A 144179-nucleotide genomic window follows, 5' to 3' on the forward strand; every position below is an offset into this window, starting at 1 on the left:
CTGTGGAAATGGCAGGGGACACAGAAGTAATGGCCATATTGCCCAGTTTGATTTTTGCAACAAATTCTCCCTCCTTTTCCCACCTCCTATCACTAAAAAGTGCTCCATTTTTCATCCATGAGTTAGCAGGCAAATCACGAAGCAGAAATTTTAGCCATTAATGCTGCTGCCTACACCCTCTGAGCTCTGCCATGGACTTGGTATGTCACATAGTTATTGACTCTGGCCTAGGTTTGGACAAGAATCCATTCATTAAGTAAGTGCCTGAGTATGCAGGTGCTCAAGGTAAGCATTGGACCCCTTTTCAACATATAGACTGTAATCTCTCTGCAGCTGAACTATTTACTAAACAGGGCTGTTGCCAGGCTTAGTTCAGCTAATGGTTTGTAAGATTTGCAGAACTGTGCATAAAAATCACTCTAAATTTAGTTAAGGGGGTAAATTCTCTGGCCTGTTCCATTTCCTTTGCACCACTCAGCCTGTGAAAAAGGGAGTGAAAGCAGCCGACATCTTCCCTGCACAGGGAAAAGCAATTGATATGCTAAGAGAAGTAGAGTAGGAGTAAAGCTTCAGTTCTGTGCTCTACAGGACAGATACAGAACAAATAAATAATATGTGCAATCAAGGAAATGCTAGCAATTGATAGAGCAAAACAGATCACAATTGTTGGATCTTTAGCCAGAAATTCAGAAAGGCCAGTACTCAGAACCCCATGAATCCCTCTTTCCCCACCCTCACCCTCTTTTTGGTGTTGGTGGTTGAGATAGTATTTGACAGCTGCAGTGTGAAAGCTGCCAAAAGGGGAGCGCAGTCACTGTCTAGTTTAAAGTCAACCTCCAAAAACGTGCTAATGCATCTGATCATCCAGAAAAGTTCTTTAGCAGTTAATGGCTGTTCTATAGCAGTGAAATCACTGTGGTGTTCCATACACATTTTAAAAGCCTAGAAAATATAATTGGGATGGAAAACTTTCCTGCGGGATTTTTTTTTAAATTGTAACTCCATTCATTGCCTACCATCTGCCACCTTTTCTGAGTTGGAGTGGGAGCCTTCTCTGCATCTCCTATCATCTTAAGAAGACTTCTTGTTGACTTAGCTTTCCAAAACTGTATTTGAAACACTTTTCTCCCTCTCTGCTATTACTGTTGAATTTGCCAGTAAAATTATCTCTGCAAAGTGCTCTGTGTTGTTTAGTGTATATAAAAGGGTCTAGAAAATAAAAGCTGGGTAACACTGTGATCTCTGCAGTTCCTTATATTTGAAAATTCCACAATGGAATGCAGACATGTTTTGAGATCACTTTCAGGGGCAGACGCTCACTTGGTTCAGGGACTAATGGAAGGTACAAAAGAGCTATGGGTGCAGATCAGGAGGGCAAGGGAAATACCACGAGAGAAAAAAAAAGTTTTTTGCCTCTTTTAATTCTACACTTCTTTAAAACATTAATAAACATTTACAAAAATGTGCTTTATATCAACAATCAGAAGTTTACATCTGAAAAGGACAGTCATATTTTAACACACTCCCAAATACTTCACTACCAAATACAAAATATAAAACCTTTATCTGGAGGAGACCTCAAACTCTGGCCTTTAGCTTTCCTGATTTTTTTTTTTAATTTGAATCTTATGATCTTGTAAAGGCCCAATTCTGTCAAATACTAATCACCCACTATATGGCTCTGATTCAACGAAGTACTTAAGTGCTTGTTTTAAGTTAAGCATATGTTTAAAATCCAGACATATAGGCTGCGTCTAGACTGGCATGATTTAGCGCAAATACTTTTAACGGAAAAGTTCTTCAGTTAAAAGTATTTCTGCAAAAGAGCGTCTAGATTGGCACAGATGCTTTTGCGCAAAAAGTGCTTTTGCGCAAAAGCATCTGTGCCCAGTATAGACGTGCTTTTGTGCAGGAAAGCTCCAATGGCCATTTTAGCCATCGGGCTTTCTTGCGCAAAAAATTAAGGTGCCTGTCTACACTGGCCCTCTTGCGCAAGTATTCTTGTGCAAGAGGGCTTATCCCTGAGTGGGAGCGTCAAAGTATTTGCGCAAGAAGTGCTGAATTCTTACATTAGAACGTCAGTGCTCTTGCACAAATTCAAGCGGCCAGTGTAGACAGCTGGCAAGTTTTTGCGCAAAAGCAGGTGCTTTTGCGCAAAATCTTGTCAGTCTAGAAGCACCCATACAGCAAGAGTGCTTAGCACTAATTCAGCAACGCAGCTCTGTTTTGGACAGAATCGACTTCAATATTAAGTTAAGCACATACATAAGAGCTCTAATGCACAGTGATGGACTTAAGTACATGCTTAAGGATTTTGCCAAATTGGGGTCTAAGTGCCCTCTGTTTCCATTGACCTGAAGCAATTTAAATGGGTGTTTTGAATGCTCAGTGCGTTACAGATGGCACCCTTCAGATGATGAGCTGGATCCCCCAGAAAGTGAAACTCGGAGGATTTGTAAAGCATCTCTAGGACAAATAAGCATTTTATCCACTCTCCTTTCTGGTGCCGACTGCTGGTCACCACCTTCAAAGCAAGTTTTACCAGCACATTAGCATGAAAAGCTGGCTAAAGCAATTGACTCCAGCCTCCAAACTGCAAAACAGGGATGCTGAAGAGCACATCTCCCATCACCTGGCTGAGGCCTAAAAGACATTCCCATGCACATAATAACCTGAACCACCCTTTAATCGAACAGACTCATCGGATCCCACAGGGAGAGTGCCAGGGGCCATCAGTTATAGATACGGTTATGAAAATCTTCACAATGGGTTCAGAAACCCAGCTTTAACATGACCAGTCTCATCTGTGGGATAACAGTATCAATTCATCCTCTGGTATTCACACCCAGAGGAGCCTTGAAGGTGGCTGGCTTTCTATGCTAATGTTTATTTTTCCTGGATTTCAAGAGAGGAGAAGCAGCACTGGATCATTTCCAAATTGCCCAACATCATCTCCTAAGAAAAATCCCATCTCCTGTGTTGATGAATTCCACTATGTGAAACTCCTTGGTCTGGTGAAATAGGATATGCTGGGAAAGTGCAGTGCAATTTGATTTGATGTGCTCGCAAGCCAAGAAAACAACAAAACCAAATGTGTTTAAACTCCAGAAAGACCAATGGGATCTGCTGGAAAGCAGAAAACCGTTTCAAGAGCAAAAGTTCACACACAGATTGAGGAAAGGCTGGAAATCCTACAAAAAAAGAGAGTTTGGAGTCTTTCTGGGTGTGATCAATGCAAAGCTGTGTATTAAATCCAAGCAGAAATCTTACTCCAGTAAACAATCAGCCAACACAACATTTATTACAAAAACTACACCCCCCCCCAAAAAAACTGTACAAAAAGTTTCATTCCTTACTAAAACAGAATGGTTAACTCTAGAGACTAGCAATACATTTAATGCTTTATATTTGTGATTGTCTTGGTAGTTGGAACTGAAAGTAGCAAAAAGCATAAACTTTGGAAAGTTCATTATAAAATGAATATAGAAAACATAATTCAAAAGCAAATTTTTCACATACTAAAACAATGTCTTTTTTTATATACTCCCCTTGCATTTGGCAAGGACTAGAGCACTGAGCACACTCTATAGGTCCTGCATTTGCAATTAGTAATGCAGATGTTTTGTCTACAGCTACGTACCCTTGAAGGGAAAAGCACTTTGATTCAGAAAACTCTTTGTGAGTCAGAGGTAAATGGAGCTGGTGGGCTACTATTAGGTTACTGAATGGTAAACAAAGAGCACAGAGTATCTTTTTAAAAACATTTATTTCACAGATGACTCCATTTCATAAGACTGACTAGAAGGCTGCAAAATCTTCAAAGCAAAGGACAAAGTGTGGTTAGAGTTTGTGTTTCTGCTGTTTGGAGACTCAGAGTACATGTCGGTAACAGTAAAACAATTTCAACATTATTTACAAAAAATTACATGGGTCATGAGGGATTATTTCAATGTCACTAGAACAAAAGGCATTGGGGTACTGTTTTGCAACTCATAATACCATTTGCACAAATGCCACCCAATGAAAAGAGTGGCGTCTGACACCAACTTGGAACAGGTGAGACTCCACAAGGAGAAACACACTGCAGAAGCATGACTGCTGTTTCAAGAACACAAATGCCATCAGGACAGCATGTCAGCGATGCTGATTAATGGGAGGCAAATCCATTAACTCAATAAAAGATGAACCTAACACAGTGATAGGCAACCTAGACAAGGAGGGCCACTCATGTGGCCAAATCTCATCTCAGGGGGCCACAAGATTGTTGTAATCAAGGCAGTCTCCCTGGATAGCGTAGTTTTGCTAACTGTGATTGCATACCTAGAATTTGCAGGGTATGCCGAATGAACCACAGCAGCACTCTTATTGGATACAGAGGGAGCTCACAGCTCTCTGTCAGAGTGCAATCAGTGCGTGCCTCACTTCATGTGCATGTCACTTTAGTAATACCAGTAGGGAAACCAGATAGAAACCAGCAGAATTTGGCAACCCTGTTTATAGGCCACGGTAAACATCTCATAGGCCACACATAGAACCCTAATGGGCCACATGTAGCCTGCAGGTTGCCCACCACTGAGCTAAAAGAATGCTCTGCTCCCAAAGATGTGCTGGGATGTCCATGTACGAAGTTAATTCCTCAAGGCAGGATGCAAACCATGTCACAGGCTCTGGTTGATTAATTAGAGAGGCACTTTCTGATACTCAAAATCTTTTCTCCACTGCATAATGTCACTATAGAGCAGGGCTACTCAAAACGTGACCCGTTTGTTTGCGGCCCACAGTACAGTTTGGGTTTACGTGGGGCTCAACATGCAGCCTGCAGTCGGGATTCTTTGAACATGACCTCCATTGGGAGCATGCTCCACAATGGTGAGGTCTCTCCTGGGGCGGTGAGCATTGAAAGGCGGCAAGCGGAAGGGCTGGCTGGAACAGACGGGTACAGAGTGTCCGCGTTTCTAGCCCTCAGAGAGGAGGTGCCAGGGCATTGTGGGAAGTGCTGGCTGCTTAGCCTTGTGGGCAGAGCCTGAGAGGTTCACACTGGCCACATTTGGATCTGGCACCACAGTTTAAGGCTTAATCTTTGTATTCATGCCTGTCACTGTGAAAGAAGCTATTTGCATATATTTGCCTATATATTTGTATGTTTACGCAACCACATTTAAGTTGTGGCCCTCAGCATGTGTTGTATCATTGTGGACCCCGGGGCTTCTAAAATTGAGTAGCCCTGCTATAGAGGGATGTTTGCTCTATTATGCACTGGGATAATTTAAGATTGTCCTTTTGGTTTTTTTTTATAAATGAAGTTTCCCTGTAACCCAATTCTGAGTGGGTTTCTCTGGAAATAATGTATGAAACCACCTTATATGGTTTAATTGTCATGGTCTAGTACTGTTCTGTCCTTGGAAGTTTAAAAAGAGAGAGAGAGAGAGAGAGAGAGAGAGAAGGAAGGAAGGAAGGAAGGAAGGAAGGAAGGAAGGAAGGAAGGAGGGAAGGAAGGAAAAAATAAAGAACTTTCTCTTAGCAGGCAGCTGGCCTGTCACAAAATGTCTGTACCTACTGCAGGTGGAATTGTGGTTCCAGGCTCCAAATGTAAATCGATGGTAGAGATCATCCTCGAATAAGGGATTACCAATGAGTGAATGTGTGCTCTCTGGTCTGTTGGCTCAGGGACTCAGCAACTGGCATTTCTGAAATCAAGTGTTTTTGAGGGAAATGCAAGAGCTCCAGTGAATGAATGCTGATAAGATGGGGGAAAAGACAGGAGGGGCTGATTTGCTTGAGGAATGTCTTCAGCTTTTTAAGCCTATTCATATTTTCCATTTCCAGTTAGACGAGGAAAGTTCACTCTGCCCCAGTGAAAACTAGTGAAGCTAAGAATCAAGTAATGCAATACAAAGTATTAATTTTGGTTCTGAACTGTTCCTAAGTTAGTGTTATGATTTTGTCCAAGAGAGATTACAGGCCAAAAATGAAGTGCTGAACTCCTAGTTCAGAGGTTTTAGCTTAGCACATGGTTATTCTGAGGCACGTCAGTGGCAACGTTCAGTCTGACCAAGTCAGGCAGAGCGCAGAGCAGCAAGAATCAAACTGCATCCTCGGGGTAAATTTGTCAAACTCCAAGTACACAAGCCACAACATAGGCAGCTTGACAGGTTTGTATAAGATACTGATACGTAAATCAGGCAGCTGTAAGCACCATTATGTACTTGACACTTACCAAGATAGACTGATTGGATCCTTTTCTGCTTTGTTGTTATGATCCAATCTTAGGGTAGGCTAGACTACAAAAGTTTTTCCAGGATACCAGAGGTATCCCAGAAAAACTCTTCTGCGTCCAGGGACGCGTTTGCTCTTCCATTTTTTTTTTCCAGAAAAGCAAATCTGCTTTTTCGGTAGCCCCTGTATTCCTTGTTCTACGAGGAATAAGGGGGCTTCCAAAAGAGGTTTTTTTCCCTAGACGGGCCAAATGTCGGAAAAGCCTCTTCTGACAAAAAGATTAAAAAAAAGCGGCATTGTAGCCATACCCCTCATGACTCACTTTCACACTCGTAACACCACAGCAGTAACTGAGAGCAGAATTTGACTCCTTCATGAAACAACTGTAGTGTGGATGCTCCACTGCTGCTAATTTCGAAATAACTACTCACCAGAATCATTCAAAATAATTACTCCTCAGTGCTTCCTGGGGCTCTAAGTCGAGGCAGTGTATCCACATTACAGGAGCCTGCCTCAGACTAATTTCGAGGTTTCCCTGTCATGGGGACAGGCTATTTTGAAATAGTTATTTTGGGAGTTATTATTTCAAAATAATTTATTTTGAAATAATTTCCCAGTGTAGACATGCCCAAGGGTAGCCGTGTTAGTCTGTATCTGTTAGTACAGAAGGTGCCACAGGACACCTTGTTGTTTCGGAAATGAGATGGCTCTAAAAACTTCATGAAGGGTTATCGTAGGATGGCGACATTCGTACCCACTGGTTCACACTGAAGATGAAATCCAGCCCAGCACAGAAGGCCTTTGGAAGACTTCATACATTCTAAAGCTCTTATATGAAGTGTCAATGGCTTTTAGTCCCCCCCCCCCCCACAGATCCTGTAATCCAATGGTTCCCAAACTTTTTGGCATCACACCCCCCTTTTAGATTTTTGAAAAACTCTCATGCCCCCCCTTCCAAATAGCAGCAAAACTGAACAGGGCAGCAAAACTTAATGGGGGGGAGGCTGGGTTGCCTCACGCCCCCCCCCCGGAATTTCTTTACGTCCCCCCAGGGGGGCACATCCCCCCAGTTTGGGAACCCATGCAGTGTAATGGATAGATTTCACCCCCAGGCAGTTTTCAAAAAGCGGCTTATTGAACTGAATTTTTTAATTTGTGCTTTGCGTAAATTAAGCCTCAAAAACATCTGAATGAACATAACACCTCAATATCATTGATGCTGAAATGGTTTCTCTTATGTAGAAACCTTTATTCAAGATTTATCAGTTCTAAAAATAACTGCTTTTTAATTATGGAGTTCAGCAAACCAGGACAGACAAGTCACATACAAATGGTAAACCCCCAGATTTTAAAAAGAAAACTTGAGCCTTCCCATTCATGGGCCTGGTTCTATTCTGACATACAGTAATTCAGGCTTATGAAGTGGCCTTCATCTCTTTCTCTCTCTTTGTTGTGACACATGATTCAGCCTCCTCCCCCCACCACTTGATTTTCCCATGGTCTTATCTCTGAAAGAGAAGATAATTTCATTAACTGCAGCCTGAGCACTATCACTTAATACTCAAAGGTCAATACTGCTTTGGTGCTAGAGAGACTTTCACAAGCAAACTCCTCACCCCAAACGGAACAGGAAATAGATACTTCAAGCTGTCATGGCGATGGCCTCTGCTCTCACACTGACATGACCCGATTCACGTATCTGATTCAGAGACAAAATAATTGAATACAAGTATCTACTGATGAGAAAAAATAAACAGGGAGGCACACTCGCTGCCACTCTTGCAGAGTAATGACTGCAGAACAACTGACAGGCCAGGATCAAGTCTTTGCTGTCAGCTGGAGTATGACTTCACCCTGAACAAGAGGATCCATCAAGTCATACTGCATCCTATAGTTTTTACTGTGGCAAGTCTGACTTCAAACAGGAATTCTGTCCCACTAGGAATTCCAGAACCTGGTAGTACTTCGGAGAAACCACAAAATTAGCTCCCCAGACAATGCCCTGGGGAGAGTAACTTCTTGAAGTGGATCTGGCCCACAAAAGCTCATCATCTAATAAACCATCTTGTTAGTCTTTAAAGTGCTACATTGTCCTGCATTTTGCTTCAGCTACCCCAGACTAACACAGCTACATTTCTATCACTATTCTTGAAGAAATGAATCATAATGTCATGGTCCTGTTACATTCTAGCACATAAGCACCCCTATGCTTTAAGAGTTTTCAGAAAGTAGATTATCCCCCAGTGGGACACATTTACACATAAGAAGAGCACTGGGGCATTCAACTCTGAGACAATTCTGGATTTATTTGTAATTGGTCGCCTAGGAGTTAGAAAAGTATTACTATTTAGAATTAATCTGCAGAAAACAGTGTGTCTTATTGTTTGATATCAGTATGTCTAGTCAATTGCTTATGAACATGCATCTGTTTCAGAACTGGTGTTGAGACAGCACTGCTTGTCTTACTGAGCATCAGTTACAGACCCTTTTTTAAATTAACCCCCTCCTCCCCTTCCACAGAAAAGCCTCCAAATTGAGAATCAGCTAATTTAGAGACATCGTGCCCACACACACACACACAAATCACAGGACATAAAGGGAGTTGCAATACAAAGTCCTCTTCACCTCTGCTCCTAAATAGGGGGATTTACAATCAGATTGTGATGCTTTTACTCGCTTGGTAGCACCGAACTCTGTGAAGGGCCCCTTTGACTTCAATGGAATAAAGTATAAAATCCCACTGAGTTTGATGGGACTATTAGTAGAGCAAGGTCATCACAATCTGGCCCATATCAAGGCACTGATACGAAGTACAACCTGTTCAACAAACATTTATCCAGGTGATGTAACTTCCCTTGGCTCTGATATGTGACCAGTCTTGCTGTGTTGCCTGCTTCAGATGCCACAAAATAAGAAATCGCACATTTGTTTCATATGTTAGAATCTGTGAGTTGAATAACAGTAAAAAAGGTCACAGAAAAGCATGCATCTCTTTTGAGGAAAGGGGGCAAAGACACACATCTTGTTTAGGTTAAGTCATAAGTGCTACAAAATACCATTTACTTCTCCAGATATTACAGGGACTGAAATTTCCAAAGGATCAGAACACACGACTTTAGCTTATATAGGCAACACTGGTAAAAGCAAACAGAGCTGTCAGTCCAATGCCAAACTCCCACCAATGCAAACATCAACAGGACTTGTAGGCATGGATTGGAAATAAGTTTATGGCTCAGTTTTCGTCATGGGATTACACATATCTGCATTCACAATAAGAAACAAGAAAGGTTATCATAAGACGTCTATCTGTTAAGTTTTCACTGTTAACATTTTTAATAGTAGCTTTTTAAGTCCATAGCTTGTAAAAATGTTTTAGATGTACAATCACTTCATGTGTAGGACTCAATTTATCCATTTTTGGCCAGCAATTTCTCTATCTCTCTACTGAATTACTGTATTGTGGACATAGAAACTTAGACAAATCATTTTTGCCCCACAGATTTCCTAGGAGATAATCAGGGTTCCCACTGGAGGTAGATCTGCAGGGAACCTCAGTACTCTGGCTTAACAAGCAGCTTACTGGTTTCATAAGCCTGGAGTTGCGAAAGCTCACTTTCTTTCCAGCCACATACTATATTTACCACCCATGCCTGGTGAGAACTTGCTTCTGGCAACACCCGTGCTGAGTTTTACCTTCATTCGATGCTGTGAATTTGCTTCTACCACATTTATTTTTATTGACCTTTCTCTCTGAGATCAAGATGTACTGAAGGCTTTGATTTAATGAACTCGATTCAATGCAATCCGAGTTCTTTATTTCTGCATATTTTCTCTATTTTGCTTTCTCTCTGTTGGCTCATAGGGGGACAGAAGTCACCGAGGCCTTGCAGGTGACTTTGATTTGCAATGATCCAGCTGGATAGCTGACACTACTCTTCCTACATCAAACAGAGAGCAGTTCACAGCACACAAATACTGCATCAGTGGCGTCAAGAGAGAACTCTTCCCTCTCACAATGGAAATCCTTTGGAAATACACCCAGCCAGCTCAACCACTGGCCTCTGTACAATCCTTGCTCCTCCTTAGCTGACCTCTCGTTGTGGCCCACTGCAGGGCTCCTGCATAGACACAGAGTTAAATACTGCAGCAGACTGTTTTTTTATTTTAAAAAAGGAACCATGTGGCTTTTACAAAAAATGTTCAGCCTTTTCCCACAGCTCCTGTAACATTGACACGTTGATTATTGATGAAAATACAGCGCTGGCACACGAGGGTTCATCTGCATGGCTGTGCATTACCCCTCTGCTCACATGGCACATGTTGGGACAGCCCTAGGGGTACATTAGGGAATTCAGAATTCAGAGCAAAAACCAGCCCACATTCTGCAGAGAAGTTAACCAGCTGGAATGGCTCAGGTCAATGCTGACTTGTGTAAACGTCAGGACTCCACTCCAACTAACTGTTCCTCTTTGGAGGAGTCAATGTTTGTAATTTCATTGCCTTGCAAATTTAGCATTTTAATGATTATAGCATCCTAAGTTAGCCATTGTTTATTCACCTTACAATGGATGGCTTGGACGCCTACTAATTTAAGGACTAGTCGATAAAACACAGATGAATGACAGAGGAACCACTGGATTTCAGAACAGTAACCTTGAAGGAATGGCCATTACTGTTTCCTCTAAGCTGCAGGGCAGCAGAGCTTCACAGGTGATTAATCATCCCCACCCCCTCAGAGGTTCAAGGCTCCTGCATGGAGCTGACTGACATGGCGGGGCTGCTTAATCACCTGTGAAGCTGTGATGCCCCACAGCTTAGAGGGAACACTGCTGGCCATCAGTAGTAGCTGAGCAAAGCCAATTATTATTATTTTTTCTTCCCTTTTCCGTTCTTCTGTTTTCTCTGCCCCCTCTTTTTTCTGCAGTGACCCAATGCCCTAACCATTGGTGGGGGATCAGTGACACACTGAGCCATAGCCAGTGGTGAGAAGCACTTTTCCATTGCAATGAAGCGTTCTCCAAGAAGGGATGGAAAGGTGGGAGTATTGAGACCAGTGAAACTCATATCTGAAGTAGCCAATGCATTAACTTACCTTCACTGTCTACAGCTAATTTGGGTATCAGATTAGATAGCAAGGGGCTGTTCCCCTCTTGATGTACATTAACATGGGACATTGAGGGGAGAGTGGCAGGAATGTGAGTCTGCTGGCAGACCGTGCTACCACGATGAACTGGTAGTCCATAAAAGCATACCAACAGCTTCAGGAATAGATTCTTTGGAGGACAGGGAAACACAGAACACTCTTACAAAAGAGACAAAGGTTCCCCCCACTGGAATTCTTTTGCCTTCACATGGGATCCAAAAGCAGGCTAAGAATTTGTGAATTGCCGATTACACGGTGGGGGCATGGAGCGGAATCCCCCTCCAAGGCAACACATTCAAGCATCACTGACAATCCTGCGTGATGGGATGGATCTGAAACTACTTTTGGTTAACATGTTCCACCAGCAGCCTAATCAGCGGTCAACCACTGCTGTGACAAACAGAAAACTGGGGGAGGAGCAAACGGGAGTTGGAGTTCTAGTGAGAATTCGTGTTAGAAAAATGCTGGTGAAAGACACAACTTTCAATTCAAAACATTCTGAAAAATGGCGCCGGTAGCTAATGCTTGGAACTAGAACTTTCTTCATTATCCATTTGGTGCCACTCGTCTGCAGTTTGGGAGGGTCCCGCTCAATGTTTCCTGTAAGCTGTGCACTTGTGTGGCCACTCAGAAGAGAGTCATGTGCCATCCAGCTGATTAGCAGAATGCCCATAGATAGGGTTTTTGTTTCTATTGGTGGTACACATTTGGTACATGCCTCAGTGCACAGTGCACATACACATTTATTCTACACAAGATTGAAAAGATTAGAGGGAACACTGGCTCCTGCTCCATTTTTAAAAAGGCCCATGCTTAGTCAGGGGAGAAGATGCTGGTGGTGATAACACATCTGTGTGTATTGGTGTGTGTATGGCTGAACGGGAAAAGGCTTTATACGTGTGCCTCAGTGGAAGGACAGCCCGGAAGAAGCTCTCCGTTTATGACTGTATCTAAGACCAACATCTTGTCTTTGCCAGAATCCATCTGCTGCTTCTTGAGCATTCTTTGATGGATCAGAGGAACAACAGACAGGACCAGACCCCCAATAATTGGGGGAACTCCAGCAAGGTAAAAGGCAAGGTAGTAATTCCCAAAATAATTATGGAGGTATCCTGAAAAACAGAAAGACATTGAGTATTGCTTCAGTCTGATGGCTAATCTAAGCTTCCTAAATCAAAAGAGGAGACAACTTAGTTTCTCTCCAATTCCAACCTAAATTAGACTTGGAGTGATTTGATTTTAAAGCATAGAATAATATAAATATTTAGTTCCTCAGAATGGAATCTTCCTCACTGGGATTTTAATTTTTATCAGAATGAAATTTTCAATCAAGTCTCAAAATCTCAAATGCTCATTGTTATTTAAATCAGAGTTGAACGCAGAATCTCAGATTCGCCCCCAAAATATAATAAAGGTATTCAATAATCAGACATTTCAGGTGAATTTCCTACAGTCTTGATGGACAAACAAATATGACAAGCAAAGAGCGTAACAACAATCTATAAGTACAATTACTTTGTTCTTAACTTCCTCCCTCTGCAATATTTGGATTGGTGAGGCATGTTTTAGTTATGTTTTTGGTTGGGAAGGAAATGAGCAATTACTGACATTTACCAATTATAAATGAATCCCTCCAACCCCAGTCACAAATCTGCACTTCTATTAGTTCAAAGAGCTCTGGAATGGGCAGGTTTCTGAGATTAATGCATTTACTGCCAGTCTAATTCTAGGGCTGTTGGGAATTTTCCTACATAGGAATTGCATAAATGAAAGATACCTAGTCCTGTGTTTGATCAACTCAGTACAGGATGCTTCTCATGTATGAGAGCTATAAGGCTTATAATTCTGCAGTAGCTTGTGGTTTCTGCCCGACATGAGACGATAATCAGTTTATGCGCAGTAGCCTACGAACTGACAGTGTTCATATTATTTATTTTATTTTAGCTAGTACAACTCCAGAAGCTCTTCTTGTTCAATGGCCTGCCCTGCAGAAGTCTTAAACACATTCATCAATTTAAGACCTTGCTTAAACATGTGTCCAACTCTTTCTAGGATCAGGACCCAACTATACAATCTTCATGATTGACTTAATGGAAGGCAGGCAAACTCCAATCCTAAATTTTGGTATTAGAGCAGATTACAAGTGTTACATACAAAACTCTAAGTCCAGCTCTCTGCCAGGTTACTGGAAAGTTTACTAACAATGGTCAATTTTGTTATTAATTTGCATTGTTCAAATCTCTCTTGTGCTCAGAAAGTTAGTGATTCAATTGCATTCAAACAAATCATCCTCTGCTATTTTTTTTTCAATTATTCAGCTGCCAGATGTGAAAACCGTTGACAATCCAATAATAGAAAAAAAAAGGATTAATTGTAGATGTATTTCAGCCAAAATCAAAGTGGATACAGAATCCAATAAATGTAAAAAACTGCATCATACAACAGGTGAAGGTGACAACCCTACTCCTCTAACACTGCAACATCCCTCCCCCCTTCAATAATTTAATGCAGAACTTAAGATAGAATTCTAACTAAATCCTGGGGCCCTACCATCTGGTGGTGCTACTGACCTGCTATTGGTGGGCCAGCTGTCATTGGAATGGCCATAAGTCCCAGGAGATAGCCAATGGCTTGAGAAGCTTGCATGGGTCCAACCAGCTCAAAGGCTATGGGGGCCATGATGGTAATAAAGAATCCATCACAAAGTCCGAGAAACAGGCAGACGACAATGACGCCCTCAAACGCTTGGCATTGAGGGATCATCATGCACATGAGGCCCAGAAGCATAAAGGAGGCAACCTGGAGAGGCCAAGTAGAAGCATTACTAAGATAACTGTGACTGATGACAAAATCATGTCTTCCTAATGGAAGTTCAAGAGCTGCAGGGACATCCCCGTGCTCTTTTGTGTGAGTTTGCCTACAGGGGCCTGATTGGGTAAGCGGGCTCTGCACATACACGTTAGATTGGGCCCTGCATGTGAAACAGGTGAGGAATGCCTCCCTCCCCTCAGTTCGTGCACTGCTCTGTAACACATATAGGCAGAGACAGAAACACAGGGGCTCAGGGCGCTTTTACTGCACAATTTCAGATGCCAAGAAAGTTCAGGTGCCTACAGGGTTCAGTGGCAGCTGAGTGGGGGTTTAATGATTACCATTTGGGCCTGTTTGTGGGATTTAGGCACCTCATTCATTTTGTGACTAGCCCATGCTGCTTCGATGGGCTCAGTTCTGCCGAAGTACAAGTGGGAGCAACACCTTTGAAATCAAGGGAATTGCTCCTCTTAGACCAAGGCCGAATCTGACCCTGAAAGAGGAGAATATACTTTTGTGTATGATCTCTTGTACTCTAGTTATCCCAAAGAACCAGTGAAGTACGGTGAAGGCAAACCTAGCAACAGCTCATAGTCATTTACAGCGCTTATCTACACAGTGTGGAAGTGCACACTACAGAAGTGTGATTTCTAAAGTGTTCTAGTGTGTTGTGCACTAATTGGGTCCATGGAGATCATGCTGACAGTGCTTTTTAAAGAGCAGTAAGGACTCTAAGTGAGCACCAGCAGGATCTCCACAAACCAATTAGCACTCAACACTATAAAAAATCACACCCGTGTAGCACTATAGAAATCACACCCCTGTGGTGCACATTGTCACACTGTGCAGACAAGTCCTTCACTATCAAAACCAGGGTTATTGGGTTTTGTTTTAATTATGAAAAGGAATACAGAACACTAGTGATACCTTCTACTGTCAACCCAATAATGCTATGAGATCCTGTTTTTCCTTGGAGAGCCACTAGATCCAAACTTTGAGAAGGACCTTTGAAGAAGGGCTATCTAATGGATCAACTACTTGATTTCAGCTGTCTGCTCACAAAAATGTAACAAGGAAGGCAGCGTATCTAGTGGTCAGGGCAAGAGACTAGGATTTAGGATTTTCTGAGTTCTAGTCCTAGGTCTGTCAGAGAGGTGCTGCAATATCTTGAGTAAATCATGTAACTTCTCTATGCCTCATCTAACCCTTCTGTAAAATGGATTTAATAATATTTTGCTATCTCTCAAGAGGTTGGGAGGTTTAATTGTTTGTAAATCACTCTGAGATCACTGATGAAAGGTGTTATGTCCAGAGTACTGATATTTGTAAAGACAAATCATCCCATGGTAGTAAAACTGTCACTCTTAGCATGCACTTTTGTGAGGAACAGGCACAGCATACCTGCAAGAAAATCTTTTTCAATCCAGGAATGCAGTCTCCAATCCGGCCAGAAACCAACCGTCCGAGCCCCGACGTGGCTCCAAGACAAACCAAGAGAACCCATTCCTTTTTGTTTTCCTTAAACTCCTCCTCCACATACTTTACCTAGTGTGGAAAATAAGGACATTAATTCTCTATAAACTTATTCATTGTACACACCAAAAATGGACTGTCTGGGACAGTCGTTCATTAAAACAGGAATTTCTAAGAGGAATATCTATTTTTAGGTACTAATTATAATCATGTATAGAATTCCCCTCAGGGGACTAATTGGTGTTAGAGAACGACTGTAGAACGCTGAACCATACATAATGGCAGCCCTTACGTAACGCAGTACCACAACTGCCCACCTCAACAGTAATGTTCAGTAACTGCACAGACCTATTTTCCTCACCACTTGTTATGGCATCAGTTCCACAAAGGCCCCAGCATGATCCTAAGTTATGAATTACATGGTGGCTCTTACATGTCCTAGAATGGTTGTCTGCTTGAGCCAGATGTGTCAGTTTGATAATAACCTATTTTTATAAACTGCAGCAAGTGCTCTAACCTCAGCAGTGAAGGGGTTAAGTGAAGGCAGCCTCACACCTCCCGTGGCCCTGGCAATTATCCTGCCTGCCATGACTTACTATACAGATGAATTCCATGGGGAAGCTCAGCCAATCAGAATGTTCCATTAGTGAAACACTCCAAAGCTGGTTCCTTCCTCTTGCTTTTTCTGTTCATCGAAAAGCTTCTGCATCACATTCTACCCTCTCGTCATCAACATGCTCTGCAGCTCCATCAGTTCCTGTTTTCTTCTCATCCTGTGTCCTCCTTCACCTCTCACCTTCCTGCTATTTCAGCCCCTCAGTTCTCAGCATGGCCAATCCCTCCCATGTTTGAACAATCATGCCACTTCTCATATGTTCTCCCACTCCTCTAAATCCCTCCACATAACCCATTTCTTCTACAAAGTCTTCCTGTGCTGACCTTCTCACCCATAAAGCCTCCCCCTAGATCCCCAGGCCTGAGCTCCTGCTCCATTTTAAGTCATCTATTGGAGTTCCCTAAAGTCAGGCGAAAGCTCTCTGTAGCAGGGATCAGGAACCATCAGCGGCTTTGTGAAGCACTATAAGCAATGATGGCACTTTAATTAATGGGACTTTTTATCTGGAAACATGCTTGGGGGTGATTGTTCATACTTCATGGGATTAACAAGCCATCCATCTGAGGTGTGGATTGTACCACCACCTTAGAATCTCTAGGAAGAAGCCATATCCTTAGGCTCTGCCCTCACTCCCTTGCATCTCCCACACATTTTGGTGATGCACCTTCCTGCTAAGAAAAAGCTAGAGAAAAAGCTCCTGCTGGAGCCCATCAAAAGCATTCAGAGCATAGCCAAGATATGAGGAAGAGACCAGCTACAAAAAGAGAGCGATACAAGTCATTCTCCCCTCCCCGCATGCGGTCACCTCTATCTCCCCTAGAACGTTCTCACCAGATGCACGTAAGGTACAAAGTATCCCAGGACGGCTGTAGCAATGCCAAAAGCCCAAATTCGGTATGTCTTTCTCTGGAAAACCCTCATGTTGAAATATTTCCGCATCTGAGACCAGCACTGCTGTTTCATGCTCCGACTGCCCAGTTTGTCTTGTCTATCATGGTGAGAGTCACAAGAAGGCGGCAAGATGGGCCGGAAAGTCAGAGACAAGAGAATCTGGATGAACATGAAGGCGCTGAGGACTTGGAAAGTGTGAGCTAGCCCAATGGTGCTCCCGATTGTTTTCAAAAAGAAGGGAAGGGACATTGAGAAGAGGCAGCTCCCTCCAGCCACGATGCCATTCGCCAAGCCTAGACGGCGTTTGAAGTAGTGGCCGAGGATAACCAGGGAGGGCTGGAAAGCAAAGGAACTGCCACATCCAAAGAGGATTCCATAGGTGAAATAGCGGACTTCAAGGGACCTATTGGAGGGAAAAAACAACAACAATAAAAAAGACACCCTGGTTAAAACCGCAAAGGATAAAACTGTGTACTGCTTATATTCCAACAGAGTAAAATTAGTCTCCATTCAAGATCACGACTCATTTTGTGCTGGGCATAATACAGATACATGGGAACAGAGCTGCCATGAAGAGTTTATAATCCAGATAGACAAAGCAAAGTTTATCTCCATTTTACCGCCAGCCCATTATATCTCATGGGAAATGAAGTCTGGCTTTGAGGGAGAATGGTTCCGTGAAGCAACTGAATTACAACTCCCTTGAGGCACTGTGGCAGCATATCTGAATTGGAATATCATGGTTTTCAGGCATCTGTTTTTTATATTTTAAAAAAATATTTTGTGTGTGGAAAGTAGAAACTTTTCAAAAAAATTTTAGTTTTCCATAAAGAAATCCAGTTTCAATTGAAAATTTTCAACCAGCCCCATTTTAAAAATAGGAGGACCTGACCTTGCGTGGTTAAATAATTTCTGGCACTTGCTTCAAGAACAGAATATGAGCACTACTGCTCAAATACCAGTTTGGTAATTACGTTTTGCTTCTCTAAAATCCCCTGGTAATTTCAACTGAATATTGTTTTCTTCAGTTCTGTCCTGAAGTTTTATTTTGTGCTATTAAACAGCTGCTTGTAACCCTCTCCAGAGGTGGCTACACATTAGTAGAGAATGAAATGACTGCTCAACAGACTGTGTGTCACTTCCTTTGAGATATTCTGGGATGAACGTTTATTACATTTTTTAAAACTTCAATTGCTAGTGATAAAGCAGGTGAGGTGACTCCTGCGCAGAAGAAAAACGAACAACAGGAAATGAGAAAATGTTTACAAAAATATCATGAATTCCATTACAAGTCAGTCTCCTCAGCTAGGGCAGCGGAATGTGGACTGTTATACTGTATTAACTTACCCAAAGACAAACCACCCACCGTTCACGAAAACCAAACAAGCTCCTCCAAAACCAAACCGCATCAGAGAAACCTCAGGAGAAATAGGGTGCACTGATGACCAAGAATTTCATAGCTGTTCCATAACCTTTCACACAACTGTTTCAGGGAAAAGCTCTGACAAAACACATAAATACTGCTGCAGTCTGAGACTGAGCCATTTAAAGTGGAATACAGACATTAGAAGAATATCTGGTTTCCCTATCACTCTTATAACCCAAAATTATCCATTGCTGGCAGTCTTAGCGAAGATAAAATGGTTTCCAGCTCTGGAGCAAGCTGTGTGTTTGGAAGGAATGGAGACGTAAAAACCACAGATTCTGCACAGGTATTAAAATATCCCGTGGAATGATTTGTAAGAGCAGGGGCTTGTCTCGGGATCCTTGTCCAGGACTTTCCTTTCCAACTCCTTGCAGTAAGCTGGCTTTTATCTTCCTCAGAAGTGGTTGCATTTTAGTGGTGGTGTATATTTTACCAGCTTCGTATTTACAATAACCTCTCTCTAGTGATTGCCCCAGGCTCCCAACTGAAAGTGTTCTTCTTTAGCTCATGTGGTTGAGGATTGGAATTTTGGTGCCAAAGACTATTTCTATTCCTGCAGAGAAGAGTCTGGCTCTGCAGGTGGTTCTTGGAAGGTACAGTGTGTGCTTCTGGGGTCCTTTGGGATGGAAGGCACTAATGGAAAAATGATATTACCAAGAGGATACACCAATGACAACATATGACACTTGCATTCACCCTGTGTCAGAAACCTGCCTAATGACCCAATAAGAAAACATTTTAGAAAGAAAAGCAGCAGCCACAGAAAGCAAGAGAGAATCCCATTTCTTGACAAAAAAATTGGAAGCACTAAAGAAAATACTCTGCAGTTACCATAGCAACAGTAAAAAAAAATCCTCTAAAATAAAACCCGTCAACCATGATATAATCGCTCACTGGATTATTAATATTTATGATGAAAGGGAACATTAAGAGCATAAAGCAAAAATTCCATTTCTAAAGCACACAAGTAGAGGAGAAAACACTGGTGATGAAAGACTTTGATGCAGACATTGCATGAATATTTCACAATGCACACACTAGGTAGTGGATGAAGGGGACAGGAGGGGAAAGGCTGGTGACCCTGGTGGGAATGAAGTGCTCCTGGGCAACACATCTGGGTGTTAATTGAAGGCTCATTCCCTGGGCTGAGAGCAATGCAGCAGTACTGTGTAAAGAAAGCTGTTCACATGGCCCAGGAGAGATCTTGCTGTCTGATACAGCAATGATGTAATGTTGACAACCCACCCCCTGTACAAGAAGGATGACTGAAACGTAGAGGCCTAAGGGGAAGAGAAGAGGTACAGGTTTTATAGAAAAAGGATTCTCTCTGTAGGGAACTTGGTCCCTTCCAGAAAACCTCCAAACCAAACAGCCCATAGAAGGGCAGAAATTAGGGACAGAAGCATTTGCAGGTGAGGCCTGATACAGTCTATGGAAGAGAAAGGAAAGCCTCACTGGAATATTAAATGTTTCTCATTCGATTGTTTCCTGCCTTTGCTTTAAAAAAATCCAGCTGCGATTGAATAAAAAAAGATTAAAACACAGCTGATGTTTATCTTGTCTTGAGAGTCCATTAGAGCTGCAGCAGCCTCCCACTAATTAATAGTGTAACAATACTTGTTGAAAGACATAATTGAAAGTCTCCACTACTCTTGCTGCCACAAGGTATGCCAGGCTACTGGGCTAGAACAGGGAAGAAAATTCGGCAATTAAGACAACCACACAAAGCTTTTCTTTTAAATCACTGTTTATTTAACAGTTTTCATGAGAATTTCCAAGATTTCATGAGTATGTGGCCCTGGACACAAATAGACTCAAGCAGCAAACACCTTACAATTCAGGGATATTTGGATTTGGCATTTTAGATGAGTTCAGGTAGGGGCACTTGTAAAATTTGGATGGCTGAATTGCCATCACATTCATAGGTATTCAGAACTGGGACGCTAGTTGAGGGCCAAGCCTATCCCTAATGTTGAAATTCTTGTGTCAGCTCTGATATTTCATTGGAAGGAAGGAGAAAATGTAGAAATCCATCGATATGGGGGAGGACAAAAAAGAAGGGAACACAATGTTCCTTAAATATTAGCAAGTTCTGGCTCAAGGCATGGACCAAGGTTTGAATAAATACCTCTCTGATCCTATCCATCTGCCTGTCCCTCGTTACGATCTGATTGTGAGGACTGTCTTCTCTTCTTCCCTCTTGTACAGCTTGACAGACACATCACAGAATTAAAACTTATTGCAGAAAAATTTCAGCTTGTTCAGCAGGAAGGTGTGATAGCAAGTGACTGGTACATTTATTCCCTAGGGCAGGTAAAGGGAAGAGGAATGGCTCCTCTTTCCACACAGATAACAAAAACCTGCAAAAGGGGAGGTATGAATTGGATTTATAAAATCAACTGAATCCTGATTCTCCTCTCTGCTTTGAGAACCAAAACAAAATTAAAACCAAGCTAGAACTCCACAGGTATGTGCATTAGAGTTTTTAAACACCTTCTTCAGAACTAACATAGGACACTGCCCACAATGACACTGCTATAGGGAGTGATGGATGCCATACCCTCTTACACTTTGACCAGGATGAGGCAGGGGCTTGGGGTTCAGTGAGGGGTGCTGGCTCTGGGATGGGGTTGAAGTATTTGCAGTGTGGGAGGGGCTCCAAGCTGAATCTGGGACAGAGGGTAGGGGTATGGATGCAAGCTCTGGGAGAGAGTTTGAGTGCAGAAGAGGGCTTTCATCTCAGGTAGAGTATTGGGGTGCAGGAGGAAGTATGGAGTGCTGGCTCTGGGAGGAGGCTGGGGCAAGAGACTGCGGTACAAGGGGAGGATCTCGGAGCTGGCTTGGGGGTGGAAGGCTTAGTGCTGGGTTTCTGTGTTTCTACAGCTTCAATATAGTAACTGATATGTGCAGATAATAATCTATATCATGTGTCACTTGAAACCGTGCAGTGTGGCTATATTTAAAAAAATCACATTGTTATGAAGAGTAGAATCTGGAAGTTCCACATTTCAGAACTGGACTTTACAATCCTGATTGAACACATGGAAACTGCTTTGCTTTGCCACTCTTCCCCTGACTTCTGTCAGACTTTGCCTAAGGCAGTCCAATAAAAAGGGTTCCCTCCCCGTGACACAGCTGTAGGAAGCTTTAATTTTATCCTTACAAGATATCTGAAAGAATTTAAATCATGAGTGAGAAAGCAGGAAATATGGATTTTACCTTTGAAGTGCTCCTCATGGAAAGAACCTTTTTGTTTTTCCTTAAAACCCCCAAACTAAAAGTGGCTTCGTCTGAAGACTTGCTTTGCTTTTTACAAATATTTTGTAAGTGAAGGAAAAAGTCTAAAACTTTTAAAGAAGTACTTGGGAGGAAAAGAGATGATGGGGCAAAATGCTGTAATCTCTCTGAAGCTAGACACAGCTGCATTTCTGTTCAATTTAGTCCATCACCATGGACTCTTATACAGAGCACTCACCTGGCTCATCTCAAACTGATTTTTTTTTAAAACATGAAATGAGATCATTGGGAGGCTCCCTAGGTGCATGGTGCTATACAAGACATGGAAGAAGACACTGAAAGACTGTAACTATTGTACACACGCACAAAATAAATAAATACACACACAATATTTCCAGTAGACTGGTCTTTTAGTGTTTCCCACATCAAGAGACAGCTGCACATCCTTTTAGAGCAGGAGGAGGCAAGTTCTAGCTTTGCTGCCATGAGGCAGTTTTGGGTAGCAAAGGTACTTATGCTCCTAGAGAAAATCTCTATTAGAGCAGGTCCTATGACACACTATGAAGTAGTTCTGATTCCACACAACACAAGTATGTGCACATATATGAGGATGCTAGGAGGAAACCAAGTTATGGGCAGGATTTGGGGAATATCAACAAATGGGTAAAATTCAGGTCAAAATTCCTCTGTGCCCTGATCTGGGACCAACCAGCAACTGAACTTTTGGCAATATGTGGTGCCTGGATTCCATTGTCTGGTTCTGTTTAGGAAGCCAGCAATGCATGCCTCCACTTACACATCCAATGCCTACCTGAACACCACACGACCCATAGATGAAATTAGAGAGTGTGGCAGAATTTCCCATAGAGATTTCTGTCCTCTTTTAAAATGTCTGCTTCCAGGGTCTCCTTGGGGAAACCTCTGAGCCATTTCCCATACCAAAGCAGAAAGGAGACTGCAGAGTTGGGCACTAAAGCAGTTGCTGTGAGCCCCAGCTGTTAGTTTCATTGCCCTCTCCTGTCCGGGTTCTCACTCGGGGAGTGGTGAAGTGGAATGTTACAGACAAGTCACCTTCTTTGAGTGTTTTAATTTAAACTAACACCAAACCAGTTCAAAAATTGTTTATATCTATACAATCAATCCCCCCCCCCCCCAATTTTCAGTCTTAGATACTAAAGAGATAGGTTAGGAATAGGTGACCTTTAAGACCTTGACAGTCCCTTCTTTATTTTCCAATACATAAATGACATATCAGGTCTGAAAATTTGTGGTGCTGAAACAATATACTGTACAATCAAAGTCCATTAGCATATTTATAATGTTAATGAAACTGTGCAGTAACAGCAATCCACAGAAGTTTAAAAGTGCTGAACAAATGACTAATAATACTGTGTTGTAGAAGGCAACATGTTGTAAGCACAAAGACATTCCAATGGACTAATAAGTTCTCCTTTAAAACACATTTACAGTTCTGATTTTCCTTCTACTGCATATAGCTAAAAACCCCATGCAAACTCAGTTTGTGATTCCATTGTGACTGGTGATTAATCCCTACACATTTATTATGCCCCAATGGAAGCAATTTACTTTAAGCTATACTTGGGGCCAGGTTTGATTTTAAACATTAAGGCCTGGTCTACACTGGAACGGAAGGTTTACCTAAGATGTGCAACTTCAGCTACATTAATTATGTAGCTGGAGTCGACATATCTTAAATTGCCTGGGACATCATTGGGAGAAAATGCTTCCGTCAGCTTCCCATACTCCTTGTGAGGAGCAGGAGTACTGGCGCCAACGGGGGCGCCCTCTGAGTTTAATTTAGCGCGTCTTCACTAGACCCAGTAAATGGAACCAGGGAAGATTGACTGCAGCAGCATCAATCTTCCCTGTGGTGCAGATGTGCCCCAATTCTCTTTTAGTACCTATAGTCAAATTTTAAAAAATATGAAAGTGTTCCTTTTATGGAGATTGTGACAGTACATCAGGCAATATTCCCTTTAATCTTTCCAATTGATAGGCGGATATTTTCCAATCAAGTGCAGAATACATTTTAATGTGCACCAAGGCATGTGCAAATGTGCACCACCAACAGAAACAACAAACCTAGATGTGGGCACTCTGCTAATCAGCTGAGTGCCATTTGAAACTCATGGGCTACGTCTACACTGGCATGATTTCCAGAAATGCTTTTCATGGAAAAGTTTTCCATGAAAAGCATTTTCGGAAAAGTGCATCTAGATTGGCAGGACGCTTTTCCGGAAAAGTACTTTTTCCGGAAAAGCGTCCGTGGCCAATCTAGACGCGCTTTTCCGCAAAAAAGCCCTGATCGTCATTTTCGCAATTGGGGCTTTTTTGCAGAAAACACTACTGTGCTGTCTACACTGGCCCTTTTCTGGAACAGTTTTCTGGAAAAAGACTTTTGCCCAAACGGGAGCAGCATAGTTTTTCTGGAAAAGCACTGATGATTTTACATTAGATCGTCAGTGCTTTTCCAGAAATTCAAGCGGCCAGTGTAGACAGCTGCCAAGTTTTTCTTGAAAAGCGGCTGATTTTCCGGAATAACTTGCCAGTGTAGACACAGCCTAAGTGGCCACACAAGCACACTGCTTACAGTGTGAACATTGATGTCGTAAGTGCGGTGTAAAGCTGTTCTGTAAATATGCTGCAAAGTCTCAAACTTCAAATTCCAATTCAGGAAGGTCTCAAATTCCAATTCAGAAGCATAAAAAGTTGAGAATCTCTGACAGAGGAAAGATCTAGGAACAGATTTGTGGAGAGAAATCTTGGGGACTGCCGAGCACTAAAGAAATTGAAGCTAAGGTTTGTATCTTGTTAAGAATGAGTCTTTGTCTATACTACCCCCTCCTCTCCTGTCAATCTACCCTATGCAAATTGAACTATGCAAATAGAGTAGCTGAAGTCAACATACTCAGCGCAGCGCCTTCCACACGGTACAATTGACAGAGGCTGCTGTCCCGTTGACTCTGGCTACTCTTCTTATCCTGGTGGAGTACCAGAGTTGATGGGAGAGTGCTTGGGGATTGATTTATCACATCTAGGCAGACATGATAAATTGACCATTGGTGGGATTGATTGCTGCAGTGTTGATCCACTGCACAGTGGTGAGAAGCCCAAAGATAAAGAAAAACTTCAGGAAGGGGGCTTAAGCCTGGACAGAATCTCAGTGTGTGCAGGTAGACGGAGGCAAGCACAGATAGAGCATTCTCTTCTAGTGACATACCTGATCCTTGCCAAAAGACAGCAATAAACTAACCCGAGATTTGTCAAAAACAAAAGCATGTCAGAAAGTTACACACCACCTAAAGCAAGTATCAGCCTTACTTTGTGAAAGAGCTGGAAAGCAGTCCAATAAAAGCGATGGCTGCCCCTGAGGCTGCTGTCGTCCTGCAGCCAATCCGGTCCGTGAAGATACTCACAATAGGAGAGCAGAAGAAAATCATCCCCATGGCCAGGGCTCCAACCAGCGCTAGGGAGAGAAACAAAGGGAGGTTGAGATCAGCAACTGCTCTGCAAACAATATTCCAGGGAAAGAGAGACCCAAGAAGAAGACAGTGGAGGGGGAAGAATTTTGTTGGTAGTCTTAGTAAACCGGCCCATTTCCACTGCACAGCCAATCCTTGTACTACTCTCTCAAGAGATATGGTCTCTTCTGGCCATAGCTGAGGCACACTAGCCTGGTATGAACAGAGGTTTGCACTGTCACTGATCTAGTAGTACAGTTGTATGGATAGAACAAGTAAGTATTTAGGTGTGTGATGGATGCATGTCTAGGTTTATGCTGTATCCACCTCTGCTGGATTTATGTAGTTTAGTAAAGTAACCTAGATTCCTCTCCATTTATCTAGCTTGTTTTGTAATCACTATAGTGATGTCTAAAATTGCTATGATTTCTGTTTGTAAGATATTCCGGACAGGTAAGAAAAACATGTAGACCCAGGAGAGAACATCAGATCTTCCTAGTCTCTCACAGTTGTAGGCTTGGTATTGTGAGGTACTAAATATCCTAAACTCCTAGGAACCTTCCTGAGAGAAGAGGGCTTTCAGCCCTATATTTTAGCTACAGTTACTATATTCATCAATCTCTTTTTCCTAAAGGGCTAGGTATTTCTAAACTTCTTTGCAGGACATAAGGGTCTTCTAAAGTCATTATGGGTGGTTTTTAATTTAATTCAATGTTCTTTCCCATTCCAGCAGCAGCAGGTATCCTACACAGAACAAGTAAGTGAGAGATATTAATTACAGAAAACTTCAATTTTCTAAACAACATAAGCTAGTAAACAATTAATGACACTCAAATTACAAATATCAGCCAGAAATAAAAACCAGAAAAAATAGCAAAGAGAACATGGTCTAAGCCCTACCAAGAGATGTTGGGTTGGCCCAAGAGCAGTAAGACAGAACACACACACACACTGTCTGGGGTTGTCCTCACTGACAAATTTCTTGCCAGTGTTTTGTTTCAAGTATGGCACCTTCTATTGGGTAGGGCGATGTACAGTACTGTACCTGCACAAAGCCATATTAGATGCATGCATAAGACCATTATCACAAAACAAATCCAATTTACCCTTGACTGGAAGATCTTTTGTCAGGGGTATGACCCAAAGCCCACTGGAGTCAATAGGCGTTTTTCCAGTGACTTCAGTATGCTTTAGACCAGAACCATGGTGATCTAGGATTTATTACTGCCTCATGGCCCCTGCTGGAAGGCCTTTTATATTCATCTTTCTTTACCCAAATCTGGAGGAAACTACAATTTTATTTAAAGTTTTTGCTGGTGAAAAGATTTGGGCATATTGGGCTTGATGTCTTTAAAGATCTCTTTAAAATCCCCATCGGGAAGGGATTGAAAAGCAATGTATTAAAAATAGTCACCATCCATCCGTGGTAAGAATGAAACAAGAAATACACTGCAAAATATATTTACCCTTGTGTAAGGAGCTCCCCTGTTTGGAGCACAGAGTTCTGAGGAAAGAAGGAAGAGAATATAGATATGGCCACTCTGACAAAGATCACATCCACTGGGAAATGGAGTATGGTGTAGAGGCGATGAAAGCCCCCTCCATAATACATGTAATTTTATAATATTTACAATCCTGGGTTGGGGGAGTGGAGTTTCTTTTGATCTTCAGCTTATAAGTAGCTTATGCATAAGGATTGTAAGAAAGTTGGTATTTTATTCTAGGCACTATAAACAGAGATGGCTGCTCTTATTTATAGAATTACCTATCAAAAGAAGTATAATGTAATATAAAATTAATCACAAATCAGGTTGGTATTATATGCCTTACTCCATAAAACATCAAGGCCGCAAAATAAAGCACTCAAAAGAGCAAATTAATCTTAATTTAGGATATTTTATGAATATGAATTATGATCTTTATTTACATAAACACATGCTATTCCTTCTGCAGCACCCCCGACCTCATCTGGTCAGATGATATACAATGAGCTAAACAGCTGTTCAAAATGGACATAAGAGATCATATTTTTAATGGCTGAGTGTGTGGTCCCCTTTCCAGTAGTCTCTACATCAGCCCCTGCCTCATTCATTGGCCAACGCACATAACAACTGAGGCAGGAGACCTGCAAAATAATAGAGACAATACTATGTACAATTATGTAAATAGAGGCAACAGGCCAGACCTTCAGCTGGTGTAAACTGGTGTAGCTTAGTTTCCTTCAATACACCTATCCCAACTCAAGAGATCTAATAGCTACATAAAGGGGCAAACTTAATGTTGTCTGGACAACACCAATATTTCGACTTCTAAGTGCTTAACTTTGTATTGTATATTCTTCATTGGAATTTCTCAAGTATTTTAAAGAGAAAATGAATTTCTACAAAGCTAAACTGTAGTATTTGACCACAGAATGATCTTTCCTGAACACCACAGAAGGTCAGTAAATGCACAATTCTGAGTGCCTTCATATACCCACACCTGAATGCTGAGTAGTATGCATCAGCATGAAGCAATGTGCGTCTTATAACAGAGATCTCTAAGTAGTTGTAAGTCACCATGGCTTGCACAAGGGAAATGAGCTTCTTTATGGTAGAGTTCAGCTTCCAGAATCATGTACTTCTGAGCACCAGACTCCACAGTGTAGCTTTTAAGACTGTAACACTGACCTCTAAACAAGGAACTTCCCCTACACAAGTGGTCCCAGTTATGCTTCAAGCCAAACTTCAGCAAGCAATCAGCATTTAAGAATTTGCTTAATAATCCTGCCATTTGGACAATTTTTTTCCGCAAATCTTTTCATCCCGGCATACAATTGAACCCAAATGAGTACAGTACAACTGGAACTTCCACAGCTGTGAGAACTTCCAAAAATAACCAGGTACCTACAAAAAAAAAGTTAAAAATAGTCCCTCACCACATTCCTCTTTCCTAAAAAGCTCAATGCAAAGAGGTTCTCATAGGTGTGAGAACAGTTGACCTTTTCAAATTAATTATACGTTTTCAAGGTTTTTTATTCAAAAAAGGGTTTTGGCAACAGACTGAGATGAAGGGAAAAAACCTTTAAGAGAAGAATAACTGATGCTCAGCAGGAGTTCTCTAGGACTCATTTCAGCCTGAATGTACTCCCATCTGGCATTGGAACAAAACAAAATTAAAAAAGAGAGAGAGAGAGGAGAAACCTCCCTCTGTAGTCAATTCTCTTGGCTATAAACAAGGTGCACAGTGTAATGAAAGTTCTTCTAATAGGATTAGACGGCATCATTCCAAAGAGCTATCCAAAACAACTGCAGAAAGGATGGGGAAAAGAACTAGCAAGAAAAAGACTCATTAAATTGTAGAATATATTTCTGAAAATGTTCCTTCTGTTTAAGCCAAGGCAGTAAAACATTAGATAGTCCCATCATTTTTGAAGTTTGCTGAGTGATGTGGTTATTTTGGGAAATTAATCTGAGAATCATGGAAATGCAAGCAGAAAACCAGGTACTATAGTTGAACAGGCCAGAGTCTGAATTCCAGACTTATACATGCCTAACTGGTATCAAAATCTGGCCCACAATTCAGACGCTCATGTGCAGTTCAAAACAAACCTCACCCAGGAGAATCAACAGCCTCAGCTCTGAAGTTTTAAAAAGTGTAACTTGTAAAGGGAGGCACTGTTTAACTAAAATTTATACCAGATTTGTAACATTTTTCCTTCTTCTATTGCTCCACCTTAAAGAAACGTCTTATCCCACACAGAGGGGAGAAAAATAGCATTCTGGCCTAACAGTGAGATGATAATAATAATAATAATTAACATACTTTTTTGTTTTCAAAGTGCTTTACAAATATTACCCTGGTAATTGTTACAAACTCCCTGTAAAGCAGGGAAGCGCAGTTGCTATCTCAGTTTCACAGACATGGAATGTGAGGGAGAGACTGGTTAAGCACCTTGTCCAAGATCACAATGACACATCTGGGAGCAGAACACAAGAAATTGCTCCCAGTCCTGAGGCCTATATAATGCTGGTAGTTTGTGTTTAGCAGCAAATGAGAACAGAGACAAGGGGATTAATAGTTAACTCTTAGGCTACGTCTAGACTGGCATGATTTTCCACAAATGCTTTTAATGGAAAAGTTTTCCGTTAAAAGCATTTGCAAAAAAGAGCGTCTAGATTGGCACAGACGCTTTTCCGTAAAAGCACTTTTTGCGGAAAAGCGTCCGTGCCAATTTAGACGTGCTTTTGTGCAAAAAAGCCCAGATCGCCATTTTCACGATCAGGGCTTTTTTGCGCAAAACAAATCTGAGCTGTCTACACTGGCCCTTTTGCGCAAAAGCTTTGCGCAAAAGGACTTTTGCCCGAACGGGAGCAGCATAGTATTTCCGCAAGAAGCACTGATTTCAGACAGTAAGAAGTCAGTGTTCTTGCAGAAATTCAAGCGGCCAGTGTAGACAGCTGGCAAGTTTTTGCGGAAAAACTTGCCAGTCTAGACGCAGCCTTATAGTATACAGTCACAGGATTGGTATGCACAGGAGCTTAGAAGTAGATCTGAGCCCTCTGTTGCAAAAGGCAACAACTGAATTGAGGATGACTCCTGGTTCAACTACTAAGGTGGTTTTGCTTTGTCAGTTTTAGTAAGAGGTCAGAGGACACTCCTGGTGAAAGGTCAAAGATAATGAAAAAAAGTTAAAAAAAAAAGTCTCCAGCACACTGTTTAGTTATCACATAACTGTTAATCACATTTTAAGTACATCACTAAGGGCTCTTGTGCTGGATTTGTATCTGTCCAGTGTATCAGTGTATGAGCTAAAGCAGAATTGACTATTGGAAATCCACCTTAACTTTCCACTTTCTCGCTGATTCTTAGTTGTTCTGGTCCTCTGGGTCACTGCAGCCTTGAAATGCTGATCTCTATGGCACCAGGGCAGCACCATCAACAGGAAATTCATCCTGCACTTCAGGGAGAAATAGACTGGGATCTATTAGTCTGCTTTGCAGGCCAGGATTTAACTTGGAAGCTCTCAAGAATCTTAGTGAATTTAGAACTTGATCCAGACCCCCCTGAAGTCAATGGGAGTCTTGCTTTTGACTTCAACGGGCTTTGGATTAGGTCTTTAGTTCCTACCCTCTTCCCTCAAAATCTGCCAGGTAATATATGTAAAATAAACGCAATCCTCAGGACAGGAGAGGAATCTTATCAATAACAGACCATGTTCCAGCAGAGTATAAAGTACGTTGTACAAAATCTGGACAATATTCAATCTAAAGCTAGATTGGAATTTATTTAAGTATTGCGCAAAATCTGGACAGGAATTGCGTTAAGACTGGATCAGTCTCAAGGCCTTTCAGGCTCAAACATTTACTGGAATATATGTTAAAAGGGTTTATTTTGGAGACAGCCTTTGGAGAGAAGAAAAGCCTGACTGGTGGGCATTCAAAATCGTCCAAGTCTAACAGACATACTGTGAGCATCTGAAAACAAGACGGATATGTCCAAAGTATGTGTGTGAAGGCCGTGGAGAGAACAATGCGGTACTGACAGGAAGAATCTTGTAAGCTGTCATGTCCCTGGCAAAGCCCCCTGGGTGACATGTGACGTGCTGTATGGAAACACAAAAGTAATTTTAATCTATTAAGAAGTTTTCAATTATGTCCCTTGGCCTTTGACATGTAATGGAAAAGGCACAAAAGAGCTGCAAAACAGTTTTTTATGCAAGTGGTCGTCAGCTCATTAAACAAAAGATCCTGACAGTTTCTAATCTGATCCCCCTATGCTATATGAGAACAAGGTCCAGCACGCATTTTCCCAGCGTAAACTTTTGGTCAAAATCTGCTCCTCCCCCACCAGCCAAAAGGATGCCTTTGCAATTTATACAAAGCTTCTCACCAAAGAGTAGCAAGTAAGCCAACCAAATATTTTTTTGGGGGGGGATTGACTCAATTTTTTTTAACATGTGGGCAGGCCTGGCAGTATTGCATCTGGTATGGGCAGCAACCAACACATGTCACATTCTAATTGCTGACTATGAGTTTGATGCAAATGGTCTCAAATTACATACAAAACAAATCACGGCTGAAAACTCTTACCCAATAGCCACAATTGCCTCCATATCGGGGTAATAAACTAGTGTGTGCGGGTGGGGTATGTACGTGTGTGACTTGCACTGAAAAGAATAACCAAGGCTGAATTATTTTAAAAATTACCTTGCTAAAGATGCCTGCTGCTTTATCCAAGACTGAAGGTTAATGATTGGCAAAAATCATCTGCTGGGGGAAGGAGAAGAGCAGCAACATGGATAGCTGATTGGGCTGGCAGAACAAACTTTCTCTAGAGTAGGTGGAATGTTCTTAGATCAATGCCATAGCAGTCTGGTGGTCTAGGTGGGGGAAGGCATTGCCTTCCCAAACTGCCAGCCTGGCCACGCCCACACTCCGCCTCCAGAACATCTGCTATAGGCATTCTGGGGGCGGAGTGTTGTTGCCCCCAGCACCTGCCCACCACGTGTTCCGGGGAGACTGGAGCCATGTCCCGCCCTCCCTTCTCAGTGCTCTGGGGGTTGGGAAGGCTGGGGTGCACATGCTCACCCCCTCTTCTCTCTTCCTCTCCCTGTGATGGGGGATGGGGCCTCAGCAGAAGGGAGGGGCTGCAGGCTTGTCTCCCTCGTCCTAGCTGCACCGGCCACCCATGATCAATTCACAGGGTGTTTGGTGGATAATTCACTGCATGCCCTGATGAGGTCTCTCCCTAATATGTAGCTAGTGAAGGAACACGTGGAGATATCCTCCAACAATCCAGAGATGGGGCAGCATAGTACAGAACACAGCAATGGAATTAAATTAATGGAGATTGCCTATCTCCTAGAACTGGAAGGGACCTTGAAAGATCATTGAGTCTAGTCCCCTACCTTCACAGCAGGACCAAGTACTATCCCTGACAAATTTTTGCCCCAAATGGCCTCCACAAGGATTGAACTCACAACCCTGGGTTTAGCAGGCCAATGCTCAAACCACTGAGCCATCCCTCCCCCGGAGAAACAGTTTCCCCAGAGGCCCTCTGCATTTCAAAGCAACAGAAAGACAATGCAGCACCCAACAGGGCTTCAACAGCTAACAAAAATACCTTCCCACATCAAAGCTAAGAGGAATAGAGCGGGAAAGGACCCAGGCAGAGTACAAACAACAGAGCATCACCACAGAAGGGGGGACGGACGGACAATAGAGCATCACCACAGAAGGGGGGGAGGGGAAGAGAGGAGGTAAAAAATCTGCAATGGGCACAGCAGCACGCACGGTACAGGACAAGCAGTCCCAGGGAAAGCTTCCCTCCACACGCCAATATGGCTCAATCCTGACTTGAAGTAAACACCTCTAAAAGTGAGAGTGGAGCTCAGCATCCAGGGTCTGCCAGTTCTTGGGACTGATGATCAAAAAGGCAGTTTCTAACTAGATTTGAATTTCTGTATTTTAAATGTTTGCTAACAAGAATCACAAAACCCATTCTTCTTCAGGAGACAGGGAGCTGAACATCAAGAGGTTAAACAAAAGGCTAAACTTGCTCTGCAGGTTAAATCTGCAGGGGATTTCTAAATCACATGACAGAGGGCATGGTGTTTCTTCTTCTGTCTATTCAAAAGGGAAACCCATGTTTAAAAAGATGCACATCCCTTGTTTTTTACTTAATTGAATCAGGCTTTCAATAAAAACTCTTACTTCCAGAAAAGGAATTGCAAAAGACAGAGGGCAAGGCTAGCAAGTTGCACAATAGAAAATTAGACTTAAATGATTTTTCCAGGCCAGGAAACAAAGGAAAAATATTGTAGTCATTTACAGACAAGAATCCAAATTCCTTCTGGTATGTAGTTCATTGTTTTCAAAGCTTTCCGAAAAATATCATTATGACTAACCTTAGGGAGCATCTAGTCTTTTTATTCATTACAAATATAATCTCCAGTGAAACAAAGGGAATAGGCCTCTTTTTCTGACCACAGCACGGGAGTTTAACTTCTCAAGAATTACCTGCTGACTTCAGATCCTATCTGAGGCTTTGTCCACATTAGAAAGCATGTCCCAAAATTTCCCATTTTTATCTCCATTAGTGCACATGGCCCGCAGCCCATTTGTTTGAGGCCCGCGGTGCGGTTTGGGTTTACACAGGGCTCAACACGTGGCCCGCAGGTGGGATCTTCTGAACATGGCTTCCACTGCTAACACGCTCCACAACAGCAAGGTGTCTCCCAGGTGGGGTGAGCTCTGAAAGACTCAAGTGGCCGAGCTCGCTGGAACAGGGTGTTGGTGTTTCTAGCCTCCAGGGATAGGGTTGCCAGGTGTCCGGTATTGATTTGGACAGTCCGATATTTTCGCCTCTTGTCCAGTAAAAAAAAATCAGAAAATACCGGACACCTAAAATGTTCGGTATTTTCTGATTCCCCCCCCCCCAACAGGAGGCGAAAATACCAGACACATGGCAACCCTACACACACTCAGCAACCAGGCCAGCCCCCGCCTCCCCAGTCCCCTGTCTTCTGGCATGGAGGAAGAAAACAAGATAGCCACCAGAAAAAAAAAAAAAAAAAAAAAAAAAAAAAAAAGAGCCCCAAGGGCCTTAAAGGGGCCATGCTGGTTTTATTTTTATTAACTGTTGGGGTCCCTTGGTCCCCCTTTTTTTTTTTGCTCGACAAATTTGATCTCCCCCCTTTTTTTCTCTCAACAGTGTTTTTTTTTTTGGTGTGTGTGTGTGTGTGTGCGTGCAGTATTTTTGGTTAAACCACCTGGCAACTCTATTCAGGGAGGAGATGCTGGGAGTGCTGGGGCATTGTGGGAAGTGCTTTGTGTTCATGCTCGTCAGTGAGAAGGAAGCTATTTGCATATATTTGCATATATATTTGCATGTATATGCAACCACACTTAAGTTGTGGCCCTCAGCTAGGTTTGCCAGATGGTTGAAACAAAAATACTGAACACGCTGCCCCCCCCCCCCATGGGAAAAAATTCTGTTGAAGGGAAGAAAAAAGGGGGGGAAGAGAGACCAAAGTTGTTGAGAAAAAAAAAAAGGACTCCCAAGGACTTATTAAGCAAATAAAATAAAACAAAACAGCATGTCCCCTTTAAGAGTGAGTGCAGGGATAGGAACCGGTGGAAGTTGAGCACTAAGACCCAGGGGAAGCATTGCTTCCCCTAGGTCTTTTGGCCGGCAGCCAATTTGTGCAGGCAGCCTTGGGGAAACAGGTAAGCATGGGGGCTGGACATCTGGCCAGAGGGAGTCACCGGGGAACTGTGTGGTGAACGGAGACCCTCCAGGGCTTTGTAAGGAGGAAGATGAAGCCCTGTGCAGCTGCCGGTGACCAGCGAGCTGGGGAAACCCAGCCGCCAGCTGCAAGCAGGGAGCGGAGGAGAGGGAGCGAAGCATCCGGCCAGAAAGGGTCGCCGGGGAACAGCACAGCGTGCGGAGAACCTCTGCCACTTTGCAGGGAAAGCCTCGCACAGCTGCTGGCCACCAGCCGGCCCTAGGGGAAATTGTGTTATTGCAGGGACGGGTTGTGTTGTTCGAAAAATGTTCCCCCAAAAAATCGTGCTATCGCAAAAACGTGTTAAGCGAGGAATTACTGTACTAGAAATCACTACAAACATTTAACAGAGTCTTAAACACCCAGCAGTGAAAGGAACTTACAGGTTCTTAAAGATACTGGCCTATTGCAACACAGGTCCCTGGCAGATCTTTAAATAGCTCCCTTCTGGCTTTTGCCACAGCTCAGCCAGCTCTTGCTGGAGCTGCACCCCAGGGCATACCTGCTTACTTTCATCTCTGCAAACACCCTATTCAGAAACTAGTTTGAAACAGCAGCACTGTGTCTTGACTAGAACAGGATTTTCCTCCTTGGACATTCTCAGTGCAGAGATGGACCTGCTGTACAAAGCCTGGGTCTGAAAGGGCTCTGAAAGCTTCACCTGATCTTCTTGTACCTCATGGTAACAAGGCTCAGCACGTATGAGATACCTAGACACAGAATTTCATAATGCCACTATATAACTCCCATACCTTGAATATTGCATGCAGTCCTGATTGCCCTATCTAAAAACTGGCATATTAAACTGGAAAAAGTACTAAGAAGGGCAACAGAAATGATTAAGGTTATGGAACAGCTTCCACATGAGGAGAGATTTAAAAAGACTGGGTATGTTCACCCAGAAAAAGAGACAGCTATAGGTGGATGTGATAGAGGTCTATAAAATCCTGAATCATGTGCAGAAAATGAATAAGGAAACGTTGTTTATTTCTTCACATAATACATGAACCCAGGGTCACCCACTGAAATTAAGAAGCAGCAGATTTAAAACAAATATAAGGAAGTACTTCTTCACTAAAGCACAATCATTTGTTGGAAATGTGGAATTCGCTGCCAGGGGTTATTGTGAAAGCCAAAAGCATAACTGGATTTGAAAAGAAAAGAAGTTCATGGAGGATAGGTTCCATCAGTGGCTATTAAGCAAGATGGTCAGGGATGCGACCCCAGGCTTTGAGTGTCCCTCAACCACTACATGCCAGAAATTTGGACTGGATGACAGGAAACTCATCCTTTCATAACTGCATTGTTCTGCTCATTGCCTCTGAAACATCTGGCATTGGCCACTGTTGAAAGACAGGATGCTGGGCTAAATGGACCTTCAGTCTGACCCAATATGGCCATTTTATGTGTTTTCTATTTGGACCTAATGAGCAAGCTTGGTTTTGCATTCAAACTTCCTCCAAGTTCAGGAATACTCAGATCTGAAGTTTTGGTGTGAATCCATCTTCAGTTCAGCATGAACATCCGGTACGTCTTTTAATAAGTATTAAAAGGTACGTCTACACTGCAGGGGTTTTCCACTTTCTTTTGCGGAAGAGCAAACATGCTCTTTTGGGGAGCCGTACCTCATTCTACGAGTGATAAGGGCTCCACCAAAAGAGGAGTCTTTTCTGCCATTTGGTCCCAACTAGACGGGGCCAAAGGGTGGAAAAGCCTCTTCCAGAAAAGGGATCGGAAAAAGCTACGCAAATTCCACAGTGCAATTTGCATAGCTTTTTCCGAAAAAAAAGACCTATAGTGTAGATCTAGCCAAACTTAACAAACCATAAAATGCCTGTTTAGCTAACAACAGATGTCAAACTAAACACCATCAGCATTAGATCTCTAAAGGTTACTGCGGAACTGTGATTTTTTTGGACTGCAGCACATCATCAGCCCACCCAGAAAGCAAAACATGAAGAGCTCTTAAGGCCTGATGCAAAGCCTGTTGCAGTCAGCATGAACCTTCCGCTGGCTCCAATGGGAGCTGATCTGGGCTTTTCAGAGGGAGTTTTCACATTAGTAAAGGAAGCCTCATGTCCCACCTGAGAGAAGTTGCCATTGTTATTTAATACCTAAAGGGGATATTAATTTGCTTGGCTTTCTACTGAAGCTAGACCCCTAGCTTCACCAAGCACTGGAGGTTTAGTTGCATGGCCTGACTGGGAGCGGCATACTGATACTCTCAGATGTGAGAAGGGGATGGAAAACCCTCAAGAAGTAGCACAAAGACCATCTAGCTCTGACAACAAACATGCCGCATGAAGACACACTTTGATTCATTGCTTAGTATGTGCACCTGTTGCACTGTTGCTGGACAAAGAGGAAGGCACAGTCCAAGGGGATCTGACAATATACATAATACTATTTAACAAACAGAAATGTTCTTGCCTCTGTCACTGGTATTACCTGCCACTTTAAACTGAGGCTTTAGCATGAACATTTACTTTGGATTACTGCCGCTGACTGATTACTTTTTACACAGTGCTTCACTTGGCCAGTGAAAATGATCTGGTCAGCTCCACTTTTTGATTCCTCTGTCCAATGTTGAAGTGTTTGGAGTTAAGCAGGCAAGCATGCACACAGAGTTTATAAACACCCTACCTTTCATTAGGTCTAAACTATTCTCACAACCCATTCAAAAGTTCCTAGCCTACCATGCACTGGGGCACCTCAACATGTCTTTGTTACACTGACTGTGGTCTTGTAAGTACAGGAAGGAAACTGCTTCAGTTCAGTTTCAGGCAAATAACAGCAAAATTCAGTTGCCCTAAAATTGTGACTCTCCTACGTTAAAACCAGAGGTCTCAGTGGGAAAATATGGACCAAAAGTGGGATGACCCATTTTCAGAAACTCCTGAGTTTATAGTGCCTCTAAACACTCTTGTAATACAGATAATTAATGTTACAGCTTGTTCACTAATCATGGATTTTTTTTCTTGCAGCTTAGTCACAAATCTGCAAACAACCTATGCTGGTAGTTTGCAGCCTGATTGTTTGTTCCTCGGCAAAACAATCAAGCCCACCCTGATGGAAGTCAGCAAGAGGCCAAGAAGGATGAAAACTATTTTCAGTGTCCCATTCTTGAAGGTATTACAGCAGATTAAGGAAGAATGTGTAAGCCATAGAAGGGGTGATAATGCACTAAAAACATTAGCCATCACCATTACTACAGGATCCTAAGAAAAACAAGAATGATTAAACTGTTTCTCAGAAACTGAAATGCCAAGTGAGCAACTCATGTCCTCCAAACGCCAAACGCAGGGTTATTTGTCTAACTGCTGCAGGAGCCTATGGATTTTGAACGAAGAAGCCTCGCTTAATCCAGTTTTCAGTTACATTTCTAGAAACCAAATTCCTTCCTCTCTTGGCTTCTACCGCCCCCAAAGGAGCAGGAAATAATTAGAGATAACACTAAATCAACCTCCCAGACATGGAAGTCCCTGCATTTCCAGGCATTTGAACACTCCAGATCTAGAATTTGAGGTGAAGCCCAGCTACCAAAGACATTAAATAAGTGGGACCTCCCTCCCTTTTCCTGGCATGGGCAAACTCTGTTTCCACTTAACTCCTACTTTCCTTGGCTGTAATGTGAGCTCCTCCTCCTGTTTCAGCGTATGTTAACCACTAAGTAGAGAAAAATAAACCCAATATTAGCAAGGCTGTGGTCTCCATAAGTAGAGATGTAGGCAACCCAGCGGTTTCATTTGGTCAGAGACTGGCATAGAGGTCTTTTTGCATGAGAGTCATGCCCACTGAATTTTTCTTTGAGTTTTAGGTTTCCCCAAAGTCCCAAAGGGAAATTCAGCCCAAACCACAGTTCATATGGTTTTCACCTAAAACTATAAATCAACCCAAGTTAGTTCAAAATACAGTTCAGGCTCAAATCTGAGCTGAATTATGACGTGGGATAGAAACCTGAGATACAGGAATCTTATACCAAGTTAGATTTGATAGCTTTGGGCAGTGGGATTCTCTCTGAGGTTTAGTCAGATTCAAAAAGACCACAAAATGCAGGACAATGTAGCACTTTAAAGACTAAGAAGATGGTTTATTAGATGATGAGCTTTTGTGGGCCAGACCCACTTCAGACTAACACGGCTACATCTCTACCAAAAAGACCACAGGTACTCCTGGGCTGTGTCTACATTGGCACCCCTTTCTGGAAAAGGGATGCTAATGAGACACTTCGGAATTGCAAATGCCACGGGGGATTTAAATATCCCCCGCGGCATTTGCATGAACATGGCTGCCGCTTTTTTCTGGCTCGGGTTTTTGCCGGAGAAAAGCGCCAGTCTAGACGGGATCTTGCGGAAAATAAGCCCTTTTCTGGAAGATCCCTTAGTAGGAATAAGGGATCTTCTGGAAAAGGGCTTATTTTCCGTAAGATCCCATCTAGACTGGCGCTTTTCTCCAGAAAACCCCGAGCCGGAAAAAAGCGGCAGCCATGTTCATGCAAATGCCGCGGGGAATATTTAAATCCCCCGCGGCATTTGCAATTCCGAAGTGTCTCATTAGCATCCCTTTTCCGGAAAAGGGTGCCAGTGTAGACACAGCCTTGGAGAATGAACCCTTCTAAAACTGACCAAAACCATTGAGGAGCAGAAGGATTCCTCTGCAGACCAAGGCCTCCCATGTACTTAATGAAAACCCAGCCCATGTGAACATTTCTGCACAGGTCTAATATCATGCCAAGTGCCAAAAGATCTTTGTTTACAGAGTTTGCGGCTAGGGTTTGTTTGGGTTTTTTTGGGGGGGGAGGGAGGGGATGTTTCGCATGTTAAGGGATTTGACCTTTTATGTTCTGGTTTTTCTTTGGTTTCAGCTTTAGCATGTGAAAGGTGAACCAGCTCTGACAAAGTTACTCGACGAACAAAACAGGAGTTACAAGTGTGAAAAAATCCCCAACACACACACACTAGCAAGTGAGGCTCGTTGCTGACCAGGCAAAGTCACTTTGTATAGATAACACTTACAGGAGAGTTCAAGAAATTAAATATATAGAATAGAATTTTTTATTAATGTGTTTGCAAAAGGGAAGTAAAAGAACAGTTTTAAATTTCTAGGATTTAAATTTCAAACATTATTCATTTTATTGAAAAATTATCATACATAGTACATTTGAATCAGAAACTCAGAAAGTTTCCATTACTCTTTCTGTAACTAATTTGAAATATTTTCTGATTTGTAACAGTAAAAATTTCCTTTCCATTAAAATGACAGTTGAATAGGTTACTCGATTTTAATTTTGTTAGCAAATATTTTTATGAACTCGACCATCAGTCATGACTTTTTTCCAATGAAAAACAAAAATAATTATTTCAACCTTTCACCCAGCATATTCTGGTGTAAAAAGTAGTTCATTCAGCTAATTTAAGTGGCAGGATTGTTTATGTAAAATTTGGTATCTGTAGGTAATCCCGAAGTATTACTTTATTTTGTACAAAGAAAGTCACAAACAAACACTTCAAATATATATATGAATTTCCATGTGATTGGTAATGCAGAACCTCTCCAAAACTCAATGGCTCAAATCCACCAGCTACCCCAAAAAGTCTTCCATCATCCCAAGCCAGATGTTTTAGGCTTGGGAGCCCAGAACTCTCCCCACAAAAGACATTATGCTGTTTGCAATTCTGTTCTGCCACTTCTCAAACTTATCTATTACTATTTTCTGGGTTAGATAACTTTCCACATCTAGGCTGAATCCAGCACACAATGGAATGACAAATGTTAACACTGGACCACTGTTTAATGATCTAAATGCAAAGTGAATTGATGTCTCCATTTACTTCCTGGAACCTGATTTATATCGTTTCCATTTATCTACTATATATTTCAGAGAATTTATCTATGTGTCTGTCTGTTTATTCAAGAACTCCTCCTAAATAATAAGAGCTGGAACCACTGAATTTGGTATACGGCTTCCTCATATCATAACTTAAAGCAAGGTCAGAGTTTGGCTGTGCCAGGAAAACGGGATGAGCCTAGAATGGGATTGCTTCTCATAAAATTATACAGACTAGAGACAGAATCACCAGGCAGGTTAAAGGGGATGGCTGGGAGCATTCCCCCTAGGTCTGCCCAGGAACATTCCCCCTGGGACTGCACCAGCCTCAAGCCTCCCCTCCCCCACCCATACCCTTGCTGGCTGTTCTCCTTTTGGAGGAAGCAAGAGGAAAGTGCACAGTTTGCTGCATTCCTCACTCTGCTTGGAGAGCACAGAGGGCAGACAAATCAGGACCTGTATTTCTCCCCCAGCTATGCCTGCTAGAGCTGCAGCAGCCATGGACAGGCACTTTTTCACCTAGACCAGCAGTTCCCAACTTTTTCCAGATGGGGACCCATTTTGACAATTCAGGAAGACTTGGTGACCCAAGACAATTCAAAAACAGGGGGAGGAGAGGGGCCAGAGCCACCTGGGGAGACACTTGGCAACTCTTTTGAAATGTAATGGCGACCCATATTTGGATCCCGACCCATAAGTTGGGAAACCCTGACCTAGACCCAAGCTGCGGCAGTGAGAGAAGACTGGGGTCATCCTCTCTCCCCAGGGCAGCCTGCATACTGAACCCTCATCTCCAGCCCCACACCAGAGCAAGGATTTAAATGATGCATGTACATTTTCATTTTAAAAAACAAAACAAAAATTAACTGAGTTAAGGACCCAAGCAACACCGAGTAAATCTGCTACTCTCAAATAAAACTGTGTGTGCTCACAGTACCTGGAAATCAGGACCCTTGTGCCTACATCACAACAAAATGGCTCCATCTGACCCTGACTAGGAATCTTAGCAGAGAGCAAACAATGAACAAACTATGAAGACTGAATGACTCTCCTGCCCTTAGAAGTGACACCAGCCCCCAATCGCCTTTCTTCGTGACAGCATGTTTTTATTAAAAACAGAAAAGTTCCACCTTCCTTGGGAAAAAATGCCCTTCTGCCACATGCTGATCTCAAGCATAAGAACGGCCGTACTGGGTCAGACCAACAGTCCATCCAACCCAGTACTGTATCCTGTCTGCTGACAGTGGCCATTACCAGATGCCTCAGAGGGAGGGAACACAACAGTTAATCCTCATGTGATCCCTCCCCTATCACCCACCTCCAGAGAAACAGATTCTAGGGACACCATTCCTACCGATTCTAGCTAATAGCCATTGATGGACCTCACCTGCATGAATCTATCTAGCTCTTTTTTGAACCCTGTTAAAGTCCTAGCCATCACCACAACCTCTGGCAAGGAGTTCCAACCTTTAATATCATGTAAAATCATGTTTATTCCTGAGTTTATCTTGGCACAAATAGGCACTCTCAAATGTGCATATATGTAAAGAATCAAACTCTGCATTTACTTCTCTCTCTTATTCCCCATGTGGTTCCCAAATCCCTTTTCAAAATATACCCACAAAGAATAAAATACAAGGATCACCACCTGAGTCATGGAAAGTAACAGGAATATCGTCTTTTGCAAGACACTAAACAAAGAGTTGGATACTGTGTATTACAATATGGGGAACTTCTATTTCTCCTGCTAATTACAAATCCCTAAGAACTTTACCAGCCTGCCTGTGTGAAGCAGATGGGGACCTGAGACATACAAGGTTGGGCAGTGGAGGTTTAATCATGTCAGAGACAGAACCAGGAACAGAATTCAACGGTCCTGTGCTTTAATCACATGCTCTGCACTAGTATTTTCTTTCCCATCATTTCTCATCACCAGACAGTGGACTCCATTCTAATCCTCCTTTTCCCATTCTAAGCAGTCTGCTCCCTAAGGGGATTCATTCAGTTATTTCCTCTCTGTGAAGACTTTGGCAACATCATCATTTACTTGTACAGTGATAGACTGATGATATCAGGAGCACTGAACTGAGACACTGCAGGATGAATCGAGCAAGAGAATAAAGCAGAGGATTTTCTGAGGCCAGAATTGCACGAGCAGCCCCTAAATACTCCATTGCAATTTTATGGGCCCAAGTTTCTGTAAACATGAAAAATTCTCCATCCCATTATAGGATGACACTGAAAACACACACACACACACAACCCCCAAAACCACACTCACCACTGTCAATTAACACAGTCGCCTAGGTCTATCATCTGCTCTGCTCTGGTTCTGCCTTGCATATTGTAACATTTCAGGCAAGACAGGATCTGATTTCTTTTGTGTTCTGTGTGGTTCTAAGCATATTTCCACTGCTCACTAAAATGTTACTGACAATTTGTGAAATAAGGCAGTTTTCTCAGCTTTAGCTCACAAAGTCAACAGCAGGCTTTCATGTTTTCTCCAAAATATTTGGAAACGCACATTATGAGTAGAAATGCCCCGAGGATGGAATGGAGCCAAGAACAAACAATGATTCAGAATGACTGCTTCCACCGTGGAAGAATGATTTCTATAGCAGCAGTGATCAAAGTGCAGTGTTTCATCAGGGTCCTAGTCAGGCAGTTTCTCTGCTGCTTGTGGAATGGAGCTGGCATCCAACACCAGGAAAACTACATGAAGCAGCTAAAGAGCAGCACGTGTTCTTGACCGGTGCGATCCATGCGTGTCATGACTGCAAAGCCCAGGTGCTGAAAAAGGTTCAATCCCACCTCCCAAGCTTGTGCTAGAATCCTATAGGGGCAGCCAGGTATATTGGCAGAGGTTCATTTTGTACTACCAGCAGCAGTGAGTGTCAGACACAGACTCATCACTCAGCAGGGCTACCAGATCCAGCACATCCGACCACAGTAACTGTAGGCCTATAGTCACTGATGCCAATCTGTCCTGGAGGAAAGAAATGGTATTTTACAGGAATTCAGTGTTATCCAATGGGATGTGCCCTGAAGGCCAGAAGGGGCTTGGAGTTCAGCTAGAATTTTAGGGTATGTGGACATAGCAAAAAAAAGACCAGTAGCAATGAGTCTCAGAGCCTTGGTCAGCTGATTCAGTCTCAAGGGGCCTGCCCTACAGCCGGCTAAAAAGAGCAGTGAGGCCATTCAGGCTCCTGCTGGATCCCCAACTCTGAAACATCATGAGGGAGGGGAGCTTCAGAGGCCAGGGTCCAGCCCAACCCCAAATAGTTACACTCTGGCTTTTAGCCTGGTAACGCAACCCCCCGTCAGCTGATCCAGGCTTGGAGACTCTCTGCTGCTGTGTAGACTTATCATTAGAGGCTTTAGGATTGTGCCTGTCCTCTCAGCACCCACAGTGCTTGCTCAGCAGCATGTGCCCCGAGTCGTTGCCCAAAGTCACACAGGACTTAGAGCTGACCATGCCTCAGAAATAATTAACTCTGCTGTCTGACCTCCCTATCCCTTACACAACAGCCCAAGTCAGCAATAACCCCTGGTGTGAATAGCCTTTAAAAAATGATGACTTGTACAGACTTCATCGCCCTTTGACTACGATTAACCCACTATCCCCATACTTAATCTAAAAGCGCCATATGAACTTGGCTCATTAAGATATGGTTTAGCTTGGCACTTGTGTCTGAGTATTCACCCTTCACTCAAGGGGACCTTTCATCTCCCAATTTGAGCCCAGAGTCTCCTATTGTTGCCTTTGTTTGCATGCCAAATGGATGGCAGGATTGCCCTTCTTTGCTGCAATTAATTGTTCCTAGGCAATTCCATGGGTTAATGTAGTAACTCTAGTTAATCCCAGTGTAACATTCTATGCTCACCACCACACACGGGGAATTAAAACCTCACATCCTCCTGCTCACTGAACAGACCAGAGAGGGCAGTGTGGAGTGACAAGAGGTTATCCTCTTTGCAGACCTGAATGTGCTCTGTCTCAGCATTCCCAGCCTGGGATAGCCTATAAAAGCAAGTTCACTCATATTGGAAGCTGCACAGTAATGCAATGGGCTGGCCAGAAAAATCTAGTTCTGACTGCATGTGAGCAAGGACAGCTGTGATACAGACAAGCAGGAAACAGAGCGCAACTGGGGGTTCGGAACATGCTCTACTATTTTACTGCTCCCTCCGTAGCACCATTTAGCTCTTATAAAAGCAGATGTTACTGAGCAACCTAAATAGCAAGATTCCACAGATTGCCTCTTCAACACAGGGTGGAGAGGTGACCCAGAAAAACAGGAATGATGCTGTATAAAAAGAACAAGGTTAACATCTAATCTCTCCATCAGTTCTGCATGCATCTCTCAACTCAGGGCTGGAGAAACTCGGGCCCAGGGGCTGGATGTGGCCCCCGGCTTATCTGGATCCAGCCCCTGAGGCTCAGGGCATCCCCCAGCACTGGGGAGCCCATATTGGCGCTCCTGCTGTCCCACCGTAGGGCTGGAGCACACAAAATCTACTGATTCGCTATGAGAATTTGGGTAGGATCTTCAACCTCCCTATGGCTCAGTTTTCCCATTTGTAAATGGAGACAAATTATAGCTACTGAAGTTCACTGTGTTTCTTTAAAGAAAATTCAAAGGCTATTTGGGTTGCCAGATAGTTTCAAGAAAAATACCAGAAACAGCTGACATTAAATCAATCTACATTACATCTTATTTAGAAAATACCAGACATTTATATTTTCTCAATTTGTTTCCCAAACAGAAAGCTCAAATACTGGACTGTCCAGTTCAAAACTGGACACCTGGCAACCTTAAGGCTATTGTTTGCCAGGCTGAAGCAATTATTCTGAGATATGTGTCTCTCCCTTATTGTTTTTGAACTTCTCATATTTGCAGTCTGGGACAGAGCTGACTTTTTAGAACTATAAAAAAGCCATAATCTTCATAAGTAAAAAAAATTAGGACACCATACCAGAGATCAACAAGCTGGAGTGAAACAGGCACTTCAAATTGTGCTAATTTACTTCTCAGTTCAATTTAATTTAAAAAAATTCACAGGACATAATAGGGCAGTAGCATTAAATTTAAAACACATGCTGGGGATGCTTTTTTGTGTGTGTGTGAGAGAATATTACTGTATTTTTAAAGGTTGGTTTTTTTTATTTGATGTTTGTTCCTTGTCAAGTTCTCTGAAGATCTATGGAATGGCTGTGAATTTTTTAAGTGAGTAGAGACATTTTTATTGGTTTTTGTCCAAAATGTCCTGTAATGTTATTTTTATCACTACATTTTGTGTGCTAGATGTATAAAAATATAATACGAGGCTCTTCGCACTCTATCCACCTCTATTTTGGCTCTTAGTCTCTAAGGGTATGTCTACACTACAGCGCTAATTCGAACTAACTTAGTTCGAATTAGTTAATTCGAACTAAGCTAATTCGAACTAGAGCAGCTAGACTTAAAAACTAGTTCGAATTAGCGTTTTGCTAATTCGAACTAGCGCGTCCACACAGAGTGAACCCTGAACTGGAGTTAAGGATGGCCGGAAGCAGTGCCGGCAGGGCATCAGACGAGGACTTAGAGAGTGGAGCTGCTGTCTCAGGCTAGCCGAGGGCTGTGCTTAAAGGGTCCCGACCCCCACCCCGGACAGACAGTTCTCAGGAGGTTTCCCGCTTGCAAAGCAGTCCTGGCTTGGAGTGCCCCGAGTGCCCACACTCGGCACATCACAGCACTCGGCCATCAGCCCGGATGCACTTGCTGCAGGCTGCCATCTGAGGAGAGGGGTCAATCGGGGGGCTGCAGGAGAGTTTCCACCCCGAGGAGCCCGCAGAGCCACCCCAGTCCTCCCCATTGGAGGTTCGTACCCCATTCCTCCCTCACCTCCTTCCACTTACCCCTCCCTAGCCCCCCTTCCTGATGTACAAAATAAAGGACACGTGTGGTCAAAAATAGAAATGCTCCTTATTGAACAAAACTGGGTAAGAATGGGAAAAGGAGCTGGGAGAGGGGAAGAGAGAGGGTGGGAGAGGGGAGGGCAACTACAATGATGAGGGGTTTGAAACAGGTCCCATATGAAGAGAGGATAAAGAGACTGGGACTTTTCAGCTTAGAAAAGAGGAGACGGAGGGGGGATATGATAGAGGTATATAAAATCATGAGTGGTGTGGAGAGGGTGCATACAGAAAAGTTCTTCATTAGTTCCCATAATAGAAGGACTAAAGGACACCAAATGAAATGAATGGGTAGCAGGCTTCAAACGAATAACAGAAAGTTCTTCTTCACAAAGCAAATAGTCAACCTGTGGAATTCCTTGCTGCAGGAGGCTGTGAAGGCTAGAACTAGAACAGAGTATACAGAGAAGTGAGATAAAGTCATGGAGGTTGGGTCCATGGAGTGCTATTAGCCAAGGGGTAGGAATGGTGTCCCTGGCCTCTGTTTGTGGAAGGCTGGAGATGGATGGCACGAGACAAATGGCTCGGTTCATCCCCTCCAGGGTACCTGGTTTTGGCTGCTGTCGGCAGACAGGCTACTGGGCTAGATGGACCTTTGGCTCCCGGGAGCCGCCAGCCTGGTCCCAGGAAGAAGGGGAGGGCTGGGTGGCAGCAGGTGGCTGGCTCGAGCCGTGCCAGGTGCAGGGTCTGCTGGCTGGGTGGTGGGAGGCTTGCACCTGGCACGGGCACCGTAGCCAGCCCGTGTCCCTTTAAGGGCTCCGGGGCCGGGAGGGGGGCAGTAGAGTTTCCCTGGTGTTGGCCAGAGTGGCCACCAGGGAAAGCTGGGGAGGGCTAGCCTCCCACTAGTTCGAATTAAGCAGCTACACAGCCCTTAATTCGAACTAGTTAGTTCGAACTAGGCTTAGTCCTCGTAGAATGAGGTTTACCTAGTTCGAACTAAGCGCTCCGCTAGTTCGAATTAAGTTCGAACTAGCGGATCGCTAGTGTAGCGCCTATCAAAGTTAATTTGAACTAACGTCTGTTAGTTTGAATTAACTTTGTAGTGTAGACATACCCTAACTGGTTGGTCATCCCGGCATAGGGAATAATCCTTCCTGTTGACTTTTACATCATGCCTTACTTCCCATTCTAGGACCCACATTTTCACACAATAGATGTAAACACGGAAACCAGAACTGCCTGAGGTCTCACCCAGATCAGCCACTTAGCCTTTCTATTGATGCACAGTAACCTCTTTTTCTTAGTGACAGTCTGCCAGAAAAGCAAAGTCATGGCTTCCTTCCAGAAGCACATCCAGGAAAATCTAAGATGCATCTCTCGAGCCAATAAGAAAATGGGGCCATGTTACTTCTAGGCCAACAGTTCAAATCCAGCACAGGTCAGTAGAGACACCTCAGACATCTGGTGGCCAACATGCAATGAACCAACAGCCCCTGTATAGTACTTAGCAGACAACCGTCCCCACTACAAAATCCAGCAGCACCTGTAGTTTTCAGATGCACAATTTTTTTTCTCGTGGAATGAGGAGTAATGGTAGTTCGGAATAGGAAGCCTAATCCGAACTACCTAGTCCGTGCTGCATGTAGCCGCAGGGCACAGAGTCCGCACTAGCAGATATTTAAAAATGGCGGCACCCGGCAATATGCAAATGAAGCCCGGGAAATTCAAATCTCGGGCTTCATTTGCAACTCCGGTTGCCTACATTGCCACCCTAGTTTGAACTAGGGTGATAGTGTAGACATACCCTAATATTTTAAGAAATATTTTTGAAGGTACCCAAAACAGGAGAATGAACAAACTAATACTTCAACGCAACCATGTGCTACTGAAGTATTTGGCCAAGGGGAAAAAAAGCTGTGAGACCAGTGTCACACTTCTGTACAGTCTACTGGGTTTGGCTTTTCAATAAAATATTTTAGCAAGTAATCCCAAACAACGCGATTCTCAATCTCTTAATTTCCTCTGACCAGAACACTCTTCTCAGTAGCACTAAGGGGAAGAAAAAGAAATGGAGGAATGTGTTTATTGTGTGCAATTCTCCACTGCATGCCCCCCAGAAAAAAGCACTTCAAAAAGCTTCTGATTAATGACTTGCAGCTGGGAGGTGCTTCACTGGCTTCAAGAGAAGTTGCCGTTCAGCTCGTGGAACAGAGCAGCCATCTGTGGACCCAGGTCCAGTAATATGCACATGAGGAGGCTGATAAAGTGGGGTCCTGTGAGCTAGACTGGCTCTAGTGGCTAGCTCCTGGTGGCACCTTGATAGCCCTTCCCAAAATGAGAAAAGCAAGGAATTAATATGTGATGTTCAGATGGTTTAAAAATAAATCGCCTGCCATCCCCAAATTAGCAGGAAGGAAGATCAGTGTAGACGGGCTCGAACTAGAGAATGTAGAAGTTCACGTATTTGGGGAGCAACATGACTGGATAAGATCTGGAAAAGCAAAGCGATTAGCTTTGGAACGAAGCTAAGCATCTTGAAAACGTGTGTATTCAGCAGCATGTTGTATGGATGTGAGACATGGGTGATAACGAAAGACTCAAAGAGAAGAATATTGGCATTTGAGAGGAGTTGTTATAGAAAGATCCTGAGAATAGGATGGATGCAGAAGGTCACCAATGAGGAATTATATAGGAAGATACAGCCGAAAGAGAATTACTGCAGAAGGTTATACAGAGGAAGCTATAGCTATTTGGGCATATCTGCAGAATGAACGACGAGCGAAAAGTCAAGACCTTAGTATTTGGCATAGTGGATGGTTCGAATAGGAGAGGCAGACCCCACAGAGAATGGGTAGATGATATAGTAGATTGGTGTGGAGCTAGTCTACAGAAACTAAGCCACTCTGCATTGGACAGGGAAAGATGGAAGGAAATAGTGAGGGAGGCATCGGACATCAACGGGCGTTGAGCCCATGGTTATTAATGAGGATGATGATGATGATCCCCAAATTGTAGTATTGGGTAGAGTGAGGGGGGAAAAATAGTCCTCTTCGACTGATAGAACATAAGAGCCAAATACTGCATGACCTGACTCGACATTCCATCTCCATCAAGTTCTGATTCCTCTCCAAAGGGAGGTGCATGTGGAAGGCACAGGTAGGGGAAGAGGAGAGAAACCAATCAATGGAAATGCCATGAGATACTGCACCAAACCAGATTTCTATTCCAACAAGCTACAGCTCTTGGCAGTTGGACTGCATGGAGAGAAATGCCCCTTCTCCATCTTAAGAAGCCCTGTTCAGACAGTTACATCAGAACTTCAGGACAGAGCAAGTGTTCCCAAGCCAGTAGGGTGAGATCAGAGATGTGATTTCAATGGAAAGCACAATTAAAACTATCACTTCTCCCTGCCACTGTTGGAACAAACCCTGCCCTGCTCCCCTTCCATGACTGCTTCTTTCAAACACAAAGGCTGTATCTACATTGGTACCCCTTTCCAGAAAAGGGATGCTAATGTAGACTTCGGAATTGCAAATTCCGCGGGGGATTTAAATATCCCCCACGGCATTTGCATTTACATGGCTGCCGCTTTTTTCCGGCTTGGGGATAAGCCGGAGAAAAGCGGCAGTCTAGACTTGATTCTCCGGAAAATAAGCCCTTTTCCGGAGGATCTCTTATTCCTACTTTCAGTATAACTTTGACCAATCAGTTTACTCTTGGAGGATTGTCTGGGAAGCTAAACAATCCAGCAGCTTGGCAGCAGTTTCCAGTAGCTCTCTGAAGTTGAACAGGTACATTGCCGTATGACTGAGTGGGCAAAGAAGACAAAATCCAACTTTTTCCATGCCAAGAAAGCAGTTCACTAAGCAAGAGTCTGTACCTGATTGCAAAGGGCATAGCAACAAGCAGTGGGAAGGGGACATCTGTGTTGCAGCAGACTGACAGTTAGACTGCTGCTAATGCTGTCCCCGTCTAACAACATTCTTCTGTACTGCCAGAAAACACTATACCCGCCTTGTGTCACGTAGCTCTATGAAACGGGAACATGGTTTACAATTACTTATACTTCAAGCCTCAAACAGTAAATGTGAATTTCACTAATTCACCTCAGACTTAATTTTCTCTCTTTCCTGGAAGACCAGCATAGCAGCTCCTGTTGCTAAAAGAACGACAGGCAACCCCCGTATTACGACCGCTCGACCCCCTGTATTTATGGCTGCCCTGCTCCGGGAGCTGCTGGGCTGCCTATGGCCTAGCACAGCCCCCGGCTGGCTCTGGTCACTGTTTGTGCCGCTGGCTCCAGGAGACAACAACTCCCAGGAGGCAAAGTGGGCCCGGAACAGAACCCCCATTCATAACATTGCCCCTGTGGGCAATAAGGGTTCGACTTACAATGGTCCGACTTACGATGGTTCTCCATGAACCAATTAGGTTGTAAGTGAGGGGGTCACCTATAGATAAGTTCATGGAGGATAGCTCCATCAATGGCTATTAGCCAGGATGGGTAGGAATGGTGTCCTAACCTCTGTTTGCCAGAAGCTGGAAATGAAAAACAGGGAATAGATCAGTCAGTGACTCCCTGTTCTGTTAATTCCCTCTGGGGCACCTGGCATTGGCCACAGTTGGAAGACAGGACACTGGTCATGGACCTTTGGCCTGACCCAGTATGACCATTCTTATGTTCTTATGTTGGTTGCAACTGTAAGAGGAAATGAGGGGCAGCTGATGGCCTCCCTTGGCTCTGCTGCAATGATACAACTGAGCTCTGACCATCAGCCATCAAAAGCATTTTAGAAAGGAGAACAGACGGGGGACATTTTTTTATAAATGCTCCAAGTTGCTACAGGCAATACATAATTGTGACCAAGCTCTGGGAATTGAAGCTTCGCAAGTTCACTCAAAGTCTGACATCTGGTTGGCATTAAGAACTGGAACATAGATCGATCAAGCTTGCTTGCTGCCGTACGTACGTAGCAATATATAACCCAATGTTTAAAGAGGCCTGGTTTTATTCCTGGCTCTGTCCCTGGCCTGCTGGGTAACCTTGGATAAGTCCCTTCACCCCCATGCCTCTATAAATTAGAGAGAATGACATTCCTTTGTAAAGCACATTGACATCTCCTGATGTAAAGCGCTATATGAGACCTAAGTATTATTTGTACAGTTAGTATCCAGAGGGGAAAACACAGGGATATCAAAACAATGCTTTGATTTTTAGGCTGTGTCTAGACTACATGCCTCTGTCGGCAGAGGCATGTAGATTAGACACATAGGCAAAGGCAAATGAAGCCGCGATTTAAATGATCGCGGCTTCATTTACATTTACATGGCTGCTGCACTGAGCCGACAAACAGCTGATCAGCTGTTTGTCGGCTCGCGCGCTAGTCTGGACGTTTCCCGTCGACATCAAAGCCCTTTGTCGGCAGCCCCGTTATTCCTCGTGGAATGAGGTTTACTGGGGCTGCCGACAAAGGGCTTTGATGTCGACAGGGGGAATAGCTAGACTAGCGCGCAAGCCGACAAACAGCTGATCAGCTGTTTGTCGGCTCAGCGCGGCAGCCATGTAAATGTAAATGAAGCCGCGATCATTTAAATCGCAGCTTAATTTGCCTTTGCTGAACAAACAAATCTACATGCCACTGCCGACAGAGGCATGTAGTTTAGACGTACCCTTAATGTCCTGTTGTTCCATTATTTTAGATGGAGATCTTAAAACATGGTTCTTCAGAATGTGTCCCACACTCTGTTAAGCAAAGCCCAGTAACTAAAGAAGGGTATGTCTACACTGCAAAGTTAATTCGAACTAACAGACGTTAGTTCGAATTAACTTTCATAGGCGCTACACTAGCAATCCGCTAGTTCGAACTTAATTCGAACGAGCGGAGCGCTTAATTCAAACTAGGTAAACCTCATTTTACGAGGACTAACGCCTAGTTCGAACTAACTAGTTCGAATTACGGGCTGTGTAGCCACTTAATTCGAACTAGTGGGAGGCTAGCCCTCCCCAGCTTTCCCTGGTGGCCACTCTGGGCACCACCAGAGAAACTCTTCTGCCTCCCTCCTGGCCCCGGAGTCCTTAAAGGGGCACGGGCTGGCTACGGTGCCCATGCCAGGTGCAAGCCTGCCAGCACCCAGCCAGCAGACCCTGCACCTGGCACGGCTCAAGCCAGCCACCCGCTGCCACCCAGCCCTCCGCCTCTTCCTGGGACCAGGCTGGTGGCTCCCGGGAGCCTGCCCGGCTCCGCAAGAGGCGGGCACCCGCCTGGTCTAGTGCGGACATCGTGGACCTCATCCGCGACCTCCGCACTAGGCACAGGAGAGTGGTCGTCTAGGGCAGGATAGCTGCCAGCCTGGCCACCCAGGAGCAGGTGTGCATGAAAATCAAGGTGGTCCACTGAGACCCCCGACCCTGAGCCCTGAGCTTAGAATGGCCGTACTGGGTCAGACCAAAGGTCCATCTAGCCCAGTAGCCTGTCTGCCGACAGCAGCCAACACCAGGTACCCTGGAGGGGATGAACCGAGCCATTTGTCTCGTGCCATCCATCTCCAGCCTTCCACAAACAGAGGCCAGGGACACCATTCCTACCCCTTGGCTAATAGCACTCCATGGACCCAACCTCCATGACTTTATCTCACTTCTCTGTATACTCTGTTCTAGTTCTAGCCTTCACAGCCTCCTGCAGCAAGGAGTTCCACAGGTTGACTATTTGCTTTGTGAAGAAGAACTTTCTGTTGTTAGTTTGAAGCCTGCTACCTATACATTTCATTTGGTGTCCTCTAGTCCTTCTATTATGGGAACTAATGAAGAACTTTTCTTTATGCACTCTCTCCACACCACTCATGCTTTTGTAGACCTCTATCATATCCCCCCTCCGTCTCCTCTTTTCTAAGCTGAAAAGTCCCAGTCTCTTTAGCCTCTCTTCATATGGGACCTGTTCCAAACCCCTGATCATTTTAGTTGCCTTCCCCTCTCTCACCCTCTCTCTTCCCCTCTCCCACCTCCTTTTCCCAGTCTTCCCCAGTTTTGTTCAATAAAGAGAGTTTCTATTTTTGAACACACGTGTCCTTTATTTTCTACATCAGGAAGGGGGGCTAGGGAGGGGTAAGTGGAAGGAGGTGAGGGAGGAATGGGGTACGAGCCCTCGATGGGGAGGACTGGACTGGCTCTGAGGGCTCCTCGGGGTGGAAGCTCTCCTGCAGCCCCCAGATTGCCCCTCCCCCCGGATGGCAGCCTGTGGCAAGTGCAGCCGGGCTGATGGCCGAGTGCTGTGATGTGCCGAGTGTGGGCACTCAGGGCACTCCAAGCCAGGACTGCTTTGCAAGTGGGGCACCCCTGAGAACTGTCTGTCCGGGGTGGGGGTCGGGTCCTTTAAGCACAGCCCTCGGCTAGCCTGAGGCAGCAGCTCCACACTCTAAGGCTATGTCTAGACTGCAAGCCTCTTTCGAAAGAGAGCGTCTAGACTGCACGCGGAACTTTCGAAAGAGCAAGCAGCTTTTTCGAAAGAAAGCACCCAGTGAGTCTGGATGCTCTCTTTCGAAGAAGCCCTATTTACATTCAAGAACGCCTTCTTTCGAAAGAAGCACTTTCGAAAGAAGGCGTTCTTCCTCGTGAAATGAGGTTTACCGCCGTCGAAAGAAAAGCCGCGTTCTTTCGATTTAACTTCGAAAGAATGCGGCTGCAGTCTAGACGCAGGTGAAGTTTTTTCGGAAAAAGGCTACTTTTCCCGAAAAAACCCCTGAGTCTGGACACAGCCTAAGTCCTAATCTGATGCCCTGCCGGCACTGCTTCCGGCCAGTCTTAACCTTGGTTCAGGGTCCACTCAATGTGGACATGCTAGTTCGAATTAGCAAAATGCTAATTTGAACTAGTTTTTAGGTCTAGATACACTAGTTCGAATTAGCTTAGTTCGAATTAACTAATTCGAATTAAGTTAGTTCGAATTAGTGCTGTAGGGTAGACATACCCGAAGATACTGAAACTAAAGAAGATATTTCCTGAAATAAGAAAGCAGGTTATGCTGCTTTGAAGCCATGTGTTAATGACACTGTGGACAGATTAGAATGGGGCAGCTGAAGTATGAAGTAATTGAATTCATTCCTTTGTGGTTTAGAAAGAGCCCTCCATGCATTTTAAAACAATGAAAAATGAAACATTTACAGAGGATTCTGTTTTTCTAGCCTGATGAAATCTATAGTTGAATTTTTTCAACAGTGGAGCCTACATTTTTGGCTGGTGTTTAGAGCATCACTGATGGTCTTATGGCACACTCTGTCATCAGACATCTGAAGCTGCAGCACAGACCCAGGATGCTGGTCTCCCATAGAACAATTGAAAATGGTTGGTTATCTTCACTGATGGCCATCTCTAAAGCCACTACTGCAGTTGGGCCCTATATGTACCATCAGTGTAACAGAACATTTCCACAATATGTGGTTTATAGCCTATTCTTTCTACACTAGCCAATTAGCCCATCATAAGATGGGATTTTCAGGTCTCTCCTCCATGTCGGTCTTCTCTCCTGAGCCTCCGGTCTCTCGCTCCGTGTCTTTCTCTCTCTCTCCTCCTCCTACTGCCTCCTCCTCTCTCTCAGCTCTCCTCCGCCTTCTGCCTCTCTCTCCGTCTCTCTCTTTCTCTACTCCCCTTTCTGTCTCTCACTCTCTCTCTGCTCTCCTCTGCCTCTGTCGAGGATGCACGCTCGTCCAGGCCCCGCCCCCTGGCCGTGTGTATCACCGCCCCCCCTTCCCCTTCCACCATGCCGCTCGGCTGACTTCTGCGCTGCTCAGCTGGGCCGCCGCGGGGAAAGCAAGCGGCTGTTTGGGCCCTGCGCTCCCCATGCAGCACTGGGGTGCTGCATGGGGACCGCGGTGCCCAAATGGCCGCTTGCGCTGCTTGCTCCCCCGCGGCAGCCCGGCTGAGCGGCGCAGAAGTCAGCCGAGCGCCATGGCAAGAGGCGAAGCACATGACTCAGGCAACAGCGCCGCCCAGAGGGAACAGCCAACATTTCAGCATTACAGAGTCACAGACATTGGGCTACTATATATATGATACTGACCCCTAGAGCTACTCTAGGACATTATAGTGACAATGCATATGAGGAATAAAATGGATATAGTCCTGGATCAGAGGAAAGTTCTCAATGCCATACCAATACAACATCAAAATCAAGGTTCTTGACCCCCACTCCCACACAGGGTCCAAGGATTGCAGCCTCCAGAGTAAATGTAGGGATCATACAAAGTTGTATTCCCAGACCTATGCAATATCTAAACACAATGAGGTGAGTTAAGGGCAGACTGGAAGCCATTACACTCTGAAGTGCCTTGTTCTGTGTCAAATGTTAATGTGTTTCCCTAGAAGAAATTTACTTTTCTTCCACTATATAAACATCTTTTTTTTCCCCCACTGTCCAAATTGCAAGGAATAAAACACCAACAAGTTTTGTTTGACCAGAGCTTCTGCCGGGTTACTGTGGGCCCCAATAAACACCAGAGGTAAACAATAAAAGTTAGTAACTTATTGAAATAAAAATACCAGACACTATCTTGGGCTTCCAGGCTCCCCCCAACTTCCTCAAGTGGAAGGGAGCCTGCGCCCCTGCATCTCTAGGCTGCAAGCAGAGGCAACGCTACTCCAGCTGAGTGTGTCCACTTTTCCCCCCCAAAGCCAAAGAAACCTCTCTGCACGGCGTTCTGTCTCCACAGACGAGGTGAGGCCAGGGCAGGTGGGCCAGCTGAGTGCAAACAATTTGCTGCCGATCCCTCAATCTGGATGCAGAGGAAGACAGTCTAAGTTGTAATGACATGACTTATGACACTTTCTCTTCTGGGGTGCAGAAAAACCATTGGGGAGGTAGTGCTCAATGGGTAGCTGTGCATGAGGGAGTCCCTGCCAGCACAGCTCTTGCAGAACCACCAGAGTCATTTGCAGTCAGTGCAGAGACAGGCGGTCTCCACATAGAAGCGGCTCATCTGTAGAGAATAAGGGGGTTTATTTAACCACTGGTTTGTGTGTGCACATGCGGCAGTGCCAACTCCTTCCTCCTTCTGCAAGAAACAAGGTGCATCTATAGCAATAAGCCATGCAATGGAAAACTCTGGCCACTAAAAAGTGGAAATGCTTTTCAAATAGTTTCCTTTTGTTAAGCCCAAACCTTTGCTTAGGTAGAACGTGTCTAGGATGACTGATCAAATGAAAAATGACTTTCTAGGTACATTTTGGGTTGGATTAAGATTGGTAAGGATAAAAAACTGGGGATGGGGACAGAGGAAGACACTCCTGCTGGCTGAAGTTAGTGTCAAGATCTGGCTGATTAGCTGGAGCTCTGAACATGGAATGATTGTTGTATTTCCTATCACTCTTGCTATCTTTGGTCAAGATCACACATCCGTGAATTTAAAAAAAAGACTAGGACTCGGCCTTATGGGACTACCAGGAAGGTCTCGGTCCATTCTGGAATTCCGACTTCTCCTTCAGTATTCAGAAGTTCACATTAGGAATACAAACGTACCTGGTTAACGGGTTATTCACTAAGCCTTAGGCTTACTGGATAGGTGACTGGTTAACCCATCTGGGGCCGCAGCAGCTTCAACAGCAGCCCTGACAGCCCCAGCCCTGTGCCCAAGGTGGAGGTAGGTGGGATTCTGGCACAGCTGCGCTATAGAGGCTGCCTCAGCCCTAGCTCTGCCATGCCTGGGGTAGGGGTAGGTGGGATCCTGGTCCAGCTGTGCGGCAGTCCCAGCCTCACCGTGCCCCAGACAGGGGCAGGCGGGACCCTGGCCTGGCCACGTGGCAGTCCCAGCCCCACACTCTGGGCAGGGGCAGGTGTGACCTGGGCCAGGCAGCCCCCTCTCCAGGATCACAGTTAACCAATTAAACATTTCATGTAACTGTTTAACTGCTATTTTACATCCTTAGTTCACATAGAGTCAGCAGAGCTCTGAAATAGCATAAGCCATGTGGAGAGATTCAATCCCGCTGAACAATATTCTGAGAACAAGGCGGCAGTTAGCAGAGTGCACAAATCCCATCTGTACTGTCAGAGTACCTGACTTCAACAGAGGCATGACAGAGAAAGAGCACCATGTGTATGCCCCTAGCAGCCATACTAAATTGACCACCACACGTAGGCAGATAGACTCATTTCATTTTTAAAATGTGTGACATATAGCTGTTTACAACAGACCTATCCAAAGTACTTACATGGCTTTCATTAAAAAAATACCTCAGTGCCTCCTAATCATTAACAGATTAGCCTTACAACACCCCTGTGACATAAGGAAGTGCCATTATCCCAGTATGAGAGCCCAGAGAGAACATGTTCACAAAGGAAGTTTGTGACATGGCAATGAAGCAATGGGATTAAACTGCAGCAAGGGTATGTCTACACTACAAAGTTAATTCGAACTAACAGACGTTAGTTCGAATTAACATTGATAGGCGCTACACACGTGAACCGCTAGTTCGAACTTAATTCGAAATAGCGGAGCGCTTAATTCGAACTAGTGGGAGGCTAGCCCTCCCCAGCTTTCCCTGGTGGCCACTCTGGGCACCACCAGGGAAACTCGTCTGCCCCCCTCCCGGCCCCAGAGCCCTTAAAGGGGCACGGGCTGGCTACGGTGCCCGTGCCAGGTGCAAGCCTGCCAGCACCCAGCCAGCAGACCGTGCACCTGGCACGGCACGAACCACCTACCCGCTGCCACCCAGCCCTCCGCCTCTTCCCGGGACCAGGCTGGCGACTCCCGGGAGCTTGCCCGGGTCCGCAAGAGGCGGGCACCCGCCTGGTCTAGTGCAGACATCGTGGACCTCATCCACGACCTACGCACTAGGCACAGGAAAGTGGCCATCTAGGGCACGAGAGCTGCCAGCCTGGCCACCCAGGAGCAGGTGTGCATGAAAATCAAGGTGGTCCACTGAGACCCCTGACCCTGAGCCCTGAGCTTAGAATGGCCATACTGGGTCAGAACAAAGGTCCATCTAGCCCAGTAGCCTGTCTGCCGACAGCAGCCAACACTAGGTACCCTGGAGGGGATGGACCGAAGACAATGACCAAGCCATTTGTCTCATGCCATCCATCTCCAGCCTTCCACAAACAGAGGCCAGGGACACGTTGCTACCCCCTGGCTAATACCACTCCATGGACCCAACCTCCATGAATTGATCTCACTTCTCTTTAAACTCTGTTCTAGTTCTAGCCTTCACAGCCTCCTGCAGCAAGGAGTTCCACAGGTTGACTATTTGCTTTGTGAAGAAGAACTTTCTGTTGTTAGTTTGAAGCCTGCTACCTATACATTTCATTTGGTGTCCTCTAGTCCTTCTATTATGGGAACTAATGAAGAACTTTTCTGTATGCACCCTCTCCACACCACTCATGCTTTTGTAGACTTCTATCATATCCCCCCTCCGTCTCCTCTTTTCTAAGCTGAAAAGTCCCAGTCTCTTTAGCCTCTCTTCATATGGGACCTGTTCCAAACCACTGATCATTTTAGTTGCCCTCCCCTCTCCCACCGTCTCTCTTCCCCTCTTCCAGCTCCTTTTCCCAGTCTCACCCAGTTTTGTTCAATAAAGAGAGTTTCTATTTTTGACCACACGTGTCCTTTATTTTCTACATCAGAAAGGGGGGCTAGGGAGGGGTAAGTGGAAGGTGAGGGAGGAATGGGGTACGAGCCCCCGATGGGGAGGACTGGGCTGGCTCTGAGGGCTCCTCGGGGTGGAAGCTCTCCTGCAGCCCCCAGATTGCCCCTCCCCCCGGATGGCAGCCTGTGGCAAGTGCAGCCGGGCTGATGGCCGAGTGCTGTGATGTGCCGAGTGTGGGCACTCAGGGCACTCTAAGCCAGGACTGCTTTGCAAGCGGGGCACCCCTGAGAACTGTCTGTCCGGGGTGGGGGTCGGATCCCTTTAAGCACAGCCCTCGGCTAGCCTGAGGCAGCAGCTCCACGCTCCAAGTCATAATCTGATGCCCTGCCGGCACTGCTTCCGGCCATCCTTGACCTCGGTTCAGGGTCCACTCAATGTGGACATGCTAGTTTGAATTAGCAAAATGCTAATTCGAACTAGTTTTTAGGTCTAGATACTCTAGTTCGAATTAGCTTAGTTCGAATTAACTAATTCGAATTAAGTTAGCTCGAATTAGTGCTGTAGTGTAGACATACCCCAAGAGAGGTTTAGGTTGGACAGTAGGAAAAAGTTCCTAACTGTCAGGGTAGTCAAACACTGGAATAAATTGCCCAGGGAGGTTGTGAAATCTCCATTTCTGGAGAAATTTAAGAGTAAGTTAGATAAATGTCTATCAGGGATGGTCTAGACAGTGTTTGGTCCTGCTGTGAGGGCAGGGGACTGGACTCGATGACCTCTCAAGGTCCCTTCCAGTCCTAGTATTCTATGATTCTATGGGCTTCCCAAGTGCTAGGCTCGCTGCCCTAACTAGCAGCTCAAGGAGAAATTTTCAGATTCTTTTTCCTCTCTCCCCTCCCACAACATGGAAGTGTTTCCATTACATAGTCAGGAAGAAATTTCACAAATGTGATGGGTGAGGGTGGATGCTTTAGAAAATAATGCAAAACACAAATCATTCTATTCAGTAAATCCATTAAGTAATATCTTAAAAAGCTTGGGGAACACTAAAGAGCATCCTATTTGCAGACTATTCCGCCTCAACTGTGTCCCAAATCCCTTGCATCTTTGCTAATAGAGGAATTTTGCTTTGATTTATAAAGAATTTATCAGCTCCTTCTGGTTAAACCATGCCTGAAGTGGACATATCACAGCTATAGGATTGTGAGCAGGACCAGACAAACTCCTCAGATCCCAAAAGATCCTATCTGCAGGCAAACAGCCTTTATTCAGAAAGGGCAAGGGGAGAGGAGTCCTTCTGAAGAGTGGTACGGGTCATCTGTATTTATCTGGCCAAACAGCCAAGTATCTACAACGAAAAGAGACATTTTATTTTAACAGCCCCATACACACACAGACACACAATACAGAAACAGAGCTGTAACAAAATACATTTTTAAAAAAAGCTTTCTACTGGGTGTCAGCAGAACATCAAATGGATTGGCAGAGCCACATGCCCCTGGTGGAATGATCACACTTAAAACACACATATCTTCAAAGTGCTGTCCATACAGCCATACATTAAGGAGTGTGGGGAAGGCAGGATGGAAGGGAGCCACCCCTTCCAGGAGGAGATGTAGGGTAGTGGTGGTTGGAGACTCTCTTCTGAGGGGGATGGAGGCTTTCATCTGTCACCATGACATGGAGTCCTGGGAGATATGCTGCCTGCCAGAGGCATGTATCCAAGATGCTATGGAGGGACTATAGAAGATCACCTGGTTATCTGACTACTACCTCATGCTACTCATCCATGTGGGCACTAATGATACTGTAAGGTATGACCCATAGCAAATAAGAAGTCACGATGTGGTGGTGAAGTTGGGAGCACTGGGGTGTTCTCTTCAGTTCTTCTGGTCAAGGGTAGGGGCCCAGGTAGACAGATGCATCCTGGAGAGAATGCCTGGCTGCAAAAATGGTGTCACTAGGAGAGCTTCGGCTTTCTTGACCAGAGGAAGCCCTTCCAGGAAGAAGGGCTGCTATGTACAGATGGGGTCCACCTACTGAGGAAGGGGAAAAGCATATTTGCTACAGATTGGCTAACCTAGTGAAGAGGGCTTTTAACTATAGTCAATGGGGGCAGGTGACCAAAACCCACGTAAGTAAAAAACATGGAGATTTACGAAAATGGTCAGAAACTGGGGGGAGGGGGAAGAACATTGGCTGTAATAACTAAGCTAAAGGAGAGACCAGACACAAAAGGGGGGAAATCAAATCAGTACTGTATCTTAGATGTCTGAATACCAATGTGAGAAGCATGGGAAATAAGCAGGAAGAAGTTTTAACACTATTAAATAAACACAACTATGACATAATTGCATCACAGAGACTTGCTGGGCTAAATACGCATGACTGGAATACTGGTATAGAAGGGTACAGCTTGCTCAGGAAGGACAAACAGGGAAGAGGTGTTGCTTTGTGTATTAAAAGTGTATACATGAGGACTGAAGTTGAGATGTAAACAGGACACAGACTTGTTGAGAGTCTCTGGGAAAGGACAAAAGGGGTAAAAAACCAAGGGTGATGTCGAGGTAGAGATCTACTAAAGACCAGAAAGAAGAGGTAAATGAGGCTTTTTTAAAAAAACAACGAAATCATTCAAAGCAGAGGACTCAGTGCTCATGAAGGACTTCAACTATCCAGATGTCCGTTGGGAAAATAACACAGTAGGACACAAATTATGCAAATATCAGAGACAATTTTTTATTTCAGAAGGCGGAGAAAGCTGTTTATTCAAAAGGTGGGGGATGCTGTTCTCGAGTTGATTTTGATAAACCGGAAGGAACTGGTTGAGAATTGGAAAGTGGAAGGCAGCTTAGGGGTAAAAATGATCATAAAATCATAGAGTTCATGATTCTAAGGCAGGGGTGGGCAAAGGGCCCTCCGTGGGCCGAATCCCACCTGCCAAGTCAGTGGTCTGGCCTGCGGCCGCCCTGCCACTCCTCCACTCCCAAGCCAATCAAGGCCTGGGGGTAGGGAGCCCGCAAAGTCTCTCACATCCTGTCCCCAGCCTGCCAGGGGCTAGAGAGCCACGCCGGCTGTTTTAAAAACTGCCAGTGTGTCTCTCCAGCTGCTTCGCACTCTTGCAGGGGTGAGGAGCCTTTGCGTGCTCTCCTGCTGCTAGGCTCTGATTGGCCTGGGAGCAGGGGGAGCGCACAAGGTCTCCTTCTGCTACGTGCCTAGAGGGAACCACCAACTGTTTTAAAACAGGTGGGTTTCTCTCTAGGGGGCAGAGGGAGTGAAGGGGAAGACTTCTCGCACTCCCCCAACCCAGGCCAATCAAGCCTTCTGTTTGAGGCCCCGCCCCTTCAAGCCAGCCCCTTTAAAAATTATTGCCCACCCCTGTTCTAAGGAATGGTAGAAGGGAGAAAAGCAAAATAAAGGCAATGGATTTCAAGAAGGCCAACTTTAGCAAACTCAGGGTATGTCTACACTACAAAGTTAATTCGAACTAACAGACGTTAGTTCGAATTAACTTTGATAGGCGCTACACTAGCGCTCCGTTAGTTCGAACTTAATTCGAACTAACGGTGCGCTTAATTCGAACTAGGTAAACCTCATTCTACGAGGACTAACGCCTAGTTCGAATTAGCTAGTTCAAATTAAGGGCTGTGTAGCCACTTAATTCGAACTAGTGGGAGGCTAGCCCTCCCCAGCTTGCCCTGGTGGCCACTCTGGCCAACACCAGAGAAACTTGTCTGCCCCCCTCCCGGCCCCGGAGCCCTTAAAGGGCCACGGGCTGGCTACACAGTTTGTGCCAGTTGCAAGGCTGCCAGCACCCAGCCAGCAGACCCTACACCTGCCACGCCATGAGCCAGCCACCCGCTGCCACCCAGCCCTCCCCCTCTTCCCGGGACGAGCCTGGCGGCTCCCAGGAGCCTGCCCAGGGCCGCAAGAGGTGGGCGCCCGCTTGGTCTAGTGCGGAGATCGTGGACCTCACTGAGGTTTGGGGGGAAGCCTCCAATGTCCACAATTTCCGCACTAGCCACAGGAACGCGGCTACGCCGCATAGCTGACAGCCTGGCCACCAGAGGCCACCAGCGGACCCGGGAGCAGGTCCGCTGCAAAATAAAGGACCTGCGGCAGTCCTACTCCCGGGCCTGCCTGCCAGGGGCCGACCCGGAGGCCTGCCCCCACTTTCAGGCCCTGGACCGCATCCTGGGGGCTCACGCCGTCCATGCCCCCCGGGTGGTCATCGACCCCGGGGCAAAGGGACTGGTCCTGGACACTGAGGAGGAGCCGGAGGATGCCGCGAGCCAGGAGCCTGCCAGGAGCCTGCCCAGGACCCAGGACCCCCAAGGAACCCCACAGACAACATCTCCTGTGTCGTCCGAGGCCGGGGAGGCCTCCACCTGTGAGTACCATCATGCTCCCCTTATGTGTATGGGGGGGTGGGGAGGAGAGGGAGCCCAGGGACCGTGCGCCTGGGCCTTGCCCACCATGGAGCAGCAGCTGGGTGTCATGCAGGGGCCCTGGCCTTGCAGAGGGGGGCTGGGTTTCACCCACCTTGTCCCCAGGGAGAACTGACCGCTGCTCGTTTCACCACAGCCACAGCACCTGGGACTGCAGGGCGCACCACCCCACCTGCAACAGCCACCCGCGCCCGGGCCAGCCGACGTGCCAGAAACCAGGAGCACTACCAGCGGCGATTCATGGAGCAGCTGCTCCGCAACCAGGAGCACTGGATCCAGGAGGCCTTCGGCTGCGCCAGCGGAGTGTGGATGCGCTGGAGGAGCAGGGCCGTGGCCTCAGAGGCCACCTCCAGACCCTGGTGGACCGGTTCCTGCCTCCTCCTGCTCCTGCCGCAGCTCTCGCTCCTCCTCCCACCCCTGCTGCCCCTGCTCCCTCTCCCGCTTCCTCCGCACCCGCCGTCCCTCTTGCCCCACCCTCCACACCCGCTCCCCCACCGAGGTCCCCGCACCTGCAGTGTTGCGAGACGGGAGAGCCAGCCGGACCCCCAAGCCTGAGCTTTCCCTTCCCTTCCTCCCCTTCCAGCTCCCTCCTCCCAGGTTTCCCCCTCCCCTCTCCCACCCTCACTCCACCCTCTCCCACCCCAGTTATGTAAAATAAAGAGAGGGTTTTTTTGCCAAAACAGGTGTCTTTATTTGACATTAGGAAGGGGGGTTAGGGAGGGGAAAGAGAATAGGGGGGGAGGGTGGAAGAAGGCCCCAGTGAGGCATGCAGGGAGAGTTCAGTCCTCCTCCTCCACCTGGAAGCTCTCCCGCTGGGCTTCCCGGATCTGGACGGCCCCCCGCTGGGCTTCCCGGATGGCGGCGGTGCGGGGCTGAGCGTACTGGCCTGTCATGCGGTCAGCCTCAGCCATCCAGGCTGGCAGGAAAGCCTCCCCCTTCCTCTCGCACAAATTGTGCAGCACAGAACATGCTGCCACCACAGGAGGGATGTTGTGCTCGGCGAGGTCGAGGCGGGTGAGGAGGCACCTAAATCGGGCTTTCAGTCGCCCGAAGGCCCCCTCAATGATGATGCGGGCCCTGGTCAGCCTCGCATTGAAGGCCTGGTGGGAGGGGTTGAGGTGCCCCGTGTAGGGCTTCATGAGCCAGGGCTGTAGGGGGTAGGCCGCATCCCCCACCAGGCAGACGGGCATGTCCACGTCCCCGACCCTGATGTGGCGGTCGGGGAAGAAGGTCCTGGCGTGCAGCCTCTGGCACATGGAGGAGTTCCGGTACACCCTGGCGTCGTGTGCCTTGCCGGACCAGCCCACATTAATGTCCGTGAACTGTCCCCGGTGGTCACACACGGCCTGCAGGAGGACAGAGAAGTACCCCTTGCGGTTCACTTACTGGGAGGCCTGGTGTTCCGGGGCACGGATGGGGATGTGCGTCCTGTCGATGGCCCCCCCACAGTTGGGGAAGCCGAGGGCGCCGAACCCCCGGATGACGGCATCTGGGTCGGCGAGGCGGACCACCCTGCGGAGCAGCACCCAGTTGATGGCCTTGACCACCTGCGGAGAGACACAGCAAAGCGCGAATCAGTGGGGCACCCGGGTGGCTGGGAGTGCTCGTGCCCTGGCAGTGCCCCGCACTCCACTCCTGGGAGCAACCCCCCCGGGCGGCGTGTAGTACGGCCGGGAGAGACCGGCCCCTCCGGTGCGGGGCACTTTTGCCTCCTCCCCCTCCACCCCCCGTTTTCCCTGGGGCGGCTCATCCCCTCCTTGCAGCCCCCCTCACCCCCGGCCCAGTGGCCGATGAGTGCCGTACCTGCATGAGCACTGCTCCGACGGTGGATCTCCCCACGCTGAACTGGTTCCCGACGGATCAGTAGCTGTCCGGCGTGGAGAGCTTCCAGAGGGCGATGGCCACACGCTTCTGCGCAGAGCAGGGGCGAGCCACTCGCAGAGCTCCAGGAAGGTGTCCCTCCTCATCCTGAAGTTCTGGGTCCACTGTTGGTCTCCCCAGCGCTCCAGGACGATGCGGTCCCACCAGTCGCTGCTGGTGTCCAGACGCCAGATGCGGCGGGGCACGCCGGTGCCGGGGCGCCGCCGCAGCTGCTCCATGGCCCCCAGGGTGGCCAGGTGGAGAGGCAGGGGGCTGACGTGCACCAGGTGGAACCAGGCAGCCTCCAGCCATTGCTGGCAGGCTTGCAGCAGCAAGTCCATAAACTGCACCAGAAAGTGCAGGGCGAGCTCTGGCTCCATGTTGCCACCTGCGGCGGCGTCCCCGAAGGGAAGCACCGACACAGACGGGCGCAGAGAAAAACGCTTTGCTGTCCCTCGGCGAGGTAGGCAAGCAAGCGGAAAAACTGAGAACCGGCTGTCCAGGGGGGTCCCTTTAAGCACGAGCCTCAGATAGCCTCAGACAGCAGCCACACAAAGCAACTACTGACCTGATGCCTTGCCGGAACCCGTTTCAGCCGCCCTTAAATGCGCCCCTGCGTCCAATCAGTGTGGACGCGCTAGTTCGAATTAGCAAAACACTAATTCGAACTAGTTTTTAGTTCTAGATGCGCTAGTTCGAATTAGCTTAGTTCGAATTAACTAATTCGAACTAAGTTAGTTCAAATTAGCGCTGTAGTGTAGACATACCCTCAGGGAGTTGGTAGGTAAGATCCCATGGGAAGCAAGTCTAAGAGGAAAAATAACTGAAGACAGTTGGCAGTTTTCCAGGAAAGACTGAAAGAATTGGTTCTATTTAGACTGGAAAAGAGAAGACTTAGAGGGGACATGATCTCAGCTTTCAAAGATATAAAAGGTTGTTACCAGGAGGAGGGAGAAAAATTATTCTGTTTAACCTCTGATGATAGGACAAGAAACAATAGACTTAAATTGCAGCAAGGGAGGTTTAGGTTTAGGTTGGGCATTAGAAAAGGTGTCCTAATTGTCGGGCAGTATCAGAGGCAGCAGTGTGGGGTGGCAGGTGGCTCTCCTGAGTGCTCTTCATTTAAAACTTGGACCAAGAGTCTGCGGCTGAACCATCCTGCTAGTTCGAGTTTTTAAATGCAGAGCATGGGTGGAGGGGAGGTGCTGCGGTTAACTGGGACCGTTGACCGATAAGCAATCGCTTATTGGTTAAACAGTTAGCCGGTGAGCTGTTAACATCCCTACTATGTTGCCCATCTACTGGATGTTTACACCTTCCGTGAGCAGTGTGCTCCCAGGAAACAAAACAGCAGCGACAGCACAGGAGCTCAAAAATATCCTCCTTCAAAAGTGGGTCAGCGTATTTGTTGCCTAGCACTGTTTATGAAGCACTAGAAAAATTCAAACAAGCAGCTTCCACTCCACTGACGCTTCACACTCAGCCTCCAGTTCTAACTTCCCAGCCTTTTGTGCATTTGGATCACACCATCAGCAGGGCCATCACCAACTTTTCCAAAGCATCCTCTTGATGGGAACATTATTAATTATTGGTCATATTTCTAAAATCTCTCTGATGGGGTCTATTATGCACCTTTCCTCTCACACTCCAAAGCAAACATAGACAAGGAATATCCCCCTATGCATTCCAACGCCTCAGTTGTTGGTGCTCACCTTGATTATTACTGCAGCACACTATGTTTCCAGACTCCTGGTGTTTAATGCAAGTTAGGTAGCTCAGGAGAGCAGTGCAGGGGCCAATCACCCAGTTATCTAGGGTCTAATATTGTAGTGGGTAGATACAAAATTTTCCACCCTCACTTCAAGAAAGACCACATTTTACCTTCCTGTTTATTATCAGCCACATTTGGCCCTAACTGAGGTTCCAGTGTTTAAGACAAACCCAAAGCCAAGTATTCTTACTGCAGCAGACCACATAAACCACTGTAATAAGGGTAGCCCTCTGCATAGCAGCTAATCCATCGACAGAATCCCAGGGCTCAGACATCAGCTCCATCTGTCATTGCTGCAGGAAAATAGGGAGAAAGGAATGAGATGGGACAAATCCTGAGCAAAAACTAATGGAAGTGCAAAGGGGCTAAAAGGACTAGAACAGGGAAGCAAGGAAGAGAGTCAGTGGCCCTCAGACAGATGTGGCTCAAAACCTTCATTTCTAATGTTCCTGCAGCCTCACATGCAGAATGTGACTGAGATAAATAAACAGAGGCCACAAGACTCCAATGCCACTGGGAACAAAGATGGACACCAACACATGAAGGAATCAGTTAACCGGGAAGCAAATGGCTAAAGCATTATGGTGCTAGAGCAGCACACATGGGTGGTTGTAGATGACTCTGTCAGCACCCTTCCTTGGGATGAGTTCTGTGTTTGCACAGAGGATTTTATCTTCAGGGCTAGCTACTTTCTCCTGCACCAATCTGCCCTGGAATTATCTTGCCTCAAAATGGAGCATATTTCATAACAAAAAAAAATCAACTGTTAATTAGCTCAGCCACAGAGGAACTATCGACAAGCTATACAACCTGAATTATATATACTGGTTGTACTTCAAACTTTTTACCTTTTTTTGAATTCGGTGTTCAAAAGGGTGCCCAGGAAACGGGGAACAGAGATGGATTAAAGGTTTCTGTGAAAGCACGTCTATCACAGAACATTTGTAACTTACAATCCTTAATGCATAGACTTGGGATGCCAAACCCAACAGATCTAGGTCCCATTTTATTAGTACTCGGTGTTCAGGCGGGAGGGCAGAGGAGAGAAGGAAGCAGGATTAACCATTCTGATTTTGACTTTCCTTTCCTTTCCTTTCCTTTCCTTTCCTTTCCTTTCCTTTCCTTTCCTTTCCTTTCCTTTCCTTTCCTTTCCTTCATTAACGATGAGAAAGTTCCTCACGGGTTGGATCTTACAAGCCTATTAACACAATTACAACCGGAGTCTTCTATGTCATTCCAGCTCCCTTTTTCTATAGCAGACACAGGAATTTCATTTAGGAAGCAAAGACCGTGAACATGCTTGTCATGAAAAAACAAAACAAACAAAACAATGCTCCACAGGATGACAGTGGACTCTACTGTGAAGCATGTTTCCCTCTGGCTCCCCAATACCCATCCCACAATGATCGTATTGCATCATAACAGACCAATGACCTTCCTTCCCTAGTCCATCCAATCTACCATTCAACCCTCCCTGCCATAGCAGAACTGATAAAAGTTCCAGCTAATCCCAGAAATTTATCCAATGCTAGTTACTTTAGGGAAGGGGTTCCCAACCTGGGGTACACGTACCCCCAGGGGGTACGAGAAGCTTGTGAAGGGGTACGGGGACTATTTGGTAAATAACTAGATTATCCTAATTGAAATATTCCAAAAGTAGTAGTGTTAGTGAAAAAAGTTGTGGATTCTAGAGTCTAGAATTCATTTCCTTTCATATTAAATAGGGGGTACGGGAAGGTTTACTAAAAGCCAAGGGGGCACGGGGACCGAAAAAGGTTGGGAACCCCTGCTTTAGGGGGAGGCAAGAAACCTACTGGGGATGTAAAAGCTGTTTTAAAATGCAACAGTGTAACCACTAAAAATCCTAGTGGTTACACGCACTTAAAAAAGCTTTATACTACAGAGCCCTGGGCAAAGTCTCCCAGGGGGAAGTGGACGTGTCCGCCACAGACAGGGGCTGCTCAGCTGGCCAGAGCAGCTCCTGCTGGAAGTGGGCCCCATCGGGCCCCATCCCGGTTAACTGATTAACCATTTACATCCCTAAAACCTACCAAATATGCCTAGGCTCCAACTCAGCAAAGTTGAATGCCAAAGTGCTTTGCTGAATGGGGGCCCTTATAGTTAAAATGCTAACTCGGTGGACAAACCTCACTCACATTTTCAGAGCTACTCTGCTAATGTCATTTCAGTTTACAGCAATGCAATAAGTGATTTTTTAAAAAAGTTTAAAGGAAACACTAGAAATATTTAAAACTTTTCATTATTTTCTGTCCTAAAAATCTTTGCCGAGGTTTTTCCTTCTCCCGCAGCTCCCTCACACAACACAGAACACAACCTCCCCAAGACTTGGAAAAACCGAATAAATAGAGCCCCACAGGGACACAAAATTGATACCCCCATCTGTATCTGTATCCATAAAAATAAGTCATGGATATCTGCATTGACATCCACATCTGTGGATGTCTGCAGATAATACAGTGGATATCTTCAAATTTTCAGAGTTTTAGATACAAAATCTGAATCCGCCTCTGTATCTGCAAAAACGAGCCGTAGACCTTCACATCCACATCTGTGGATGCAGATGAGATACCAATAAATACACCTCATAAAAAGTCATTCCATTCCACATTTTTATGGAGTGCTTTTCATTTAGAAGGGTTTGTGTGGCTGTATAGGTGACTTGTGGTACCCCTGCCAAAATTTTAACTGATAGATGGGGTGTCCTCAAATTTCCCCTCTATACTCCTTTGGGTGGCCATCCCTGCAACTCCTACCCCTGCAGCCCTGTACGGCTGACACTGCTGTGTTTCAGGCAGCACTGAGTAAAACAGAACGAAGACACACACACGCACGCGCACGCACACACACACACACACACACACACAGAGTGTTATTTAACAGCTACATTCTTGGGAGCTGAGCAATGTGCGATGGAAATTAGAGAAGGACAATGTCAAGGAAAGAGACGGTTAGGAAACAAAAGCCCACCCCAGAAGATAGCAAATTGGCTGCCCCCCCCGTCCAACCACAGAGGAAGCGGGGGCGAGCTCAGAAACACACACAAAGGTCCAACGGGGAGAGGGGGGAGAGGAGGGGAAGAAGGATTGGGGCTGGAAATGGTGTTGAGTCACCAAAACCCAAGAGCTGTGTTTGCACTGGGCTCCAGATGGCCAGTTTGTGCAGCTGCAGCAATGATGCGTACACACCCCACAAAGCCAGAGAAAGGAAGTCGTTACTTTGTAACACTCATTCCGACCCCAACTGCACAGGATTAGGCAGGAAAAATTGCTTTTGTGCATTTGTGCACGAGAGATTAGCCAGAGAGAGACTGGTTGTGGAGCGGAGGAAGTTTCTAACACATGGGGTGACAAAGGAGGGATTCCCCTATGCTGGGATTTTTATACACGGATAGAGTTGCACTTATGCAAACCCCAAGTGTGGACATGCTGCACAGGGATATATGGTGACTGGCACTGGTGCAATTTGACTACACTCAAGGATGCATGGGTGAAGTTGCACTTGTGGCTAGAAACCGCAATGCAGCCCAGGCCTCAGTCCAGCTCTTTGGGGATTCCAGGGAAGGCCACATTATGAAAGAAAAATGATGCCTTCACAATTGCTACAAAGCAGCCAACTTGTTGGCAGTGTCAGTGCAGGGGCCATAGACTCAGCACTGCCCGCAGAGAGCAATCAAACCCTTGCTTGACCCTAGATGTTGTCCTGTAATTAATCCAAGTCTAGACACATGGAATTATGCAGACCTAGGGAGAAGTCCAGAATTCTGGCCTTCTATAGTTCCAAAAATGCACCCCTCTCACAGTTGAGCTAATCGAGCAATCCCATTGACAATGCTGTCAATTCAAGACAAAGGTCACGACCCTCTTGAGGAATGTCCTATGGCAGTGCATGGAGAGAAGAATCAAACAGCTCCTCAACAGACTGACTCCTATGGGGCCTTTATGGGAAAGTAGGAGGCTGAAAAAACTATTGTCTGCAGCTTGCCAGAAAGTTGCTCTGCTGTTCTCAGGGAATATCTGTGTGAGCTTCACTCAGCTCTGACTAGTATACTGTTTAGGCTGCTAAGCCTAAAACATTTGAAGTGTGGTGAATTTTCCAAGCCAGAAGAGGACTGTGTGGCTTAGTATAAGCAGTTGGCTCAACTATGCAGATTCCCTGTAGCATGTACAATGTTTTTCATATGAACAGTGTTTTGCCCAGAGTAAAAAATTTCCTCTCAAAAGCTGCTCTGAGGGCTGCATTTTAGAGTCAGTGCAGAACTTTCAGATACAAATATTACAAAAACAAAGACATAATTTACAGCTTTGCATTTTCCTCTCGCATGAATGCAGGTAAGTATTAGGTCTGGTTCTCACCTTCCCCAGTCCCAATTCAAGTGCCATTTTTAGCAGGTTTGCTTGTCGAATATTATCACATGCACAAGAGTCCTCACCTTGACAAGCAGACCTCTCTGCCCTGAGAATTGGACTGGCAAGGAGAGTTCAGAGCATGGCAATAATTTCTGAAAGTCCCTTAATCTGCATAGTATTTTATTATTTGTACTGTGGTAATGCTTAGGAGCCAAAGTAATGTTCCGGAACTAGGGGATGTAAGCAAGTAGTCAAGTACTCGACTACCTGACTACTCGCTTCTCCCCACCCTTGCTGCCTCTGTATGAGCTGGTTCCCCTCAGCACCATCTCTGTGATGCCGCTTGCCCCTGTCCCCTGCCTCTGTCAGAGGCAGTAGGAAGAGAAGGCTGCTCCAGCAGCAACCCCTGTCTGAGGGGGGTCCCAGTGGGGAGCTGGATCCCTCCCACCCTCGGCAGACAGGGGCTGCTGCAGTGAAGCAGCCCTTGTTCATGGTGGCCTGGGCTGACTGCAGGTAGGGGCTGCAGGACCCGGTGTGAGCTGGGACTAAGCAGTCCTAGCTTGCACCAGCCCAGGACTGCTGTGCCTCTGCATTTTAAATGTAGTAAGAGTACATTTATAATCCAGAGCCACGGCATGGATGGCTCATGTAGCCAGCGCGAGTCGGGATTGAATAGTCCCGGCTCACGCCAGTCTGGGACCACTGCGCCGCTGCATTTTAAAAGTACTCTTACTACATTTAAAATGCAGAGCTGCAGCGGTTCAGAGCCGGCGTGAGCCAGGACTGCTCAGTGCCAGCTTGAGCTGACTCCAGGAGACAAATTGTATTGACTACACGATTAGCCAAGTAATTGTTCTTTAACAGCTTAAACTATCCCACTGTGCTGGGAGCTGTACAAATACAGAGCAAAACAATGGTCCCTGCCACAGTGTTTTTTACCTAAAGTACAAAGAGCAAATGACTTACCTTGTAGTAACTGGAGAGTCTTTGAGATATGTGGTCCCTATCTATATTCCACTGTGGGTACACGTATGTACCATGAGCTGGCAGCTGGAGAACTCTTGAAAGCAGAAGCCATTGGTCCATGCATGCACCTTCACTTTCCTCGTGCCTCCAATTGAGGAAATAAAGGGTAGACGGGATGGACCATCTCCATCCACCATGATCCCAAGAAAGATCCAAAGCAGAGGGGAAAGAGAGAGGGAAGTGGACTATAGATAGTGACTGCACATCTCAAAGAACTCCAGTTATGATAAGGCAGTGGTTCCCAAAGTGGGGGTCCGTCTCTTGACTCAGGGGCAATTTTGCACCATTGAGAACAAAATGGCATCTCCCACACAGCATGACCTCCCATGCAGGGTGTTCCATTAGTGGTGGAAATGAAAGCGACCTAGGACATCAAGCCAGGTGCCAAAACGTCTGAGAACCATTGCTGTGAGGCATGTCACTTTCTTTTCTTCTACAAGAGCTGGTCCCCACATGGACTTCATTGTGGGTGACTAACAAGCAGGACTCAAGTAGGAGGAAGGTTCAAGGAAGCAGGTGGAAGAGATGTCTGAAATACTGAGTCAGTGAAGGAGTCCAGTACTCATGCATCATGTCTCACGTGTGTGGAGGGAACGTCCCGTAGCTGCTTTGCAAATGTCAAATCGTGGTACTTGAAGCAATGCCACTGACATTGATTGGGGCCCTCCCTCTCTTGAGGGGAAGGAAGATTAGACATCCAACAGCAGAGTAAGATGCAACTTGAGATCTGTTTACAGATTCCTCTGAGAGGTGATAGCTTGACCTTGAACTCTTTCCACTATGGTGGTAAACAGTCTGGGAAATTTTCTGGTGGGCTTTGTGCATTGTAGGTACAAAGCTAAGGCTTGTTGCATGCTGAGGGCCTGAACTCTCCTTCAGATGTGTGTGTTTTTCCCGATTGGTTCAGCAGAAACTCTGAAGCTACTCTGGGAGGGGGCGGTAAATTTAATATGTAAACAGAATAAAACTTTTGTCTCTATGCAGCATGGTGTAAGGCAAGTCTGTCACCAATACTCTTGCGCTCACTCACCCGCCTGATTGAGGTGACACAACCTTCATGAAGAGGAGAGACATAGAACAGGTAGTGAATGATTCAAAGGAAGTCTTAGTGAGCACTAGAATAACACAGTTTAAAGTCTCATTACAGAGCATATTTCCTCACAGACAGAAAGTTTCTGATTAGGCCCTTCCAGAATCTGGATGAGTAAAAACTGAGTAACCATGTGAAGGTAGGTGGTATGCACTGATGGCTGGCAGGTGGACCCATAAAAAGTTGATAGAAAGACCTGCTGTTTTGAGGGAAAGTCCAGAACAAGGAGAATTACTAGAGCTTCCAGGGATAAAAGTTTTTTGTGGCACTCAGATAAACACTTCCAGTTGCTCAAGTAGCATTTTCTAGAGGAATCTTTTCTTTGCATAGCTCCAGAGCATGAACGTTCTAGAATTGACATCCGACTGAGAAGATTTTGGTGAAGAACTTAGAGGCGGTAGCAAGGCCAAATGGGAGCACTCTCTATTGAAAACGATTTGGGCTTACTATGAATCTGGGAAAATGTCTGTGAGTGGGGTGAATGTTCATATCAATGTACGTGTCCCTCATTGCAAGAGCTATAAACTGCATATCCCTTTCCTGCAATGGGATTACAGAGGCCAGCATGACTATGCACAATTTCAAGTTTGTAAATAAAGCGCCTGAGATGGCAGACATCGAGGATCTCCTGCCTCCCTTCTTCTTGGATACGAGGAAGTATGTTGAGTAAAAACCATTACCTTTGTACTAAAGTATAACTGCTCTATTGCTCCTTTCTATACGGCCAGGTCGATACTAGATCCGGAACGTCAGCTTAAGGTATGCAACTCCACATGCCTCCTAACACAATACCTTCAGCACCAATTTTAGCCAAATTCAACTGTATTTAGGGACTCATGCTTTCAAGGGGTATGCAGGTGAACAATTACAGCTGCACTATGCCAACTACATGTATCCACTGTAAGACATGCCTAGGCATTGTTAGTGGGTAAATCCTGTCTCCAGTGAAGTTTCTGGGAGTTTTGCTGCTGACTTCAATGGGGCTAGGATTTCACACTTTGTGAAGGGAAGATATAGTTCCAAAAGCCACATATTAGCAGCATTGATCCCTGAAAAGGCTCCAGCGAACTATGCCCAGGTCCCAAAGAGAAAAGAGATTCTAAACATGGCTGCCTCCTGGGGCGCTACTATGAAAATTATGCCTTAGCAGCTTTCAACTTCTCATGTTAAGGGACATTTTCATTGTAGTTAGTCCTAAAAAACCCAAACGAGGGAGAGTACTTTGAAACAAAGCTGATACCCAGTAGTAGGTGGCTCTCAACCATATTTTATTTTAAATGGGTCTTTACCCATTATGAAATCTGAGAGCGCCAACACCTGTGTACCAACTGTTTATGATGCAGAAGTCACTTGAGGCAGAGGAATTGCATCTCTGGTGCTGCTGTGGACATGGAAAAGGCAGCTGAGATGCCATGCAAGGGATCCTACAAACAATCTTATGGGGAAAGAGGAGAGTGCAGAACTGGTGTCAACAAGATGAGGAAAAACAAGGTTAAAGAGTGCTGCAGACACGGTACAGGGCGGAAGAAAAAGAATAGTGAGAAAGGAAGGATTTCAGCACATCCACATTCAGCAAATTCACTGTCTTTGACTTGTGCTTTGGAACACACTTGAGGTCCATATTTGAAAGAAAAGCACTATCTGGGCTCCAGCTGACCATCTCAAGTAGTTGAAGGAAGTCTGGGGGCAAGGTAAAAGAGAGAGGCAAAAAGAAACCCATCATACATAGTCCTATAGCAGTGGTACACAACCTGTGGGTCACGACCCCCAAGGGAGTTGCAGATGTCTTCCCAGGGGGTCGTGGCGCTTAGATCCAGCCGGCTGGGGGCTGGGCCTGGCCGTTGGCAGCCGTGTGGCACAGCGCTTAGATCTGGCCAGCCGGGGACTGGACACAGTCGCACTGAACTTAGATCTGGCCAGCTGAGAGTTGGGCCCGGCAGTTGGCGGCCCCCGCATCACGGGAGTCACAGATCAAAAAAGGTTGCTCACCACTGTCCTATAGTATTTCAGGCAGGAGTTGGCAAATACTGGCCCACAGGCCGGATCTGGTTTCCCAGAATTAGATCCTGGCGGGTTGCTGCTCCTGTTGGCTGCACATTGCCGATCCTGGCCAATGGGAGCTGTGGGAAACGGTGAACCGGTCTGTGCCGCTTTTCACAACTCCCATTGGCCAGGATCAGTGATCCACAGCCAATGGGAGCTGCAATTGCCCATAACTGCAGGGACACAGGTAAATATATCAGTGGTGGCCCACTAGGGGCTAATCCTGGTGAACCAGATCCAGCCTGCAAGCTGGTATTTGGCCATCCTTGACCTAAAGTCTTGATTGCCTGGAGAAGCAAGTAGTACACAAGACTGAGAGACAGGAGGTCCCGAGTACTACTCCTGGTTCTGCCTCTACTTACTGTGTGGTACAGACAACAACAAAGACAGACAGTCCCTGGCCCTAAGCAAGTAACTTAGGGTATGTCTACACTACAGCACTAATTCGAACTAACTTAATTCGAATTAGTTAATTCGAAATAAGATAATTCGAATTAGTGCATCTAGACCTAAAAACTAATTTGAATTAGCGTTCTGCTAATTCGAAATAGCATGTCCACATTGAGTGGACCCTGAACCAAAGTTAAGGCTGGCTGGAACCAGTGCCGGCAGGGCATCAGGTTAGGACTTAGAGTGTGGAGCTGTTGCCTCAGGCTAGCCGAGGGCTGTGCTTAAAGGGACCCGACCCCCACCCCGGACAGACAGTTCTCAGGGTTCCCCGCTTGCTTGTCCAACTCGATGAGGGACAGCAAAGCAGTCTTGTCTTGGAGTGCCCTGAGTGCCCACACTCGGCACATCACAGCACTTGGCCATCAGCCCGGCTGCACTTGCCACAGGCTGCTATCCAGGGGTATGTCTACACTACCACCCTAGTTCGAACTAGGGTGGTTAATGTAGGCAACCGGAGTTGCAAATGAAGCCCGGGATTTGAATTTCCCGGGCTTCATTTGCATCTCGCCGGGCGCCGCCATTTTTAAATGTCCGCTAGTGCGGACTCCGTGCCCGCGGCTACACGCGGCACGGACTAGGTAGTAGGACGAGGAGTAACGGTAGTTCGGAATAGGAAGTCTAGTCCGAACTACCTAGTCCGTGCCGCGTGTAGCCGCGGGGCACAGAGTCCGCACTAGCGGACATTTAAAAATGGCGGCGCCTGGCGAGATGCAAATGAAGCCCGGGAAATTCAAATCCTGGGCTTCATTTGCAATTCCGGTTGCCTACATTACCACCCTAGTTCGAACTAGGGTGGTAGTGTAGACATACCCCAGGGGGGTCAATCGGGAGGCTGTCAGGATCCAGGAAGCCCTGCAGGAGAGCTTCCACCCCAAGGAGCCCGCAGAACCACCCCAGCTCTCCCCATCAGGGGCTCATGCCCCATTCCTCCCTCACCCCCTTCCACTTACCCCTCCCTAGCCCCCCTTCCTGATGTAAAAAATAAAGGACACGTGTGTTCAAAAACAGAAACTATCTTTATTTAACAAAACTGAGGGGGGGGGATTAACCTCTGGGGAGACTGGGAAAAGGAGGTGGGAGAAGGGAAGAGAGAGGGTGGAAGAGGGGAGGGGGAAACCTGGGAGGAGGGAGCTGGAAGGGGGAAGCCAGGGGAAGAAGGAGGAGGGGAAGTATAAAACTATGGTACGCCATATCTTCAGTACTGTGTACAGATGTGGTCTCCTCACCTCAAAAATATATTTTGGCCTTGGAAAGGGTTCAGAAAAGGGCAACTAAAATGATTAGGGGTTTGGAACAGGTCCCATATGAAGAGAGGCTAAAGAGACTGGGACTTTTCAGCTTAGAAAAGAGGAGACTGAGGGGGGATATGATAGAGGTATATAAAATCATGAATGGTGAGGAGAGGGTGAATAAAGAAAAGTTCTTTATTAGTTCCTATAATTGAAGGACTAAAGGACACCAAATGAAATTAATGGGCAGCAGGTTTAAAACTAATAAGCAGAAGTTCTTCTTCACACAGCACATAGTCAACCTGTGGAACTCCTTGCTGCAGGAGGCTGTGAAGGCTACAACTAGAACAGAGTTTAAAGAGAAGTTAGATAAATTCATGGAGGTTGGGTCCATGGAGTGCTATTAGCCAAGGGGTAGGAATGGTGTCCCTGGCCTCTGTTTGTGGAAGGCTGGAGATGGATGGCACAAGACAAATTGCTTGGTCATTGTCTTCGATCCATCCCCTCCGGGGTAGCTGGTGTTGGCCGCTGTCGGCAGACAGGCTACCGGGCTGGATGGACCTTTGGTCTGACCCAGTACAGCCATTCTTATGTTCTTATGTTCTAAGCTCAGGGCTCAGGGTTGGGGGTCTCACTGGACCAACTTGATTTTCATGCAAACCTGCTCCTGGCTTCACATGTGGCCTTTGGTGGCCAGGCTGGCGGCTATCCTGCCATAGACGGCCACATTCCTGTGCCTAGTTAGGAGATTGTGGACATTGGAGGCCTCCTCCCAAACCTCGATGAGGTCCACGATCTCCGCACTAGACCAGGTGGGCGCCCGCCTCTTACATCCCTGGGCTGGCTCCCGGGAGCTGCCAGCCTGGTCCTGGGAAGAGGCGGAAGGCTGGGTGGCAGAGGGTGGCTGGTTTGTGCCGTGCCAGGTGCAGGGTCTGCTGGCTGGGTGCTGGCAGGCTTGCAACTGGCACAAGCACTGTAGCCAGACCGTGCCCCTTTAAGGGCTCCGGGGCCGGGAGAGGGGCAGAAGAGTTTCCCTGGTTTGGCCCAGAGTGGCCACCAGGGCAAGCTGGGAAGGGCTAGCCTCCAACTAGTTCGAATTAAGTGGCTACACAGCCCTTAATTTGAACTACTTAATTCGAACTAGGCGTTAATCCTCGTAGATTGAGGTTTACCTAGTTCGAATTAAGCGCTCCGCTAGTTCGATTTAAATTCGAACTAGCGGTTTTTATGTGTAGCCCCTATGAAAGTTAATTCGAAATAACAGCTGTTAGTTCGAATTAACTTTGTAGTGTAGACATACCCTTGGTCTCAGCCTCCCAATTTGTAAAATGGGAGTAACACCACCGCCACCTACTTCATGGGGTTGTCCGGAGGCTCATTGCAGAGACACCCAGCTAGAGCCAGAGCAGGGAAAGCCAAAGTACAGAGAAAACACAGGGGCATTTGGACAGTAAAGAGAACAGCTCCTGTCCTTTGCGTAAAGCAGGAGACACCTTCTTCTTCCCCTGGCTTGGTAAACAGCTGGCACGGCAGCAAGCTGAAGCTAGACAAATTCAGACTAGAAATAATGACAGACAAATGTTCAACAGTCTGAGTAGTTAACCCCTGGAACAACATACCGTTCTCCATCAACTGCTGCCTTTAGAATGCATGTCTAGAGACATACTCTAGTCTAGCTCAACTACACGTTACAGGCTTAATGCAGGAATTTCTGGGTGAAATTCCCTGGTCTCTCTTATGCAGGTCACACTATGTGATCACAGTGGTCCCTTCTGGCCTTAAAACCTATGAAAAAAGAAACAGCGCTTCTCTTCACGACTTTTCCCCATCTATTCAATCTTCATTATTCACTGCACGGAGGAATTAGGAACTTAATGAAGCGAAGTTTTTTTAAACGAGCACCTGGAAACATTCATTTTACTGGGGCTTGGCTATTTCTAGTAGATAATCACATATGCAAGAACTTGAGCATTTCAAAACTGTCATGCTTTTACCTTATGTGCCCTCCCATCTATTTATTGTAACCACCTGTTGCCCATCTTCTTATACTTAGACTATAAGCTTCTTGGGGCAGGAAGCATCTTTTTTTCATGTGTTTGTACAGTGCCTAGCGCTGTAGGGCTAGGGTATATAGCCACTATTGCAAATTTACGATGCAAATAAATAAAACAATAAATATGAATCGGCTGTTAAAGTGGAAGAGAAAAGCATAGAGAAAGAAATGTAATCCAAAACACTAATAAAACAAAAACAACAAAATTCAGATCTGGATCAAAATTAATGAGTATTCAGATTCATGAGCTTGTCTCAACTTTAATTTTATAATGGGCCTAGCTATGAAACTGAGATTAAGATCTGGGCTTTCCCAAATTTAGGGCTATTTGGATCAGAGTCAAGTTTTGGGCAGACTACTGGTCTGAAGGGAAGTAGAGTTTAATGTCCCTTAAAAAATTATAGACTCTTTTTTTTTTCAATCCACAAGACCTAAGCTACCATTTAATTTTATTTCTAGAACAAACACCAATCGTGTGCCACAGATCATCAGTTTGCTGTCTCAGTTGGGTTGATTTTAATTAAATAAGCCCTAAACAAATGTATGGTTTCTGCTAAGACAGTCTTTGGAAACGGTATAATAGTGTCTGGAAACAAAAACAAGATTGATCTGCAATAATAGAGGGTTTTCAAGGAGAATGCCTTTATAATGTCAAGAGTTTTGGACTCTCTGTAGTGGACACTTTGTTCATAATGCAAAGATCACTCTTATCTCTGGGCCTTGTGAATCTTTATCGATGGAACATTTAGGGACCAATGTCAAACAAACACCTCCCCTCAAAAATTAAGCCTCCAGACAAAGGCCTGAATAAATAGAAGACGCCTTCAAGATTAAAAGATTCTGGCTTTGCCATTAGACCATGCCAGGAAGTGAATTTTTGAGTTGAGGGTCTGCCAGCAAAGACATCCTGCCAGCAACCTCCAGATGTTCAAATCTGGGGAATGCAAATAAATACATCAGCTCATTTTGACTATCACAAGGGAGTAAGGGGAAGCAGACAGTTATTAAGGTAGCAAGGGTCAGAATTATGCAAGATCCAGATCAACTCCTTGAATTGTACTCTGAAACTTATGACTTGCATTCTTACTAGCTCCTTCTATCTTTCAGGGGGGAAAAAAACCACTAGCTGGCTACACAGCCTGGAAAAAATAATTGCACAACAATAAAAAATAGAATATTTTCTTCTTACAGAGAGGGAAGCAGGAGCCTCCGAGGCAGATGACCCATCAGACTAGTGCATTAGGTCCCCAAGCCACTAAATGGGATTATTAACAATATCAATGTTCAGCCAGCTTGGTAGTGATACAACACCATATGTGCACAGGCATGCATATGCTGATCTTTTGAGACACTGGCTAATATCCCTAACATGCTAAGCTGGCTGGCAGTCCAGGGATGCTTCAAAGTACAAGGTGTCAGACATACAACTCTTAAGTGATCTTTATGGCAAGTCTTCCATCCACTTCAAAATTTTCTGGCTGCTCTCTTTTTTCCCAGAAAATGTATTGGGAGGTAAACATTATGGGCATATCTACACTGGAGAGTGTCCACACTACCAACCCTGTTATTTCAAAATAATGGCTTGTTATTTTTAAATAACTCCTGCTTATGAAGAGGTATAAGCTTATTTCGGGACTTATTTCAAAATTAACGTGGTAGTGTACACATAACCTAGGAGACACTCTACAGGGCCAATACAAGGGTCTTCCCTAAACAAAATAAAGTAAGTCATGTTAACAGCCAGTCTAAACCACACAGATGGAATTGCTAATCCATGCCAGTAAACTTGTCACATAGGAGAAAAGAGGATTTAAAGAACATGAATTAAAAAACTTTCTGGAGCGTCACATTTTGCAAGGCAGGTATTGCAGAGATCAGCTGAGTCTGATCCCCTCACGGGCACCATACTCCTGTATAACATACATGTGACATGCATGGACAGGAGCGGGAATGCACAAAACTGATCTAGATATAATCAAACAAAGAGCTCAACCATTACTGATGTTTGTATAGCACCTAAAGCAATAGGGTCCTGGTCCGTGACTAGGACTCAGTGCTACGAAGATACAAACAATACAAATAATAATGAACAAACCGCTTTTTAAAGGTCTGATTTCCAAAGGAGTGAGCTTTTTTAGATTTCATGGCCAGGGTGCTATTATTATTATTCAGCGCTATTAATCAGAGCCCTTGTTGTTTGTCTTCACAGAGAAGCCAAGAATATTGGGTTACAGAAAATTATCAACTCCTTCCACTCTAACTCAGTTGAGGCATATGGGAGGAGCAGTGAAAGTGGGAGTGAAGTACAGAACTTCTGCCTATATTATAGGTATGCTGTCGAGAAACAGACAGCCTAGGTCTCCATATCTGACAACTCTGCATCCTTGGCTAGCACTAAATTATACAGTAACACACTTTTGGGGGGGGCGGGAGGGGGAGGCTGGATTTTCATGAGAAATAGAACACTGCCTTGGGAGACAAAGAACAGAGATGAGATTTCTTATGTCCAAGAGTTTAAGGGGTTGTTTGCATGGACTCAAGCTGGAATAGGGAATGTATGTGTACCTCTGTCTCACATGTATAACCACTATCATCTGATTTGCTCAAATACTGTGCTGCAGAAAACAGGGGGGAAATGAACCATCAAGTGCCTCATCAACTTTCACAATGTGATCACCAGAACCTGTGCAGACGGGGGAAACTTCCAGAGTCTATGATACAAGGAATTCAGAAATAATTATTCCTAGGGAAAGGTAGAAAGTATTCCACCAGGGTAATAACAAGTTATCTACTACTCTGTGAGGTGCACTTGCTAATTTTCAGTGTTACACTGGAATACGTTATTAATTCTTAGCTCTCATATTCAAAATAAACTATGAACAGCCTCACTATGCCTCTGGGATCCAAGTATTCGCCCTGTTTTCTCAGATGGGGAAACTGAGACAACAATTCTATTGAACTGGCCAGGGCTACAGAGAAATCAAGGTCCTTGCTAAGAACTTGGTGCTCCTGGCTTCTAGATCAGCACACAGCCCACTAGATCAGGCAATCTTTCTGCAAATAAACTAGAAACTGAATTGGAGTTTTGATCAAATGTTCAAGGCATCCTCTTTCACCACAAGTTGTTGAACAGTGGCAAGAGGAAAATGAAGACACCTACCAGCAGCCAGAATGAAGGATTGCACTGTATGCTGATTACTGGGCCTCCGCAGCTGATGTATTCTAGTGTGTGGTAGGTAGGGAAGGGTCATACATGAATGAAGAAAGGATGTGTGTAGATAAGGGAATCAACATGCATTTTTTTTTTAAAGTAAAAGGCACAAGCAGCTCATATTTTGTTGACTTGATCTTTATCTCAATTCCTATTGCATTGCAGGTACTTGACAGGAGATATTTCATTTGTGAGGGACAATTACTGCTCCAAGGCCTGGGTGGATATTCACAGATCTGCTGACTCTGCACAAGGGTTTATGGAGATTAAGCACACAACTGTTCACAGCAGGGCTTGGATGAGACCTCTTCTCCAGTATGCACATGTGGGCTCCTGGGCCATGTGCACAGGTAGGGGAGAATGGAGACCTTGGTCTGACGAAGTATTTTATTTTAGCCAAAGGATCTCATTTTATGGGAGGAAATGATTTCTCTGCACACTCCTGAACTTGCCAGCTCTCCCCACAAACGCTATGGAGGGCTCAGTAGCACAGTCACAAGCAGAACACACACCGCTCACAAACCCTGGTTATCGCTGAGATTCCTGTCATAGCCTGGCATGCACCTAGTCTAATTGGGAGAAGGATGCCAATTGGGCCTGATGCTAATGATTAGAGACAACAACCAATAACAGCCTGTAGATTTAAACGTAATGCATGAGAGAATTAAGTGTTAAGCATGCACGGGGCTAACAGAACCAGTGATTAGCTTGAGCCAGATACAAGACAGACAGGGGCTGCGCATGTTTCCCTACGTACAGCTCAGCCAGGGGCAGCAGATTTGTAGAATTTTTGGTGGTGCCTAGAACAGATCCAGGTGCATCCGCCACCTGCCTAAGCCTCTGAGAGTGAGTTGGTGGGGGAGAAAGTCAGAGTGCGGACTGTGGGCTCAGACAGGTGATTGGGGTGCAGGCTCTGGAGGGAGTTTGGGGGTGGGAGTGTTTACCTCATGCAGCTCCCATAAGTGACCTGCACTCCCCTGACAGCTGCTCCTACACTGGGGAAGGTTGGGGGGGTCTTTGTGTGCTGCTGCCTACAGGCATTCCCCCTGCAGGCCCATTGGCCAACAGGATTCTGAGGGCAGGGGCAGTGTGCAGAGTCTCTCTCCCCCCCCCCCCCCCACATGGGAAAGGCAGGAAGTTGCTTCAGCCCCGTGGTGCTACTGGTGGTAGCGCCCCCTCCTCTCCCAGGGCCCTTTTATTCCTGGAGCCTGAGCACCATAGGCCTGTATAACTCTCTGCCCGTGGCTCAGGCAGTGCACCACACTCCTGATCGACAACCTCTGCCCTCCAGGTCTGGGCTCCCTAGCCCCAGCTTTGCAGAAGAATCTCAGGGCTGTCCAACCTCTGCTGTTCCAATCCCCCGACCAGCAATGCCAAAGGCACCACGTTCCTTGACGGCAAGCACCTCCACTACCCTATTGTGCCACTAGTAGCTTCCCTTCCTTTACAGCTTCACTAGCTTCATCATCTGGGCTAAGTGGAGTGCGCTGCACTCGCTTTGAGAGCAGGGAAGTTGATAACTCCCGGTCATTTGCCAGTAAGTTGAAGTGTATTGACAAGCATTTGCAGGTTTCTCACTTCCACTCTATAAAGCTGATCACAAATCTTTTGAATGAAAAGTGGCAAGAGAGTTACAGCAGACTTTTCACTTCTTGTTAAACTCCCAGAAATGTTTATTTTGTCTCCTTCTCCAGCACTTCCTCACCAAGGTAGTCATGCTGTTTCTGAGTGGTCTCCATTGCTGGCCAATTTTGTTATTTTTTAAAATGACACCTTGAACCTTAAACCTGAAATCTGTGTTTGTAAAGAGCCACGCTGGCCATGCCAGAGGGCTTCTCAACGCACACAGCCAGAATATTCAACTCTCACACCACTCCTCCAATTTCTCAATTTTCAAAGAAAAAGGGAAATGCCATTTTAAAATAACAGATTTTAAATTTGAATTGAAAAATGTCTGAGTATGTTGATTCAGTGTGATGTCTCCCCTGACCCACAGTTTTGGGTCAGGTCTTAAACAAGACCCAGTTCAAAAATAACTTCTCCTTTACTTATCTGCCATGACCAATGTTCCATGTTTTATCTTTCCACTACTACAGCCTCAGCAGAATCACAATCAGCTGAAGCAGTCTGAGCCCCCTGTTGGGCAGTAAGCTAGTGGTGGCATCAACAGCTGCAGGAAACACCTAGAATCCTTAACATTGATGCTGGTATCAATACCTTTCAGACTGTGCGGTTTTATTTGGACTGTGCCAGGAACCAGGGCTGAATGGGCACTGCAGACTCTGCAGGTCAGGAAGCAAGTACGCTCTCAAAGTCATGTCAGAATTCCTTCTTGCACCGTGGACAAAATTTCCAGGGCTGTCTCTGTACCAGCACTCCCTTCACATGCGCACACACGCAAATGGGAGAGGGAGAAACCCAGCAATGCCTGCCAAGTGGAACAGGAAAAACTGTAGGGGAAGGAAACTGTATTTTCAAGCTACTAAGATGGTATTATAGACAATGGAGAGCCAAGTAAACAAATTAAAAAGCAATAAAGAAAGGGGTTAGCAACGTCCCTTTCACTCCTAGCTCCTCTCATTTCAAGCTGGTTTCTGATCAACTTTGTTTGACTGTAAGGAGAAGTTTCCTGTTTTGTTGGTGGTGCTTCTGAAAGATCTATCCGGTCCAAGAGCAGGTTGCACGTCTCTCATTTTTCCACGAGCTACTCAGCTGCAATGAGGAGGACAGAGAGGCCTGAAGAAAGAGTGAGTGCTCGTAGCATGGCTCAGCCTGAATGGAATGGGAAGAACACTGCCATCACAGATAACGGACTCAGAAACACGAAGGCCCAGCCAAGTTTATTTTTAAAAGGCTGGATGGATTTATACCCTGGCAATGTTCTATCCCAATTACTTATTTTTAATTCTACTCAATGATTAAATGAAAATGATTCAATTATCCTATCTTATGCAGTCTGATGCAGCAGAACACAAAAGTTGATCCCTGAAAACATTCTCATTGGCCGCTAGTGCAGATTTCATTTAGGGGGTGGACAACTTATTCACCCCAATCTCTACAGAAAGTTCCAAGCATAGGGGGAAATTTTGCCTGAATTACTTCCTGTGCAATCTGAGTGATGGGGGGAGGAGGGAGAAGGGGGGCGAAATGAAGGCAGAAATTGGCCACTATATTTGTCTAGTACTTTTCTGGGTTGTTGGGGGTTGTTTTTAATGTGATGGAAGGGATTGCCCCATTCCATTCTTCCTGCCACCCCCAAAATGTTCTTTTGAACTGGATTTAACACAAGGAAAATGAGACTGAAAGAAATGAATGATGCAGTTCATTAAACCATTTCACAATTAAATAATCCAGCCACATTCACCCCAGGCAACAGCTGTGCCCCAAAGGGGAATTCATCCATAGGTGCGCAAATGCAGTGGGACTGTCAGAGCTGTTTCCTATGAATTCTACTACAGGTGAGCAGCTTTAAAAGCCAGTCAGGGTTCCACTGGAGACCCCCTTGCAAGCACAATGAATCTGCCATCTCCTGGCTGGGTTGGCTTCATACACTTTCAAAGTTGGGCTGATTCTCCTAGTGGAATAGGCAGACTTTCCACTGCCGGGGATCCAGAGCTCAGGTTCTGTCAACAGAGCCCAAGGTATAATCCAGACCCAACAGCTAAAAGGACTGCTGGATTATAAAATACCCATGGAAAGCACATACATTAAGCCAGCTGAGATGTTCATGTGATGTATTCTACTTCTTCTTCCACTTTGCTGTGCTGCTGGCAGTGCAAATATAGGAATACACAGGACCGTCACGTCAGTTGCACTGACAGCTCAGAACTATCTTTCCACATCATCTGTGCTTCCTTAACTTTCACTGAGCCATTGTCAAAATAAAAATCAACACACTTCTGTTCATGTTGACTCCCTTCTACCTTGCTTACACCATGGGACTGGAGGATCTCAGGCCAATCAAATGTGGAAGTAGGGATGGTAAATTTAGATTAATCAACCAATGGAATAGTCAATGGAATTTCCATCGACTACTCGGTTAGTCAATGAAGGTGCCTCTATCGGCTTTTGCTACATTTCAAAGGCGGAAGTGCCTCTGGTTCCCCGCAGTGCCCCTGCCCCCCACCCTGAGATGGTGCTGGGGGGAACCAGCTTTTAAGCCAGCTCCCCCCAGCACGCGCTCCTGCTCCCCCCCCTGCTGCTGATAGAGGCAGCAAGGGCGGGGGGAGTGACTAGTCAAGTCACTAGTTGACTAGTCACTTACATCCCTATATAGAAGACCTATATATGTTTCTTAAATGAACACAAAGCATTATATTTTGTTTTCTTGGAGGGGTAGGAGGATCTTTTCCAAACTATCATTAAGGTATTAGCTTTGACTGCCAAGAGAGAAGTGGAAAACTAAAAGTCTTCCACCGTTAGAGTGGGAAATTACTACTATTACTTGAATGAATTGTATATAGATTCACAATATAAAAAATTCCCACCAATAGACTTGTCCCATTACTTGCCAACAAAGTTCTCACACATCTGAAGGCTGTGGGACACAAATACAAAAAGGATTTGGGAACTGGACATTTTTTGCAGAGTTCTGCTAACCTCAAACCAAGAGGAAATCAGCTTTAATTAAGAACACAGAATACCAAGCAAGGAATCATTTTTAAATTTGCACCTCAGACAATGCACTGGAGGAGACCTCTAACCTGGCAGGAATTAAGTAACTCTTATGTAACATATTCAAAGCTTAGTCCATGCTCAGAGTATTTAACTGTTATGAATTTTTTTACAGACCTCTTGCCATCTGTTCATTCTCTGAGGTTATGTCTACGCTCCAAGCTTTCTCTCTGGCTCCACGACAACTTACTTCGCTAAAGATCCTTTGGTGAGTGATCTTGTCAAAGGCTTTCTGAAAATCCAAGTGCAATATATCTACAGGATCATCCATATCCAATTGTTTTTTGATCGCCCTCAAAGAATTGTAATAGATTAGTGAGGCATGATTTTCTTTTACAAAAGCTGTGTTGACTCTTCCCAGCATACCATATTTGTCTATCTTTAAGCTGTACGTCAAATTTTATTAATACACAGGGGAGGCTTGGTCAATTTGCAGCAGATCACGAGCAATCGTTCTATCATCTAACTGTAGGGTAATGATATGGGAGATCTTTTTCATGCCTTGAATAGAAGCCAACAGCATTCTTTTTTTTTTTGGTCTTTTCATGCAGTGTCTTTTTGAAGGGTGCTGATGAACCACTCAGTGCTTTTGGCATCTAATTGTTTTTTTTTTAATTTAGTTTAGTTTTCCAGGAATCTAGCATTTGTGCCAATGCACGAAAACCTGTACACCCTCAATGGCACTTACAGGTAGCATACTTATAGTGATCATGGTGCATAACAACTCCGTTACTTTTTAGCACGTTGTGTGTTACATTTTCTGGAAGTGCCAGAAACACACTGTCAGTTTTGCTCGATTTTTGCCTTCTTCTTCACATGAAGCAGAGGGATGGTTCGGCTCCAAATGGTTCATCATCGCTTCAGAGCTGTTTGCATCCCTTGGCTCTGTATTACATAGTTTACATTTAACGGTGTCTGTTATTTTTGTGAGATGATTCCAGACATTACCCCTTTTCGATCCTTCCATCTTCAAACCATGGATGTACTTACTGCTCTGGAAAAGTAGTTACCAAAAATCAAAATAACCTATGTGATGTTATTTGAAAAGTTAATGCTACCAAAATGTAGCATCAGTTTTATAGCACTGGTTTTAACAACACAGAACATATTTCCACATACACAGAAAAATACACAGGCAAGGAAATAAGACCCACATAAAATAGTGATACTTAAAACCCAATTCTCACAACAAAAATTGTTGGTATTGCTACTAATGTGTTTTTAAATTGCACATTAGATATTACAATGTCACAAAATTATTTTACCAATCTGTTTTAAACATTTACTACAGTATATTAATGGTAAGACTAATACTTATTGGTTAACCATTTAATATTTTACATCCCTACTATGGACGATGGCAGACAATGCAGTTCTGTTCTGGCTACAACATATCCTGCTGTAACTTGCCTTTGCTCACAGACTGAACCTGCAAGTTCTCTATGCAGATCTATTAAAAAAAAAACCTTCCATAAGCTATAAACATTTCCCTGAGGAACAGAAAAATTCATTTCACAAAGTAAATCAGGAACAGAGTAAAATGTAGAAAAATATTTAGTGCCAGGAGACTTTAAAAAAATAAAACCCAACATCAGCCAACTAATAAGCCAATTTTAAAAAGTCATTTCAGTGGGGTGATTTCACAAGTTAGAATGAACCAGAAAACGACATTATGGTGGGGATTAATATGTAATTACATTCTCTCACCAAAGTCGCTGTGCATTGCCCTTCCACCACTCCAATGAACTGCAAAGTGGGATAGAAAAGGTTCTAGAATCACTGAAAATTCCCATAACCTACAGCCTGAGTGGGGTTATGTGTACAGAACAGGATGTAACAGGCAAGTGGGCTCGCTAGCAAGTCATTTACTTTGTTTGCTTATCATATTTAACAATGGAATAAGTACTATCAGGCCTCCAAATTATCTCTGTGTACAGACTTGCATTTCTATGATTGTCACCTGGGTCTTTGCAGGAGTGGCCTGAGGTGGGCTGCGGCAGCTGGCGCCCCAGGCGGAACATGCGATCGGCTCCCCGACTACAAGGCTGTCAATGGACTGACGTCATCATCGGGCGCCCCGTTGAAGGCGGTGCCTTAGGCAGTGGCCGAGTCTGTCTATAGTCATGGGCCGCCCCTGGATATTCGCTCTCTTGTTCTAGAATCATGTCATGTACTGCCTTTATTTAATAATAGAGAGGTAGCTGTGTTAGTCTGATCTTGCTAAAACAAAAGGAAAAACTATGTAGCACTTTAAAGACTAACAAGATGGTTTAATAGATGATGAGCTTTCGTGGGCCAGACCCACTTCTTCAGATCATATTCTGGAAGAGAACTGGCATAACCATATATACCAAAGGAATACAATGAAAAAAGTGAACACGTTATTAAACTGACAAATCAGATTTAGTACAGAAGGTGGTGAGAGGGAGATGGAGGGAGGGAATAGCTATTTATGGGTCAATGAATGGCTAATCAGGGATGATAAGTGGGGAAGCTATCTTTGTAATGGGTAAGGTAATTAGCATCTTTGTTAAGGTCCATTTGTAAAGTGTCAAATTTAAGCATGAATGAAAGTTCTGAAGTTTCCCTCTGTAATCTGATGTTAAAGTCTCTTTGAAGTAAGATGCATGTAATAAGGTCATTAAGACTATGTCCAGGTAGGTTGAAATTAAAAGCAACTGGTTTTTCCTTGTGAAGGTGTCTGATGTCTGATTTGTGGGCATTAATTCTTTGGTGAAGTGTCTGAGAAGTCTGTCCAATATACATAGCAGAAGGACACTGTTGGCATTATGGCATAAATTATATTTCTGGATGAACAGGAATATGTGTTCTTGATCATATAACTGACATGGTTAGGTCCAGTGATGGTGTCACCAGAGTCAATATGTGGACAAAGTTGGCAATGGGGTTTGTTGAAAGGGAAAGTTCCAGGGTTGGCATTAATGTGGTATGTCCTGTGGTTGTTGGTAAGAATATTCCTGAGGTTAGGTGGTTGTCTATAGGAGACTATGGGTCTGTCCCCCAGAGCCTCTCGGAGTGTAGTATCCTGTTCCAGTAGTGGCTGTAGGTTATTGATAATGCATTGGAGGGGTTTAAGTTGGGGGCTATAGGTGATGACAAGTGGTGTTCTACTGTTGGTTTTCTTGGGCCTATCTTGAAGTAGATGGTTTCTGGGTATTTGTCTGGCTCTTTCAGTCTGTTTTTTTATTTCCCCCGGTGGGTAATTGAGATTTACAGATGGTTGGTAGAGATCTGGAAGTTTCTGGTCTCTGTCAGTGGGATTAGAGCAGATGCTGTTGTACCTAAGGGCTTGACTATGGAGCATATGGTGTGTCCTGGATGGAAGCTGGAGGCATGTAGCAGTCAGTTGGTTTCTGTAGAGAGTGGTATTTAATTTTCCATTAGTGATTTGTACTGTGGTGTCCAGAAAATGGATCTCTCGTGTTGAATGGTCCAGGCTGAGATTGATGGTGGGGTGTAGGTTGTCCACGTCTCTGTGGAATGCGTCCAGTGTTTCTTGGCCATGGGTCCAGATAATAAAGATGTCATCGATGTAGAGTAAGTAAAGGAGGGTAAAAGGGGACGGGATCTGAGGAAACGTTCTAAATCAGCCATAAAGATGTTAGCGTACTGTGTGCCTGTATTGAGGCTCTCATTCAGGAAAGCATGTAAACACATACATATCTCCAAGCATGTGCATAAACTTCACTGACTTCAGTGAGACTTAAGCACTCTGCTGTTGAGTAATTGCTTTCCTGAATCAAAGCCTTAGATTTTACGCTCTCCAGGAGAGGGAACGTCTCTGAGCCCATGTCCTTGCACTGCCCCGCATAATGGGGTCCCAAATGAAATCTCCGAGCACAACCATTGATACTAATACCAACCTTACCCATTGTACAGTCACTCCCACCAAGATAAATTATAGCATCTTGCTGCTATGGAAATTGAGATGATCTGTACCTTTTACAGGAGAAGAATCTTCTACAGAAAAGCTATAGCTAGTAAGTTTGTGGGGTTTTTCAAATAAAATATTAGTTCATGTTAGCTTTGTACATTCCAAGTGATTGCCTGAATTAACTGAGCTCTCACAGAAATTACATTAAGGGGAGCTGGCTCTGGTAGAGCACAGTGATTTCCCCCATTCATGTGCTGTAATGAGTGTGGTTAACAAGCCCCTGAGATGAGTACACTGAATCCAATTGTAACCCTCATATAAACCCCGCCAACGTGTCTTGGCCATTTTCCCACAGAAGGCCGTGCAAATCTTAACCCTGAAGTCCCAAACTCAAAGACCACAGAGTTAGCCGGGGTATAAAAATCTTCTAGCTAGTCTGGATAATCCTACCTGAGACCCCGGGGAACCTCTTCTGTAGCTCAAAAAAATACCCCCAAACTTCAACTCCCAATCCCCACTGATGATGCCCACAGTATTGTGGTAAGTAGCCTGGCAATTTACATACACAAATTCAGACAAATCAATCACGATTAGCTAAAACATTAAGACCCACTAGAGTCCAGAAATTAAATCAAGTCCTCTACAGCTACCACATGCACTTTATTACAACACACAAAAGAAGGGCTGCCATCATTACAGTGTTCTGTACAGGCTGTAAGAAGCGTGATCCAGAGAAGTCATAATTCCAACTATAGGAACAAGGATCTTTTATCTACTTGACATGGACAATGCAGTTCTCCCATAGCATCCAAGTAGTTTAAGTACTTCTTCAAGTTGTATTTCAATGCAAAAATGATTTTGTGGCTGATTTCCACTCACAGGTAGGTTGGAAACAAAGTATTTCAGGGTATCAAATTTTATGGGATCCCTTCTCTGCTTTTTGTCTTTGTAAAAGCCTCTCAAATTCTTTCCTTGCATATTTCCAAGGTAACAAACAAATTAAACAGTCATTACCAGTACAGTTTACAGCTAAATTTTAGGGGGATTTTTGTGCATGTTAAATTTACAAAACTGAGTACAAATGCTTTCATTAATTATATTAAAATAATCACTAAAAATCACTTGCAGAACAAAAGATCATTGAACATTTTTTAACACTGAAGGAAACCCAAATCCAAGAATACTGGGCCAGCATACTTGAACAAGGAAGTGAAATTCTTTGAGGTTAGTTTTACTTATCTATCCAAGGCCCCAAAGAGAGGTGTGCAGGTGGAACCGCACCCCCATGTGTAAGCCCACTGAAGTCAATGGGGACTGGCACTGTGCTCTTAGCTATGAGCATCTTATTGCAAGATCAAGGCCCAAGCAAAGAAACAGCTTGAAGGGAGGAATATAAAGTGAATTGTTAAAATTCTTTCTGGTTTAATAATAATATGTTACAAGCATCAGTGTTACACATTTTCATCTGGAAAAGTGTCTCTTTAAGAGTCCCAATTTGCTTTTCTTGGAGATCTCATTTGGTTTTATTAAAGTTGTTACAGAACAAAAATGTCCCATTTAAGTACCTTATTTTTTTTTGGTAGTTTTTCTCCTTCAACTTTAATTAAGCTCTCCCCAGGCCCACCAGCTTGGCGTGTTTAGCTTTAAAATAAGCTTAGTGCCTAAATCAGTTTCTCCCCACCCCCTAGTGCTCACAGCTTCCATTGTTTACATAAAGCTTACGAAATAAACATGCTTTTACTGAAATACATGGATTACTAGTTGACCAGTGATCAAGAACATTGTGACTGTTGACGTTCCCTCTTCATCTGGAGCCAGACAAACAGTAAGAATTTCTATGGCTCGTTTAGCAACAACTCACAGCCACTTTATAGTTCACAAATGGTGTTATTCTATGGGAACATAAGAGAATTCTCCTCTACATAACTGATTCATTGCTCCATTCACTTAGATCAACAACCTGAGTGGTGAGATGAGGTCTTGTGTGTATGACAGACTGAAAAAAGAACAGGTATATTAGAAGACTATATGGCCTTTATAAGAAACAATGAGACTACGTCTACATTGGCAAGATTTTGCGCAAAAGTGCTTGCTTTTGCGCAAAATCTTGCCACCTGTCTACACTGGCCGCGAGTACTTGTGCAAGAACACTGACATTCTAATGTATAAAATCAGTGCTTCTTGCGCAAATACTCTGACGCTCCCACTCAGGGATAAGTCCTCTTGTGCAACTGTTCTTGCGCAAGTTGCCTGTCTACATTGGCCTCATCAATTATTGCGCAAGAAAGCCCAATGTTTAAAATGGCCATCGGAGCTTTCTTGCGCAAGAGAGCATCTACACTGGCACGGATGCTCTTGCGCAAAAGCACATCTTTTGCGCAAAGGCACATGCCAGTGTAGACGCTCTCTTACTCAAATACTCTAACGCAAAAACTCTTGCGTTAAAGAGTATTTGCGCAAAATCTTGCTAATATAGATGTAGCCTGAGTGTGTAGATATCGACAACAGAAAATTCATATTTTAGTTAATTAATGCTGTGCTTTATTAGTATCTATGAGGCAGAATGGTCTTGCAATTAAGGCTCTGGACTGGGAATCAGAACTCTGGTTTCTAGCTCTGCTACAGGCTTTTCACTTGAGCTTGGCCAACTCACTCAATCTCTCTGTTCCACAATTCTCCATCTATAAAAAGGGATACTGTTCCTTCCTCCGTCTGTCTTATCTATGTAAACTGTAAGCTCTTGGGGACAGGGAATGTCTTTTCCTATGTGCTAACCATGTAAATTACATAATAGGGTTTAATCTCAGTTGGGCCTCTAGGTGTTACAGATATATAAATAATTACACATAAAAACTATGTTAAAAGAAACTATTCATAGAGCAAAGTCAAGCACTCAATAATTAGGAAACATCAGGATTAAGGGTGCCCATTCAACCAAATGTATGGGGAATTAGCACTAGGGGAAACAGCTTTACAAAAAGAGAGTTCTGTTTCCATTGTGTAGACCACCAGCAGAGTATGATTAATACAGCACACGACAAGCATTGGGTGGGGTAGTACACAGACATTTGAAAATGTTTATTTTCACTGCAGGGATTGTGTGGGTGCTATTGTTCCTATATCTCAATTTGAGGCACTGTCTTAGATGCAGAAAAGGTCAAACAAGCACCAGCAAACTATGCCATGTGGAGAACACACAGGCTAGATTATTAGAACCTCAAATTAAAGAATGGACTGGCCAAGCATTTCTGGAAGCAAGGCCTTGTGTGCCATGGGCAAGGTGCTCACAGTTAGGACTGTTGTTTCTTAAAGGTTAAAAAAAATAATGGTTCCTTGTTACTCTTATGACACCTACCTGAGTTACTGACAGAATGTGTTGTGTTGGTAACATGGCTACATGACAAATGTTATTCTGGAGGGGAAGAGGAGGTGTATAATTTCTTTCCTAGCAGCTTTCCCTCCATTGCTTCCCCAAGAACCACTGGCTACCGCAGTGACCCTCCTTTCTGCCAATGAGGCTTGGAAAACATACACTGGGCAACATAGGTGCTGGAACTAGGGGTGCTACTGTACCCCCTAGCTTGAAGTGGTTCCTATCACATACAGCAGGGCTACTCAACATGTGGCTCGCAGCCCATCTGTTTGCAGCCTGCGGTGCATTTGGGTTTACACAGGGCTTAATACATGGCCCGCAGGGTGGGAGCCAAAACTAAAAAGTAGTCTATATAATGGTCTCCTGTTGATATGGGTTTTAGTAGTTAAATTCCTGAACTGTCATTGCTCATTAAAAGTGCTGCCATATGGGTGGAAATCAGGTAAATATTGCATTTTATTAATGTCGGCAGAACTGACTTAAACGAGGCCTGTGTGTTGTGTAGTTTTGCCTTAATCTTTGTATTCATGCCCGTCAGTGTGAAAGAAGCTATTTGCATATATATTTGCATGTATATGCAACTGCATTTAAGTTGCGGCCCTTGGCATGTGCTGTGAGTATCATTGTGGCCCCTGGGGCTTCCAAAGTTGCGTAGCCCTGACATATAGGGTGTGCAGTTTGGTTCAATAGCTTTCAGCACAACCCCTATATCCATGGTTCCAGCACCTCGGATTGTCACCTTAGGAAGGAAGGTGAAGGGCAGTTGCTCAGTAGTGACATATGTTCTTCTCTGTCTCCACATCTGAAAGCACCTTACCCCGTGAGCGAGGTACTTGACCTTCTGACACTGCACAGCAACAGGGCAAAACCAGTTACATCACACCCACCTGAATGGAGTCTTGGGTTAAGACGGGGTGGCCAACCCATTCTGGGCAAAGAGCCAAGATATCAGTGGATCCAGTGCAAAGAGCAGGGGCAAAGTTGTCAAGCAAAAAAAAAAAGAAAACGTGTTTAGAGGCTTTTTGGCCACATCAGGCTCCCACCGGCCAACACCATCTTTAATTCTTCTTCTGTAATGGCCACGCTGGATGGCTCCCCTGCCCAGGACAGCATAGGGAGCCGGGAGGAGAGGGCCATTTCTGGGGGAGCGGGGGTGGCTTCATGAGCCACTGGGGTATAGGAGGGGGCTTCGCAAACCGCACCCGGGGCGGGGGAGGAGAGCCACGGGCTGGCTACAGCTGGGTTAAGACATTCATAACCCTCAGGTAACCTAGGTGGAAGCATCCCCCACAGCCAAAGCCTGGTTCTACAAAAAGGCCTAGGACCCACCTAAAACGGAAGGGAATACCATGGCTTGTAGGGGACATATGGGCAGAGGTTGCTCTTGGAGACTGGTATGCACTAAATCTGAACCTTGACCCTTCCATGGAACAGTGCAGCTGAATCCAGTGACAAACAAATTCCTTGGTTTTGACTTCCACTGGATGACTGTAAGGGTATGTCTACACTACAGGACAAGATTGAATTAAGATACGCAACTGCAGCTACATTAATTGTGTAGCTGAAGTCGAAGTACCTTAACTCGACTTTTGGCGCTGTCCACACGTCAGGAAGTCAAAGTGAGAACACTCTCCCTTTGACTTCCCTTACTCCTCATGGAAGCAGGACTACCGGCATCGACCCGAGTGCCCATCTGAGTTTGAATTAGCTGTCCTAACTATACTGCTAATTTGAATCCTGGAAGATCCACAGCAGCACCTTCAATCATTCTCTGTAGTGTAGACGTACCCTTAAGAGAAAAAAAAACCCTCCCTAGTAAGTCTCTCACTCCAGATTCCACTGCATGGGATTTTAAAGTGATTTCTACAGAAATCTGTTTGTTTCAGTCATATTAAAATTCCACAGAACTTCACCATACGGGAGCGAGGCATCTGAGCGCAAATACAATAGGGGTACTCAGTTGCACAGACCTAGCTAACAGTTCTACCGGTTATAGGTCTCGTTCCTTCTTTCCCCATACCATGCAGTAGAAACAGCTTTTCGCAGCGCTGTGTCATGTTTAATAGATTACCTCCTGCAACCAGCTTTTCAGCAAAACCCTCCTTCCTTCCCCTTCCTCCAAGGAAAGGGCTTTGATCCAGTACACCAGTTACTTTAAACGCAATGAAATTACTGGGCCTAAAGTACTGGCAGGGCTGTGCATTGCCACATAACCAGCACACACAAGTTTGATTCATGGACCTGGCTCTTATTGCTATGCTGAGGATGCAACATGTCCTACTACTGGCCTGTGAGGGCTAAGATGGGGAGATCACCCAATTCATGTCACTCAGTGGTGGCCACTACTGAAAGAAGAATAAGCAGATCAGAGCAGACTGCACCATCGTGTGTGTGCGTGTGTGTGTGTGCGCATGCATGCGCGCATACAGCAAAAATAAAACAGGAGCTGCTGGAGACAGGGTCTCCAGGGAGAGGATTGCAGAAGGAGACAGGATTCTTACCAATCCTAGGTCAGAACCTCCACTGCTGGGTCCCTTACCAGAAGGAAGAATAACTACATGAAATGAGATTCACTGCTCTGTTTATATCTGCAGTTTTCCTGCAAGAAGACGCCATGCTACATCGCTGGAAAAACTGAGCAGCTATCTCTTTAATGAGCTGCTTGTTTACATCACCTGGCAAGACCTGTTATACTAGGTAACCGTGTGCTATTTGAAACACTTACAACTGAAAGCATGTTGTGGCGATTCAGAACATACTTAATGTGGCTTTTGCAACATCTCCAATCTACTCAGGGTGGATGAACACAAATAACCCACAGAAGCAAGTCACTCCTCAAGTATATTACCAAAATACTTTTAGTTACTGCACATACTACACTTTAGTGATAGAAATGACTTTGAGATTATTCTAAAAAGCTTGGATGAGGGAAAATGTATTCACTGTTTACACACACATGCTATATACACACATACCATACATGGCTTAATTTTCAGAAGAACTTAGTACAGTACTTAGAGCTTTCGTGTACTTCAGTGGGAATTTGGGGTACTAAACCTTTTCATAAAATCATAGCATGTGTTGGTGTATGTATTACACCTACATACACACCCAAAATGCAGCTATATATTTATAAACACAGGTATAGAACTTCAAGTTCATGAAGGTTTCCAAGGGATATCCATATCTATAACTGCAAACTCCTTGGCTCAGAGGCATTTTTGTTATGTTTTCCACAGCACCTAGCTAATGAAATCAGAGATTCACAGAAGAAAAAATAAACAAGGAAATAAGTGATAACTCACTTACGGTGAGGGAAACAAAGGTATCTGCAATTGATTAACAGGAGTGTTCTAACTTGGAAGTCCACAAACATGAGAACTGTTTTGTATAAAGGACATACATTTTGATATAACATATGTTCTATTAACTGTATGCACAATGCAGGTCACATGAAAACAAATGCACTGTTCTTGGTCCAGGGAAGGCAGTACCTCACCGACCTTGTCATTCTAGCCTTTGACATTTGGGTCTTTACCAAGTAACAATATATGAGAATCCTTAGGATAAAAAAAAGGCCCCAGGTCACTCAAGTTAGGTCTGTTGATAAAAAGGGACCTGGGCACTTTTTGATTTTAGGGATTCTCATATATTGTTACTTGGTAAAGACCCAAATATCAAAGGCTAGAATGACAAGGTCGGTGAGGTACTGCCTTCCCTGGACCAAGAACAGTGCATTTGTTTTCATATGACCTGCATTGTGCATACAGTTAATAGAATATATGTTATATCAAAATGTATGTCCTTTATACAAAACAGTTCTCATGTTTGTGGACTTCCAAAAAGGGATAAAAATCCTATATACAAAATTCCGCAAGATACATCCGCTAGCAATAAGTATTTCATATTGAGATTGGCTCCCCATTAGCACTGGAACATAATGTTTACTGCCATTCACATTACAAGCAAGGATTTCCCTCATAACACCACAGGTTACAAAACAGACTTGGGACATTCCTGTGGGCCTTTCCAAAGCAGCTAGTGCCCTGCAAGAGAAGGGTACTTGAGCCACTGCAGCAAAATCCTTAAGCAAACATGCCGAACTTTCTAGTCCCCTTGACCTCAATAGGACTATTCTCAAGCCTACAGTCAGAAAACTGATCTGCTTAATTACCTTACTGAATCAGTGCCTTAGAAAAGAATTTACCAATTAAGGGAAGCCTTCCTGTTTCATAGGATACCTCAACATGGCTCCCTGACAGCCTTGTCCTGTAAATGCTGGTCCATAACATAACAGGAGAGGTGCTTTTCTGTGCCTTGCACCCATCAAATGCCTATAAAGCAAGGAGGCACTTAAAAGCCCACTGAGCCAGCGCTTGTCCTTATTTACATAGACACCAACTGTGCGGGTATTCTGAGGCTGCAGCATCTATGGGGAAAAAAACCACAGTGGGTGCTCATCACCCACCAGCCACATCTGTTTGTTGACAACCCCAATCAGCTGATTGCAAACTAGGGGAAGGGCTTAAGAAAAGGCAGAGAGGAACAAGTTTATGGAGGCCTCAGGAAGGGGTGCAGGAAGACGTGGGGGTGAGGGCAGGGCTTCAGGGCAGAGCGGGGATTGACCGCTCCCAGGGAAAAGAAAAAAAAACTTAGCTCATCTATACTGAATCTCTGAGGGTGGGGTTTGGGGTAAGGGTCTTAAAATGTGATTATCTGGCTATTTAATATTTGTATCGACTATACGATTTGTTGATAAGCACCTCTGCCGAGCTGCAGTGGGGGTAGCTCCAGAGGAGCCAATTCGAGCCGGAACTGAGCAGTCCTGGCTCACGCTGACTCCAGAGCCATCCGGGCTGTGGCTCTCCATTTTAAATGTAGTAAGAGCCGGCTGGGCTCTTACTGAATTTAAATGCAGTGATCAGCATGAGCTGGGATTGCTTGGTCCCGGCTTGCGCTGAGTCCAGCAGCCCGTGTTTGTGGTGGACAACCCTGGTTGCCATGAACAGAGGCTACTCCAGCTCCAGCCCCTGTTCACGGCAGCTAGGACTGGCTATGGGCAGGGTTGCTGCACAAGCAGCCCCTGCCCGCAGCCAGCCCTGGCCACCACAAACGGGTTGCTTGGTGGCAGCAGCCCCAGTCCGTGGGGGGACCCAGCTCCCCACTGAGCCGCTGCGGACAAGGGATGCTTCGCAGCAGTGTCCCCTGTCCCCTGCCCCCGACTGCCTCTGTTGGGGGCAACCAGGTTTTAAGCCCCCTCAGCACCAGCTCCTGTCCCCCCTCTCATAGAGGCAGCAAGGGGGGCACCGCAAAGAGCATGGGACGAGCAGGGACTACTTGAGTCTCTGTGCTCCCTGCAGCACTTTTGCTTTAGAAACGTACCAGCCCTGGAGGGTTCTTGTACATTTCAAAAGCAGAAATACCAGCAGTGGGAACCAGCACTAGCAGGGACCGAATCAGTCTCCGCTCCTGCCATTTCCCGCTCTGCCTCTACCTCCCCTGTCCCCCGCAGAGACGGTGCTGGAGGAAACTGGCTTTACCGGTTCTCCCAGCACTGGCTCTCTCTGATAGAGGAAGCAAGGCGGGGAGGGAGGAGGAGGGAGGAGGGAGCAACTAGTCGAGTCCACTATCCGATAGTTGATTAGTCGCTTACATCCCTAGTTTGGGTTTTTTTTAAACACACACAAGTGATCAGGAGATCTTATTAAGCTGCCATGAGAATGTAAATTCTCATGCAAACTTGTCAGCATGTTCACAACAAAACCATAGCCAAAGTCAGAGGACACATGGGGCAACGTGATCCACAAACGGCAGCCTTGGCAGAACATGCAGCTGATGAACACACGTGGCTTCTGGCATGCCTTTGGACAGTACTGCTGCCCTGGGTTAACCAAGTCATTCATTAATAGTCTTTGATTACCATAAGAAGAATTGAGGTTAGAGGAGTAAAACCTGTTGGGCTGAGCATCACTTAGAGCTGTGGTGTCCAACATGCTAGCCACTGACTAGCGACATGTTACTATTTGGCTGGCTGAGCGTGGCTAGTTTGCTTCAGAACTGGTTGGACACCACAGACTTAGAGGCAATGCCCTATGCCCCACCCGATTAGGCAGTCAAATGCTAAGCAATTTCCCTTTGTTCAGGAGCTGCATAATTCCAGGACTGTGCCACAGGATGGCTCCATTCTGCAGTCAAAGCTTCTGAGCTTGAGAGTTTGCTGCTCTTTGCAGAGCACAACAGGAGAGAAGGCTAGAGGCAGTAGAGGGAGGAGGGAGGCTTAAGGGACTGAAGAATATGCAAGCAGCTCTGGGTGATGTGCCTCTAACAGGCAGAGAGGAAGAGACCTGCAAACAGTCCAGACTAGTCTAAGACACATGCAGGACAAGATAATCAGTTTGGCAGACACAAGCCTTTAAAATTAAAGCCAGATTATTTTTTCAAGATGGGAATGTTACACTAGAATCTGGTCCACTGCCCCCACTTCTGGTCCACCCCACTTCTCATGTGCCCAACACCTCTTGGAGAAGACACCTGCCTAATTAGTACAAGAGCTCTGCAAGGTACAAGTTTCCTATTATAAGTCTCCCCCACAGCCAAAAACACAGATCTGGCGTTCTTGGCACAACACTCAGGATCAATATAGAGCATAGGGAACAGGCCTTGCTTAAAGGACAACTACAGAAATTTATCATTCCATTGCAGGCTTAACTGAGCAGATCTTTAAACACGCTGTAGTACTGGACATTTTTACTGAAAAACCATATTCACTGTTTTGCTACTAGACCTTTAACCCAAAACATGGTTACAGGACAAGATCAGTGACACTTGTCGTCTCTAATTAACAACACACAATTTTCTCTTTCCCCTCCTGCAGGCTCCCAGTTCCAAGTGCTTTCTGTGCCAAAATAAACTGATGCCAATAGGTGGGCATCAGTGCTAAGAGGCCTCCACTGTAAGTGCTTGGATATGGAGAATTTCATGTAACTCCCAGGCTGTAGGAAGTATAAGCACAAGAGCAGGAGCTGCAATTCCTTGTCTACGTCTAGACTACATCCCTTTTTCGGAAAAGGAATGTAAATTAGACGTATCGCAATTGCTAATGAAGCGGGGATTTAAATCTCGCCTGCTTCATTAGCTTAAAAATGGCTGCCGCTTTTTTTGGCACGGGCCGGAAAAAAACGCCAGTCTGGATGCTGATCTTGCGGAAAATAAAACCTTTTTCGAAAGATCCCTTATCCCTCTATGAAATACCGTATTTTCCGGTGTATAGGGCGACTGGGCGTATAAGACGACCCCCTAATTTTTTAATTAAAAGATAGGGTTTCGTCTTATACCCCAGCGCCCCTCCGCCTCCTTTGCTCCCGGTGTCCCTGGTCTGCTGGAGACGGTCCCCAGTAGACCAGAGGCACCGGGAGCAAAGCCGCAGCAGCTTTGTAAAGCCTCGGGGGAAGTAGGTGGCAGGGCATCCCAGGTGCGCCTGGGATATATACCCGGTGTACAAGACGACCCCCGATTTTTGGGGGATTTTTTTAACATCAAAAGTCGTCTTGTACGCTGGAATATACGGTAAGATCCCTTATCCCTCTATGAAATTTAAATCCCCGCTTCATTAGCAATTGCGATACGTCTAATTTACATCCCTTTTACGAAAAAGGGATGTAGTCTAGACCTAGCCCCACTGTTTCACTATCTGACCTTGGGCAAATCACTTACTGCTCCATGCGTCACTTTCCCAGTATGTAAAAGGTGGATTATACATCACTGTCCCACACAGGCATGTTATGAGGCCTAGCGCCCATGGGTCTGATCCTGCAAACCTTTACTCTCTAAAAAAGTCTCAATTATTTCAGTAGTTCTATCCATGAAAGGGCCTGAAGTAGCCAGCTCATAACTTGTGTACATACTGGCTTATACTGCTCTCCTGCCTGCGTAGGGCAACAGTCTCCCAAAGAGGACATGGTATAACACAGAGTGATTGCTAGCACAGGTCCAGGTACAAACCATGTACTAATCAAAAGCAACAGGAGCAAACAAAAGTACAATCTGCTAGTCACAGATTAGAAATGCTATCCCCATCAAACAATTATGTCTCACCAGGAACATGACAATACCCTCACACTGGATAGGTGAATATCTTCACTTGACTGGAATTTGCTCCATTGTTTTTCCTCTCAGGGACAGCAATAATGTTGAACAGATTTTGCCTTCTCTCACAAGTAGTGAGGGACATCCACACCTCAGCCCTGAACCAGCTGGTGAGACTATATTTTTAGGGGTTAACCTTCTTAAATTATCTGATGCAATAACAACAACATTTTGTCCTATCTTGCACCTTTCCTCCAAGAAAAGCACACTTCAGCTTTAACATCATCAGGCCTAATTTGCTATTGTTTTGTATAGTGCATGCGCACAGTGATGTTGGAACAACTTGTTCCAACATCACTGTGCGCATTTGGTACTAACTTGTTTGAGATACTAAGAAACTAACTTAAAGCTAGAACACAAAGTTACAGGATTTCATGGGTAGAATAGGGCTATTTGGGTTGGTAAAGTCTGAAGACAGACAACATTTTTAGCAGATATTTTGAATTCTTCCAACATCCCTGGGCTTTTTAAACTAAATATACAGCTCAGAGCTTGTATTGAGCAAGAGATTAATCAAGCAAACCACACACCCTTTAGTCATTTATACCACACGCACACAAGAGAACCAAGTAACAACTCTGTGCCAAATGTTACTTCTTGAAGGTTGGTTGACTTAGAATTCAAACCCTTTCTCTTTTCCTGGATGTTGTTTCTAGGGTTTGCAATTCTCCTTAACCAATGATAACACCCATCTCTGCACAGGACTCTCCAACCATATGCAATCAGGTTAAGAAGGCCCAGTACTTTGTAATAACCATGACCTTGCAAAACCAACAAGAAAGCACTGACTTACAAAACCCTCCTGGCCACTGAACAGGAACGGAACACTCATACCAAAAAAAAAAAAAAAAAAAAAAAAGCAAAGTAATAAACCCATAGTATACAGCCAGATAAAATTACATTAGTAACTCTCAAGAAGCCAACTCCAAAAGAAAAAAAGAGACAGGTTGTGGTCTCAGTTACACCAGCGTAAATCCAATGAAGTAAATGGGTTTTACTTCAATGGAGTTATGCTGGATTCACACTGGTATAAATAAGACCAGAATCAGGCCCACTGGCCATAGGCCAAGAGTTATATGGGCTCGTGGTGTCTTGGCACCAGGAATATTCCTGGCCAAGGGCTGGGCTCCATCAAAATTCAATACCTGCCTGCACTCCCTACTCCCCATCGTCCCTGTGTCTTCTGACTTTCCCACATGCCTTCCAGCCCTTCCTGCTGCCCTCAGGTGATTTAAAAAGCCCGGAGGGCCACCAGCAGCAGAGCAAGTTTACAGAAGCTGCTGGCATGTGTGTCTCTGCTGCCAGAGGACATTCAGGGGGAGCGCACAGGGCGGTGGGGATGCAGCAGCAGCTGGAGACTTATGCCCCCCCAAGAGCCACTGCTAGAGGAGGATGTCCGCAGACAAGTGTGGACCCTTCCATCCACACACCCATACACCTTCTTGTGCACCCCACTCCCTCCAGAGCCTGCACCCTTTATCCCCACCCTGTGCCCTGCCCCCAAACTCCCTCCCAGAGCCTGTACTCAAGACCCCCACTCTGTGCCCTGGGCCAGAGCCAGCACCCAGACTCCCTTCCAGAGCCAGCACCAAGACCCCTACCTACACCAAAGCCCCCTTCAAGCTCCACCTCTTACCCGTCCTGCACTCAAATTCCCTCCCAGATCCACCCCCCCAACCTTCCTCTCAGAGCCTTAGTCAGATGATGGAGGAAGAGTTTGAGTGGGATAGGGGTGCACGCTTTAAACATCACCAAAATTTTTGCAAACCTGCCGACTCTGCTACTGGCTTCTACCACCCAATCTAAAAGGAAAATAAATTGAGCCCAGGTTCCTTATCCCCTCTTTACTCTCAGAAAGCAACACCGTAAAGAAAGCCAGTTTACTCCACTGCCACACATATCTGAGGGGTACGTCTACACAGCAGCGATATTTCGGAATAACAGATGTTATTCTGAAATAACAAAATGCGCATCTACACTACAAGCCTTTCTTTATTCTGAAATAATGTGGAGCTGAAGGACTTCTGATGCCAACTCATGTTAACCCTCATTTCACGAGGAGTAAGGGAAGTCGAAGGAAGAGTGCTGCTCCTCCTTCGACTTCCTGCTGTGTAGATAGTGTCAAAAGCTGAATTAAACTATTTTGACTTAAGCTACGCAACTGATGTAGCTGAAGTTGCGTAGCTGAATTTGACTTTAGCCTTGCTGCGTAGATGTACCCTAAGGTATTCAAAAACTTCACTGGGCTATTTGGGATTAAAGTCTTTTAGACCATAGATTTCAAGGCGAGAAGGGACCATCATGATCGCCTCATCTGACCTCCTGCACATTGCAGGCTAGAGAACCTCATCCATACACTACTGAAATAGATCCCTAACCTCTGCTGAGCTCCTGAAGTCCTCAAATATAAAATCTTCATGTTACAGAGAGTCCACCAGAACCTGTAAGTGACCTGTGCTCCATGCTGCAGAGGAAAACAAAGAAAACCCCAACCAACAAACAAAAAACAAAAAACCAGGGTATTTTGTAGATAAGGTTCTCTCTTCCTATCTATAGTCCAGTCTCACCACTGGAGTGGAGGATATTACAAAGAAGTAGGCGCTTGTATATTGTTGGCTGGAACTAACCCTGGTACTGGCAATCATTAACACTACCAAGTGTTCAAAGATCATGAGTCGGGTATACAGTATAAAAAAAGAAATCACAAGATTTAAAATGAATACAAGGGTCCTTCCCCCCCCCCCCCCCTCATGGTTTCAAGACTTTACGGTATACTCAGCCCACATTCTCAGTCTCTTCTTCATAACGATGGCTAAGAACTACTTTTTTAAAATGGTAGATAATATTCTCACATAATCACTTGACTCCTTGAGCTGGGGCTTTAAGAACATCAAATATCATGAGCCTCAAAATAAGACTGTAAGAGTTGGCAGCACTGCAATATGCATTTCTAAATATCACTTTATCTGTGTCTCCTCTGCAATGAATATTGTTTTATCTGAGGGAGTAATTTGAGAGCTCTTTATTAGAAATGTCAATCCAGTAATTCAGAATTCTCTGTGTGCAACCTTCTCCTTCACAGTCTCATGCTGCAGTGCATTCATTATGGTACAAGGTTGTTTGTTATCATTAAAGTCTTATATTAATCCTGTTTCTTGCTCTTCTAGTTTTATATTTGCATTTTTAGCTATTGCAAAATAAAGAGGGAATTTTTAAAGCTTTTCATTTTACTCTAATTGCTGCAATACTGCTAACACTTCATTCGGAGTTCCTGTGAAATAAAGGCCAATATCCCCCATTATGATGATCAAATCCAAAAGACTTATGTCTACTCAATCCATTTATAATCCAAGAAGAACAGCACAGCCAAAGGCTAACCCCTAACTCTCAAAAGAGCTAAAAACTCATAGCTGTGGTTAAAAATAATTTAAAATGAGAACACTTCATGCATTCCTAATAAACTGTGATCCTTAAAACTCAACTTTAAAAATCTAGTTTACTTGTTTTTGCATTAGGGGGAATTAACAACTTGATGCAGAACCACTGACAGATCTCAGGAAAATTGAAATTAAAGAATTGGGGATTAAGAAAGGAAAGTGAAGAGGAGAATATAAAAAAAAATCAGAGGGAGTTAAGTGACCAGGTAGGTGAATATCAGTAAGACAGAGAAGACAAAAAAACATTGGGAAAGCTGTGAAAGGCAATACAATTGCTAGGGAGAATCATTAGGAGATGCCATTTAATCTGATCATCAGGTAAAGGACCTGAGAATCAGTATAGCTGGGTTCTATCCACTGACTCAGTGTGTGGACTTAAGGAGAGCATTTCCTTCTCTGTTTACACATCTGTAAAATGGGACTAATGCTACTTCACAATAGCACAAGTTTTGGAAATATAATATGTTCAAGTCTGTACAGTGTTCTGAGGTCTTTGGGTGAAAAGCAGTCAGAAGTATAGTTATACAATAGTCTTACAGCAATTAATATAAAATGTCAAATTCATCTGAAATGAGCCTATCAACAGCTACAGTGCCGCCTTCAGGTGAGGGCAGGTAAGATTTTTTCAAGAAACAACAACATGTAAAACCTGGAGCCCAAGTTCCATAATGTATTTGAAACATGTGGACAACAACAAAAGTCCTAGAGAGTCACATCAAATGTATGTTAACTTTATTAAAATCTGTTTACTAGCCTACTGGGTGACTAAGCTATAAGCAAATAAAGGAAGATATATAGATATATAGATATGGAAATATTCTTTAGCTTTTCCTGTTTGGCTGAAGTCCTCAAAATATCACCACAAAATCCGCCCTCCCCCTCCCCAAACAGATCCTGAATTTAAATCCTAGAGTCTTGAATAGTTTTTAATTTTAAATTTACACAACAAATAGAGTGTTTTAATTACAGCAGTTTGACTCTAACACCATTCCTGTAGTTTACACAATCCTATGCAGTGAGAGATCTGTAAGAGGGTTTGAAGTTGCCAGTCCCGTGAAATATTGCTAAAATGTACTTGACTGCATTTTCAAAAAACCTTGTGGAATTTACAGTATCATTAGGGTTTTCCCCTTCCGAGCCCACAGAGCCAGCAGGGCCCCACAATGAGGTGTCCAAAGCTGATGTTTTTCTTTATGTATTAGATGAGTCAGTTCCTACTTTTTGCTCCCATTTGGCTGTTAGAACTACATTTTCTCCTCTCACTAAAACTTTTCTCCGAACTAGGATCTTAATTTGGTTTCTTTGTTCTGAGCAAACCATGGTCCATTTTTAATCCGTAATATGCACCTGTTTGTCCCTTCCTCATAGCAGTTTTTATAAAGCAGGCCAGATGAGATAAACTAGTATACCTATCCTAGGAATTAGAGGAAATAACATAGCACCAATAGTTAAGCAGAAATCCCAATAGATCTCAACAGGGAATTCAGAATAAAAAACTAACAACAAAAAACCTAACAATGACAAGCCCCATAGCCTTATAGACAAAAAAACCAACCAACCAACCAACCAACAAAAAAAAAAAACACCATTGTCTATCTTGTAAGCCAAAGCAGGATTGTTCATGGCTGGTTCATTCTCTGTCCTGGTTCTCCAACAAGATCAGAGAAACTATACAGTGTAGAACAGGCACTCTTGATTTTAAGAGACAATCCCTACTCAATGATGTACTAAAAAACCACCAAATGTGCCCTGCCAATATACTCTAAATTTCTTTTGCCCAGCTGCAAATGTTGGGATCAATTTAATCCTGAGCAAGAACAGCTACAGGTAAGTGTTTAACCCCATTTTTAATCAGAGATATGACTGGATCTCTATAGGGCCTTCTGGAATCTGAACCCTGACTCAGCACAGAGTTGTAACAGTGGATGTTCTTCCTTTTCAGGACAAAGTGGCAAAGTAGTCCCATCTTTTCTGCAAAAAAGCAGTCACAAGACTGCTACACAAGATAGTGAGGAACTAGAGCTGTGAGGAATAAGCTACAGAGGCACGTATGGAACTGTCTACACTAGGAAATTATTTCAAAATAACTAAATTTGAAATAACTCTCAAAATAACAAAATTCAAATAGCATGTTCCCACTACGAGGGAGCATCGAAACTAGTCCAAGGCAGGCGCTATTAATGTGGAGGTGCTACCTCAACTTAGAGCCCCAGGAAGCACCGGGGAGTAATTACTTCAAATTACTCTGGTGAGTTGTTATTTCAAAATAGTAGCAGCGGAGCATCCACACTATTTTGAAAGAACTATTCTGAAATAAACATTATTCCCTGAGGAACACAGGAGTACAAATTTCTAAATAACCAGCCTGTTATTTTGAAATAACAGGCTTGGTAGTATGAATGCTCTGCTTATTATTTCAAAATATGGGGATGGGGGGGATTTCAAAATAACACCCTTGTGTAGATCAGGGCTATGAGGGTGTGTCTACACAGCAAAATTATTTTGGAATAATGGCCATTATTCCAAAATAACTATGCAAGCGTCTACACAGCAATTCCTTTATTTTTTGAAATAATTTCAAATTAAAAGACAGCTTATTCTGACTTCTATAAACCTTATTCTATGAAAAATAATGCCTATTCTGAAATAGCTATTTCAAAAGAAGGCGTGTGTAGATACTCCACTTCTGCTATTTTGAAATAGCCTCTCACCAGGCCATTCTAAGTTATTTCTCCTGGGGCTCTAAATCGAGATAGCACGTCTATATTGGGAAGTCTGCCTTGGACTAATTTTGAGGCTTCTATGCAGTATCGACGTGCTATTTCGAAATAAGCTATTTTGGAATCACTTTTCTGGAATAGCTTATTCTGAAATAACTGTGCAGTGTAGATGTAGCCTGAGCGCGCGATGATGAAACCAGACTAACTTTACAGTTCATTTATCAAAGTGCTTGTAGTTTCTGTTTCAAGGCAAATGAAACAAACTTTAAAACAAACACAGTTAATCTGTATCTAGATTACTTTAATAAATAAAAAGGGAGGGGAAAAAAATCAATGTGGTCCTTTCTAATTGCTTTGCTAGTTCTTGTTAAATCCCTGAAACTGCAACACCTACAGTGGATGTATAAAAACAAGATACACTTTCAGACAGGCAGGCAGTTTCCTGTCTCCACATGGCACATCCACAGTGGAGGTTTGAACTAGGGATGTGAAAGGTTAACCGGTTGACCAGTGGTGGCTGGAGGAGCTCCCTACCCACCGTGGGTAGGGGGCTGCTCCAGCCATGCAGGCTTGCTATGGACAGGGGCTCTCCAACCCATTTAAGCAATTAAATGGGATTTTATATCCCAAGTTTGAACTTAAGTTAACCACAAGTAATGTGCACAACTGACATTTTCTGTTAAATTAATCCCAATGGGAACAGGTGCTGCTCCTTCCAAATGCACCTTGCTGCCCACATATCAGGGACACTACTTGTGCTTGGGTGACACCAGCTGTGAATTCTTGGTTGCCTCAACTATGTCCATGTTGGTGGGACATCCCCATCTGACATGCAGAATCCAGAACTGGCTAGGGTTTTTAAATCTAATTTTCTTTAGCTGTCACATTTTAAAATGGGTCTCAGATTTAAATAAAGCTAGGCACCTCTCAGAGTCCATGTTTAAGAGCCTCCAATCTAAAAGGGTTTATTGGGGCCCTGAAGACCCAGTGCTCAGTGACCCGTTAGAAGAACTGCTATCCTGGCTAGGTTTGCTTCCCCAGAAGGTAAAAGCTAGTGCATTAAGACACTGCTCCAACACCCATTTCCATGGGAAAGGAATCCCCATTTCACCCTCTTACAAAACCTTTTTGCAGAAGAAGAAACAGACACTTAGGCTATGTCTACACTGCAGGATTTTTCTGGCAGAGAGTATGCTAATGAAGTGCTCATTAGCATTTGTTGCACTGTCATTAGCATATTCTCTGCCCGAGGCTTTTTGCACAAGAGGTTTTTGCACAAAAACAAGCAATGTAGACAGATCTGTTTTGCGCAAAAACTCCCTTTTGCACAAGATCCTTAAGCCTCAAAAAAGGAGGTATACAGATCTTGCACAAAAAGGAGTTTTTGCGCAAAACGGATCCATCTACATTGCTTGTTTTTGCGCAAAAACCTCTTGTCCTGAAAGCCTCGGGCAGAGAACATGCTAATGACAGCGTGACAAATGCTAATGAGCACTTCATTAGCATACTCTCCGCCAGCAAAAGCAGGCAGTGTACACACAGCCTAAGAGGAAACTCAGCGAAGGTCACAATGTCAGTCAGTCACTTCCATGAAGCCTGCTAGGGAGTCTTTAACGAACCTAATGAGAACCGGTGTTTTTTAAATTCTCTTTCCTTTCTCTGTTGAATATTCTATAAACCCTAATTGGTGGAGGGCATTCTGCATGGAAATGCCTAACACAGATACTAGTTTGTCTAAATCACCATTACACTACCATTTTTAGGTATCCCAAAGATACATTATTGCGCCACGCTTTTTTATAGGCCACATCTGCTAGAAGTGACTGACTTCTGCTGCTTGCTTCAGTGAAGATTTTATACTAACTTCAATTTCTCTCTTCAATACTCCTCCCCCTCCACAAACTGAAAAACCTCCAACGTGTCTCATTATAAAGTCCTGTCTCCTGCTGCATGTAGGGGTGTGCTGGATATTCACAGCAGTATATGCTGATCATCACTGGATTGCTTGTTTACATATGCTCAAGGGTATATTTCTTTAAACAAAGGAGCTATGCATTCAGTGTGTTGTTGAAAGAAGGTAGTTTTTACAACTTGACCCTAAATTTGAACTCCAAGAATTCTACATTTTATAAGATCAAAAACAAGAGAATGCAACGCAAACAAGAAATAAACCTCTATAATTACAGCCATCTGTCCTGCAGTTGCTTAGTTTGAGTCAGTACCTTTTTAATATACAGGCAGTCCCCGGGTAACGTACAAGATAGGGACTGTAGGTTTGTTCTTAAGTTGAATTTGTATGTAAGTCGGAACTGGTACATATTGTAGGGGAAACTCTAGCCAAACATTTCTCCAGAGCTCAGTTTTATTCTCCCACACCTCACTTCCCTCAGTCCTTTATTCTCAAGCTGAGGTGTCTGCTGAGAAAAGCCGCTCCGCGTCTCCCTGGTCTGCTGGCGGGGGCGCTAGCTTCGCATCTCCCTGGTCTGCTGGGGGGAAGCAGCTAGTGCGGGGTTGCCTCACCCCGTTTGTAAGTAGGGATCTGATGTAAGTCGGATCCATGTAACCCGGGGACTGCCTGTACATATAAGCCCTATTTTTCAGAAGTATAACTTGGCTGGAATACTACTCTGCCTTTACACCTTCAAAGAGCTCTTGAAATATTGCATCATTGTCATAAAAACCTATGAGATAGGAAAGTATTAACCCTCATTTTAGAGATGGAGACACTTAGGCAGAAAGGTTAAGTGACTTGCTCATGGCCACAAAGTGACTTGGTGTCATACCTGTATTAGTGCACACGAGTTACTCTTAGTCTTGTGCTTAATCAGTTGGGGTTCTCACACAGTGGTTTGTGGAATACTTGGTGGTAGTCTATATGGGAAGCTGTCAGGTTGCGCACACACACTTTTTGCTCTCGGTTTCTAGCTCAGAAAGGAGCTGAAATGTAGAGCATAAATAGATAGTGTGATTCTTTTCAGGAAGGCCATGACACTTAGCTGCTTTCAAATTGCTACAAATTCTTTCCTGATAATCTCTCTAAGTAAGCAGTTGCCACAGGATTGGTAATTGTAAGTAGGGAGGGACAGAGGTGATCTGTGCTAACAAGAGTGGGAGAAGGGAGGTGGCATGCAGGTAGCCCATACAGCCACATATCATTTTCCTTGTCAGAATGGACGGGAACTGAAGCTATGGGCCTGAGTCAGTGCTGCTTCTAGCAGTGTTAGATAGCAGGTATAATTCACTGAAGCTATCCAAGCATGGAGGAGATTTACAGTGGTCTCCAACCTTTTTAAGCACGAGATCACTTTTTGAATTTAAGTGCAATCCAAGATCTACCTCAAACCTAAATACCCCTGCCTCCTTCTGAGGCCCCACGCCTGCTCACTCCATCCTCTCTCTCTCCCCCCCACCCCCATCCTGCCTCCTTTTCATCAGGCAGGGGCAGAAGATTGGGGTGCAGGCTCTGGTCTTGGATTAAGGGAGTTAGAGTGCGAGAGGGGCTCTGAGCTGAGCTTGGGGCAGGCAGTTGGAATGCTGGAGGGGATTCTAGGTGCAGGCTTTGGGAGTGTTTTTGGATGCAGAGAGGCTGTGGCAGAGGCTTGGGGTGCAAGAGCAGGTTCATGACAGGGGTAGGGTTTCAGGACGTGGGCTCTGACTGGGCACTGCTTACCTCAGGTGGCTCCTGGTTGGTGGTGTAATGGGGCTAAAGCAGGCTCACCCCTGCCCTGGCCCTCTACCACTCCCAAAAGCAGGCAGCAAACTCCATCCCAAGTCCTGTTGTGCCCCCTCTCTGCTCTGTGAAGATGGGATACAGGGTGGGAGAAGGGGCATCTTGACATCAGTCCCCTCCTCTCCCTCTGCTCCCGGGATGGGGGAGGCAGTTCCAAGGCAAAGGGCAGGAGGTGCGCAGCAGTGTGGGAAGAGGCAGCTGAAGTGCTGGCACTTCATAGCCTCTTGGCCAAACCAGTCAGGATCACCTGTCAGAAGCTCCAAGATCTACCAGTAGATCACGATCTACTGTTTGGTGACCACTTGAGTAGAATATATGAAGCAGAGTAGCAGGTCTCCATCTCTACTCTCTATCCAGATGTGCCTCTTGCTGACCTAGGGAGCCCCAATTTCAAGTGTTAGCGCACAGGGATTTCAGCAGGCTGCTGGAATTGCAGGTATATGGACTTCTCTAAGCCTGTACATTTAAATGCCAAAATACCAAGAGCTAAATAAATAGATGATTAAATAAATAAATAATCCTCCATTGCATGTGAGCAGTCATTCCCTTCTCCCTGCAAGCTAGAATTTCATATGCATGTTTAGTACATAGTATATCACATACATGTCCAGTGACTGGAAAGCAAGTGAGAACAGGCATACTCACATGTAATTTTAATATTAGGCTAACAGGTAAAGGATATACATTATTAATGGCCTCTTTGCTAAGCTCATAGGCCAAAATGCACATTTGTCACATAGACAATTTAATTACAAAGTGCTGGATTGACTCAGACATCCATGTTGGCTTCTTTCTTTCTAGAGGTCTCTGTATGGATACTCACAAACACACTCTCCAACAAATCTTAGAAGAAACAGGGCCCAGATCCTACATGCCCATGGCAGAGATTTTTATCTCTTTAACCACAAAACTTCAGTTGTCAATACCTTTAGCTAGATCTTCTCTTTTGAAACTGCACTTCGGGTTTTGTTGATATGATCACAAGAAGGAAACAGATAACTAAGTGCTGATTTTCCTTAAGAATACAAATACGGAGATGCATCATGTATTCCACTATTTATAATTTAAAAGACAACCTATGTTAACGCTGTACTGTTAATGCCTTAGAAGTGACAATGCAAAGGTTATCCATACATCTTTATCTCTTCACCATGTCGATATGCACTATCTGACCATATTTAATAACATGATATTATTTCTCAACAATATCATGCCATTAATTCTAGAATCTAAGCGGTGTAGCAGCATATTGTAATTTCTTTCAATACTCAAATATTTAGCACATCAGTGTGATGTGCTCAAGAGCAGGATTTCTCATTGACCAGTGCTGGCCCTTTGAATCTCCTTGACACAGTTTAGGAAGGCAATAAGATGGTCCCTAGTATTAAAAAGATTGAGAAACACTGGCTTTAGAGCAGTGGTCTCCAACCTTTTTAAGCACAAGATCACTTTTTGAATTTAAGTGCAATCCAAGATCTACCTCAAACCTAAATACCCCTGCCCCCCGCCTCCTTTGTGCCCCTTCTCTGAGGCCCCACGCCTGCTCACTCCATTCTCCCTCCCTCCCCCATCCTGCCTCCCTTTCACTAGGCAGAGGCAGAAGGTTGGGGTGCAGGCTCTAGTCTTGGATTAAGGGATTTAGAGTGTGAGAGGGGCTCTGAGCTGAGCTTGGGGCAGGCAGTTGGAATGCTGGAGGGGATTCTAGGTGCAGGCTTTGGGAGTGTTTTTGGATGCAGGGAGGCTGTGGCAGAGGCTTGGGGTGCAGGAGCAGGTTCATGACAGGTGTAGGGTTTCAGGACGTGGGCTCTGACTGGGCACTGCTTACCTCAGGTGGCTCCTGGTTGGTGGTGTAATGGGGCTAAAGCAGGCTCACCCCTGCCCTGGCCCTGTACCACTCCCAAAAGCAGGCAGCAAACTCCATCCCAAGTCCTGTTGTGCTCCCTCTCTGCTCTGTGAAGATGGGATACAGGGTGGGAGAAGGGGCATCGTTACATCAGCCCCCTCCTCTCCCTCTGCTCCCGGGAGGGGGGGGAGGCAGTTCCAAGGCAAAGGGCAGGAGGTGCGTAGCAGCAGGGGGAGGGGTAGCTGAAGTGCAGGCACTTGATAGCCTCTTGGCAGAATCAGTCAGGATCACCTATCAGAGGCTCCAAGATCTACCAGTAGATCACGATCTACTGTTTGGTGACCACTGCTTTAGAGGTTAGGCCACCCTGAACGAGAGCCTATTCCATTCTGAGCTACTGACCTGCTCTCTGACCTCAGGCAAGTCATTTCACTTTTCTAAGTCTGTGTTTTCTCTCCCACACTTATATGTATTGTCTATTTTGATAATAAGTTTTTGGGTAGGGACTGCCCCTAGCACAATATAACCATCATCTCAGCAGGGGCCTGTAGCTGTTCCCATAATATAAACAAATAATACTTGACTTAGGTACAGGTTCTTTTCTATCTTTTCAATCCTGCAAACTTCAGCCTACTATTAACTTTTCTTACTAAATATCCCTATTGAAAAGGGATTAAAGTTACTAACAGGGGTTTTTCAGAACTCAGCCTTCCTGGGGTATAAATCAGAGGAGGGGCCAGTTAAAAAAGCTCGTTGAGCTTGGAAAAAAGTCGGATGACCTATATGTGTCAGCTAATTTTCTTTTTTATTCTGTAGTATTTTGTGTAAGAAAGTTAACAGTGTACTCTTCATATAATTTCCTTTAATGGTCTACCTAACTGGCATGCATTGTTCTGCACGATACACAAAAGACTGAAAAATACTGTTATATTTGAAAACTTCTCTAATTAATCAGCTAATGGGCATACACAAGGCACTTTACATGCGTAATCTTAACTCTTTTTGACCATTTTGTGCTTCATTGCAATTCTACAGTCTCTTAAGTTTTTTTTTTAAACAACTTTTTAGGCAGGGTTTGTTGTTTTTGTTTCTTTTCTTTTTTAAGAAAGAAGAAAGCTAGTAACAATACCTGTGTTCCTGTGATAACATGGAACTATTTGGCTGGACAATTAGTACCAGAATATTTTTAATATAAATACACAAAATGTACACTTCAGCCATCCTGTAAAAAAAAACCAGCTAAATTGTTTGGGGTTTTATTTTGTTTTGTTTCGCATATGAATGCATGGTGGGGGAGGGACAACTGATAATTTCCCAAAAGATTCACCTTTAGGTACAAAAGAAGTCTGGTACTGTAATTCAGTCCAAAGGTGTAAATTCTAAACCAATGATAAACAAAGTTTCAGAATACCTACGCAACCTTAACACGGTCCATGCCCCCTGTAAAATATTCCCAGCCTTTCCTCTTTCTGGAAATGCTTGTTTTACTCTGGAATAGTAACCGGGCTCTATTCGATTTGGTTTTCATTAGTCTAGTGATATCTTTACAGGGATGAAAGACATTTAATACACTGATTATAACTCAGACTTCCTCTCTCCCCCAAGTTACATCTGCTACAAGGAGACTCCTCTTGTTTAAAGAGCTGCAGGTTCTGATATAAAACAACTAAAGCCCAGCAGCAAAAAGGGGAGTTTCCAATGCACCGATGCTGGCAGGAGCACTGCAGGAGTGACAGCCTGGACTGGAACTTGCTCCTATTTAAACGTGAGGTCTATTTAAACATGATACTTTTACAGATGAGTTCTTAGGGCACCCCTGTCCCCGGGGGAAGGTATCTCACTGACCCCCAAGTTACAAACGGGTCCCTTTGTGGTGCCAGGCCCAGGAAGAACTTAGATCTGGTTACGGGTGATTTATGGGCAAGCCCCCGACCCTCTGCCGCCTCCCATCAGCCCCGCTCCGCTCCCAGGCTCTGCCCCTCCAGATGGCGCTCAGGGGCCGGGGTGCTAGAAACACACCACCGGCCGCCCTCTCCCGCTCACCTGTTTTGAACTCCAGCGTGCGGTCCTTCTCGCCGTCGCCCAGGTCGCCCTGCAGCATCACGTACAGGATCCCGAAGGAGTTCTGGATGCCGAAGATGGACCCGTTGCACCAGGTGGCGGCGAAGACCACGATCCACCCGAAGCCGCCTTCGGGAGGCTGGAAGCCCGGCTCGGCCCCCTGCAGCCCCTTGGCCCCGGCTGCCTCGCCATCCTCCTCTGCCTGGGGCCCCTTCTCCTCGGACAGCGCCTGTTCCTGCTTGTGCCGCGCCATCTCGGCCGGGCTGGGGCAGGGGCTGCAGCCGCCGCCGCTACCTCGCGGATCCCGGCTGCGGATCGCGTCCCGCACTTGGTCCCATATACCCTGGCCCCCTCCCCCTGCGCTCCCCCTGTCATCCCTCGGCTCGCCGGCTCCTCCCCCGCCCGCCGCCGCAGCCGCCGCCTGGTGCCTCCTCCCCGCCTCTCCGCCCCCAGCCCGACCCTCCTCCATCTCCAGGGCGCCGCCGCGCAGCGCCCTTCCCTGGCCGCCGGCGGGTTAGTGCGTGCGGGGCCCGGCCCCAAACTGGAGGGGGCGGGGGAAGACGCGGTACAAGCTCCCCCCCGCCTCCTCTTCCCAGGGTCGGGCTCAGCCGTGCGCCGGGGGAGGGGCGTTTTCCAGCCGCGCCTGGCGGCCGGCGACACGCGGACCCGACTCGGTGCCTGGACCTTGATTTGCACGAACAGTTGGTGTTGGGGGAGGGGGGGGCTTCTTTCCAGCTTCCCCCGCCCCCCTCCATTTCCTGCCCACCCTCCCCGCCACAGTAAACAACGCAAGGAACCGGCGGGTCCCGCTGCTGGCGGGCTGGCTGGGTCCCACGCGCGCGCGCAGGGCGCAACCCCGGGACCCCCACTGGTCGCGGCCGCTCCCCCAGGGCAGGCAGCGCCCCCGCAGGCTGGGCACATCTCCATGCAGAGAGTCCAAGGGGCAGCAGCGCCCTGGCCGCCCCCCCCCCCGGGATGCAGAGGGAAGCACATCGCCTGCTCCTGCTTGGCCTGGGGGCAGGGCCGCATTATGACTTTCGTGGGCCCTGGGCACTTTTGCTTTCGTGGGCCCCTCCCTCCATAAAAAAAAATTATATAACTTTAAATACATTTTTTTTCTGTTTTAGGCAAAATTTAATAGATTTTCATAGGCCCTAAAAGTTTCATTTTTTTCTGATGCGAGAAAAAAATTAAAACATTTTCTTCGACCCTAAAAGTTCATTTTTTTCTTCTGATTTTAAAAGAAATTAAAACATTTTCATGAGCCCCTAAAAGTGTCGTGGGCCTTAGGCCCTGTGCCTAATGACTAACTTGGCCCTGCCCGGAGGGGAGGGAAGGGGGTGAGCTTTAAAAACAACCAACCACCCATTCCCCCAGAGTGTAATCCAGCAGCCCCGGCCCGCAAACCCAGCCTCAGGCCCGGAGCAGTTCGTTGTCAGAGGCAGGCCGCTCACCCGGCCCCTCCCGCTTTGGAAACCAAGCAGGACTTTGCTGGTGGAGCTGCATGGCGCAGAGTCTCTCCCTCCCCACCCCTCCTCAGCAACATGGGGCAGCCCGCTAGGAAATCGCCCTGCTACCTGCAGCAGAATTCTTTCTGAGAGCCCCACTTCCCACCCCCGGTGCCTGGGGGCAGCCCAGAAGTCGCAGCGCCCCAAGGCAAGTGAGGTGTTTTAGGGGCCAGCTCAGCAGATGAACTTGAGGCTCGATGGCTGCCAGATTCACAGCTAGCGATGTGCCATGGTCCATACAGTGCCAGAGGTGTGCATGGCCTGTATAGACAACCAGATATTCTGTGGGCCTCATCCAGCAAACAGCTACATACAGGTGGTCCCATGAGAACCTACTCCTCAGCATGGGGATTCATAAGATCAGGCCCTGGGTTTGTTCCCATGCCTACATAGTAGGGCAAATGGAGACAGAAATTCCTAAACCTGAAGGGTCTCTCTCTGAGCCACTGAGCTTTCACACTTAAGCCCCTCTTCCTGCAAATGATTATAGACCTCCTGCACCAGCACAGAACTCCTTGACTTCATTGAAACTGGAGCACATGTAGGGTCTCTGGCCTTCAGCAATCTGGGCCTAAAGTGACTGTGTGACGTGAGAACCTTTTCCTTATAGACTGACAGACACTGTTCCAACTGCCTTTCAGCAAAAACATGGCCCTCTATTGTGCTCCTCCCCCAGATTTCCTGTCTGAGAAGCTGAACCATTTAAAGATACAGTCCCAATACATCACAGCTTCCTTTCCCAGGCAAATCTTGATAATGGTAACACTTAACACCTTTGTGTAACACATTATTTCAAATACTTATATCCAGCCTACTAATTAGATTTACTAACAATGTTCAAGTGATCTCTGGGGTGCTTTATACTGTTGCTTGGACATATGGGTCTCCCTTTAAGTATCAGTCAATTTGTTCATGGAGCTTTGTTGCCATGACCTGTCTGGTTGTTGCCTGACTGAGCCCTTCAGGCAAAGTGGACGACTCAGTGTCCTACTTTCCCTCCCTACTGGAAGCAGGAAAAGGTGTTGGCCATTCCCCCTCAGCATATGTCTCTGGGGGTGACAAACATAAGACTGCTGGCTGGGCTGTGCCTTATGACATCACTAATGTTTGAAGCCTTGATTTCCAGCATAAATGAATATTGGGTTAAGTTCATTAACAGATGACAGTGCCCAAGTCTCAAAATGTGTTGTTTTTTTAATTTTATTAGTCTCTTTATCAGTGTCTTCTTATTACAGATAGTAATTGAGTGAGCTAATATCTTTTATTGGACAAACTTCTGTTGGTGAGAGAAATGAGCTTTCATGCTTACACAGAACTTTTCTCCATAAAGCTAGTCTTTTTCACCAATGAAGTTGATTCAATAAATGATATTACCTCTCACACCTTGTCTCTATAGTATTTGGAACCAATGTGGCTACAACAACACTGCCTCTATTATCACAAAAGCTTTTGAGGGGTAGCAGAGTTAGTCTGTACAGGATAAACTCCAAAAACAACAAATAGTCTGGTAGCACTTTAAAAGGCTGTTATTACAGGCACCCTCATTCTCAATTTTCTGTTAAATGTCTGCAGGTAACGAGTCATGTTTCATTGAACAGTGCTAAGTACAGGTCAGGTTCTGACTCTGCAGTCTTTTCCAGTAGTTGGGTTTTTATATTAACACCACTTTCCAACAAATGGACTGGAGACAATGAGCTAGCTAGCACTTACATGTCTAAACCAAACCTCATGGCAAACTGCTTAAACTCATGCTCATTGAACTGTGTGGCCCATTGTCAGATGTTACCATGGCAGGTATATCAGGTTTAACAAAAACAGACTTGACATGCACAATCAGCTATTTAGCTGTAGTGACTTTAAGTAATGCTATCTCAGGGAAGCGAGAATTATAGCGTAGAACAAGTACATAGTTTTTTCCAATCGATGTAAACAAATCTTCATCTACTTCTCTGCAGGTGGGATCAGTTTTTCCTATGCTACCAACATGGGTTCTTTTGCTTGACTTGGCCTTATTTTGGCATATGCAACAAGACTTGACAGGTTTTTGAGTGTTGCTGTTTATTTGGACAAAGAGGATGTTTCTAAAATGTTTCTATCCCTTCTAGATTTGTCAACCCCTAAATGACCTTCATGTTTCCTTTTAATTATTCTTTTCTGTATCACCATAGGGATCACCATCTTTAAACAAAGAGGGTGTCAACAAAATCCCATCTAGGCATGAGATTCCTTCCCTCCCCCCCAATGAGTAATAGGGGCTACTCTATGCTAAGAGCCTTAATCACTTGATGCAGGGTCTTAGCCTGAGCTGTTAGTTTGGCAGTCACAGATCACATTTTGTCTGAAACTGGATAGGTTTTTTAATTAGATTGATGTACGAAATCTAGCTCTGGACTTTGCACCCTTGCACTTTTGTCGAACGCTCTAGAGAGCATGTCTGCAGTCCCCTAATCTCTCCCAGATATGTATTTGATTTTGAAATCACATATTTATAGCAGAAAAAATGATCTCTGTTCTTGGGGTGGGGAGGTGTCTGTCAATGGCAATAAGTAACTGATAATCTGTTTCGGCTAACACATGCCTCCCATAAATGAAAACATTCACCTCTTTACACCGTTGGCCTGAAGTCAAAGCCTCCTTCTTTGTTTAAGTATAGTGATGCCCAGTTTTTGTTAACCTTTGTGATACACCACCCATTTATCTCCTGTTTGAGCATGCTGTTGGTCAGAGGGCCATGTTAATACCTCCTTGGAAGCATTTATGGACAACTTAGTTTTGCAGTTTCCATTATACAGTAAACTTCCGATAATCCGGCACCTTTAGGACCCAGGGAGTGCCGGATTATCAAATATGCCGGACTATCAGAAGGGGGGGGCTATGAGGGGTCCGGAGTCGGGTGGGAGGGGATGCCACCCCAGACCCCTCATAGCCCCCCCTTACGATAGTCAGGCTCTGCCCCAGGAGTCCCTGATTCAGCCGCTGCTGGTCAGTTTCAGCAGCAGCTGAATCAGGGATGCCTGCAATAGGGGGCAGCGCTACCGGACCAACCCGACAGCACCCCAGCTGCTCTGCTTCCTGCTTCCCTGATTCAGCTGCTGGTCAGTTTCAGCAGTAGCTGAATGGGGGAAGCCTGTCCGGCTGCCCCAGCACTTCCGGGTTCCTGATGGTGCCAGAGCATCTTAGGACTGGGGCCTCTTTAATCAAGTCCTTCAGTTTTTCATATACTTTATTAACATTTGCAGTCTGTGTTCACTGGATGTCTTTGCACGGTAGCACTCTTAGATTGTTGATTTGAACTGCTGGATTAGGCACAATTTCCCTACATAATTCACCATGCCAAGGAATCTTTGTACCTCTTCCTTGTCTATTGGGGCAGGTATGTTGCTGATAGCTTTAACCTTATCATTCCTCACCTTTACACCATACTGGGTGTGTCTAGACTACAGGGTTTTGTCGACAAAAGTGGACTTTTGTCGACAAAACTATATCTGCGTCCACACTACCGCTGAGTTCTGTCGACATAACGTCGACAGAACTCAGCAGTTTTGTCGACGCTGGAAAACCTCATTTTACGAGGCATAACACCTTCTGTCGACAGAAGGTGTTATTGCATGTAAACTGTCCTTTGCGTCTACACTACCATGTCGACAAAGCAGCTTGCTTTGTCGACAGAACTCAATGTAGTCTAGACGCTCTTTGTCGACAGAAGTTTTGTCGACAGTATCTGTCGACAAAACTTCTGTCGACAGAAGCCTGTAGTCTAGACGTACCCACTGTGTTAGCTTCTCACCCACATGTTATTTCTGTTCAACTGAATTTACATTTTTGTTTAATTGTAGCCCAGCAGCTATTGCTCTTCTGCCTGGACCGTCAGGTCAGGTGCTTCATTGTTTTTTTCCCCTCCAGAACAAAACAGCAGCTGTGCAGACTTTCGTATCTTCCCTACTATCAGAAATTTGTTGTGTTTTATGGGTTGTGAAAACAAGGAGTGTTAGCATGCACAGATGTGGGCACTCTTTTTTTAAGAGTGCCACCCAGAACCCTGCTGAGGTATCTAGTATATAAAAAATATTTGGTATTAACCATCTCTTCCCAAATTTCTCCCCTGGAAATGTTCCCTTTTTACATATTTGACTAATTCTTTTGTAACCATTTTTTTCAATGACCAAGGAGTATGCACACTCTATTGGTTCTGTGATTCCCAGCGTAATGAGGTGGCATTGCTTTGCATCTCTTTTTTATCCTCTTTTTTAGGAATGGCTGGCTCAGTTAGGGCCTCCCTTAGGAAAGTGAGGAAAAATGAAACATCTCAAAATGCATGAACATGCAACTTGTGAAAAGCCTAATTTTTTCCACGGCATTTTATGGATGTGAATTGTGGGAAGTGAATGCTGCTGACAAGAAGAAAACTGAAGCTTTTGAAATTTCCTGGACAGAAAAAAAGAACGTTTGTTAGAAATATTATTGAGGAAGGCAGACTCTGATGTCAGAAGTTATCAGCTGCAAACTTATGTACTTTAGTGACACTAAGCATAGAGATGGAAATAACCATGACAAAGTTAATATTGAAGGAATGCTGGAGAGTTTTCATAATAGAAGATGATCAGTGAGGAGATTGATGGTTTGCTTCAGACCACTACTGAATGTTCAAAATTAGTAATGGATCATGAAGGCTTCATAAATTTCAGTAACACTGATATTTAGACATGAATAAATGGATTAAGATTATAGGAATTTTCTTACAGGAGTGAATGGCGGGTGAGTTGGGCTTTTTTAGGGCATATCTCCACTACCCATTGGATTGACAGTCTGCAATTGATCTAGTGGTGATCGATTTATTATGTCTAGTATAGATGCAATAAGTCAGCTGCAGAAAGCTCTCCCATTGATTCCAGTTTGCCACCAGAATAAGAAGAATTAGAGGAGTTGACGGGAAAGCATCAGCTCTCGACTTATCACAGTGAAGATACCTCAGTAAGTGGACCTAAGTATGTTGATTTCATGTAGATTAAGTTGTGTAACTTAGATTGATGGCCCACGGTAGTGTATATTAGGCCTCAGATCTGTTTTGTCTCTGCTGAGAGCTGTCTTATCCACTTGAAAATGTCTTCAAGCTCTTTCTCAATTGTTTGGTCCCTTGACACACTAATGAAAGCACATGATTAGAACAAGGACTTGACACGCTTTTAACCTTATACCGGATATTCTTTTCACTAATACTAGTTGTTTTTCTTCCAGTTTATTATTTATACCTCCATCCAATTCACACATTCCTTTAGTGGGAATTGGCTCACTCCTGTAAGCCCTGAGTTTTACCTGTTTACCTTTCACTATCAGTGACTTTTCTTTCAGTGTCAATATCAGTGTTTCTGTTACCCCATTGGTTTGGGCACGTGTCCAACTTAAAATCAATAAATGTTGCACTTACTTTCAATGTGCTAGCTCAGTCATCTGCTGCAATGTTGTCTGTCCATTTCCCTTGTAAATAATAATCTGAACTTGTGCTGCCATCATTATCCTCTTTGTCCATGCTGTGCCAGCTCTGCAAAGTCTTGTAAAGTGACATAATCTACTGCAGTTCTTTCATCTTTTCTCATATGCTCTCTGTGCTGTTCTTGCTTGACTTTAGCCATGTCTGTACTACCACTTAGTTAGCAAAACTTAAAATGCTCAAGAGTGTGAAGAAAAGCTTCTCCTGCCAACGTAGCTACTGCTGCTTCTTCAGGTGGCTTTACTATATGGGAGAGCTCTCTCCTATCAGCACAGAGCAGCAACATGAGCAATTTCACAATGGTACACTGGATTAGTAGAGCTGAAATGCTGTAAGTTCACTACTGCAGACATGACCTTGGAGAGCCACAAGTCTTTATGCCTCAGGTCTCTTTTCTTGTGGTGTTTGGATTCTTAATCATGTCTCTAGTATCAGAGCACTGTGCACCTGCCATAAGCTTCATCCTGGACTAGGTGTCTTCCATTGCTTGGCAAATTCTAATTGCTTTGTCAAGGGTTATTTCTGGGCTTCCCAATAGTCATTAGCATTAGATCAGTCACAAAATTTATAGTTTCTTTAAATACCCCTAGTAAAAGTATAGCTTGCAATAAAAGGTTTCATTTTTGCTTGAAGTTTAGTACTCCTCACGTTTTCATAGTGAGCCTCTTGTGCCTGAGCTATCCAGAAAATCTTAAACACATCAAGCACATCAGAACTTGCTCTGTCAGAGATAAGGTCACCTGATCGGCTTCCTTTTCACTGTCATCCATTGCTTGCAGAGACAGAGCGAAGCACGATTTAACTGTCTTCCTGTTGTCTTTCCTAGTCCCAGAGTTTGTAATTCTGATGTAGTCATAAGTACCGTATTTTCCGGCGTATAAGGCGACTGGGCGTATAAGACGACCCCCTAATTTTTTAGTTAAAAGATAGGGTTTCGTCTTATACCCCAGCGCCCCTCCGCCTCCTTTGCTCCTAGTGTCCCTGGTCTGCTGGAGACGGTCCCCAGCAGACCAGAGGCACCGGGAGCAAAGCCGCAGCAGCGGCAGGGTCCCGCGCCTCTGAGGCTTTGCGAGAGCAAAGCCTCAGAAGCGCGGCACCCCACCGTCGCTTCGGCTTTACTCCCGGTGCCTCTGGTCTGCTGGGGACCGTCTCCAGCAGACCAGGGACACTAGGAGCAAAGCCTCTGAGGACGCCCCGGCAGCGGGACAGCCCTGGCGCGCCTGGACTGCCCCGCTGCCGGAGCCCCTCTGCGGCTTTGCAAAGCCTCGGGGGAAGCCAGCGGCGGGGCATCCCAGGCACGCCTGAGCTGCCCCGCCGCCGGCTTCCCCCAGGCTTTGCAAAGCCGCATATCCAGCGTATAAGACAACCCCCGATTTTATGGGGATGTTTTTTAACATCAAAAGTCGTCTTATACGCCGGAAAATACGGTAGTTCCATCATTCCACACGAGTTATTTCAGGGGCATAGCTATGTGTGGGCCTGAGTGGGCTGTGGCCCACCCACTTTACATCCAGGCTTCCCCCTCCTCCTCCTCCCGCCAGCCAACCAGGACCTCCAGCTAGCCAGCAAGGTTGGGGAGCTGGGGCTTATCCCTCATTCCTTCTGTCCTGCTCCCCCCTTATTCTTGCCCACCCACCTGAAGTCAGAGCCCACCCAAGTGAGCCCTTCCAGCCACACTCCTGGGTTATTTTCTGTAATTTCTCTTTATTCCTGGTACTATGTGATGTTCAGCAGTCAGTCGGAGCTCAAGGAGCCTGAAAGATCTTCTGGAGTCCATGATGCAGTTCTAGTTGTCTCTCTATAACTGAGGATGGGGTTCTGCAGCACTGATCCCACACACTTCCTAAACAAGCTAAAGCACTTAAAGGTACAGTTCCCAAGATAACATGGCCCACCCTCATGGAGCCATTTACCAGACTGGGGACTGCAGTCTTAGTATTTTTAAGGGATCCCCTAACATGGACATTTACAGAGGCCCATTGGCTCAAAGTCCCAATGGTTTAAATTGGACTGATGATCCCTTTGCAGGGGCAGGATCTAACTAGCCCAATCTTAAGTGAAAGATTGCCATGTGGTGCTAAATTTTGTAAGTGAAAAGAACTTGCATTCATGATCAATACAGACAACAGTGGGCATCCTTAGGATATAACATTATTTTCCATATCTTTATGAGAGATCATTAAACACAGGCAAAAACTCATGTTTTGTTAGGCAAAAGATTTAGGATACATAATATTACCAGAAATATTTTCCAGGAAATGAGTACAAACAAACAAAGATCAGTGAAAACAGATTTATGTTTGGATTCAAGCATTCCCCTACTGTGTGTGCAGCCAAAACATTTCAGCCTTGGACTATGGATGAGAGCCATAAAGCAAACTGATTGTAAGCAAAAGTGGCAGTTCTGCATCAATAGACCGGAGGCTAAAATGTAACATGGGAGGTTGATTTAGTTCTTTTTTGTTTCTTAAAATAAGATTTTTAATTTGTCAGTGTCTTTTAAAACAGAAAACTTTTGTGAACGTGTTTAAAACACAAGCTGAGTGCATGTGATCATGTATCCCTCTAGTGCAGGGGCAGACAAGATCCAACCTACGGGCCAGATCTGGCCCACCAATCCTTTTAATCTGGCTTGTGGCTTGCCCCTGCGGCAGTGAGCACTCCGTGCAGCTCAAAGGAACTGACTGCTCTCTGTGGTCCTCTGCACTATGGGCAGGGAGAAGAAACTTTGCGCACTGACCCCACCTCCAGCACAATCTCTCAGCTCCCATTCACCATTTTCCAGCCAATAGAAGCTGGAAGGTTGTGCTGGGGGTGGGGGCAGCATGCGAAGCCCTCCCCCTACTCCAAGTAGCGAGCCATATAGAACAGCCTGTTGCTTTCAGTGGCCTGGAGCTGCTGACATGCAGGGAAGTTTGCCTAAGGATCCCACTGAGCTGTTGGCCAGAGCTGCTTAGGTAAGCACCTCCCGCATCTCAACTCCCTTCCAGACCCTGTACTGCCTCCTACACCCTTCCTCCAAGCTAGAATCCTCTCCTGCACCCATACCCCCTCCTGGACCCTGCACCCTAATCCCCTGCCCCAGGTCACCCAAACTCCCTTTCAGCCCCAACACTCCTTCCTGCATCCCAGTCCCCTACTCTGAGCTCCCTTCTGCACCCATCCTCCATCCCTGACCTTGCACCCCCTGGAAAAGTGCAGACCTTGACCACTTACCAAAATCTTGGAGTGGTCCTCCTATCAAAAATTATTGCCCACACCTGCTGTGCTGGCCCCTTGCAAGGTTAAGTGCCTGCTGCTTAAACAGAGCTAAAGGAGTTATATATTGGTTCTAAGGGCTTGGACTTTTGGGATCCTATGGAACTGAGTTATTAACCTTATAGTTTGCTATTGGGTAAGTGCAAAAAATGTATTGTGTTCTGTATACATGTGTCATGGATCCTCAGGATCTGTGCTATGCCCCGGCTTTTAAACAGTCCCTTGGAGGAACTCCTTCAGTGCATCAGACATCTCCCCCCCCCCCCCAAGGGGTGCCATTTCTCTTTAAGGATAAGCCACACAGCCTCAGCACCTCTGAGACAGCCCCTGGGCTCCAGCCTTCCTATTTTATGCCATGAGCGCTGCCCATTGAGCCCAACTGTGTTAGAGTCTTGCTCAGAGACTTCTATGTTCTTCATGGCTCAATGCTCCTCAGCAGCTATTTACAGTGACTCCTGGCAGCCTTTCAATACAGCGTAGGATTTATTGATCAGCTGGCACACAGCAGCAGGAAGTGCTTAGGTTAGCATAGAGCAGCAGTTCTCAATCTGTGGGTTGTTACCAGTGTTCCCTGTAAGTTGTGCACTTGTGCTGCTGCTCAGGAGAGATTCAAATGCTGTCCAGCACCCACATCTAGGTTTTTTACCGGTGGTGCACGTCTTAGTGCACATACAAAAATTATTCTGCACATGGAATGAAAAAATCCACGGAGGGAAAAAATTAGAAGGAGCTTTAGTTCTGACCCATTTTAATGGGGTTGCTAGAGCAGGTGTTAGATTTTGTAGGACCCATGGCTCAAGCCCAAGCCTACGCCCCACCACTTGGGACCGAAGCTAAAGCTTGAGAGCTTCCGCAATGGATGGTGTGCTCAGATTACAGCCCCCCTAACTTGGTACTGGGCTCAGGCAGGCTCAGTCGTTGGCTCCCTCTCCCTGGGGCCATGTAGTAATTTTAGTTAGGGACTGCGACGCAAGGAAGTTTGAGAATCCCCGGGCATAGAGATACACAGGTTGAGATACAGCCCATTCCAGCTAGGGCAGTGCTTTACCTAGCCGAGCTGCCCTGAAATCCATTTCTTGCTCTGTCTCTTCATTTCCCTGCCAGTCCCTGGTGAGAACTGCTGAGTCTCTTTGAAAAGCTCTTTCAATTAAATAGTAACACACAAAGGCATCTCTATCAAAGTAGGCCTTCAAGCTCACTTGCCTCAAGTTATTTATACTTTAATATCATAAATGCCAATCCTTGTGATTTCTTTGCCTTCCCTGTTGTGTCTGTCTCAGGCTGCTATCAGATCAAAACAATATCTTTTCAACCCTCAGAATGATCTCTCCAGGATTACTAATTAAAGATGTCTGGGACAGTAACTGGGGCAGGGTTCAGGGGCATTATCTGCTCCACAGCATCAGCTCCTGCTGCCCTTTTTTCCTGCCCTGGCAGAGGCATAGTCAAAGGCAGGGCCACGGAAGAGAGAGCAGACACTAGGGGCTCTAATGGGATCCTAAGGAGCTGGATGATCCCCCGCCCCAGGAAGTGTTTGTTTTGCTTATGCGATCTTGCCTTGATTTAGGGTTTTAAAGAGCCCTTCCTTTGGGGTTGCTGTTGTGGTTTTTGCTTGCGTGCTTGCTGAGCTGTCATTCTACCTGCCTGCAAATCAGTGACTATTGGCTCTCATAAACTACGCAATACAAATTGCTTTCTCCCAGTCAGAAGTGGATTTCTGACTCTTCCTACATTGCTCTTGAATCATGCTTGAGTGTGAGGCAAACTGAGTTTGAACACAGCATGCCAAGGCATTGTCGCTGCCACACAGGACTGGAGTGCAGCCCTCTGCACTGACTCCCATTTGCTCCACTGCTTACATTAAAATGTCTTTAAAAGGGGTGATAGTTGTCTTCCTTCCCTGAATTCCTTTTCCTGTAGAACCCTGGCTTTTGTCAGCCTCCCAGCTTTAAGATCTCCAGTTTCATCCCCTTCCCATTTGTAGAGTAATGCTCTTCTTTAACCCCATGTGTGCATGTTTGCCTTATAACATGTCGGTGTGTGGAAGGTTTGTGCATCCTGGAATGCAACTGGTTCAGAATTGACACAGTGACCAGCCTGGAAAGAGTTTATGATAAAAAATAAGCTCTGTGTTTAGAGTTCAACCTGCAAACAATCCCATTATTTCTGTATCACATTTCAAAAGTAGGTTCAATCTGAATCATTTCTCCAGCGGCCAGCCATAGTTGTACCAGGGCTGCTTGCCAATGCTGTTGCACCAATAAACTTCCAAATGACCAGTGAGCTTCCACAGCTGATATCACATCAAAGGAGTTACAATTGTTCCTGGAACCCTTCCAATTGTGTTGTATATAAATCTCGTTGCTTAAAAATTAGGGTAGACTGTGAAGGTGGCAGCATCACAAAAGGACTGCTGATGCTGGAGAGAGTGGGTATTAAATCATTTAAATTAGGAATACATTTTAATGTTTTTATTACAGTACCAATCGGAGCTCCATTGTGCTAGGTGTTATACAGACACAGTAGCTCCAAGAAGAAATGATAATCTGCTTCATGGATCTTAAAGTCTCTCACCACATTTTCAGAGTAATGCTACAAACTTTCCAGCTCTGCAGTGCATGTTATGAAAAGCATATGAGTCACATTGGTTTTCCTGAAGACCAATACCAGTGTATTCACCATACTCTTGTCCTGGGTGATTCTAAAGCAAAACTTGAATATTTGTTTGAGTTCTTTATAATTGAAGTTAGCAAAAAACAAAAAACAAACAAAAAAAATCCAACCACCACCACCATGTAAATTAAGTGCTGCTCTTATGCAAATAGATGTTTTCCTTCATTACTGTATTACATGCAGTAACATCATACTCTCCTCTTCCATTGACCTTGAGAGCAGGTAAATTCAGGCCCAGATTGTATGTTTGGTAAAAGGCCGTGTAGCAGAAGACTGAGGGGGAAGTAATTTTCATGAGTAGACCTTGATCTTCATCTAACTTCCACAGATCTCTGCAGCTTCCCCCAGACCTGAGTCACAAATTCTTCCACAGGTAGCGGTGCTTGGAAGTCCACTTCCTCACCTGCCCATCCATAACCTCGCATCACCTGTTCAGGTGAACAAATTTTGCATAAAGGGTCCCCAAGTGAAATTCCTGGCGCCATCTCTGGTTATAAAAGGCTTCGGTTTGGGCCTAGAAGGTTTTATGTGTTTTATATTTTGTTTCTCTAAGTCATTCTGGTTTTATCAAAAGGGGGTGATCTTGCTGCATGCCCCATGGGAGGCCAGACCCTTCATTAATCTCTGGAAGCTTGTTTCACAGCCAAACCCTTTCAATGGAGTATTTTTTATCTCCAGATTTCATGGACATAAACTGCGATGTCCCAGAGAGACCTGTCTTAAGAGATGGTGGAGAGTAATGCAGTCATTGAAGTAGCTGGATCCCACTGTGGGCGTTGAAGATCAGAATCAGCATCAATCTGACAGTGAGTTGACGGGCTGCCCCGAACATGCAAGGGCCCACAAAGCAGGTCATAGAGTTAGGACTCCATTATATTATCAGAAAAGTCCCATGTCTCCAAGATGTTTTATTAAATTAAAACCTATTTTTATTTGGATTTAAACACACACAAACCCTTAGGCTGGATCCACACTAAAGGGGAAAGTCAATTTAAGACACGCAGCTCCAGCTGCATTAATTATGTAGCTGGAGTTGAAGTATCTTAAATCACGTTTTGGCACCATCCACACAACAGAAGGTCAACAGGAGCATTGACATCCCATACTCCTTGTGAGGAGCAGGACTACTGGTGCTGACAGAAGTGCCTTCTCAGTTTGAATTAGCAGGTCTTCACTAGAACCACTAATTCGAACCCCGGAAGATTGACTGCAGCAGTGTCAATCTTCTCCATAGTGTAGATAAGCCCTTACAGAGTTTGGCCTTGAGCTAGTACAGGAGAGCCACAAAGTGAATCTGACTAAAAAGAAAAGGGAAACCAATCATTTTCATTCACTAAACTAAGTGAAATACCAAAGGGATAGGAGATCTTGAAAGCTCCCTGTTTCTAATAATCTGACATGAATAGCACAAGTAAAGAACATTGTTTTAAACACATGGGGTGAAATTCTGGCCTCATTGTCACAGACTTCATTTGGGCCAGGATTTTAGCCTGACAGCATCCCTTTAAGAGCCGGACCATTAAATGATATGTGTAATTACAAGTGTTAGTGGATGGTCTGTCTACCCAGGTTTCTGTTCTGGCATCCATCAACATAGTGGAAATTCATCAGCCATTGTCTCAGTAGGATTTTCCAGCCACTGCAGCTACCAAAACCTAAATTTTACCAAGCGAGCAATCGCAACAGATACCCAGAAGTGGCATGTTGGCTCTCACCAGCTTCTCATGTTTTATCAGTTGAGAAAGGGTGCTTCTGAAAAAGAACCCGTCTACCACAGAGCCAACCTCCTGCATGGTACAGTCAATGGAAAGGCTCCCATTGCATTCTGTGAGAATTGGATCAGACTCAGAGAATATCCCTTAAGAACAATGGTAAATTGTGGCTATCAGAGACATGCAGAAGTCAAGCAGTTCTCCAGCCATTCTACAATCAGTATGGATGAGTAAATAATGGTGTAAACACCTTGTGGTTAGTTTCAGACATTTCATCTTCATGTGTTGTTAGAACCTCTTCTTACACCAATGTTACTGGTAGCCCCAAAATGCATTTGTTTTTCAGAAATGAAAAAATGACTACAGAGAAACATCTTCTTAGGAACCCTAACAGCATGATGTGTCTGAATAAGAGAAATGCACATGAAAAGAACATTTTGCCACATGAATTCATTTTGACTAAAGCAACAGAGTCTTGTGACCTGGAACTCGGACTTTATCCCAGCAACAGAGTTGCATTGACCCAACATAAAAAACAACATGTTATATTTGGTGAAGCAGCACAAGTTGTCAGTATTTGGAAACTGATTATGTTAGCAAGTGGCTACCAGCAGAGAAATTTGTAGGCTTGCATGTGGTTACTTTTTTTAACTGCAACTATCATTAGCAATGTTCTCTTTAGATTTCAGCTCTCAGTAAAACAGCCACTACAGCTGGCCTGACAAAAGACAACAAATACATGATCTCAGGAGACAACATAATTTCAAGAGCGAAAACGCATTCCTTGACAGGAACATTGGAACACTCAGTTCAGCGAGCAAGAGCTGCTGGAGTAAAAATACCAGTAAGAATATTAGATCTCTGAATGCCTGAACTTATCGAGAGATCACCTTAGTGGTCAAAGCAAAGGTAATACATTACTGTATTGCCCTATGCATATATCATAAATAAATCATGTACTAACATGAACACCATAATATATTTATGTTTCCTGATGAATTCTAAATAGCACTGATTTTATTCAGGTTTCACAAGGTTATACAGTAATATTTTGATGCAATTTCTTCACTATGGGTATATCTACATAGCTAACATTATTTCAAAATAACTTAATCCACGTCTACGCAGCAGGCAGTTATTTTGAAATAATGTTGAAATACTGTCAAACTGGAGGACTCCTGTAACACTCATTGTACGAGGAGTAAGGGAAGTCAGAGGAAAAGTGCTCTGTTTTAAAATAAGTGCTGTGTAGACACTCCAAATTATGAAATAAGCTACGCAATTGACATAGCTCAATTTGTGTAGCTTATTTTGAGTTAAGCCCTGCTGTGTAGATGCATCCTATGAGATAAACAGACAACTCTAAATGGAGCCTACCAATTCATTTGGCCAAAGCAAGCTGACCTAACTTACAGTTGTTTGACTCTGATAAGCAATGCCCTATGGATTCTAAAGATGTAGCATTCCAAAGCTGTCAGCTAGTAGACTCAGGGTATGTCTACACTAGCCCCCTAGTTCGAACTAGGGAGGCTAATGTAGGCATTCGAAGTTGCAAATGAAGCCCGGGATTTAAATATCTTGGGTTTTATTTGCATGTTCCCGTCCTGGTGCCATTTTTAAATCCCCTTAGTCCGAACTAACTGCCCATGGCTATACGCGGCAGTCAAATGTTAACTCGAACTAAGTCCTTCATTCCACGAGGTGTAACAGTTAACTCGAACTAAGGACTTAGTTCGAGTTAACGTTTGACTGCCGCGTATAGCCATGGGCAGTTAGTTCGGGCTAAGGGGATTTAAAAATGGCACCCAGACAGGAACATGCAAATAAAGCCCGGGATATTTAAATCTCAGGCTTCATTTGCAACTTCGAATGCCTACATTAGCCTCCCTAGTTCGAACTAGGGGGCTAGTGTAGACATACCCTTAGACAGGAGATGAGCTAGGCCAATGCTGAGCACTTTGGAAAATAGGTTCATTCAGTCTTTCCCACATTACTTAAAGGCAATGGGTTTATCCCAAGGATAAATTTGACTCATATAAATTTAACCTACAGCTGCTATTGAGTAATCAAAATAGAAAAAAAAATCACCGTTCAGGAGGATTTTTAGGGCAAAGAGAGCTTATAATTGCCATAAATTTAGGTTGGCTTTAATCAAATCCAGTTGAGGCCCCTTTAAAAGAAAGGCTACCACATTGGTCTCATATATACCGCCAGCAGGTGGAGCTATGCTAATATCCTCAGTGATAGTTACGGACACACAAGTAAATGTAGCAGAGCCATGCTGTCTGTGCTCCATTAAAAGAAACAGGGGGAAGGGGAAGAGGGCAAAATCACTGTTCACACATCAAAGGGAGGGACAGAAATGTTATTTTTCCAGCATCTGAGCAATGAAAAGTAGTAAATAAATATTAAAACAAATGAAAAATAACTCTGTTTTTCTTGAATCTATCTATCTATCTATCTATCTATCTATCTATCATAAACTCTATGGCTACGTCTACATTGGCAAGATTTTGCGCAAATATTTTAACGTAAGAGTTTTTGCATTAAAGGGATTGCTCTGGCTGATTAAGATTACATGATAACTCCACTACACACATAGGCTGTGTCTACATTGGCATGATTTTGCACAAGAGAGTGTCTACTCTGGCATGTGCTTTTGCACAAGAGATGTGCTTTTGCACAAAAGCATCCGTGCCAGTGTAGACGCTCTCTTGCGCAAGAAAGCTCTGATGGCCATTTTAACCATAGGGCTTTCTTGCGCAAGAAATTCATGTTGCCTGTCTACACTGGCCTCTTGCGTAAGAACAGTTGCGCAAGAGGGCTTATTCCTGAGCAGGAGCATCATAGTTCTTGTGCAAGAAGCACTGATTTCACACATTAGAATGTCAGTGTTCTTGTGCAAGAACTCCCCACCAGGGTATACAGGCAGCATGTTTTTGCGCAAAAGCAAGTTCTTTTGCGCAAAATCATGCCCGATGTAGACACAGCCTATGTGTGTAGTGGAGTTATCATGTAATCTTAATCAGCCAGAGCAATCCCTTTTCTAACTGGGCCTTTCAATACTATACATTAGGAAGGCCAATTTCTGACAGTATTTCAGAAATTTAATTTTTTAAAACGAAGATGCTTGAGTTCAAGTTTTTGTTTAGAGCAGGAGCAGTATGGTCAGTTTCATTCCTCCCCACCCTCCCTTACACCTACACTCTTTCATCACTGCAAAAAAGACTTGAAAAACAATGAGTAGCCTTATAGCACCTTAGGGCATGTCTACTCTAGGAAATTATTTTGAAATAATAACTCCAGAAATAACTATTTCAAAATAACATGTTCACGCTACAGGGAAACCTCAAAATTAGTCCAAGGCAGGCTCCCTTAATGTGGACACAGAGCCAGCCCAAGGTGCGGGCCAGCCGGGCTACCACCCAGGGCGCCCCATTGTAGGGGGTGCTGCACTGGGCTGCCGGGCTGGGCTGGGGTAGCTCCACGCACCCGGGGTGGTGCCACACATGTGCCGGGCGCCCGGGGGCAGGGCCACGCATGCGTTGCACTCCCGGGGGCAGAGCCGCACTCGCAGGGCCCGGGGCACACAAATGGCTCAGGCCGGCCCTGTGTGGACACGCTACCTTAACTTAGAGCCTCAGGATGCATTGGGGAGTAATTACTTTGAATGACTCTGAGGAGTAGTTATTTCAAAATAGCAGCAGTAGAGCATGCACACTAACACTATTTCAAAATAACTATTTTGAAATGAATGTTATTCCTTGTGGAAAGCAGGAGTTATTATTTTGAAATAACCAGCCCTTTATTTTGAAATAATGGGCTTGGTAGTGTGGACTCTCTGAAATGAGAGTTATTTCAAAATAACTCCCTGGGATAGACCAAGGTTTAGAGACTAACAAAAAAAGATGCTATAGGACCACTTGTTTTTTTAATTTTTTTTTAAGTTACCGACTAACATGGCAACCCCTCTGGCTATGTCTAGACTGCAGGCTTCTTTCGAAAGAGCCTCTTTCGAAAGAGAGCGTCTAGACTGCACGTTGAACTTTCGAAAAAGCGGCTTGCTTTTTCGAAAGAAAGCATCCAGTGAGTCTGGATGCTCTCTTTTGAAGAAGCCCTATTCACATTGAAGAACGCCTTCTTTCGAAAGAGGAACTTTCGAAAGAAGGCGTTCTTCCTCGTGAAATGAGGTTTACCACCATCGAAAGAAAAGCCGCGTTCTTTCGAATTAATTTCGAAAGAACGCGGCTTGAGTCTGGACGCAGGGGAAGTTTTTTCGAAAAAAGGCTACTTTTTTCGAAAAAACCCCTGAGTCTGGACACAGCCTCTGAGACTTTTCATCACTGCAGCCATTCAAAGTGTCTATATTTTATTTTTCCAATAATAAAGTAGTGTCCCCATGAGACCTAGTAACCACTGCTACTCCAGCAGTAGAAGGACCTCTGAGGACAAAGATAGGAGACATGAGAATAAAAATACAGGTTAATATTTTACATCTAACAACAATAACAATGAAAACCAGAGAGGCTAATTATAGTGATTATAATCTCATGGTATTTCAGTGGAAATCATTAATTACTTGCAATTGCATGTACTCTTCCAGTCACTCTGTAAAGGAATTGTTAATAAAAATGTTAAATGCATAGGGCCAAGAGCCTTTCCTTGTGAGATCCCACTAGTAAGAATCATAGAATCATAGGACTGGAAGGGACCTCGAGAGGTCATCGAATCCAGCCCCCCGCCCTCAAGGCAGGACCAAGCTCCACCTACACCATCCCTGACAGATGTCTATCTAACCTGTTCTTAAATATCTCCAGAGAGGGAGATTCCACCACCTCCCTTGGAAATTTATTCCAATATTTGACCACCCTGACAGTTAGGAATTTTTTCCTAATGTCCAATCTAAACCTCCCTTGCTGCACTTTAAGCCCATTACTCCTTGTCCTGTCCTCAGAAACCAAGAGGAACAAATTTTCTCCTTCCTCCTTGTGACACCCTTTTAGATATTTGAAAACCGCTATCATGTCCCCCCTTAATCTTCTTTTTTCCAAAGTAAACAAGCCCAGTTCATGAAGCCTGGCTTCATAGGTCATGTTCTCTAGACCTTTAATCATTCTTGTCGCTCTTCTCTGTACCCTTTCCAATTTCTCCACGTCTTTCTTGAAATGTGGCGCCCAGAATTGGACACAGTACTCCAGCTGAGGCCTAACTAGTGCAGAGTAGAGCGGCAGAATGACTTCACGAGTTTTGCTTACAACACACCTGTTGATACAACCTAGAATCATATTTGCTTTTTTTGCAACAGCATCACACTGTTGACTCATATTCAGCTTGTGGTCCACTATGACCCCTAGATCCCTTTCCGCCATGCTCCTTCCTAGACAGTCAGTTCCCATCTTGTATGTATGGAACTGATTGTTCCTTCCTAAGTGGAGCACTTTGCATTTCTCTTTATTAAACTTCATCCTGTTTACCTCTGACCATTTCTCTAACTTGCTAAGGTCATTTTGAATTATGTCCCTATCCTCCAAAGAAGTTGCAACCCCTCCCAGTTTGGTATCATCTGCAAACTTAATAAGCGTACTCTCTATCCCAATATCTACATCATTGATGAAGATATTGAACAGTACGGGTCCCAAAACAGACCCTTGCGGAACTCCACTTGTTATCCCTTTCCAGCAGGATTTAGCACCGTTAACAACAACTCTCTGACTACGGTTATCCAGCCAATTATGCACCCACTTTATCGTGGCCCTATCTAAGTTATATTTGCCTAGTTTATCAATAAGAATATCGTGCGAGACCGTATCAAATGCCTTACTAAAGTCTAGGTATATGACATCCACTGCTTCTCCCTTATCCACAAGGCTCGTTATCCTATCAAAGAAAGCTATCAGATTAGTTTGGCATGACTTGTTCTTCACAAACCCATGCTGGCTATTCCCTATCACTTTATTACCTTCCAAGTGTTTGCATATGATTTCCTTAATTACCTGCTCCATTATCTTCCCTGGGACTAACCTTAAACTGACCGGTCTGTAGTTTCCTGGGTTGTTCTTATTCCCCTTTTTATAGATGGGCACAATATTTGCCCTTTTCCAGTCTTCTGGAATCTCCCCTGTCTTCCATGATTTTTCAAAGATCATAGCTAAAGGCTCAGATACCTCCTCTATCAGCTCCTTGAGTATCCTGGGATGCATTTCATCAGGACCTGGTGACTTGCTGACATCTAACTTTCCTAAGTGATTTTTAACTTGTTCTTTGTGTATCCTATCTTCTAAACTTACCCTCTCTCTGCTTGTATTCACTACGGTAGGCACACCTTCAGACTTCTCGGTGAAGACTGAAACAAAGAAGTCATTGAGCATCTCCGCCATTTCCAAGTTTCCTGTTTAATGTTGATTCCCCATTTATAATTACATTTTGAGACCAATCAATTAGCCAGTTTTAATCCATTTACTGTGTGCCATGTTAATTTTATATCTTTCTAGTTTTTTAATCAAAATGTCAAATGCCTTATAAAAGTCTCTTAAATCAACACTATTATTATTATCAAATTTGTAATCTCATTAAAGCAGATATTAAGTATTTACTACAATTCCTAGCTTCTAATTTATATCCAAAACCTTCAGTTTACATACACACAAACATGAACTACTTCTAGGATTGGCTTCCCAGTGATGTAGAATTAGGGTGACCAGACATACCGATATTAGGGACTTTTTTTTACTTAGGCAACTATCTCCTCTCCTCCACTTCTCCCCCATGCCTCCAAAAAAGTGTCCCAATTTTTCACACTTGCTATCTGGCCTCGTTAAATAGGATCAATAGGTCTTATTTTTGTAGTAGATCTCTTGTGGCAGAATTATACATCAAAGGATGCTTTCAGGTCTAAAAACCAATCTTCCCGCCCCAAGGTTCTCACTACCTCTACAGTGATTTATGAACTTGATCTGTGCTGCAGGAGTAGCTGCACTTTGCTATCCTATACTAAATGCATGATCAACAGCAAACAAAACACAGAGCCTGATAGCCACTGACACTGGTGTGTCTCTACAGACATCAGTAAAGTTCCTTCTCATTTGCACCTGAGGAATGAAATTAGAATCAAGCCAAGAAGCTTTTTGGACTCCCAACTACTGATGCTGCAGTGCAAGGCCAGCTTTTGTTATATTGCAATAGCACCATCTAGTGACACTGTACAGATTGACTTCACTCCCAGTTATGGGCCAATCCCATTCATCAGGGATGTGCAGTTTAACAATAGAAAGGCATTCTGCAATGAAACTTTTAAACATACGGTCAGCCCTGGAGCACATTTTAAATAACAATATTTCCTTGAAATATTATGCGTATCAATGATACGGTAAAGACAGTTGATTGGCATAATAACAACCAAAAAAGCTTTTGATCAAAACACAGGAAGAAATTTGGCCTGATGGATATGACAGTACAATCAGGCCATAAATATGCAAAAGCACATACTTCTGGGAGGCAGTGGAGATAAATATCAGCTTGGGAATCAGGTTCTCTGCTGTACTTCTGCCTGCTGACTTTCTTTGGGCAAATCAGGTAGCCTCACTGTGTCTCAATTTTCCCAACTTATAAAAAAGGACATTATGCTTACTAATTGAACTCACTTTCTAAAGAGATCTATAGATTCAAGAGGCGTATGTGTTATTATTTATTTTATTTTCATATAACCTTTATGTAGTCCTCTTATCCTAGTGCAGCAAGTTACAACCTTTGCCTCTGGCAGATCTTTTTTCAAACAGATGTCCTCAACACAGCCCTTCCCCCATTCTATACCGTGCTCTTACACAGTCAAAAAGTGCAGCAAGGAAGGAGATATTCTCTCTCTCTTTCTGTAAATAACATTTACATGTGCAGCTATAATTTCATTATTTATAGGTACATGTGTGTTCCTATGTATTGTAACATTACTTATATGTCTTAATTTTTATCTAGACAGCATTCCTTTCATCATCTCATATTGGCTATGTATTATGAGTCAGATGATCAAAGCTGCATGCACTCAGTGTTTATGCATGTAGTATAATTTGAGCATGCATCAGCCGTGAACATGAGTGAGGGGTATTTGCCTGTACTAGTACTGAGCTATGTGCCCTAGAAATCACTTTCATGAACTAATACCTGAACTGTGTATGTGATAATGGTAATTGCATGCCTGTCTCAGGCATGTATCTGTGATAACCTGGCCATCTATGTGTATCTGAGAGTGGGCCATTATTCTGCTTCCAAAACAAGACATGTTGGAAAAATGAAGCTACATCATATGACTTCATATCTTCTGAAGTGTTATTGCATATATGAGGCTATTCTCACTTAGGGATGTTAAATATCAGTTAAATGAATAGTCAAGTAACCTCATGAATTCCTTCTGTATCAGAGGCAGCAGCACAGGGTGCCAGGTAGGAGCTGGTCCTCGAGGGGAGCCAGTTTAAAAACCAGCTCCCCTTGCAGATCAGCTGCTTGTTGCCCCACACTGCTGCCTCTGATGCAGTTCCGGTGCAAGCTGGAACTGAGCTAGGTTGCCTTCCTGCCTGGCTCCTGATACACGTTAAATGCAGAGCTGTAGTGGGGCTAGGTCATGGACCCAGCACGAGCAAGGATTGAGCCAGGCTGCTGGCTAGGCTGCTAAAAAATTTACTGGCGGGGAAGGAGGGGGGAAATGCGTGTTGTCTATAGCATTAACTATAAGCTTTTGCTTATTGGTTAATCAGTTAATCAGCTACACTATTACATCCCCATTCTCACTGTGGCATCTGAGTGCATAAAGTCACACGGAGGCTTGACAGCTAATGAAGTTGGACTTGCAAATTCAAACTCTGTAGTTATAATGTGCATTGCAGGTAGTAATTTGTAGATTTTGTATTTTCTAGCTAGCTTGTTGATCACTGAAAAGAAAAAAGAAGATTGATATTGAGTGCAGGGAAGAGGTTGGAAACCATAATCAGGTAAGGTTAGTACAAGAGATCTGCAGATCTTCATCACTCATGTTGAGGCACCCAGACTTGGGTATTCAAAATGGCAGCACGTGGCACCGTTTCTTTCAAGAGCAAAATTTCCCAGAAGGTTTGGTATGGACATTCTCTTCTAAGGCATCTGAGAGCCATAGTTCTGGACTGGTTGCCCTGTGGAATTGTTCTGAGGCAGGTATTTCCTATGTTCCTGAGAGCACGTTTTATCTTGTCCCATTGAATGGCTGCTAGAGAGTGACGCATGTGCTGTGATCTGAGCGTTCCCAAACAGTTACAGGAGTGCAGTGTCTCTGCTGAGGAAGGTAGAGAGTTCAGTGTGTACTTCACTGAGGGCCTTTTTTCAAGAGCACTTCCTCAAGCAAACAAATAATGAAATAGATTGTTCCAGTCTGAAATCAGGAAGTTCCCTGCACAGGCGAATTCCCTGCACAAGGCCTTAATGGAAGGGCTTTTCAAAGGCATAAACAGGACAATAGGCCTTTGGACAAGGAATCAGAGTTTGCTGGTTTTGTTGATGTAGATAGAAAAGCACAAATGTACTATGGACAGACTCTGATCTCATTTGTGGTTCTAACAAAGAAGCATAGAGACAAGATTAATGTTGATACATGTATCTGAGACATTGCTTTGTGAAATGTGTAACATACATCTATGTAGGGTTTACGTACATAAAATAAGCAATGTTTGTTTTTCACAACTACAAGTAAAGGTGATCACCAGACCTTCCCAACCTGAGGCTTTTCGCCTTACCTGTAGCAGGCTTTCTCAGGCTCTCAGCACTGCCTCTGTATTCTAATGGTCTTGCAACAGTTCCACTGTGAAAATAGTGAACTGAACATAATCAGAGGCATGAGAGATGATGGGACAGATGCAAAGATGACACTACTTTAGTTACGGAGCCCCTGTTAAAATAATGTAGATGTGGACAAAATTATCACACTTGGTAGGGCAAAATTAGTCAACTATATTCAGATTTTGACACCCAAATTGATGGCTTGATTTTCAAGGGTGCTGAATTTCATGGATTTCAGTGGAAGTTGTGGGTGCTGTGCAGCTCTGGAAATTGAGCCTTTTTTTTGCACACACAAGCACGCACACACATACACTATAGAAATCACAGTGAGAAGGAAGAAAGGAAGAGAGACTTTCCAATTCCCCTATGCAGACAAGTTGGCAACCATGCAGCTACTGACCTGACTGCAGTGGTACTCACGGATTATAACAGCATGTGCTGTTCTGACACATCAATTACCATCTGTGCTGGGTTGCTTCTAGGATGTGCCCAGGTTCACGAAGAACAGTGCTCCAGAAATTACTCGAGGAGGAAGCTCAGAGGGTATGTCTACACTACAGCACTAATTCGAACTAACTTAGTTCGAATTAGTTAATTTGAACTAAGCTAATTCGAATTAGCGCATCTAGACTTAAAAACTAGTTCGAATTAGCATTTTGCTAATTCGAACTAGCATGTCCACACTGAGTGGACCCTGAACCGAGGTTAAGGATGGCCGGAAGCAGTGCCGGCAGGGCATCAGATTAGGAGTTAGAGCGTGGAGCTGCTGTCTCAGGCTAGCCGAGGGCTGTGGTTAAAGGGACCTGACCCCTACCCTGGACAGACAGTTCTCAGGGGTTCCCCGCTTGCAAAGCAGTCCTGGCTTGGAGTGCCCTGAGTGTCCACACTCGGCACATCACAGCACTCGGCCATCAGCCTGGCTGCACTTGCCGCAGGCTGCCATCCGGAGGGGGGTGTCAATCAAGAGGCTTCAGGAGAGCTTCCACCCCGAGGAGCCCGCAGAGCCAGCCCAGTCCTCCCCACTGGGGGCTTTTACCCTATTCCTCCCTCACCTCCTTCCACTTACCCCTCCCTAGCCCCCCTTCCTGATGTACAAAATAAAGGACACGTGTTAAAAAATAGAAACTCTCCTTATTGAACAAAACTCAGGGAGACTGGGAAAAGGAGGTGGGAGAGGGGAAGAGAGAGGGTGGAACAGGGGAGGGCAACTAAAATGATCAGGGATTTGGAACAGGTCCCATATGAAGAGAGGCTAAAGAGACTGGGACATTTCAGCTTAGAAAAGAGGAGACCGAGGAGGGATATGATAGAGGTCTATAAAAGCATGAGTGGCGTGGAGAGGGTGCATAAAGAAAAGTTCTTCATTAGTTCCCATAAAATAAGGACTAAAGGACACCAAATGAAATGAATGGGTAGCAGGCTTCAAACTAACAACAGAAAGTTCTTCTTCACAAAGCAAATAGTCAACCTGTGGAACTCCTTGCTGCAGGAGGCTGTGAAGGCTAGAACTATAACAGAGTTTAAAGAGAAGTGAGATCAAGTCATGGAGGTTGGGTCCATGGAGTGCTATTAGCCAGGGGGTAGAAATGGTGTCCCTGGCCTCTGTTTGTGGAAGGCTGGAGATGGATGGCATGAGACAAATGGCTTGGTCTCGAAGGAGGTGAGGGAGGAATGGGGCACAAGCCCCTGATGGGAAGGACTGGGGTGGCTCTGCGGACTCCTCAGGGTGGAAGCTCTCCTGCAGGGCCTCATGGATCCTGACAGCTCCCCAACTGACCCTCCCCCGGATGGCAGCCTGCGGCAAGCGCAGCCGGGCTGATGGCTGATGGCTGAGTGCTGTGATGTGCCGAGTGTGGGCACTCAGAGCACTCCAAATGAGGACTGCTTTGCTGTCCCTCATTGAGGTAGACAAGCAAACGGGGAACCCTGAGAACTGTCTGTCTGGGGTGGGGATCGGGTCCCTTTAAGCACAGCCCTTGGCTAGCCTGAGGCAGCAGCTCCATACTCTAAGTCCTAACCTGATGCCCTGCCGGCACTGCTTCCGGCCAGCCTTATCTTCGGTTCAGGGTCCACTCAATGTGGACATGCTAGTTTGAATTAGCAAAACGCTAATTCGAATGAGTTTTTAGGTCTAGATGCACTAGTTCGAATTAGCTTAGTTCGAATTAACTAATTTGAATTAAGTTAGTTCGAATTAGTGCTGTAATGTAGACATACCCTTGGTGAGGCATCTGTGATTCAAACTAACTGGCCAAAGTCATCTCTGGCCCAAGCAGTTTTGTAACAAAAATCTTATGCTCCCTTCACAACATTTCAGGCTGATTTATTTCCTGCTGGTCACTCAATGAGGTAGGAGCCATAATTCATCACCAGCACCACACCCTTGGTAGAGCATGGTGCTGAAAGCAAATGGAATGCAGGTGTTTCTGGATCCCTCTTGAAGACATATCTAAATCAGGGTTACATCATTTGCCTCTTTAGATTCCATATCCATAAAGGAATCTTCTCCACTCCCATTGCTTTTGCACAGGGCAATGAGACAGTACCATACTTAAAGTGGAAAGGGGATATCAAGGGGGCACAGAGCCAGAAATAATAATTAAAAGTTGAGCTGGATTGCTGAGGGGTGCACTTTGAGCACTGTCTTACCCAAGATGCTGCTCCCAGATTACAATACACCTCCCCTCCATCAGTGGTGCTGGAACTATTTTTAGGGGCACTCCCCCCTTTACCGCTGTTTGTGTCCCTCCTCACCCCAGGCTCGAGTCACACATAGGGTGCCAACTCTCTTGGACCAGACAGACTGGATGCCATTGCTGTAAATGGCGTCCAATCTGGGAGAGTTGGCAACCTAGCCACAGCTGGAAGTAGCAGTGGAATTCTGAGCCAAAGCCAGGAGCAGAGACCCAAGCTGGTAACAGGACCCTGAGTGGCAGTGGAGCCTCCAGGGCTGGTGGCCTGAACCCCAGGCATAGCAGTTGCAGAGCCTGTGGGGACAGTGGGGAGCGGGACCCCGGGAGGTGGCAGGGTCAGTTGGACCCCGAAGTTGGTAACCCAGGACTGGCAGAGGGTTGGCAGCAGGGCCGGACCCTAGGTGCAGGAAAGCCAAGTACAAAACCTGGAGGTGCTGCAGCAGACACCTCCATCCCCTCAATCTAAGCTTCCTGTGCCTATGTCCTCCAATTCTTTCCAACTCTCCTTAGCACCGAGTACAACTTCTGCCTAACAGAGAAATGTATCAACAGCTCTTTCATTCTGTCTTTTAGCATCTTATTGATTCCACAGCAGCATGTATATAACATTTCTCCTCTGCACATGTTAACAGCCCCATAAATATGAGTGTGAATCAAACGTGGGTGCTGAGAACTATGCCTTTCTCACCATCTAAGAAAGTAGTATCAATTCCAAATGCACAGATGGAATGTGGGTGGGAACATACTAAAACCTGCAGCCTGTTCCATT

At 44.9% G+C, this 144179-nt stretch overlaps 1 protein-coding gene across 1 annotated transcript; it reads right to left on the reverse strand.

Annotated features, from left to right (window-relative positions):
- Window positions 1-1399: 1399 nt before the first annotated feature.
- SLC16A2 (solute carrier family 16 member 2) lies at window positions 1400-116767 on the reverse strand. Its single transcript, XM_006136177.4, has 6 exons — window positions 116266-116767; window positions 25156-25300; window positions 17091-17553; window positions 15572-15715; window positions 13930-14158; window positions 1400-12471 (listed from the first exon to the last, which is right to left on the reverse strand). Exons 1-6 carry the CDS (start codon window positions 116750-116752, stop codon window positions 12251-12253), a joined length of 1689 nt encoding a protein of 562 aa, XP_006136239.2. The 5' UTR covers window positions 116753-116767; the 3' UTR covers window positions 1400-12250.
- Between the last annotated feature and the right edge of the window lie 27412 nt (window positions 116768-144179).

Source organism: Pelodiscus sinensis, chromosome 13 (genome assembly GCF_052426305.1).
Source record: "Pelodiscus sinensis isolate ZL-2025 chromosome 13, ASM5242630v1, whole genome shotgun sequence".
NCBI lineage: Eukaryota > Metazoa > Chordata > Testudines > Trionychidae > Pelodiscus > Pelodiscus sinensis.

Coding starts and splice junctions, on each gene's coding strand:
- SLC16A2 (XM_006136177.4), bottom strand. CDS start 116,752: ATGGAGGAGGGTCGGGCTGGGGGCGGAGAGGCGGGGAGGAGGCACCAG. Junction 17,554..25,155: donor CTTTCCAGCTCTTTCACAAA/GTAAGGCTGATA, acceptor TCCCTCCAATAG/GTCCCTTGAAGTCCGCTATT. Junction 15,716..17,090: donor TTGTACCTTACGTGCATCTG/GTGAGAACGTTC, acceptor TTTCCACACTAG/GTAAAGTATGTGGAGGAGGA.